General features: G+C 42.2%; 9 protein-coding genes across 13 annotated transcripts; 5 read left to right on the forward strand and 4 right to left on the reverse strand.

Moving 5' to 3' along the window:
• Nucleotides 1–298: 298 nt before the first annotated feature.
• Nucleotides 299–15,086, reverse strand: LOC310871390 (1-phosphatidylinositol 4,5-bisphosphate phosphodiesterase delta-1-like). The gene is made up of 15 exons (XM_083782877.1): nucleotides 14,837–15,086; nucleotides 8,510–8,668; nucleotides 7,639–7,867; nucleotides 7,278–7,407; nucleotides 6,896–7,124; nucleotides 6,486–6,687; nucleotides 5,794–5,938; nucleotides 5,286–5,444; nucleotides 5,009–5,179; nucleotides 4,739–4,898; nucleotides 4,360–4,476; nucleotides 4,064–4,242; nucleotides 3,399–3,531; nucleotides 1,393–1,542; nucleotides 299–1,072 (listed from the first exon to the last, which is right to left on the reverse strand). Exons 1-15 carry the CDS (start codon nucleotides 14,871–14,873, stop codon nucleotides 981–983), a joined length of 2,292 nt encoding a protein of 763 aa, XP_083639003.1. The 5' UTR covers nucleotides 14,874–15,086; the 3' UTR covers nucleotides 299–980.
• Nucleotides 15,087–19,034: 3,948 nt separating this feature from the next.
• LOC310871399 (serine/threonine-protein kinase OSR1-like) lies at nucleotides 19,035–34,739 on the forward strand. Its single transcript, XM_083782890.1, has 18 exons — nucleotides 19,035–19,354; nucleotides 21,059–21,171; nucleotides 21,850–21,958; nucleotides 22,790–22,931; nucleotides 24,181–24,236; nucleotides 24,352–24,461; nucleotides 25,445–25,546; nucleotides 26,874–27,007; nucleotides 27,259–27,307; nucleotides 27,434–27,499; nucleotides 27,945–28,067; nucleotides 28,922–28,957; nucleotides 29,145–29,258; nucleotides 30,083–30,188; nucleotides 30,354–30,422; nucleotides 30,928–30,992; nucleotides 31,786–31,902; nucleotides 33,028–34,739. The coding sequence occupies exons 1-17, from the start codon at nucleotides 19,285–19,287 to the stop codon at nucleotides 31,858–31,860; spliced, it is 1,539 nt and encodes a 512-aa protein (XP_083639016.1). The 5' UTR covers nucleotides 19,035–19,284; the 3' UTR covers nucleotides 31,861–31,902; nucleotides 33,028–34,739.
• Nucleotides 34,740–37,058: 2,319 nt separating this feature from the next.
• On the forward strand, nucleotides 37,059–42,718 carry LOC310870371 (solute carrier family 22 member 13-like; the record flags this gene model as incomplete). Its single annotated transcript, XM_083781560.1, has 10 exons — nucleotides 37,059–37,433; nucleotides 37,515–37,618; nucleotides 38,137–38,291; nucleotides 38,551–38,719; nucleotides 39,515–39,635; nucleotides 40,218–40,318; nucleotides 40,505–40,719; nucleotides 41,285–41,393; nucleotides 41,514–41,720; nucleotides 42,399–42,718. 10 exons carry the CDS (start codon nucleotides 37,059–37,061, stop codon nucleotides 42,469–42,471), a joined length of 1,629 nt encoding a protein of 542 aa, XP_083637686.1. The 3' UTR covers nucleotides 42,472–42,718.
• Nucleotides 42,719–50,140: 7,422 nt separating this feature from the next.
• slc22a13a (solute carrier family 22 member 13a) lies at nucleotides 50,141–60,121 on the forward strand. Of its 2 annotated transcripts, XM_083782885.1 has the most exons (12): nucleotides 50,141–50,265; nucleotides 50,469–50,512; nucleotides 51,139–51,550; nucleotides 51,669–51,772; nucleotides 52,346–52,500; nucleotides 53,991–54,159; nucleotides 54,271–54,391; nucleotides 55,782–55,876; nucleotides 56,480–56,694; nucleotides 56,999–57,107; nucleotides 57,593–57,799; nucleotides 59,209–60,121. In XM_083782885.1, the coding sequence occupies exons 1-12, from the start codon at nucleotides 50,203–50,205 to the stop codon at nucleotides 59,282–59,284; spliced, it is 1,770 nt and encodes a 589-aa protein (XP_083639011.1). In that variant the 5' UTR covers nucleotides 50,141–50,202; the 3' UTR covers nucleotides 59,285–60,121. The 2 variants fall into 2 exon arrangements, with proteins under 2 accessions (XP_083639011.1, XP_083639012.1); XM_083782886.1 differs by lacking the exons at nucleotides 51,669–51,772; nucleotides 53,991–54,159.
• A 7,176-nt stretch (nucleotides 60,122–67,297) lies between these two features.
• xirp1 (xin actin binding repeat containing 1) lies at nucleotides 67,298–75,959 on the reverse strand. 2 transcript variants are annotated; one of them, XM_083781423.1, is made up of 4 exons: nucleotides 75,790–75,842; nucleotides 75,590–75,631; nucleotides 69,725–74,356; nucleotides 69,147–69,282 (listed from the first exon to the last, which is right to left on the reverse strand). In XM_083781423.1, the coding sequence occupies exons 3-4, from the start codon at nucleotides 74,354–74,356 to the stop codon at nucleotides 69,280–69,282; spliced, it is 4,635 nt and encodes a 1,544-aa protein (XP_083637549.1). In that variant the 5' UTR covers nucleotides 75,590–75,631; nucleotides 75,790–75,842; the 3' UTR covers nucleotides 69,147–69,279. The 2 variants fall into 2 exon arrangements, with proteins under 2 accessions (XP_083637548.1, XP_083637549.1); XM_083781422.1 differs by having other exon boundaries at nucleotides 67,298–74,356; nucleotides 75,790–75,959.
• A 15,051-nt stretch (nucleotides 75,960–91,010) lies between these two features.
• On the forward strand, nucleotides 91,011–107,401 carry LOC310870594 (WD repeat-containing protein 48). 3 transcript variants are annotated; one of them, XM_083781843.1, is made up of 18 exons: nucleotides 91,011–91,067; nucleotides 95,145–95,285; nucleotides 95,847–95,925; nucleotides 96,024–96,236; nucleotides 98,166–98,254; nucleotides 98,386–98,487; nucleotides 98,599–98,823; nucleotides 98,969–99,043; nucleotides 99,694–99,796; nucleotides 99,893–99,990; nucleotides 100,863–100,970; nucleotides 101,126–101,222; nucleotides 101,332–101,427; nucleotides 102,142–102,247; nucleotides 103,365–103,452; nucleotides 103,550–103,626; nucleotides 104,771–104,963; nucleotides 107,269–107,401. In XM_083781843.1, exons 1-18 carry the CDS (start codon nucleotides 91,020–91,022, stop codon nucleotides 107,362–107,364), a joined length of 2,034 nt encoding a protein of 677 aa, XP_083637969.1. In that variant the 5' UTR covers nucleotides 91,011–91,019; the 3' UTR covers nucleotides 107,365–107,401. The 3 variants fall into 3 exon arrangements, with proteins under 3 accessions (XP_083637969.1, XP_083637968.1, XP_083637970.1); XM_083781842.1 differs by having other exon boundaries at nucleotides 91,019–91,067; nucleotides 95,850–95,925; XM_083781844.1 differs by having other exon boundaries at nucleotides 91,022–91,061.
• Nucleotides 107,402–112,169: 4,768 nt separating this feature from the next.
• LOC310871109 (uncharacterized protein) lies at nucleotides 112,170–119,923 on the reverse strand (the record flags this gene model as incomplete). The annotated part of the gene is made up of 10 exons (XM_083782598.1): nucleotides 119,708–119,923; nucleotides 119,033–119,113; nucleotides 118,421–118,624; nucleotides 117,149–117,235; nucleotides 116,385–116,515; nucleotides 115,688–115,823; nucleotides 114,885–114,999; nucleotides 114,284–114,421; nucleotides 112,943–113,956; nucleotides 112,170–112,207 (listed from the first exon to the last, which is right to left on the reverse strand). The coding sequence occupies exons 1-10, from the start codon at nucleotides 119,768–119,770 to the stop codon at nucleotides 112,170–112,172; spliced, it is 2,007 nt and encodes a 668-aa protein (XP_083638724.1). The 5' UTR covers nucleotides 119,771–119,923.
• Nucleotides 119,924–123,052: 3,129 nt separating this feature from the next.
• Nucleotides 123,053–131,516, reverse strand: LOC310870156 (cysteine/serine-rich nuclear protein 1-like). Its single transcript, XM_083781233.1, has 5 exons — nucleotides 131,403–131,516; nucleotides 127,502–127,725; nucleotides 125,341–125,603; nucleotides 124,875–125,171; nucleotides 123,053–124,768 (listed from the first exon to the last, which is right to left on the reverse strand). The coding sequence occupies exons 2-5, from the start codon at nucleotides 127,698–127,700 to the stop codon at nucleotides 123,788–123,790; spliced, it is 1,740 nt and encodes a 579-aa protein (XP_083637359.1). The 5' UTR covers nucleotides 127,701–127,725; nucleotides 131,403–131,516; the 3' UTR covers nucleotides 123,053–123,787.
• A 1,250-nt stretch (nucleotides 131,517–132,766) lies between these two features.
• On the forward strand, nucleotides 132,767–134,479 carry LOC310871110 (phosphatidylinositol N-acetylglucosaminyltransferase subunit A-like; the record flags this gene model as incomplete). Its single annotated transcript, XM_083782599.1, has 1 exon — nucleotides 132,767–134,479. The coding sequence occupies one exon, from the start codon at nucleotides 132,767–132,769 to the stop codon at nucleotides 134,477–134,479; it is 1,713 nt and encodes a 570-aa protein (XP_083638725.1).
• Nucleotides 134,480–143,632: the final 9,153 nt, after the last annotated feature.

Below are 143,632 nucleotides of genomic sequence, written 5' to 3' on the forward strand. Positions count from 1 at the left end.
TAACTTACTTACGGCTGTTATCAAAGCAAACCTGAGCTTCCATAATAACACCTCAACAGTGCCACAGGCACTCGTAGACGGGCAATAATTTGTTCAAAACGTAGCCCAGACCCAAGTATTGACTGCATACATTAATGCAGAATAAATGTAGGAGTCTTTGCTGTGCTTCAGGATGGTTAAAATAAAGGAAACAAAACTGAAATGCCCATGCCAGGCAGCCCTTAAATCTATGGTACCATACACAGGTTTGCCATGGTTACCCTGCTATACCATCAAATGTTAAACAAAACAAGAGGTATTCAGAGGTTTCAACATTTTTTTTTATCAGACCGTGGATTTTACAAAACGTTAATAAAGAAGTACAATCAGAAAATATCTCATTAAATGTGAATCATTGCTGATGAACACAGCTAAAAACTGAGCACATACATACCTCTTGTCTATTGTATGCTGCCTTATGTTCTTCCATACTATGTATTAAATGGCAACTTGAGTAACAATATTTAAAACAGACAGATAATGCAATACTGACTAGAAATGCAGGACAAGCAGCTTAAAAATGCAGAACAACCTCAAAGATATTTCAATACCAATGCAGCTAAAATTATAAACCAATTAGAACAATGTGTGTTTGTACAATGCAGTCCCTGTAGTGTAATGCCGTATGCTTAATATCATGCAGCATTATAAAGTGTAGGAAATAGTGTGTGTGTATCTGCTCCCACCCAAAACAACTAAAACAAACCCAACTCCAACTGCAGTTGGAGAACTTCGGTTGTCAGCAACTGTCATTGTCATAGCTTGAGGATAGTGGTTCTCCTGCCTCTCTGAATAAAGCTAATAAATTAAACTATGCATCCTTTCCATAAAAAATAAAAGTAAAGTTTACATTTAAAAATGAATACAGCACCAGGTTTCTTGTAGTATACTGGTGGTGGTAGTATCTTGGCCACACAGAGGGACAGCGAACTGAAAACATCTTATTCAGCGTCAATGACCATGATATGTACAAAGAGTCCAGCTGAGGGAAGAATGTCTCCATTTTTGTTGAGCAGAGGCACTTGTCTGTATCCTGTATGGGCGAAGAAGAACAACAAACAGACTTTGACTCACATAGTGGATCACTAGTTTCAGACAAAAACTAGACTCTTTGTACAGTGTGAGTGAGTGTGTGTGTGTGTGTGTGTTATGTGTGTGTGTGTGTGTAGTGGCACTGTGTGTTCAACTACAGAGTAGACTCAGTAGAGACTGACCCCCAGATTAAGGGGTCTGATGTCGACCACGATTACTAGTAAGAAATTATTTAAGAAATGCTAAATCTTGAAATCACAGTTTTGATTTAAGTTCCTATTTGATAAAATACCATGTCTAATGCCAAATTCCTGAACTCACCCATTTGTAAGCTGCTGAAGGGTAATGTGTATTGAGCGACAAACTCATTATCGGATGCAGAATCGTAGTCCTCGATGACAAAACGCACCAGGGCCAACTCGGGCACGTGCACGTCGAATTCAAAGTTTTCATTCCATGATGGGCAGAAACCTAGAAACAAAACAAGACCAGAACAAGATAGACGGACATGAATGTCAGTGTAAAAAAAAGGGGACGGTATGCAGTACACCGTATGATCGTAAAACTATGTTTTAAGTTAATGCTCTATATAGAAAGAAGCAGCCAGTGGCATGCATTTCATGAATGCCACTGGAGGTATGCGGTCAGCTCAGGCTCGACTCAGGGAAAAGGACACCCCTGCCATGCATAGTCCCGTTCAACATGAAGGCGACTCTCATGACTAATTGGGAACGATGCAAGCTCAGGTCTGATCAGCCTGTACCCGGCCACCTTGGGGAGGGCGTGTACCTGTAGTGTCAAGGTGTGTTTTAAACATGATGTTATAATTTAGCTATTGAAAAATAGCAGACCTACAAGCTCATAGCGCACCACCGAGTGGCGCGCTCCGAGCTTGTAGGTCTGCTATTTTTGAAAATATTTATTTCAGAAAAACTGGAGGATTTAGAAGATTTCTTTTAAATGTTGAGGTCAGGCCTAAATGGGTTAAAGTTTCAGCAATAGTGCAGTGTTTTCTTAAATATCGAGTACATGGACTGGACAGTGGACACAGAACACTGTGACACAAGTTTTGGGGGCTTTTAGCCTCTTTGTCTTGTAAGTTTACCTATTTATTCAGAAAATAAACAGAAACTGATGATGCGTACCAAATTACGACCTAAATCCAGCTCCCACCATTCATCAACAAGACAACACCAAGACGTCCCACCATTCATCACCAAGACGACAGACCCTCTTATGTATGTGCTTGCACAAAAGGAAGTTTACATCATATCCTGTGTTTGATAAACTAAATAAATAGTAATAAATAGTAATAAATAAATAGTGATAATAAATAGTGATAAATAGTAATGATTGCTATAGCTTGTTTGTTCAGTAACAGGGGTCTCTTTCTCGCCATCTTTTTAGTACACAGCTTTCATCAGCTTAAAGGACAACTTTAGTTTTTTTCAACCAAGGTTCATGTTTCAGGTTGTTATTAGAGAAAGTAAAAGATGTGTGTAAACTTTTCTTCATTTGCTGCTTTCTTTCGTTTTAGGGATTTTAGCAGTTTTTGACAGGGGGGCGGGGGCATTCGAGCATGGGGCTAAATATGTATTATTTTACAAAACTTTATAGCGATTTATTTTTTTATTATTTACTATTGTCCTACTAGACCGCAAGAAATTACATCTGGCCACAAAATATCACAGGATCTACTGAATGTGAAGGTAGCCTACTGGGGGGAAGCCACACTGTGTGTCATAGGCTCAATATGTCAGTTTGACACATTCAGTAGATCCTGTGATCTTTTGTGGCCAGATGTAATTTATTGGGGTCTAGTAGACTATAGTAAATAATAAAAAAAGAAATCGCTATGACATTTTGTAAAGAAATACATATTTAGCCCCATGCTCGAATGCCCCCGCCCCCCTGCCAAAAACTGCTAAAATCCCTAAAACGAAAGAAAGCAGCAAATGAAAAAAAGATTACACTCACCTTTTACTTTCTCTAATGACAACCTAAAACATGAATCTTGGTTGAAAAAAACTAAAGTTGTCCTTTAAGCAAATTGTGTCCACAAGTGTTTTATTTTATTGCTGAATTTCACTTTCACTCCCGATTGGATGAAATCGGTATCCCGAGCTGAAAATGTACTTTCTGTTCCCTAAAGAACGGGAGAGAACCGGTTTATTGAACAAACATTCTATAATCTATATGGTTACTATGGGAATATAGAGTTACAAAATAAACACTTATTTTAACAAAATATGTATCACTTTCAAGCTGCAACAATTTAAATGGAGGTTATGACAAGTGACAGAGACAGCGGTTGTGAGGTTAGCTACCGTTGTTGACGACGTGCTGCGTGTCTTTCTCAGCCACATCGGCCGGGACGCCAAAGACCTGAACTCTGACCAGAGGATCCACAATGGATGTCTTCTTCATGTTGACTTTGGGCAACTGCTGGCCCGATATAATCTAGTAAAACAGAGACACATCATTATTCATATAGTTCTGATGAAGCAGTGCTTCTCAAACATGTTCATGTCAAGGAGCTCATGATTACAGGTGTAAAGCGGTGGGTGAAAGTATTGTTGTGCAGCCTCTCAATTTAGACTTTGATTCTGCCTCTGCTTTTCAACGAGAACCAAGCATTTTTGCAGAAATGCACGAATGGTAACCTCGGTGTTAGATTTTTTTCCTGCAATGTCCCTCCCCTTATTTGCATACTAGGCCCTGGTTGGTTATAGCCTATCCTCGGAAACCCAGACGTTTTAATTTCCAGGGAGAAAAAAAAAGTCTGGGTCCGAGTACACTTCGTCTGCACCTTTGTTAAATTGAGTTCCAGGCTAGTTATAGCCTGGTTCCAGACGAATCTGGTTGGCTTCGTCACCCTTTCACCAAAAATTCAAATTCAATCCAACATTTGTATTTCTCCAGATGCTTGGACTAGTATTATCTATCTCACCATGACATGGAGGGTCTTGGACTGGTATTACTTCTATCTCACCATGACATGGAGGGTCTTCCTCTTCAGCCATGGTCCTCGGGTCAGGGTGATGGGGTCAAATTCAGTGCTCGGATCCCTGAGGTACGAGGGCTTGAGGACGTAGCCCGTTTTCCCATTTACCAGGAACCTGCCCTGATTCAGGTCCATGTCTGTACACGACGTCTGGAAATTCAACGCGACTAAAACAAAAGAAGAAAAGGAAAGTGGGTGAGTGTTCTGTTGATCACTTTTTAATAGTACTGCACTACGAGTTGGACATTCCCTTCTTAGTCTTGGTTGTAAAAGAGATCAAGTACCAATTTGACAGCCGGAATTCCACAGGGGCACTGGGTTGTAGTTGGAGGAGTCGGTCCTGGAGCCTGCCGGGTAGATTCGGCTCAACTTGTCCACATTATGATGGATGTAGCCGTTAGCTGGAGAAAACATAAAAGAGAAGATGTGTTCCAACTTTGTCAAAGAACGTACTTCTTTATGAGGAACCCGTTCATAAAGGATCACTCTTTGTCTTGTAAGTTTACCTATTTATTCATTCACAAGTTAATTCATTGACACCCTTAAAGCAATGGGACTACTGTAAGTTCAGTTAAGCCCAGGTGAAATACAGTCTAAGATGAAATGGAAGCAGCAAAGCATTCTTGTTGCGACCAGTGACGGTCGGTCACAGATTATCCTCACCTGACTCTTCTGCCAGCTTTAGAGCTTTTCCCTCTTTGAAGGAGGACATCTCGTAGAAACCCAGGTTGTCCTGGGCGTCCTCGAAGCCGTGGAAGTGGACACTCTTGCAGTAGACCACCATGTCGGAGAGCTCTTTGGCTAGTTTGAGCTTCTTTGCCTTCTGAAGGTACAAGTACAATGGAAGTGAAGATTAAAGCCTAATTGAAGCTTTGTCACCAGGGGGGAAACAACCGTACACATTGGTTCCACTGGCCTCTGATGTTAGCCTACCTTCTTTTTCTGTTCCTCTCTCTGTTCTTCTGCTGCTGCTGCTTCTTCTTCATCGTTTGATTCTTCCTCTTCCGTCACATCAGCCTCTTCTTCGAGTGGGACCGCCGGAGCGAAGCTGAGTTCCAGTTTAGCCAACCTCTTCCCTTTGACCAGGAATCTGCCTTTCAGATCCTGAGGACACACAAACACACACAGTCAAAGGGGCTGTGTTTCTTGAGGAAACTTCTCTTATAATTATTTTCAACAAGAAGAACATCTGTCAACAACAGATACACACCTCAGCGGAGGGGAAGCCAGTGGGCATAGTGTCAGTGTCGCCCAGGGGCTGGGTTAGCAGAGCCACGCCCAGGATGGAGCTCATGTGCCGGGCCATGACTTTCTGCTGCTCCACGCTGCAGTGGTTCTCCAGGGAGATGATCAGTGGGTAGTCAGACGTCTATGAGGGGAGAAAACACACCCAGTAAACCCAGAGCAAACAGGGGGTCTCCCGCTTGGACAGTACTGCTACATTTGATCTATTCTATCAGTAAGACGAGAAGCGACCTCGCCCTAAAGGGCACTGAAACAACAGAGCCTCTTCATACGGCACAGTTGAGAAGCACGAGTGACAGATGTCAGATTGACATATTGATGATGTCAGATCGACATATGGAGGCAGCCATATATGGAGTGTGTCATGAGGCGTGATGTTGTGTGATGTCACGTGGCGTGACCATATATGGATGCGTGATACGACATGACTGACGGGAAATGCAGGTTTTAATAGTAACAACACACACACACACCTCGAAGGCGTAGTCCTTGATGGCCTTGATGGCGTCTCTGAAGAGGATTTTGGAGGTCAGAGTGTAACCGTGGTAAATGACTGGCTCATCGTCTGATCCATCCCAACAGTCCAGCTCCACGCAGCGACAGCCCTTGAGAAGTGCCCTGAAAGGACAAAAGCATTATGTTATACTTTAGCTATTGAATCTACAAGCTCATAGCATGGCACCGAGTGCTGCGCTACGAGCTTGTAGATTTGCTATTTTTGAAAAATCGTGAAAATGTGGCACAAATCTTTGAATGTATATTCATTCAGAGCGAACGCTTTTAACTCAAATCTTTGCTTCTTTGTTCCTGGAACAACATATTTTCAGATCGGGGGGGGTCGGTGGACTATTACATATCATTTTTGGGGTCCTTGACATGAAATATTGAGCACCACTAGGATTTAGAAGACATTTAAAATAATGTCGACGTCAGGCCTAAAATGGGTTAACCCATTTTGGGGCGGGAACCCCTTTTGGTGTTAGCATTATGTTATGCTTTAGCTATTGAAAAATAGCAGATCTACAAGCTCATAGCGTGCCACAGAGTGGCGCGCTACGAGCTTGTAGGTCTGCCATTTCTTTTTTAGCTTTTTCAGAAAACTGTCAGGATGTAGAAGACATTTTTTTAATCTGATCTCAGGTAAAATTGGGTTAAAGGTGTTTACCTGACATAGGCCTCTGTGCTGCTGGGTCCTTTGAGCTGGTCCTCCAGCAGGTAGGTGTTGTGGGAGGAGGAGATGAAGTAGTGGTTGAGGGGCTGACTCATGTCCTGGTACACCTCACTGTGCGCTGGCTGGAGAATCAAGCCCTCTGGCTGGTGCAGGTACAGCAGGAAGCCATCTTTGCTAAGCAGGTTCTTGTCTTTGGCTGAGGATTGTGAAGAGATTAAAAAAAACTAAATTAAGAAATGGAAAACAGGTGAAGAAAATCAATTGTCTATAGTCAAGGCAAGCATCTCATTCATCTTATTGACGTGTAATTATGTTTTCTGTCACAAACAAACAAGTAGAGTAACTCAAACAAATAAGTACCAAAGTACTCATTTGCAAAAAACAACCCATTTGTTTATCATCACCTTTTTCATCCAGCTCGTACTTCTCGATGAGTTTGTGTGCGTCTGCCAGCGTGGCGTCCTCTCTCTGTTCATTGAGCAGGAACTGCAGCAGGTTCTCGGCGCTCATGTAGCCGGTGGTGTTAGCATACTCCCCGTAAATCGTGTCAATCTCCTCTCGGTGAGTCAACAGGTCATAGAAATGTTCTATCTCCTCTCCGGCCAGGAAGCCAGATTTGGATTTGTCACATTGCTGTATTGGTGGAATATGCAAATGTTTGGTTAAACTAGTGTTTTGCTGCTTGCAACACATTGTCACATGCTTTCTTACATTTTCTTACATCAGACTGTCAACAGTTCAGTGACACTGTTGAAAAAAAAACATTCACTAATAAAGCTTCTTCACCTCAAAGATTATTTCTGCGTAGCTGTCATCCACCTCCACGTTGATTAGATGCAGGAGGTCTTTCATCTCTTTCTGACTCAACTTGTCGTCGCTGTTCTTGTCTGCTTTTCTCATGCAGTTGAAGATCCAACTGAAGTATTTGTAATGTAAGGAGGAAATATTCTCAATATTGTATAGCACCTACATGAAATGTGCCACATATGCAAATAGTTTTATTGAGTAAATTAACTTTGGATACTATTCTTTTACTAGTACTACTACTGCCAAGTCATTCTACCCATTTAGGCCTGACCTCGACATTTAAGAGGTTTTGTGCCCAGCATTATATTATTATAATCTCTATCGTGGTGAGGGAGGATACTGTTCGGTCTTCTGCTGACTGCTGAGGTTGGTCATGGCGGCGATCATTTTCTCCAGGCTGTTGATCCACTGCTTGGCCTCCTCCTCGGAGCTGGCGATGAGGTCCAGGTTCTTGCGTCGGCTCTTGAAGACGATGGAGAAGCAGCGTCCCTCCACCTGCTCCTCCGTGTTCTTCTTCAGCCCCTCCGTCTGACGGCCGGGCCGCACGGCCGAGATGTCGTCCAGGGAGACTATGGAACGGAGACAATTAGGCTAAATTGAGTTTACCCGGTCTGAAACAGAGATGTGTGTAATGGTGTGACACGAATCTAGTATGAAATGTGAGGAACCACACTTCATGGTGCATAAACATGATCATAACTCGTTTAAGAATACAAACAGACATACAGTATAATCAAATACTAACAAAAACAGTCAGGGGTTAATCTATTGGTTAGTTCAAAAGCTTCAGTTGCTTAGACGTTTCCTTGCTCCATATCTAATCTTGTTATTTGACTTCTGTCTAACCACACCTGCAGTAGTTTAGCACCATGCAGCCTGATGCAATATTATGAAGACTTAAGAAATGAACGAAATGTTCTCAATTCTCAAATATATATATATATATATATATATATATATATATATACATTGCCAATAAACCATAATGTCCTAAAAATCCTAATGTATTAGGCGTTGTTAATCAAGAGTTAAGTTGTTGAATCTCAGTGGGCTGATATCATATAACTTTATTATCTATACTCTATAGAAAAGACAGCTATGTGAGATGTGAGAATGTGAGACCTGATCCACCACAACACCACATTATTCGGCAGCGGGTTACGGTGGTCACACACATGAGGTTGGAATGCTGGGGCGGCAGCACCACTCACAGGTCTGGTTCGACTTAAAAGTCTTCTTCGATTCGTGCCACATGGTCTTGCAGTCCTCTTGTAGTTTGTAGAAGCGGGTCTTCTTCCAGGATGAGGAGCGAACCTTGAGGAGGTCTCCCCCTGACAGAAGAAACTGGAGGTCTGCATCTCCTTCCATGCCTGTGAGAAACCATAAATAGAAAGGAAAAAAAGACAAGGGATTACTGGTGTGAAATAAGACAAGACATCTGCTTATGAGGCCTCTATATTAGCATATATTTTCATACTCTTTCATGAGAGTAGCCTACCACACTTCGTCGAGACAGTATAACACAGCAGGTTAAAGCTCTATTTGCCAACATCTGATAATACCATCCTGTTGAATAGTACCGTTTGTGAATACGGCTAATGACTTACCTATGAGCTTCTCATTCATGTTCTGGGTTCGGATTTGTGCACGGTATAGTAATTCCTCTGATCTGCTGTGCTCTGATTCTCTTTTTAAGAAATGCATATTGACTTATTCTAAAGTAACAGTGGGTAAAACACTAGTAAGACTATTACATATGGACCGATCTCTGTATGGAAGGGCGTATATAAGTCTACTCAGAGTTCAGCCACATACACTCCTTTCTTGGCAGCGAAGAAAAGATTTTTGGCACAGTTGTGGTGACTGTGTGCACACTGCACAGACTATTTTCTTTTTTTTTTTCATATTACAAGATACATTCATTGAAATCCTCTTGCATTATCGTTAGGCTGAGAGAAGAGATCCCACTTTTTATAGAACTTATCCTCTTGTAGTCTAAGTATGAATGTTAGCTTAAGCTTAAGAAGACTTGTCCAGTTGTCCAGTTGCATACATCCCAATACATCCCGATCTATTAACGATGCTTGCTCAGCAGTTTATAATTCAGTACAGCACTCGCAAAGTAGAGAATCATGCAAATTATATAAGATAAGATAATAAACTTTATTGATCCCCAGGGAAATTCAGGTGAATGGTGTTCGGTGCCAAGCCTCATCATCACAGGGACCCTGCCCGACACTCCTCTACACACCCAGAGAGCTCCAAGGAGAATTACCCCTCTACACACCCAGAGTGACACGACACTCCAAGGAGAATTACCCCTCTACACACCCAGAGTGACACGACACTCCAAGGAGAATTACCCCTCTACACACCAGCTCAGTGGCCTTGTGGTTAGAGTGTCCGCCCTGAGACTGGGAGGTTGGGGTTCAATCCCCGGCCCGGGTCATACCAAAGACTGTAAAAATGGGACCAATGCCTCTCTGCTTGACACTCAGCATCAGATTGGGGATAAGTCCCTGCGACATACTAGCGTCGTGTCCAGGGGGTGTACTTGTACATCAAGCTGCCTCTCGCTACAGAAACAGGAGATAGGCTCCTGCCCTATGGGCCTCATGGCTCGGCAAGGCTACTTACACCCAGAGTGACGGAATGGCGCTTTAAAAACAACCTGGCTGATCTGCCTGCTGATTTATATTATTACTACTGGTAGTTCTTTGACCAAGCAATTGGTTGAAATAGACTCTCCAGCAGTGCTGAAATGAGGCATGACCGCACAATTAATAGAAGATAATAGAAGATTTAATTAATCACGCTGACATTAGAAATATCATCAGTTGTGCTGATTAGACAGAGTTTCGTCAGAGCAGCAGCATTATTGGCTTAGGAATGGGGAAAAAAGAGAATAAATTAAATTAAATTTTTGTCACCGTGTTAACTCTGCATAGCTGAATAGGATGGGGCAGGTCTACTCTACGCTCCTGTATTTTAACGAGTTATTATATGGTGGTACTTTTCCATTTTATGTGACTGCTTAATTAAGTTAATTTAGGACCTTCTAGCAGTTAATTTCGTTTTATTAAACACATTTCTTCCATGTAGCCCATGTTTTGTAATGGAATCATCATGCTATGATGATATACAGTGAACTTATTATGATAAATTAATATGTAATACCTTTTATATAATCACCAACATGAATTATGTTTGTTATTTACAGCTAGAGTAGCGGGGCGAGATGGAAAAGGGGCGACCGTACCTGTTGTTACCCTGGGGTCTGGGGGCCAGCAGCAGAGCTGTGTGACAGCTTGTGTGTGAGTGTGACAGTGTGTCTGTCTGTCTGTCCCTACTTCCCAGTATGACAGTCAGGGCACACAGTGAGACAGACAAGACAACACATACAGTTTCTTGTTGTGATATTTAGTTTAGGGAACTGATTATAAGTTATTTATCTATCAACTAAACCATGGGTTTTCAACAGGTGGTCCGTGGACCACTGGTGGTCCGTGGAGGTATTGCATGTGGTCCCTGACCATGCATTTAGTAATGTAGGATTTGTTGATTTGTTTTAAATGTTCTTTCCTGTAGTCGAGAAACCGATTGACCTGGCGACCTGTGATGAGTCCATCCATGTAGTAATTTACTGACAAGTTGGAGTTCAAGAAATTCAACAGAATTTAGAACCTCAAGAAAGGGGAAGTCTGGGAGTCATTATTATTAGGACATTTTACCTCAACGGTTGAGAAACAGTGGGATGTACACACATGGGATGCATAGCAAGTGTTAACTTACAAAAGCACTAATCTTAGCCCATATCCCCACCAAACACAATAGTGGTCCCCAGGTTGATTCTAAGTCAGGGAGGTGGTCCCTGGTTCACAATCAGTTGAAAACCCCTGAACTAAACTGCTCAGTGGCAGGATGAGGGGAGGGCTGTCCAACGCAACTCTCCTGTAGTGTCTCCCATCGTGCCACTGAGCAGTTTAGTTGAACTTGAGCTTTAATTGCTGGAGCCGTTTAGATCAGTGCAAACAACCCGTTTCCTGTATCAAGACGTTTATTGTGATTTTGCTTCCTGGGGGAATCTTCAACGTCACGGCTAATGGTTTTGTGGCAGCGTGGCTAAATTGTTGTATAGTAGTCTTTGATTGATTGATTGAAATATTTATTAACAGTTTGTAGAATTTACAGTACATTTTAAGCACAAACTCAATACAAAGACTGTTAACTGTGAGTGGACGACCCGATTAAGCATTACACTTGTTTACAACAGGGTCCACATTGTTCAATTCATCAAAACGTCATCAAAAAGTCACTGTAGTCTTGACTCTGAAACTAGAGTGGAACAACAACAACAGATACAGGCTTTGGGCGCATTTAATCCCGTTCATGATCCCGTTGTGTGGATCATTATATCCCGTTATGATGACTTACCCAAACGCTGCACGTTCATACGCGTCTGGCGCTGGCTCCGCGCACGATATAGTTTCTCCTCCGATCTGCTGCGCTCTGGCTCTCTTGTTGTTAAGCATTGCATATTGTCTGATTGACACAGTCTGTATCTTATTATGCTACAATAACGTGGCTAAATTAAAAACACTGGTAGCTAGCTAGACAGTCACAATATGAATGGAGTCTGGACCGACGTCTGCTGTAGCTACTGTAGATTAGAAGGGCGTGTACAACTCAAGTCAAAGTGCAGCCACATAGTTTCGCGCACATCTGTTTGCAGTTTGTCACTGGTTAAACAACAGCTGACTGACTGACTGTCTGATACATGTCTGCCATTCTGCCAATATCCCGATTCCCAATCGATAATCAATTCCATTTATAGACACCTTTTAGCAATGAGCATGACACTGACAGAATCATGCGCCCATATTAAACGGAATCTTTTATATTGACCCGCGGCGCAGATCGAGGTAAATTGAGGTCTTCTCACAAATTAGATTAGATTATCTAAATGAGAATTAGCATAAACTTTGGTCTAACCTGATGTAATTGTTTTTCATTAACGATACATTAATTTACACCCCCGTTAAACTCTTAAGAGTATATTAAACTTCCCCAAATCAAACCAGCATCATGTCTACAGTATTGTTTTGAGATTGATTTGTACAAGGGTTCCATCTAGTGGTGATATTATGTAAAACCGTACCGTACTGATTATGAACCAGGGACCACCACCCTGACTAAGAGAGTGGGGACCACTGTTGTGTTGGGTGGGAGGATATGGGCGTGGTGTTGGGGAAAATATATTGACAGTTAAGGGCTTTGTTTAATTTGTTACTTTGAGGTGAATTAAATCAAGGCTTTAACAGTAATTTAACTGACATATGCTAGTCGTCCAGAGCTATTCCTTTCCCATGGTGCACATTTCCTAATAGACTCAACCAGTCAATCCAGGTACACTTTGACTTTAATTCCCTTGGAATTCGAACTCCCTGTGGAAGTTCTTCACATCCGACTTGCCAGTAACTGACAACATTGATGTGACGTCATCATACATCATACATTACCAGCTCATTTAGTGAACTAGTTTGTTTTCCAAAATAGTGATGATAAAAATAAAAAAACATACTAAATGCATGTGGTCAGTGGTCAGGGACCACATGCAATACCTCCACGGTCCACCAGTGGGTCCACGAACCACCAGTTGAAAACCTCTGATTTAGAATAATAATAATTTCTGGTATTTTAAATTGTGTGTGTGTGTGTGTGTGTGTGTGTTCATAGTGATATCATAATGGGGACCAGGAGGTCCATACGTGGTCCCCCTCTCAGAAGGGACCCAGGCCAGCAGGTGTATGGGACCATGAAGGCCTGTCTCTCAGATAAGATCATGGAATGGCCCCTTAATGGCCTGGAGGTCTGTTAAGAGTGGGATCCCATGGTAGTGGTACTGTAGTAGGCTTATAGCCCCAGGGCCAGGTAGCCTATATGGGTATATATGAGGTATGGTTGCATGGCCACCAGCTCAGTGGACTTGTGGTTAGAGTGTCGGCCCTGAGACTGGGAGGTTGGGGTTCAATCCCCGGCCGGGTCATACCAAAGACTCTAAAAATGGGACCCAGTGCCTCCCTGCTGGGACCCAGTGGCTCCCTGTGACATGTCCAGGGGGTGTACATCAAGCTGCCTCATGCTACAGAAACAGGAGATAGGCTCCTGGGCCTCATGGCTCGGCAAGGCTTACATGGTTGCACGGCCCCCCATGAAATCTATAGCCTAACTAATAGTTAGGCTATAGATAGTTAGTCTATACTATAGTTACTGGTAGATAGTAAGTAACTATAGTAGGAAGATTTCATGGGTGCAACCATCATGTTCATCTGAGCTGTATGTGTTCCTTGGCTGCAAATGGACCACCACTTAAAAGTGAAATAAACAGGCTTTCCAACAGTAGGCCTATAAAGGTTATTGCCAAGAAGCAGAATTGCTCTAGTTAACATATACAGGCCTACAGTAAAACCTTAAATGTAGCCTAAAATCCAACCAAAAATAGCAACTTCAGGTTCAACTGATTTATTGAACCTGTTGTTTTCAATTGTGTTTATTTATTTATTTCCTCGAATCAAGAAGACTGCAAATTCTGCAATACAATGCAGTCATTATGCCTATACTTAATTAATTAATTAACAAACTGAAAGTCTGATGACTTCAGTTTAAGGTATTTTTGTTTTTCTTCTTCTTTTAACTGATGAGATTATGTCACTTAAGGCTATAGCCTAGAGAGGAATCGGAAGCTATAACTTGTTGTATGCCTTCTAATGTAGGCTAGCCTAAATTACACCTGTAGGCCTACTTGCATGACACCTACATCCCCCGGAGCACTAAACCCACTAACTGTAATTCCATAGACCATAAAAGGGTTTCATATACTGTCAGAACTTTATAGAGGAATATATTGGAATTCCAAAATATTGGGAATGTGTGGCCAAACTGGCCATGTGTGGACTCTCAGTAGCCTATTTGTAGACTAGACATGAGTAGGCTATAGGACCTAACCCAGTGTCTACAAATAGGTTATAGGCTAGTAGCCCGTTTGCAGAAGGACGGAATGTGGATGAAAAGGGGGCCACACCTTTTGGCACAAAACAAAATAAATAAATTCCTATACATGAACCAATGTTCTTGTTCTGCCAGTGTAGGCTAGCCTACACAACAGAGCGGTTACGACATGGAGAGGGAAGAGAAAAGGAAGAAAAAACCCCCCTGATAAACAGCCTTTGGCGGGGAGATTTATTAACGACATAATGGCAAAAACGATTAGCCTATTCAGTTTAGTCATAAAGTATGAGATCACAAATGGATTGACTAAAGTTTAATATAGGCCTATGCCCTATGCCATTGCAAAGGTGTGTGTGCATGCTTGCCGAAAATAACTGATTTACAAGCTAGCTGTATAAACATTGAAGCGACAACCGGGGAATTAAATATCCCAGTAGTAATCCCACTGCCAGATTTAATTGCGACCTATGATGCGAGCATATTAATTAATTACACTAGCACACACAGCATTTATCTCGTGGTTCTCTTACCATTTTTGTTAATGTTGGTGATTCCGTTCGTCTCCATCCTCCCACGGTCTTTGTTTTATTAAAAAGTTAAAATAAACAAACGAAGCTCCGTAGCCTATGAGGTCAAGTCGTTTGTCGTTTCTCTCTATGCGCGATGTTGACAAACTTCCATGTGTGCTGCTCTCGACTAGGATTAGTTAACTTTATGATTTGAGAGCATTAACCTGCGCGTAAAACAGCAACCAAACTTCCAAACCCTCCACACACCGAGGGCGCAGGGCGGTATGTTGCGTTGGTTAAACAGGTGTTTTCGCTTGGCCAGTTTCAATAGTGCCGGTGACACTCCTACAGGCGTCAACACCGGTTTGACAAGCATGCAATGTGAGCTGGGAATCTGTGATGTCACATTAGATACTTGAGTGGCTTGATCAGTATGGTGGTGCACATGCATAGTATGCCCATATTGTGTAAAGTCAGGGCCTAATTGAGGTATACTAAATGAAATAACTTCAAGCTTACTATTAGGCAGATTCATGGTTAATTTAGTAGGATATATTTGCACAAAACATATCACATTTTTATGTTCTTTACACTTTACTTTTGCCAAGAGCTTCCAAGTATTAATATGTTAAATGTGTGGGACAGGACAGGAACCCTATATTTAACTAAATGTGATCAATGTGTGTTTGAAAATCATAGATGTAGGCAGATTCACAACCACTATTATTTCAAAGACTCCCAATTTGATATGCATTAGGAGGACACAGACACACATTATCTGTGAGGTGCAACCAAATATAATTAAAGGCAACATTAAACAGTGCTGCCTAATTGAAGCAGACTCAGTTCAAGGCAGCACAGATGTATAGTTTCCTGGTGGAGAGTTGAGAATGTATCTGCCATAGTGTATGCTGCAATGTGATGCACAACCAGTAGAGTAGGGTCATTAGTGTAGAGTTTTATGGCCATAGCTATTAAACATACGTATGTCAAATTGTTCAGTAAAACTCCTGTAGCAACACGAACATGTCCAAGGGCTGGTTTGTTTGTAGTAGTCAATGTACAATTTTAGAATGTAGGTTATACTGAATGGGCGAGATGAAGTTTTTGCTATCGTTTTCATGTTCATAGCTCAGCCTTGGCAGGACAATAGCAAGGGAGTCACTAGCTGAGGGGTGCTGTTGTGGCTCTCAGCAGTTCCCTTTCAGGCCTGGCTTACCCCCAGCGCACTGTCAGCAGTGGGCTTTAATGGTGCCAGGGGGCTGCTTCCGGGAAGAGCCACCAGCTTCCAAATCCATCATGTTCGGGGAAGAAGACAGTGAAACAAATTATGGATACTTTTTTTTTCTTTTCTTCTGTTTTTGGCAGCACTGATGAATGTTTGACAACACGAGATTTAATGAATTTAACATTAGGGCAAATTATGTTACTTTCTTGAAACCTTTTCTCAACTAAAGATCTTATTAGGCCTACTGTAGACGAAGGGGATATTATGGCCCTTTCTTTTCCCAGAGAAGACTTTTGCTGAGCTCGCACTCTCTGTATCAGCACTTCCTTGCTTCACATTCACACTTTTAACACATTCATAAAGTCAAGCAATTTAAGCAAACGTCTATAAAAGTGATTATCAACTTTTGTCATTTCAACAATCCCCAGTTTCATATTCATTAGACCCCCATTTAATATGATTTTCTTGTCAGGGACCCCAATCAACATAAATCCTCAGTTTAACTTTGGAAGTGTACAAATGGAACCAAATTGACCCGTAGGATCCATTTGTACACTCTCTGAGTTACAGACCTGTAAGGGTCCAGTTGGCTGTTAACTATCAATCATTTAGCTGGGGACCCCCTGGAAACCCCTCCAGCCTTTTCTGTCTCATGTTGACCGCCTTACACTTGTGCCCCCGATTGAACCTGATTGAACCTGATTAACTGTCGCCTGACTTGCCAACCTGTCTTGTCTGGATGATGTTTGTGACCGAGATCTGCTTTGTATATACTGTGTGTGGGACAGTGATCAGCTCAAAATTGAACAATTGAGCTGTTTCACTGCCTTGTTCAACTGTGTCATCGTGGCTCTCATGTTCCCTGCTGAAAAGTTCCCAGAGATTCAAATCCAAAATCCACAGTACGTCACCCAACAGATTCAGAGAAATAAAAGGAAAGAGTGCCTCTTGTCACCATCCAATGCACCAGTTGCACCTGCATGGTTACCTGTGGAGAAAGAACGTTGTGTGTTATGTAAATATGGATGTCTGCAAATGTGATGAAGGTCAATGACAAATTGACAATAGACATTCTTTTCATTCGGTTATATAATGAAAATGTTAGACATTTTACTTATGGAAACTAATGCCTGCACATGACATTGCACTCAAGTCCTTTTCTAAAGGGTTGTTGAGTTGAGTGCTGGCTGTGATTCCAGATCTGTAGACTTACACAACAAGAAGATTTTCACTCCAAATCAATGATTTTGCCTGGCAATGCCTGCAAACAGAAAACTTTCTCTAGAATTCCAGTGATGGAAGAAGTAGGCCTATACTCACAACTAGTACAGAATGCTGCTGCTCGCCTGCTAACTGGCTCCAGGAAATTTGACCATATCACCCCCGTTCTAGCGTCCCTGCACTGGCTCCCAATCTCCTTCAGAATCAATTTCAAACTCCTTCTCACCATATTCAAAGCCAGGTCCGGTCTCGCTCCACCCTACATCACCGATCTAATCTCCCCCTATGTCCCAACCCGCTCCCTGAGATCCTCATCCAAAGACTTTCTCAACCCTCAAATTTGCCGGCTAAAGTCCAAAGGAGACCAGGCTTTCAGCTCCCTAGCACCAAAACTCTGGAACACACTGCCCTTACACATCAAAGTGCGCTGTTTAAATTCCTTTTAAATTCCTTTAAATTCCTTTAAATTCCTTTAAATTCCTCTTTTAAATTCCTTTTAAAAACACACTTTTATAGATCATTAGCCTTCACTGCCAATCTAACATTTTAGTATATATATTTTCCTGCTTTTTTTTCCTATTGAAATTTCTTTGTAATGTAATGTAATTTATGTATGTAATTGACAGAAAGTCCCATGTCACATGTAGCCTACACATTTTGTATACAAATCTGATCTATACAAGCTCACAACAGATTGCATCGCTTGTGAGCTTGTAGATCTACTATTTTCAAATAGCCAAAGTATATAGGCCTGAAGTAGTATATGTTTTATATTAATAATCAACACCTACAAAGTTACTTGTAACTAACGTTTTCGGAAATGCTCCAGTAAAAAAAACAAAAAAAAGGTCAAAATTGTGCAGTACTTGTACTGTAAATGTACTTAGTTATGTCTCACCAACTGTGGAATTCCAAAGATTGTGAGTTGCAGAATTGTTGATGAATGCAGTTGTAACAACCTGAGCTGTAAAATTCAAATTGTCTTCCTTTGCTTGCTGTCTGTTTTCCACAACAAGCTATGACTTGTTGTGGAAAAGTCTTCCTCATGCCATTGATGCCAGCCATAGTTTTACTAGTTTCAACAAAACATTCATTTGGCACTGTTCCAGTGACATGGTTTCTTTCATTTCTTTTATTGTTCTCTGCCTGTCCTATTATTAGGCCAGCCAGGCAAAGCAAGGCAAGGCACATTTCAACAACATAAAACATTAAGCAAATTAAGCTAAAAAGGACTTTAGATTATTATTTTTTAATAAAGTAAAAAAAAGTATTTACAGTGCATACTATTTTTGTAAATTATTATTTTAAACCTCAATAATAATTTTCTGGGAGTTTGATACTACCGTTTTCTGACTGGGGCCATTGTAGTCCATTCTCAGCAGGCCAATCCACGGTAAACGAACGGGGTAATTGCGCCCTCTAGTGAAAACCCATCACAGCTAGCTTCAAGTCGTTGCAAAAAAAAAGAAGAAGAAAAAACATACAGCATTGTCTAAAGAAGTTCAGTTGTGTTGAATTAATTGCTATACGCCACTAGTATGCCTGTGTGCAGTGCACTTTCTTTGCTATCAGGGGCAGTAACGTAACGCTATGGATGGATGTACACAGAAAACGGTTGCTTGAGTTGCAGACACAGTATACATTATTATTATTATTATTATTGCCACACCAAACATGGCGGCTTTTTTGGTTCATACAAACAGAAAAAGGGAAGAAGAAGATAATAAATAAATAAAAACCCCGTACGTTTACGTAATGCGCGCACGGGGCGCATGTCGCGTCGCGGCTGTGTTGACATCAGCAGCCAGCCAGGAACTGTCAGGCAGCAGTAGAGGAACCATCCAGCCCAGCATCATCATCCTCCTCCTCCTCCTCCGTAGTAGCTGAATGGAGTGATCAACCACAACGGCAGCGCTCTCTCTCCTCTCCTCTCCTTCTCCTTCAAGACAACAACAACATATCCCTGGGAGTTTAAAGCAGCAACGCTGTTTTAACGGCGCCGCACGAGCAGCTAAACAGGATGGCAGAGGACCAGAACGCCCAGCCCTGGTCAATCGACAAGGATGATTATATTCTCCATGAGGTGATAGGTGAGGAAGCTATAAGCTAACGTTAGCACTGTTGGTAGCTACATGGCTAGCTACCCACCACCAGCATATCATTATCAGGCAGCTAGCGGCTGATAGCTGGCTGCTAGCCGTATGTCTGCTAGTAGCTATCAGCTCAGAGCAGGCCGGTTGTAGTTCATGGGTCACACCATGCAGAAAGCGTTCTAGTGCTGCCTGCACGCAGTCTAGCGCTCTTCGGTCATGGCGAGCCGGGGGAAAGTCCCTCTTTAGAATGAGCTATTAGCTTTGCAAATCTATCTGGACTGCTATTTAGCTAGCACAGTGCTAACGCAAGTTAGCTCACAGACAGGGCTGAAGGGTGAAATGTATGTTGACATGGGTGTGGGTGGTGTTCATTTGCTGGACGTCGTTTAGATTGATTGATTGTTGTGGCAGTTATTATTGACTCAAACGTTTTAGTTTCGTCTCGATTACTTGTTGTGAGTTATTTATTAACGTGACGCCTATAGAACGGGTTAGGTCGACGTGGAAATGCCTGTTGGCTGTGCACTTGCAGTCATTTCTATTGTATTTTGTGTACATTGTCAGTGAGTGACTCACACACTCATGGTGTGTATGACCATGGCGACTTTCAAGAGCGATCAGGGAACATGGTTTACAGTATGTTGAGACTCAAAACTGAGCTGGCCTATTCAGATTGGAATCACATTATGTATTTATTTTATTAATGAGGTTAGTTTGAACCACATTTCCAAGTGGTTGGAAATCCACATCTGAGGATCATGACACTTGAAGCCTGAAGCCTGATTTGTAATAGTTCATCATAATATGATGAACTATTACAAATTGGCCATTTTCTGTGAGTGCACTGTCATATTATGACAGTGCACTCACAGAAAATGGCCAATTGTCTGCAAGATCACAACGTGTTAACAGAGTATAAGTTCAACATTACTCTTGCCTTAGTTGCCTATGTTGTTCGTCGTTACCACAGCAACCAAATGCACGATGTCTGAAATACCGGTAGGTACACACACATCCAGTCTGATGATCTGATCACTTGCAAATAACAGTGTGGACTCAGTCCTAAAGTAAAGTATTTGAGAAACATAATTTTGGACTTGCCTGCAGACAGTGCTGTCTGACTCTGAACAAAGCTTATGACACCTGATCACATCCACTGGATCATCACAGATTCAGGAGCATTCATAGTCATACTGCAACCCCATCTCGGAGGAATACGGCAAAATAGCACGGAAGTCAGTACATGCACTCCTAGAAACCCCCCAAATCCGTACATATTTCACGACTACTGTTTTGACCGTGATCAGGCGTGGCTTTCACTAGTATGGTAGTGCTATTTCACCGTGGCTGGGTCGGGCTGGGTGAGTTCGGGTTTGACATTATTTACTATTCTGTCCATATCGCAACGCTCGACACGGCAACTTGCTGCGCTTTATCGCGCTCAGTGGTGTGCGTCAAGTTCGGTAGAGACGGCGCCCTCCTCCATGGGGAGGATTTCAGTGTCATATGTAGATTATGTATGGATTGTTGGGGTTTCTAGGCGTGTATGTACGGAATTGCAATTCCGTGCTATTTCACCGTGTTTTGGTGAGACTGGGTAGCATTACTGACTTGTTCCATCAATTAAAGGCTCCCCCTTGAACTGGCCCTATGTTTGTCCTTCTAATGTTGTGCCATGTCCTCCCTCCACTCTCCTCCCAGGGAGTGGTGCCACAGCTGTGGTCCAGGCAGCCTACTGTGAGCCCCGAAAGGAGAAGGTGGCCATCAAGCGTATCAACCTGGAAAAATGTCAGACCAGCATGGATGAGCTTCTGGTAAAAATGACAGATGGCAGAAAAAAGTAGCAAGTTCAGTCCATAGTCTGTAGTCTGTACAACACATTTTCTGTTTAGTTTAGTTTAATATACAGTAACATATCCCTAGCCTGGATAGTTGATTCTCCCAGCAGCCCCATGATCTTAATTAAGGGTGTCTTGGCCTAGTAGCCTTGTGGCGACATTACCTTAGTCACTCCTTGGGTATCCAGGGCTTGATTCCCTGCTCACTGCTGAAGTAGGTTAAGCAGTCTAAAGCAACAAAGGAAGAATTGTCTTCTTCAGGCTATAGTGAACTGAGATTATAGACTAGAGTTGACATTGACTATATTTAGAGATTATTTCAGTCAAACAGTTAGTCTATAATATGTTAGTGCTGCACAATTATTTTCCGCCACAAGAATTGAGTAGTTGGTGCCTGGAGCCAACTACTGTGGCTTTAAAGTTTAAACAGACATCATTAAAGTGCTTGACTTAAACCTCTCTTGTAGCAAGAGAGAGGAGTAACTGAATGAATCGGACACCCAACTAGTGTGCACGATTCTTGCTCAAATTTAGAAATGAGATCGCATGGGTGTCTGATTCTAGATTCTAATCGATTAATTGTGCAGCAGTGCTACTATGCGTCTCAATTTTGTATATTTTATTTGTTCCTCTGGATTGTTATTGTACCTGCAGAAAGAGATCCAAGCTATGAGCCAGTGTCACCATCGAAACATTGTATCCTATTACACCTCCTTTGTGGTGAAGGATGAACTGTGGTTGGTGATGAGACTACTCAGTGGTGGTGAGTATTCTTGTACTGTCAGAGAAACCTTTTTCTTTTCTTTGTTTACGTGACTTGCCCTCTGCTAACTCTTATCTTGAACTTGACTTTCTGCAGGCATATCTACCATTTTTCATATCTCTGAACACTTGGACAGAGTGTATGAACTTCTCACAATACACACTTTACCTCGTTCGTGGTCTGACAGAGTTTTATGAATATGTACACTTTATCCCAGTGTCGTACTTTTAATTTGTTACCCTGCTACTTTCTGGTATGCAGTACTGCATCTACCCAGAGAGGAAATGTCGCACCATTAATTGTGTCCATAAAATGAGAGTGCTATCCTGTGATAGCACTCTTGTGTGTGCGTTTGAGTTCTATCATGCACAGTACATGATTAGATGTGGGAGATGATGAGTTGAAAAATACCATAATTCTGGCCTAAATGTTGACGATCTTAAATAAAGTCTTAAATTTTGCCCCTTTGTTCTGAACTTCCTTTGTTTACACAGTTGTACGTCATGTTCAAAATGTGTTTAACCAAAAGTAAGCCTGATTTATACTCTTGCTGTATGATGGTGTCACACAGCAGAAATAGCCGATCTACAAGATCGCAAGGTGTTGCATCATCATCACGATGCGCTGTGAGCTTGTAGAGCTGCTTTTAAAATAAATAAAATCCCCTCCCTTTTTGAACGAATTGGCCCGGGCGTGAGCATTTAGTGACATTGAGAATCCGTTCATGTATCAAATAAATCACTCTCTCTCTCTCTCTCATCGGCCCTGCTATTAAAGAAATCGCGGTGCACTCAGCCAGATGAAATAAATCTTCCCCACCCTGTATCTCAGGCTCTGTGTTGGACATCATCAAGCATACCATCTCGCGTGGCGAACACAAGAACGGCGTGTTGGACGAGGGCTGCATCGCCACCATCCTCAGAGAAGTATTGGAGGCACTGGAATACCTGCATAAAAATGGGCAGATTCACAGGTGAGGCACACAACTGCAAGGTCTCCCTACCTGGATGCATGTATATATCTTTTCCTGTAAGACACAATCATTGCTAACAAATTTCTCAACTGGATTAGTACTGACTGAGTCTTTCATTTCTGTTCTATTGTGTGTACTAGTCCTCTGGCTTTCACGTCGACCAAGGTTCTTCAATATTTAAACCACTGGAAATGCATTATTTAGGAGGTTTGTTTTACATAACCATCCTTCCCAGGAACACAGTGAACCTCCACTGAGACGCAGGGTAGTGAATAAAGGCCTGTGAGTGCAGCTGTCAAGTGTAATTGATTTAATGGTTCCATGCCGTCATACCAGCTCAGTGGCCTTGTGGTTAGAGTGTCCGCCCTGAGACTGGGAGGTCGTGGTTCGATCCCCGGCCAGGTCATACCAAAGACTATAAAAATGGGACCCAATGCCTCCCTGCTTGACACTCAGCATCAAGGGTTGGATTGGGGGTAAATTCCTGCGACATACTAGCGTCATGTCCAGGGGGAGTACTTGTACATCAAGCTGCCTCACACTACAGAAACAGGAGATAGGCTCCTGCCCTGTGGGCCTCATGGCTCGGCAAGGCTACTTACTATGCCGTCATACTGTAATGGCTCTGTTTGAAAAGCACTGTTCTGCTGAAGGCTAACGGCAATTAATTTGCAATGTTTTTCAACTGCAGCATTGTGAGAATTATATTATAATTTCTCCCAAGTAGATAAACCCAGTTGAAGAGTCAAATTTGTATTCTGATACATTACTGCGTGCATCAATGCCATTTGATGATGTGTGTGGTCATTGCCTTTGCACAATTGTAGTGGTAGCTTAGCTGCTGATTTGCTTACTTGTTTGCATGTTAACAAGCAACTGAAAAGGGCTGGGCTTGGCGTTTGGGATTATAAAGGATATTTGCAGAACAGATCAGATCAGGAGATAATCCACTTAATTCCTTAGTGCAGATTTGGCCAAATGTATGTAAACACAGCAGGGGTGGGTTAAGATCCGGTAGATCAGGAGTTGCAAATCTTTTTCAACTCGAGACTTGTATTCCTGAGAGAGCATCGCAAAGTTGCTGGGCATTTTTACGAATAACATTCGGACATGTAAAGCAAAAGTCGCAGGTTTTGATCCAATGGCTTCGTGCGTTCACTTCATTCACAGCCATGTGTCCTTGAGGAAGACTCAGACACACTAAAGTAAAAATCTAGACTCGGTCATTGATGTACCTCTTCATATACAGGGATCTGAAGGCTGGAAATATTCTTCTTGGTGACGATGGCTCAGTGCAAATCGCTGGTACAGTGCTATTATTATTTTCTGTTTATCGTCATCTCAAAATGTGATTCACTTTGTGATTCAATGTGTCCTCATTCACACACGCTTTCTCTCCCTGACAACACACCGTGCCCAGACTTTGGTGTGAGTGCCTTCTTAGCAGCTGGAGGAGACATGACCAGAAACAAAGTGCGGAAGACATTTGTTGGTACACCTTGCTGGATGGCCCCGGAGGTCATGGAGCAGGTCTGTAGACTGGTTTCTCGCATGCCTTTTGCTCCCATTTAGTCCAATAATTAAATGGCAAAGATTGGACAAAATTGGATTATTTTGTTTCTCATCTGATTCTGAGGTTTAGGTCTACTAGCCAGGATAGAAAATCTACCCTAATCTGCTCACTGCTAATAACCTAAATTTGCCTTAATCCAAGATGGCCCTATTGATAACCTATTATAAAGGCAATATTTTCTAAATTTCATTATGCTTTAAGTAGCATGTGACGTGTCAAACTAAAGGGTTTTCATGATTCTGAATCCATTCCAAGCATTGGCTTTGCACAAAAAACACTCCATAAAAACGGCCATAGCTGTCATCACAAATGTGATGAGGTCAGAACATTTTGGGGACATTTGGGTAAGTGGCTATGGCCAAATTTAGTCCAAGGAGTGTTTTTAATGCTTGGAATGGATTCAGATTCAGATACCTTTATTTGCCATTGTGTAAAACACATAGGAATTTGCTTTGACATTTGACATGTGTGCATTTCTTATTCCTTTTTTCACATATAACGAGAAAACAACAACAACACAAATACAACACCGTGCAGGAAGTATAAATATAAAGTGCAGAGTTTATGGAATAGTGCAAAACATGTCCGGTGACACTCCCTAGGGGGCAGGGGTGGGAGGGAAACCAGAGTCATTTAGCAGCCTGGCGGCTGGATTCAGAGTCATGAAAACCCCCTAGTTTGACACGTCACATGCTACTTAGAAATTTAGAAAATATTGCTTTTACAATAGGGCCATCTTGGATTAAGGCAAATTAGCAGTATTATCAGTGAGCAGATTATGGTAGATGTTTTTATCCTGGCTAGTAGACCTAATGTCCTGTCAGAATCAGGTGAGAAACAAAATAATCCAACCTGAGAGGAATTCTTTTACTTTATTTACTGGACTAATTCTCAAATGTCTCCTCGCTACAACATGACCTCCAACCTACTCCATCTGCAGGTACGAGGTTACGACTTCAAAGCTGACATCTGGAGCTTCGGTATAACAGCCATTGAACTGGCCACCGGAGCTGCACCGTATCACAAGTACCCACCCATGAAGGTACATGACTTCCCAATACAATACAATACTTCCCAGTACTGCCCAATAGTAGCGCATTTACACCAGTGTTGATTTTGTCGACTAATACTATCAGAACACATCTAAGTAAGTACATTTTATTTATAGAGCACCTTTCGAAACAATGTTACAAAGTGCTGTACAACAAGGTAAAACAATCATGTTAAACAAGGGCATGAAACAAACAATAGAAGGTAAAACATTGAGATGCAAATACTTCAAGTAAAAATACATCATAAAATAAAGTGCTGACGAAATAAATACGTTTTTAACAAGTTCTTAAAACCGTCGACAGACTCTGCATTCTTTAGCTCAAGACGGTACACAGAGGCATCCAATACATCACACGACTTTCACAAAAAAGCAGGTTTATGTTTTGGGCATAAGAAATGGGCATAAGTGTGTTTGCACACATTTTTCAGGACGTGAATGTCAGGAGCACGGAAAAAGAATAATCAACCTCATGTAATGTCAATCACGTTTGCACACTGCCGCCAAATATTGCATCCGAGTTTTTGAACCGGGGTCGATTTTTATCAGTTTTTCACAGCTGTCTTGACCCGTTCACATACTGTAGCTAGACATGGTCTTTCATCCTTTGAGCAGTGCTGTGTCCTTCCAGACCAACATGATCTGCGCTGAGAAGTTCATCATCTCGTTGAAGAGCTTCATGAAGTACTTTATGAAAATCCCGAGTGGGTGTGAAAATAGGCAGCAGCGCACGCAACACACACACACACACAAAGAAGTGGAAGAATGCAGAGTGAGTGAAACAGAGAGGGGAGATAGAAAAACATCGCATCTAATCGACTTCTAGTGAAGCAGGGACCCACTGTTCATTAAACCTTTAAAAAAATAATGATGGGATCAGGGGATCACCCTCACTGCTGCTGCTCCACTCCACTTCGTTCTGTGAAAACATTGCTACGAATATATATATATTACGCATCACACTACGCATCACACATGGGACACAAAGCGTGTCCTATGTGCAAATTCCTTTTTGTGTGAACACATGAATACAGAGTCGAGAGAGCTCAATCTTATTCAAAAGTAAATTACTATCTACATAGGATTTGATCACCTTATCTTAGTGTCAAATGTACCCGCTTGATATTGATGTATTGATTGATGCTGTTTTTTTTACTACAGCACTTTGGTCGATGACAGTCCTTTTTAAATGTGCCTTATAAATAAAGTTGGATTTGATTTATAGCGTTGGTCTAATGTAATTAGTTCATATTGGTAGAAGAGTGGGTAAATACTCCTACCATGTGGAGTAATGCAGGTGATTTATGCATGTTGGCAGGTGCTGATGCTGACCCTGCAGAATGATCCGCCAATGCTGGAGACCGGCATCACAGACAAGGACATGGTGAAGAAATATGGCAAGTCCTTTAGGAAGATGATCTCCCTGTGTTTACAAAAAGATCCCGAGAAAAGGTCAGTGACTCAACGCAGGTGACAGGGTTTGCTAGCCCTGAAACATGTCATGATTATCACGCTCGTGAAGTGCGAGCGTCATGTGAACCATGGCTAAGGGTTTGCCAGTGTTTGCATGTCCTTGTTCGGCATGGTCTCTTCTTTGAGTCTCCATTGTATATAAAAAAACAATCATGTATTTGTGTCTCCCGATGCCTAATTCCTTATTGCCTGACCTGTACAAAGAGTTCTGCATGTTGTTGTTTTCACAGGCCTACTGCTGCTGAATTGTTAAAACACAAATTCTTCCAAAAAGCCAAGGTAAGCCACATGCCGATAAAATAAATGGATCAAATATATCCATAAATAATTTGAACGTTCATTTAAATTTCAAACGCATCTTCGGAGGAATACTTTTAAGGTGTACTTCTGTCTTTTCTGCGACAGACCAACGACTACTTGAAAGAGACGCTTCTTCACAGGGGCCCCACGATGTCGGATCGGGCCAAAAAGGTTTGTGTCCCCCCCCCCCCCCCCCCCCCCCCCACTGACGCACACAAATATATGTTTTAATTTACCCATTGACCCATTTTGGGCGGGAACCCCTTTTGGTGTTAGCATTATGTTATGCTTTAGCTATTGAAAAATAGCAGATCTCAAGCTTGTAGGTCTGCTATTTTTGAAAAATCGTGAAAATGTGGCGCAAATCTTTGAATTTATATTCTTTCAGAGCGAACGCTTTTAACTCAAATCTTTGCTTCTGGGGGTGGGGTTCCCTGGAACAACATATTTTCAGATGGGGGTCGGCGGCCAATTACAGATAATTCTTGGGTTTCCTTGACATGAAAATGTTTGATTGAGGTTTTTCAGAAAACTGTCAGGATCCAGAAGACATTTTGTAGAATCTTTTCTCTGGTCGAAATGGGTTATTAATCATGTCTTATCCGTTGTCCTCCAGGTGCGTCGTGTGCCCGGCTCCAGCGGGCGCCTCCACAAGACGGAGGACGGGGAGTGGGAGTGGAGCGACGACGAGCTGGACGAGGAGAGTGAGGAGGGGAAGGCGGCGGTGGCCGCTCTGCGGGTGAGGAGGCCGGACGCCACTTTTCTCTCGCATGCAGTGATGTGAATAGGTTTTCAATGTAATGAGTCCCGGGATGCAGGATGGTCTTTTAGATGAGTCCCAGGGACATTTTATGAGCCCCACTACAACGACATTACTGTACATGCTGAGTACAGTAGTGCATCCTGTGAGGCTGTTGTTTTATTGTGTCCCTTAACTATAAACTGCTCTTTGGGATGCAAAATGCACTCTATTTTAATCTCTGCGCATGTCAGCCCCCCCCCCCCCCCCCCAGCCCTATTGTTCACAATGTGAATAACTCTGTTTTGAAACACAGAGATGAAAGTAAAACTTGGAGTCCCTGGTTTTAGAAAGTAGAATTTGAAGAGTATAAACTAGACTCGACCAGAGGCTGATAAATAATGGCCTATACGTTGGCCAGACTGATATGTCGGTCTGGCTCTAGTATAAACGCTGCATGGTTCTTGGAGCTCTTTCTATGATCGCTTCCAATCGCATGACTGTTCTAAAATATGTATTATGTTGTTGTATCCTCATGCTTAATTCCTTTAATTCATGTCTGGATGTTCTGGGATGGGTTTTTTATTCTTTGGTTATCTTTACTGTGATTTCATTTTATCCTGGCTATTATGGGTTTAACCACTTGAACCCTAACATCCCTGTTCTGGTGGTTATGAGCTTGTAGATCTGCTACGGTGAACGAGCAGACCAAGTACACAGTCAACCCCAGTCAACATAGGGTTTAAGTGGTTAAACTCAGACAATCCTACAATACAGACCATCCCATAGTTGGGGTGGATTGAAGGAGAATTGCATGTCTTTAATCCTGCCAATCTGTCATGTCCATCCTGCAGTCACCCAGGGTGAAGGACGGATCACAGAATATGGAGGTGAGCCAAATATGTAGTGGACATGACCTGACAAACTTGATTTACCCATAATGCCTTGAATCAAAAGATCTGCATGACAATCTGATGTTCCCTAATCTTTGTTTAATTTCTTCATTTAATTTACGTGACACATGAAAACAAACCAACTCAATTTGTGTGTGTGTGCGTGATTTCGCACCCTTTTTAGCTCTTCCCGCCCACAGCTGGCACCACAGGTCTTTCTGTTCCAGCCCAGGAGGGCAGTGAGAATGCTGGTGGAGAGGCTGGCTCTGCTCAGGCAGCGAGTCCCTCACACGGACAGGTACGGCTAATGCACATTATGTTGGGTCTTTTGACTGTCAATAGATGAGTCACAATCAGGAAGTTAAAAAATAAATCGCACCTGTGCAAACTGCGAGCGGTGCAACTATACTTGTTTGTGTGTGTGTGTGTGTGTGTGTGTGTGTGTGCGCACGCACGCACGCACGCGCGCCGAGCCCTCCATCGTTGCTTCCAGTCATCCCGGTTGTCCATACATCCACTTATGTTAGTATGGGATGTCCTTGTGACCGGTGCCCGTGTGTTGGTTCCCACAGCACTAGTTTGCTGGCTGGCAGCTCTTGGTGTCTTTGGCAGTGTCCTGCTAGTCTCATTCTCCTGGCTGATGTTTTCTGGCTCACCCTTTGTGTTGGTAACTGGTAGCTGTTTGGCAAGTATTCATAGTATTCATTGGACAATTAGTTGGGCACCTACCTTACGTTGGTGTGGAGAAGTGGGTCAACTGGTAGTAGTTTGGCCAGCTTGCTCTTCTGTCTGAGTTCCGTCTCCAGTTCATTGACCCTGTGCCTGCCTCCCTGCAAGAAGCACATTTTTGGTTTTCAGGTCCATGACTGCACTCATGTTTTATTAAAGCAACAATAAATTATGTATGTCATGTGAGTCATCGTTGCAACAATGTCTAGACGACTACTACAAAAATCCAATCCATACTTGTACACAGTTTTCTCACTCTTGAGTTGAATTTGAGGCATCAACCAATGGCTTTCCCTTCTCTTGTTCAAATATTACGTACTGTATGTATGTACTGTATGTGTCTTTCAACTGTGAACGCTGCATTCCAAACACCATCTTTGTGCCTTGCTACAGGACCCAGCAGCACCGGGCACCAATGTCCCCATCAGCCTGGTTCTGAGGTTAAGGAACCTGAAGAAGGAACTCAATGACATCCGATTTGAGTTCATGTCTGGCAGAGGTAATGTTTAATAACATTATAATGTAAGTGCAGGACTTAACACTCATGTTCCCTTTCCTGTCTTCCTCTGTCCACATCATCCACTAATGGTTTTTATTCATGTTACCCTTTTCTGTCTTTCTCTGTCCTGTCTATCCCTCCATCTTTCTCTGTCTTTGCTCTCAGACTCAGCCGACGGGGTGTCTCAGGAGTTGGTCTCGGCCGGTCTGGTCGATGGGAAGGACTTAGTCGTTGGTAAGTAAATGCTCTGTATTCATCAGATCAAACACCAGCAGCCCTGGAGAATAATTATGTCAAATCACCAGCATCCTCATTCAGACTGACTTTTCCTCTTTAAATAACACAGGGGTGTTGCTCATTCCACGATTGCACGATTCTTACAAGTTATACCTCGTCGTATGAAATACAATATCAATTGGTATTATTGAAGGGGAGAAATAATCGACCGAAGTTAAGTTTCAGAAAGGTTTTTGAGGAGTTATAATGGTAAATGGTTTTAGATCTCATTTGATTATTGTTATGATTTATTTTACACAAGACTAGAATTAAAAGGTTTATTGGCTTTTTCCCCCCGCAAGTATATGTAATAAAAGGTTATTGATTTGAGTTGTAAGATCTTGTCAACTAACTGCATTATGTACTGGGCAAAATGAACAACCAGCATGATGTACTTTAATGTTTAGAGTCAATGTTTTTAGTATTAAGATATTGTAATCTCTTCCTGCCTCTCTTCTTTCAGTTGCTGCCAATTTGCAAAAGATTGTTGATGATCCTCTGAACAACAGAAATGTGACCTTCAAACTGGTCAGTACATTAACGTAATTTGTTGTGAGGTTATAGATTGGTTTCTTTTTTTGTGCTATTTCTTTTTTTTTCTCTTTTCTTTCCTAAAATCTTTATCCCACAATTTTGCAACTCATGTTTTCACCCAGTGTCAATGATCTAATGTAATCCTGGGCGCTACACTTCCTCTGCCAACCTGGGGGGGCAGCGGACTGACCTCATGCTTCCTTCTATTCATGAGGAGTCCAAGCTGCTTCTTTTCACCTGACAGGGGGGGGGGGATTCCCCTGGCTGGACGTAGCGTGTGGAAGGAACACGTTATTCCGATCAGGCTTTTAGAGACCAGGATTACTGCATGTTTTTTGTGAGGGTACCTACCAACCCTCGTAGCGCGCCACTCGTTGGCACGCTATGAGCTTGTAGATCTGCTATTTTTCAATAGCTAAATTATAACTATGTTTAAAACACCAAAAGGGGTTCCCGCCCAAAATGGGTTAACATTAGCCTCTGTTGTCGGTGGCTCCTTTCGTGCTCCGGCGGTGCAGAGACTTCCGCGCAGATCGGCTATTTTCACCGTTTGTGATGACGCACACACGGCCACTCGTTATTACGCGCTGGAGCCACTGTTTTTTTTTAAGGTCGGTTTGGCACATTTTGTTGTTCCCCCTCGGCGTGTTGCCCTACTCGCAGTGCGTATTGCGCGTATAGGTAGCGACGGCACTGACCTTTTAGTACTTATTCTTATTAATTATTTTGTCAGACAGAATGTGATGGTGCTTTTGTACTACTGAAGTCCGTTCCTCTCTCCTACTAGGCATCAGGCTTGGACGAGTCTGAGATTCCAGATGACGTCAAACTCTTGGGATTCGCCCAGCTCAGCATCAGCTAACTCAGAGCAGAGCCAACAACAAAAGGACAAACAACAAAAATGGTATTGCACAGCTGCATTGTACTCAATTCCTAGAAACCACTACTGCCAAAGAGAAGGGGAGAGAGAGAGAGAGAGAGAGAGAGAGGGAGAGGTGGAGAGGTCATCCCGGCGGGAGTGGGAATCTTACTGCAGGGTGCATGTGGACCACGTCTGGAAATAAGGGGCCCAGTTTGACACAGGAATCACACGTGAGAAGTTTACAGTGCGCCTACAGTAACACGGGAGGACGGACGCAATCAACTACATACATTATCAATTACCCTTTTTCCTTTTTCTTTCTCTTCATTACATTAAGCACAATCCAAACCAACTCCTGCCAGTACTGGACGTGATTGCCTTTCTTATTATTAGCCGTGCCACAGAACTCGCGAGAGTGTCATGCCACTTTTATTTGGCATCTTACGCTTATTTGTGAAGTGTAAACGCAAGCCTTAGTTTGTGAAGCGATGGGATATTTTACAGGTGTGATAAATTAAGAATGAGTCCATTTTTTGGTGATTTATTGGCTGTATTTTGTGTTTGGATAGTGGATACCCACAAAGCAAGCATTAGTCCGTCCTAACACTGATAACAAAACGAGTCATAGACAACCTACCAACCAACACTATCGTAAACCTAATATTTAAAACCTTCAATTGTGGTACATTCCGATTACAGTCATTACTGTGACTTCAGCGCCTGGGAGTGTGTATTATTAATTAATACACGCTCACTATCATAAATATAATGCAGTGCTATGGATACCTTCCACCATGATATGATATCATGAGTTTGTGGTGGTTTTTATCGAAGAGTAATGTGAATTTATGCCTCTTAACCCATTCTGACCGGGCACCCATTTTGGTGTCGGCATCATGTTATGCTTTAGCTATTGAAAAATAGCAGATCTACAAGCTCATATCGCGCCACCGAGTGGCGTGATACGAGCTTGTAGGTCTGCTATTTTTGAAAAAAATCGAAGAGCGACTGACATTTTTAGAATCTGATCTCAGGTCAGAATGGGTTCATCAGGACCAGTGCGTGTCCGGCGGAAACCTGGTATGAATCTGATCTCAGGTCAGAATGGGTTAATAATATATATGTACACTATGAAATAGCAGACATTGCTCTCTCCCATGCGTGTAGGCACACGGTGCCTCCATGTCAGCAGAGTGGCTCTTCCATAGGTATTCAAGGAAAGGATCAACGTCTGAATTGAGACCAAGCTAAGTTTCTCGTACTATGCAATATATATTTTACTTTCTCGTCGTCTGTGACCACTGGTTGTTGCTGTTATTTTCACTGAGGTTAAAACCATTATGCTTTTCAATTCCGCACACTGACTCCCCTGTAGGAATTCATGAACGGTCAACAACCACCATAGCTCGGCTAGCATGACTGGCATGATGGCTAATGCTCTAGTCTGTCTTTCCAACTGCAAGTGCACTCCCAGTACAGACAACCTCCTGGCTGTGGCAGTACTGGTCTGGACCCCCTATACTATAGCTTTGCATGTGAACCAAATGTCACCTTCCCTGTGAAACAATGATTACCTGATAACGGCACCTTTCACCCCCCCCCCCCCCCCCCCCCATCTCAATTATCATTGTTGGTGACCGTTCGCATTCGTTCACTTTCAACGTAGCATCCATATTTTGGGAATGTCAGATGGAAATTGTAAAAGAAAAAAAGAAAAGTGCTAAAATGTACAGATGAGCTGTTTTTGCCGCGAGGCGAGCGGCGTCATTGTACAATATGAAACGGGGCTTAAGTGATTGGATAAATTATTATAAACGTATAATGTGAGCAGCAGGGGTGACATCAATCAATCCAGTGCTCTGGTTGGTTGAAAGCAGACCCGGTTCCCATCGCATCGCAGCTATAATAATGTTGGAAATTGACCCGTACTGAATGTCCTCCAGAGTATGCGCGTGGTGAAAACTGAGCAAATTGTTATATCAAATTATGAAATATATAACTTTGTGACGTCCTCGGAAAGCTATAATGTGTCTCTTCTCAATAGGCAAGTGAATTGGTTGATAATAATGCGTTATATCCGTCTCCAAATGCTTCACACACTCACCGAAAAACAAATCATTTTTGTCACTCCCACTTAGCTGTAAGGTTGTTTTGTACCGCGAGCCGGAGCCCGTACAGTAGCTCATAGTTCAGGTACTGTTTGTAAATGGTGTATTTAAAAGATATTGCACAAATTATATGTTCAATTGGCACCTTTTTCATATGTTAATATGCTTATTTTAGTGTTACAGGGGGCTTGTAATCACATATTTGGTGCTTTGATGTCATGATGATATGCAGTTCTGGACACAGAAATGTGTCCAGGATATGTCTGACGATAAAGAATTAAAAGAACAAAAAAGGTACAAAGCGACATGACAAGTACACGTACACCATTTTCTCGCTGTGTGGTAAAATGATTGAAATATACAGTAGTTAAAAAATATGTGCATTCTATTTTTTCTATTTTCTTTTTCTTCTTTTTTCCACTAATTGTTGGCTAATCATAATGCCACTGCCTCAGTGTGAAATCTTGGAATGGTAATTATTCTGCGCAACGCAATTAGTAGGCTATTGATTGGCAACATATGATTTTCTGTTTTCTATTTCTTTTAGACAAGTTTTTGTTTTGAGTGGCTTATCAGAAAATCTTAAAATCATAAAATGCCTATGTTTTGAAAATGGACATTTGTGGTTGAATTCTACACCTTGCCATCCATACGACATACAGTTCCCTTGCAAAATTATCTAAATTTGTTGTTGGTAATTGTCAAAAACGAAAAGCGAAAAATGATTTTCAGTAGATGAATAAATTAAGTCACATGTTGGACTTCAAATAATTGAGTTGGTGATTTCATTGAATGATTGGCTGGACCAACACGGCCAGCATGTCTGTTGTGGTTTGGGTTGACCATCCGAGTCTTCCTCCATGAGTCACCAGTCCATCCGAGTCTTCCTCCATGAGTCACCAGTCCATCCGAGTCTTCCTCCATGAGTCACCAGTCCATCTGAGTGGTCACCATGAGTCACCAGTCCATCTGAGTGGTCACCATGAGTCACCAGTCCATCTAGTGGTCCTCCATGAGACACCAGTCCATCTGAGTGGTCACCATGAGTCACCAGTCCATCCGAGTCTTCCTCCATGAGTCACCAGTCCATCTGAGTGGTCACCATGAGTCACCAGTCCATCCGAGTCTTCCTCCATGAGTCACCAGTCCATCTGAGTGGTCACCATGAGTCACCAGTCCATCTAGTGGTCCTCCATGAGACACCAGTCCATCTGAGTGGTCACCATGAGTCACCAGTCCATCTGAGTGGTCCATGAGTCACCAGTCCATCCGAGTCTTCCTCCATGAGTCACCAGTCCATCTGAGTGGTCACCATGAGTCACCAGTCCATCTAGTGGTCCTCCATGAGACACCAGTCCATCTGAGTGGTCACCATGAGTCACCAGTCCATCCGAGTCTTCCTCCATGAGTCACCAGTCCATCTGAGTGGTCACCATGAGTCACCAGTCCATCCGAGTCTTCCTCCATGAGTCACCAGTCCATCTGAGTGGTCACCATGAGTCACCAGTCCATCTGAGTGGTCACCATGAGTCACCAGTCCATCCGAGTGGTCCTCCATGAGTCACCAGTACATCTGAGTGGTCCATGAGTCACCAGTCCTGAGTGGTCCATGAGTCACCAGTCCATATAGTGGTCCTCCATGAGACACCAGTCCATCCCAGTCGTCCTCCATGAGTCACCAGTCCATCCAAACCAAAGGGGTGAGTATCAGCTGAGGTGCACGCACAGAGAACATGTCAACACCAGGCCACATTGCACATATGCTTCTAGTTTATCCCATTTTTTACCTGAGATCAGATTCTAAAAATGTCTTCTACATCCTGACAGTTTTCTGAAAAAGCTATGTTTCTATGTCAGTGGTTCTTCTAAAGCATAACGTAATGCTAACACCAAAAGGGGTTATTAGACGGAGAAATATATACCGTATGAACAGGTATATATTTGTACATACAGTCGGTCTCTCTCAGATACACTAGTCGGTGGTCATATCATGGCTATAAATAATGTAATGTTCTCTGGTGTAATACGTTGTTTTTGTACTGTGCAGGTCAATGCAATTTGTGATAATGAATTGGAAATATTCTGTGGTCTAATCTTGCTAGCGCATACATATCCCAAATCGTATGGTCTATATGACTGTTCAAATGCCCCAAATAAATGAGGATTTATTACTAATCCTCATGTTTCTAGCGTGTCGTTTTTTAATCAAATGTAGCTTAACCATAACTCTGATGCTCTGCTACTTAGTACATATTACTATTGGTATTGCAACAGATGCACTACAATTGCTGGTGAACACAGTGGCACTGACTGACACATGGGCCACAATGTCTCACATTGCTCCGCACAAGGTCCAATCCAACTGGGTTTTGACCCATGCAGCATGCAGTCTTGTTTCTTTGCATTTACCCACACAAAAGTTGCATATTATGACTATAGAGACGTATATTTCTGTTCACTTTTCAAAATATATTACCTTCAAAAGCTGTGAGCACAAATAATCTGACGCACGTGGTATCCGTTGTAACACTTTACGTGATGTAAAGGCAAAAAATACAGGCGGTGCAAAATGTCTTAGTATGGTTACATGGTGTGATAAATGTCTTAGTATGGTTACATGGTGTGATAAATGTCTTAGTATGGTTACATGGTGTGATAAATGTCTTAGTATGGTTACATGGTGTGATAAATGTCTTAGTATGGTTACATGGTGTGATAAATGTCTTAGTATGGTTACATGGTGTGTGGTAACTTCACAGCTTCTGACAATCTCAAACAGGACACGAGAGTAATTTAGACATCAAAGAAAAAGAGCACCAATCACAAACATTCAATCAAGAACTGACCAATCTAAGCAAGGCAGTAAAAAGAGTAGGCCTATACTCTGCTGCACTAATTATCATGAGATCAAACACTGCCGCATAGAATAGGCACAATCAAGCAATTAAGGTCATCATGACATGACAGTGGCTCTTACAATGACCAAAGTGAATTATTCACAAAAGTTACTGAATAGTCTGATGGTTAAATATCTGTGGCGGTGATGTCCTTCAGTATTTCGTCCGTTACCAAATGGTCCGCAGTGTGAAAATGGTTGATTTTGGTGACATCCTGAGTGCCGTCGGGGACTTTGGCTTGTTCCAGAAGCTGCTTCTGCTGGGCCTCTGCACGCCGTGTGTCTTACTGCCCATGACCTTCACCAACCTCCTGTTCCTCCAGTCGGACCCGGTCCGACGCTGCAACACAGACTGGATCCTCAAAGCCGATCCCAGCTTGACCCCAGAGGAGCAGGCTAACCTGACCCTTCCACGGGGGACGGACGGGACCTTCAGCAGGTGTGAGATGTTTGTCCCCGTGGACTGGGACATCGACGCCATCAGGGACGATGGACTGAACGAGACCACAGAGTGCCAGAATGGATGGGTGTATGACAGGTCTATGTATGAAGCCACCATTGTCACTGATGTAGGTTTATACTGTAAGTACATTTGGTGGTACTGATGTTGCTGACATGTCATGCCCACATCAACAACGTTTGTTTTGCAGTTTGATCTGGTTTGTAGCAGGTCAAATCTGGCTGAAGTAGCACAAACCGTCTTCATGGCTGGTTTACTTGCTGGCACATTCATTTTTGGGCCAGTTGCTGAATCGTAAGTGCTTCTTTACCTAATTATTAAGCATCAGGACTGATCTATACTTAGTTGCGCATCCTGGGCTCCATTTTCGTGACCGCTAAACCCCTTATCCCTAAACTTCTTTGCCTTTTTTTACTATTTTGCAAAACATTTTTGAATAGTTAAAATGGCCAGTCTACAAGCTCACAGCATGTCAATGTAGATTGTCTAGTTGAACTATTCAAAAATGTTATTCAAAATAGTAAAAAAGGCAAAGAAGTTTAGGGATAAGGGGTGCTATGGTGACGAAAATGGAGCCCCCTGTCTCACAGACACTAGCTACACGCATGCGATGCATTGTCAGCTTGTAGATCTGCTATTTTCAGTACCAGACACTGGCGCACAACTAGGTATATCGGTTGTCACTCATACACCGTACTACCGAAACAAATTCCTCAAAACATGCTCCTGATCTGATTCTGATTCTGACACCATGTATTGCTTTATACTATTATCAAGTTCATTAATATTTTCCTGTACCGTCTAAATCCTAGGTATGGTCGCCGGAGAGCCACTCAGATACCAGTCGCTCTTTTTCTCATTTTCACAATAACGGCTGGTTTGTCTCCGGATCTTTACACCTACATGACGTGCCAGTTCATAGTCGGAGCTGCGGCAGCAGGATATCGAGTTAATGCCCCGGTATTAGGTATATCTCCACTATGATATCTACTTCTGTTCTACTGGCCGAATCCAGAGTCATCTTACAAATATTTTGTTACCCTTCTCTTCTTAATCTTCTTAGATGCTTATTCTTGTTATTCAACACAGCATTTGGATGTGTGTACTGTAACTGTTAGTTCATAGTGTATTACTAGTACTGTATATTGTTTAATGTTTATATAACAAAATAATATGCTTGCATGGCAAATTAACCTAATTCTGTTTCTGCTACTGTATTCTGACAGCGACAGAGTGGATTGGGGTCAGCAGAAGGTCACTGGCCTCCTGTTTGAGCCAGATGTGTGCGGCGGTGGGTCAATGTATCATGTCTGGATTAGTCTACGCTATCCGTGACTGGAGGATGGTCCAGTACGCTATGGCTGGACCGCTGGCCATCGTGTTCATGTATATATGGTACGGTATACTCTGTGACCCCTTTTCCACCGGTTGGTTCCCAGTGGGAACCGGTTCAGTTCTTTTTGGTTCTTAGTCCATGAGCCAAAACTCCAAAATTGGTGGGAAAAACTAGACCTATATTAAATTGTAAATGAATACATGATGACCCTTCCACAGTAGTGGAAGGGCTTTTCATATTTTCGATTATTTTGCATATTTTCCTACATAATGCCTCATTTTCATATTTAAAAATGTAAAATTTGTAATACAATAAATCATTGTCTTCGTGTAAGTACTCAATTGGAGAAGTTTCATTTTGATAACAATCTAATATAGGTATGGTTTTTATGCTTTTATACGTTCCAATTTTGGAGCTCTGGCTCATGGACTAAGAACCAAAAAGAACTGCACCGGTTCCCAATGGGAACCAACCGGTGGAAAAGGAGCATGTATGTTTCTCTTGTTTTCCATTGTGCTCCAAAAGCGTTTCGAATGTATTGGTTTTGAGATCCATGAATTAGAAGTAAGAATTACAATGTTCCAAATCTGTCCTCAAAATCGGGACTACTTTATTTATTTATGATATTATTTATTTACAGATTAAAATACACAGCATTACAGATTACAGCACTTACTGTAGTAGTCTGGAAACCAATTTATTTCTTTTTTTTATTAGTCTGGCTAAATGTGGTGTCCTCCTTTAAAACATATTTGTCGTAGGGCTCTTACAAATGTGTAAATAAACATTATCAGTGTCTCAGTTCTTGACAAATTCAAGTATATGATTGCATATTATTATTATTATATCTCTAGGTTTATTCCAGAGTCTGCGAGATGGTTGCTTTCACAAGGCAGAAGGGCTGAATCTAAGGCGTTGTTGCTCAAAGTGGCAGCGATCAATGGAACCCCAGTTCCAGAGATCCTCCTGGCAGAGGTACATACGTCAGTCTCAGAGCCCTAAACCGATCAATGGAACCCCAGTTCCAGAGACCCTCCTGGCAGAGGTACATACGTCAGTCTCAGAGCCCTAAACCGATCATTGGAACCCCAGTTCCAGAGACCCAGTCCTGGCAGAGGTACATACGTCAGTCTCACAGCCCCTAAACCTCTTCTTCTAACATCTGGTGTGCCCTGAAAATACCCTGAAGAAGGCAGTTGTACCTGCCCGAAACGTTGCTTTCTACTCTACTCTGCATCCAAATAAATAATCGGCACTTTGGCTATCAGTGTGTGCTGCCACTCTTTTGTCTTTTTAAGACTTAACCCATTTTGGGGCGGGAACCCCTTTTGGTGTTTTAAACATTGTTATAATTTAGCTATTGAAAAATAGCAGATCTACAAGCTCATAGCGCGCTACGAGCTTGTAGGTCTGCTATTTTTGAAAAATCGTGAAAATATTTAATTCAGAAAACTGGAGGATTTAGAAGATTTCTGTGCGTTTAGCATCCTCCTGCACAGTGCCCTGAAAATGTGACAGAATACTTGATCACGATTGTGATGCACTTCTGTCCTTCAGGTTACCGAGGAACCGAAAAAACAAACCGGAGCCGGAGGAATCAAATTGCTCTTTACATCACCAGTCCTGATAAAAAGATTCGTAATTATATCTTTTGTATGGTAAGTCTAATTTAGTTTAAAAGTGCATTTTATGGAAAGTACTACAGTTATCGCTGACCATTTCTAATTGTGTGCGTGTGTGTGTGTGTGTGTGTGTGTGTGTGTGTGTGTGTGTGCGCGCGCGCGCGCTCGCGCGTGTGTGTGTGTGTGTGTGTGTGCACGTGTGTGCGTGTCTGTGTTACGAAGGGCTTCACTGTCCTTAGGCTACTTCTGCCTTTCTCTAAATGTGGGCAAGTTGGGGCTGAACATCTTTGTGGTGCAGTTCCTGTTCGGGGTCACTGAGATCCCGGCACAACTCCTCTGCATCTGGTTCCTGGAGGTGTTTGGGAGGAGGATCTCACTGACGTCCACCCTCCTCACCGGAGGTTTCTTCTGTCTCCTAGCCCTGGCTTTCCCCCAAGGTGCATTCCCGCTTCCCAGCCTGTATTCATTTATTCTCCATACTCCGTATATGGAGTTATTTGTTAGGCAAGGCCCAAATATGGAGTCTATGCAGATGTCAGAACGTTATTGTGATGTCAGAACAGGCCAGCTCCATATATGGAGATATAGGGGTGATCAGGTCCAGAGCCCGGGCAGAGGCTTTTGTGATGGTTCTGGACAACCGGCTATCCGACGGACTCGACACCGGGCACTGAATTCCCTGTGTGTTGTACATGGTGAATTTATAGATAGACAGTAGAGACAAATTGTGCCCATGAGCTATTAATTGAGGGAAAAACTAGGTCCCCTCCTCCTGTTTTCATTCTACACCAAATGCATGCATAATGAGGATAATCATAATTTCATGTGCCACATTGGACTATGATTTTGTTTCAGATAATGTTGTTACTATCACAGCTCTCATTGGACTATTATTTTGTTTCAGATAGTGCTATTACTATCACAGCTCTCATTGGACTATTATTTTGTTTCAGATAGTGCTATTACTATCACAGCTCTCATTGGACTATTATGTTGTTCCAGATAGTGCCATTACTATCACAGCTCTTGCCACTGTGGGAAGGTTCTTCATGAGCTGGGCTGGTTCCGTATCCATGCTCTATTCTCAGGAGCTGTTTCCTACTTCTCTCAGGTACAACACAAGTTATGTTTTTTTTCTTTTTGAAGAATATGATAAAATAAATACATACACAACACACATTTTCGCTGAAACGTTCCCCGTCTACTCTATACATTTCATTCACCCATCCAGGCAGACAGCGGTTGCCTTGGCTTCCATAGGCTACAGGATTGCAGGGTTGCTGTCTCCTTCGCTGAACCTGCTGGCCCTGTACCACTGGGCCGTGCCCACCTCCGTCTTCGGTAGCCTCGCATTAATCAGCGGGGCGGTCGCATTCCTGCTTCCTGAGACCAGAAGAACGGAGCTGCCCGACTCCACTGATGAGCCTGTGGGCAAGAGGTGTGTACTGTATATACAGTGTTGTTTTTGTCGACTAAAACCAAGACGAAAAATGTTCGTCGACTACCTTTTTTCACTAAGATACCTAAATGGAAACTAAATTAAAACTAAGCTATGATGACTAAAACTAAGACTAAATGTATTGACAATTTCGTCAACAGCTAAAAACTAGACTAGTTAGGAAGGGACTAGTGGACAATAGATCCAGTACAAGTCATTTTACACTTGGTTGCATGCTGAAAATAGCAGATCTACATGCTCTTTTACAGTGAGTGAGCTACCAGATTGTTAGAATGACATTGTATGTGGGGAAAGTATAGATAGGTGTGCAACAGTTAATTAAAAATAATTTAATTACCTTTCACAGATTATATTACAAAAAATACATTTTGTGGGGGGAAAGCTTGCAGATAAGCTATTGTAATATTTATTTTTTGTGAGAAAACAACACAATTTATACACAGTATAAAATAAGGCGTAACTAAGTTCTGTCTGACTGTCTGTCTGTGTCCCTTTATGTCCAAATCATATGGGTATATGATATGGGAACTCCACATGGGGTTCCGTGTAAGCCATGTAAAAAGTAACAAATAGATTAATCGCTAAGAAAATAGTCACTAGTTGCGGCCCAGAACATTTCCATTAACTAATGTATGTTTTTCTCCCCTTTCTCCACAGAAACATCACCTCTGTGATGAACGGTACCCCACACGTGTCCAACCTCAATAGTATAACCTCTACCAAACTCTAGTCTAAATGATTACCTACCAATGCTCTTATTGAGGGTGATCTATTCAGTCTGGCTGTTGTGTGTTCACATTCAAACGTTCACAGCAACAACATACCGTACATTATGCTCTGGAAGAGAACCAGCCAAGTACCGTATATGGATTTTACTTACTGTATCTACCAGTTGATTCTCTGGAAAACAGGACACGATAAGATTGTACGCTACAGTAAAGTATATTGTTGATACACTGCCAGATTCTAAGCAGTGTTACCTTGTATTAGATTATAGCCCCTGTCCATGTTCTCTGTATTCTGTTTCAGATTTCAGGTTGATTATTCTGTTCCATTTATCTGCAGTAGTACCTGAGTCCATTTATCTGCAGTAGTACCCGAGTCCTTTTCTCAGAGACCTGTTCTGTCAGCCTGACTTTTGGTGTGCCTTGATCTTTTGTATCTGGATTCTTGGATATATCTACAGTACGCCCCCCTTTGGATTATTTTGCCGGCTTGGACTTGTTTTCTTGGTTTTTCGACCCTTGCCTGATCTCGGACGGCTATGCGTAAACTTTGTATCCTTTGAAGGGATTTAATAAATTCACTGTATTGAACCTGCTCTATAGCTCCAGTCGACCTTGTCTGTATTGTTGGAAATAGCCTTGGATATCCTCACGTGCTCTGGAAGGTCATTCCACTACAGAGAGGTAACCTTTTACACAGGTAAACATTCTGTTACTTTTCAAAACATTTAATATAATATCACCAGGGATGTTGTTGCCACAGCAACTTGGTTGATTGGTAGTTTTCTAATTTTAAACAAAAGTTAGAAGACGGTTATATAGCCTACAGACAAATCTACAATAGAATAGTTTATGATTCATTTCAAAATTAGACCAGAGATTTAAAAAGATCACATGTAAACGGTATGTAATAGTTTTATTGCAATCTTGGGTAAATTTAACTTGCACTGTTTTTTCAGTTGCAGGAGGCATCATTGTTAATTTAACTGTAACAGACGTCTATGATAAGGATTATTATTTTTCTTGCCTTAAGTCTTGCCTTAATTGGAAGTCATGATCACACTTTGATGGAAGGAACAAATTACATGATGTTTCTCGGTTCAAGAAAACATGCTTTGTTACTCTTGAGCAGGGGTTCCCAAACTTTTTTGGACCAGGTACCCCTTTTGGGGTAGCTATTTTTCCAGGTACCCCCTCATCCTCGCAACACAGATAACAATATATTTACAACCACAAGCAGTGTTTCCTGCAGGAAAAAGCTTTGGCATGGTGCTGGGCGCAGGCCGCACTGGGGCCTTCTTGCGTCGAACATTTTGATTAATTAATTAATTTGATTCAATAATTAATGAATAAGATTAATAAATTAAGATTGATTTGTATTATTGCTCTTGTATTGCTATTGGAGACACTGGGGGGACACTGGGCAGGCACTGGGGAGGCACTGGGGAGGCACTGGGGAGACACTGGGGAGGCACTCAGGGAGGCACTCAGGGAGGCACTGGGGAGGCACTCGGGGGGGACACTGGGGAGGCACTCAGGGGGACACTGGGGAGGCACTGAGTGGACACTGGGGAGGCACTGGGAAGGCACTGAGGGGACACTGGGGAGGCACTGGGAAGGCACTGGGGAGGCACTGGGGAGGCACTGGGGAGACACTGGGGAGCATGGGGAGGCACTCAGGGGGACGCTGGGTAGGCACTGGGGAGGCACTCGGCTGGTCACTGGGGAGGCACTCAGGGGGACACTGGGGAGGCACTGGGAAGGCACTGGGGAGACACTGGGGAGACACTGGGGAGGCACTGGGGAGACACTGGGGAGCATGGGGAGGCACTCAGGGGGACACTGGGGAGACACTGGGGAGCATGGGGAGGCACTCAGGGGGACACTGGGGAGGCACTGGGGAGACACTGGGGAGGCACTGGGGAGGCACTGGGGAGACACTGGGGAGACACTGGGGAGGCACTCAGGGGGACACTGGGGAGGCACTGGGGGGACACTGGGGAGGCACTCAGGGGGACACTGGGGAGGCACTGGGGAGGCACTGGGGAAGCACTGAGGGCACACTGCAGGAGGCACTGGGAAGGCACTGGGGAGGCACTGGGGAGAAACTGCAGCCACTGGGGAGACATTGGGGAGGTACTGGGCAGACACTGCAGGGAAGACACTGGGGTGGCACTTGGGGAGGCACTGGGGAGGTACTGGACATTTCATATCACACACACACCATGATTCACAAGCCCCCTCATTTTTTTGAGGGGGCTTGGGTACCCCCTGGCTATGCGTCGCGTACCCCTAGGGGTCCGCGGACCCCACTTTGGGAACCGCTGCTCTTGAGTACTTTCAGTAGAGACCTGTCCCTTATACAGAATCTCATGTGACAGAACAATAATCTATGAGTTTATATAAGCCTCTCGATTTATAAACAATATGATTATATGTATTATTTGTCTTCTGTTTTTAACTAAGTGCATCTAATCTAAATTACAGTATTATACAGTATTGGATATGTAGTCCAATAATTAAATGGCAGAGGTTGGACAAAATGTGATAGTTTTGTTTCTCACCTGATTCTGACAGGACATTAGGTCTACTAGCCAGGATAAAAGAATTACCCTAATCTGCTCACTGCAAATACCCTAAATCTGCCTTAATCCAATATGCCACCATTGACCACCTTTATGTATCATGTGACGTGTCAAACTAGGGGGTTTTCATTATTCTGAATCCATTCCAAGCATTAGTTTTGCACAAAAAAACACTCCTTGGGCTGAAAATGAAATAATGATGAAATAATGAAATTTAGAAAATATTGCATTTTATAATAGGTTATCAATAGGGCCATCTTGGATTAAGGCAAATTTAGGGTATTAGTAGTGAGCAGATTAGGGTAGATTTTTTTTATCCTGGCTAGTAGACCTAATGTCCTGTCAGAATCAGGTGAGAAACACAATAATCCAATTTTGTCCAATTTGAGAGGAATTCTTTACTTTATTTACTGGACTAATTCAGCAGCAGTGCTTTATTCTCCCTAACAGCTAACCCTTTAGTGATGAACACCACCTATTGTACATGTGTTTGTGCTTATACACGTGCCACATTCATACTATACTGTACATGATTGATTGATTGATTCTTTAGTGTCATGCTTCTGAAGAAGCCCAGCTCATATGGACTTACAGGACACTTTTTACAGTTTACATAAACAATTACAATAACCGACATGACGGTTTGCAAACAATGATCAAGTGAATACCAAACTGACACTCCAGATCCTTACAAGGCAGATTACATAATATACAACATAAAATAAAATACACCATTAGGCCTGTGACAGGAGACACATGTACCTACTTGAAGTGGTGGAAAAAGTACTTTTTGTAAAAGTATCAATACTGCAATATAGAAATAATATTATGAGTACAAGTACGGTAATAAAGTATTGGCGTCAAAATGTAGATAAAGTATCAACAGTAAAAGTACTCATTATACAGAATGTCCCATTCCATTCCAAGTTCTCAAATGTATGAAAATCTTTTGAAAATAGCCTTATCTACAAGCTCACATTTTTTAAGTTTGTAGATCGACTATTTTCAAACCGAAATGTATATAGGGCTTAAGAGGCTAATGTATACTTTGTAATAATAATCTAAATCTACAAAGTAACTAGTAACTAAAAGTTGCATTTGTGTTTGTATTGGGAGATACTGTGTACAGTATGCACAAACCATTTGGAGTTTAAATTTCCTGAGAGAACCAGAACTGTGTGAACTGTGAAGACATGTATGTTCTTGTCGGTCGGGATAAAGAAAGCAGAGAAGATGTCTTTCTCTTTCTATGAAATGTCATAACCTGCAAAAGATCAACTGTCTCTTATCCAACGGCCTACAGAGCTACCATTATATACGAGGGCCAGACATCAGAGGGGAGCTGCACACTTAATGTCTGCTGCCAAAAGCCTCCGAAATAAGAGCAGTGTCCTGTAATAAGGCCTTAATTCTTGGAGAAGTCTGTTGTTATGGAAGACTAGTCCCCGTGATGAGCCTGCAGAAACGGAATGCCTTGTAATTGTTATTTATGCTGTGAAGATGTACTGTACACTTTGTACAGTAATGGTCAAATATAACCAATTCTGCCAAATGTGCTTTTTGATGAATATACTAACCTTATTTTCCTCCCCACTAGACCGACAAACCTGCTGCTGATAAAATTCATGGTAAGCTTATCTCTAACATCTTTACTAATATCTAGTTATGCTGATTGACATTTGTGGCTGCCTATTGTAATCGTACTTGTACTTTATTTTTTTGCAATTTGCAACCCATGATTTCACCCAGTGTCAATTATATAATGTAATCCTGGGCGCTACACTCCCTCTGCCAACCTGGGGAGAGCAATGGACTGACCTCATGCTTCCATCTATCCGTGATGAGTCCCAGACGCTTCTTTTCACCTGACGGGGGGGGTTCCCTGGTTGGACGTACAGTAGCACATGGAAGGATCACGTTATTCCAACCAGTTACTTTCTCCTCCACCAGGCTGACCAGGGGAAGGCAGTATAGAGACCAGGATTTGCTGCATGTTTTTTGTAAGGGTACCTACCCTAGGGAGCACACAGAGAACATGCAAACTCCACACAGAAAGGCCCTTTTGCCAACCCAGCCTCAGGGTCCTTATATGTGAATCTAATCTGTCTTTGAACAAAATTATTCAATGAATGGATTTTCAAGAAACATGGAGAGAATCATCAATAGACTGCTCCAAAGAAATTGTTAGCTTTTGTTTTGAAATGGTACTTAATAGTCAAGGTCGCAGTCTATTTCGGGGTCAAAATCAAGAACAAGGCAGATTTTCATGGAACATGGTGGGATTTATCAGCAGGCTGCCACTGCAGTGAGATTAACCTTTGGGACAACAATGTCAATGGTTAAAGTCATGCATGCACCGTCAAGGTCAGAATGACATAATCGGCTATATGTTCAGGATTGGAGACATTGGGCATCGCTGTTATGTAACTTTCCATTTATCTTTACTGTTCATCTCTCTTCATCAGTAGAGGAGATCTTGAAAAAACAAGAAGGTGGCCGCACACACCAATAGCCAGAGTGCCAATATTTATTAGGACAGCAGGTAAGACAGAAATACATCCAACGTTTCGGCGGTTAAGCCTTCATCAGGGAAAATCATCTCTCTTCATCAACCTGCAGGGAAGTCCATCACTAGAGAGAGCAGCATTCATATTATGTAACATGACCTTCATTTTTATGGTCTGTCTTTGTTCAGCCAGGGAAGTGCATCCAGGGAGAATATTGGATCTATAAACACTAGCACTTTGACAGTCTGAGCTAATGTGCTTTTTCACTCAGACCACATGCAGTGCTTGTTAATAATACACTAGAAATGGACGGAGATAAAGACGGCCTGCCGTGTTAATGTTCTCCCTACTACGGCGACGCCTCCATGCAGAAGCCACCGGCTACCAGTGGTTGTTTTACTTAAGTAGAAGTACCAATACTGCAATTTAGAAGTACTTCGTTACAAGTAAAAGTACGGAATTGAAAATGTACTCGAGTACAAAAGTATCTGCATCAAAATGTACTTAAAGTATTGAAAATAGCTGAGCTTGTAGATCGGCTATTTTCCTCTGCAACATACATCAAAAATCACACCTGGAAGTTGCATAAATATTACATTCATAAACATACACACAGTAAACAGACTAAGGGTCAATCTCACCTTTCACTTTTTGGTCTGTCCACTAGATGGCCATGCCAGTTTGGTACTCTTTATGATTGTAGATACATTTCTGTTTCTGCACAGCAAGACAGAGAAGCCAGGATTCACAGGAATGAGCAGGTAGTTTAACACAATCAGTGCCTGGATTTCTTTCAAAATAGAAGCTCTGGGTGCTGGGAAGATATGCCCGCTTTTACTCTGTAAGACCCCCCCCCCCTCAACTATGGTACCAGCATGGAAACGTGGACATATTCTTTAGTTTTGCTTCTGCAAGGCTAAATCTCATTCTCATCAAATGGTCGTCTGTGGCTGAAATGCAGAATAAATAATGGGCCTTGATATGAAAAGGGTTGAAAAGCACTGCTCTAATATAGTCATTTCTGACCTTGTCCTTCCTAATATCACTCCTAATGAGAATCCTCACTTCTACCACCTCCAGCTCTGTCTTTTCTTTTGGAGAGTGTTTCCAAGCCGTACAACATGTCTGCTCTTATTCATCTTCCCTCTCACTATTGCTTCTGTCACACCTTCTGGCACTGTCTTCTTCACCACTGTTGTGATTTAGGTTGACCACTGGAGTGGTCCCTCATGGGTCTGATATACCTTATGACGTGCCTAGCAGATATGGAAACTAGGATAAGAACAGAATGAACAGGAACAGAGCATTGTGCACATACAGTCAGTCTCTCTGATACAGTAGTGGATGGTAGTCATATCAGGGATATAATAATAATAATAATATGCTTACATAGTGTTTCACTACTGGGTCATGCATAAATCATAACAACCACTCTCCCACGCACCACATTCATTTGGATAGTTGACCTCAGGTATTTAAACTCCTTCACGGTCACAATCTCTATTGCTTGAATTCTCACTGTCCAACTGTTCTCCCTACCATTCACTCACTATTCCGTCTTACTCCTGCTGACTTTCATGCCTCTTCTCTCTTGTGCATTTATTTCTTTGTTGTTTATTATTGATGTGGCACAATGTTAAAAGAACCAAAACCAATTGGAATTTTCCTATTAAGTACTAGTGTAATTGTCTCCACCAGGCCGAAGGCATGTGGGGAGAGTATGTTTTGCACTCCGTCCGTCCGCGTGTCCGTCCGTCCGTCCGTCCGTCCGTGTGTCCGTGAACAGCTAATCTCGGCCACCGTTAACCCGGTCGATGCCATATTTTGCACACACACTCCCTGGATGCCAACCATGAACCTCTGCCCCAAACTTTCCAGAACGGCCTGTTATAGCGCCACCAGGAGGCCGCTTTGTGCAAAACAAGTTTTTGCACAGTACACCTACAGATTTTGTCCAAACATCACGCAAATTGGTACACAGTCTCTCTAGAGCCATTCAACCAAACGGGTCTTTCAGATTTATCAGACTCCATCCTGATTGGTTAAGATTGGCTTCCAAAGTTCACAGGAGTGCTCAGTTTCAAACAAAATGCTGCAAATCATGAACACATCGCGTGATTTCCCTGAAATTGTGCACCCACATTCCCACTAGGCCGAGGACGAAATGCCACATGAACAATTTCAACTCAGCCTCAAGGTGGCGCTATAACTGGCCGAAAAGTGTTTTACCTCTAACTGCACGGATCTGTGGATAACCTGGTGGAGACCTGTGCCCGGAAGGGCACTTTTTCTAGTTAATGTAATGTAATGCAACTTGAATCTTTATTTGAAATGTATCTGCATTTTTTTTAGCTTACCCCAAAAGGGGTGCATACTTAGTTTATACTAGTCATTGGTTAGACATGGGTTAAGGTTAGGTTTAGGTGTGCTGCCCCAGTGCCCCGTGGGAGGGGCATTTGTTTGGTACCTGAACAAGGAACAACAAGGCAAGCAGGGCTAGCCTGAAGCCTGCATGTCAAGGCAGAGGCAGACATAGGATACCTCAGATTCTAGCTATAGTTAGACTCCCTGTGCTCCTAAAACACGGGCAGAGACCCAGAGACGGGCACAAAAAGGTCACTGTGATGTATTCCTGCTTTCACAGATGAGTTCAATGAGATGTTTCTCTAAGATGAGAACAATAGCAGACGAGGAGGAGGAGAGTGAGGTAAGTAACTTACTTGCTTTCCTGGTTTGTTTTTAAGTCTACCACATTGTGTGTGTGTGCGTGTGCGTGTGCGTGTGCGTGTGCGCGCGTGTGTGTGTGTGTGTGTGTGTGTGTGTGTGTGTGTGTGTTGACTTTTAAATCATTATTTAAAAGTCACACAAGTTGTTAAGAACTGTCCAATAAACAAATGTCTGTCTTCTCAGGGAAGGATCCCGCTCGACCCCCCTACAGCTACCCCTCCACCACAGTAAGAAAACTATTTACAGACTTTTATAATGTAGCCTACGTGTGTGTGTGTATACTTTAGTTTCCTATTTTACTTAGCCATTTATAAAGAACTACAGCGGTGCCCGTTGAACCTCTGCAGACAGCAGTGCCCGTTGTCGTGGCACCTAACGCATGCCCCACCCAGATATTATGTCCCTTTTATGCCCATATATGGAGTTATTTGTCTGGCATGCCCAAATAGGGAGTCTATGCAGACTTCAGAATGATGTCAGAACAGACCAGCTCCATATATGGACACTGGGCAGGGGCCCTGTCCAGACCCCAGGCAGAGAGGCCTTTTTGGGGCGGTTCTGGACAACCCTGTGTCCGACCGACTCGACACCGGGCACTGCACCCCCTGTGTTGTGCGGGAACGCGCGTGTGGCATTTGAAGTCGGTGGGGCGAACGGTTCTTGAGTTTCGGGGATTACAGGGGGGACGTACATGCACACACACACACACACACACACAGAGACCTTTATAGTTATAGTTATAGTTTATAGTTCAAAAACTAATCTGATATGACGTAATGTTCAGCTGTTGCTGAAAATGTGGGTTAAACATTGACAGAAAAGTGTTCCTTTGTCTCACTTCTTTTCTCCTCAGCTTCTCAAATGAGACCATCAACACGGTGCGTAACATGGCTGATTTCGGAGAGATCCTCAGGGCCATCGGTGACTTTGGACTATTCCAGAAACTTCTTCTCTTCGCGCTTTGCTTTCCCAATCTCATCCTGCCCTTTCACCTGGCCAGTGTGCTTTTCGTCGAGTCGGACCCGGCACGACGCTGCAACACAGACTGGATCCTCAAAGCCGATCCCAGCTTGACCCCAGAAGAGCAGGCTAACCTGACCCTTCCACAGGGGACGGACGGGACCTTCAGCAGGTGTGAGATGTTTGTCCCCGTGGACTGGGACATCGACGCCATCAGGGAGTATGGACTGAACGAGACCACAGAGTGCCAGAATGGATGGCTGTACGACAACAGGTCTATGTATGAAGCCACCATTGTCACTGACGTAGGTTGAAGTCTATGTGTTTTCAAGGTTTGAATAATCCTCATGAAAATGTATTTTCTGTGGGTCAACAGTGTCCGTTAACCAGCAGCTTTGGCACCGGTTTCCTTTGTTTTTACAGTTTGACCTAGTTTGTGGCAAAGCTAACTTGGTGCAAATTGCACAAACTGGGTTAATGGCTGGCATTCTTGTTGGATCTCTCCTGTTTGGACCATTTGCAGAATCGTAAGTGGCCTATATGCACTATACAGTACTTCAAACAGACATAATCAATGTTGGGCACGCTATTTAGAATGTAAGTACTGTAGCTAAGCTATAGTTACTTTTCATAAAAGTGAACTCTGTCTACAGTAATAATAAATAATAATAATAAAACTTTATTTGTATAGCACCTTTCATGACATGAAATTCAGCTCAAAGTGCTTTACAGAGCAATGGAGAAAAAGAAAAGAAAAGCAAGACATGAACATTAAATAGTAGCAAGATTAGTAAAGTTTTCTGGTTATATTGAATCTACTTTGTACCTAATGTGGTTGGTACTTAATGTGTCAGGGAGTGAGGAGTGTAGGATGTGATTGAATGAATATTCTGTTATTTTGCAGTTAATGTTTGTGTTTAACTGAAAATGTTGCGCCACATACATGCACTGCAGCTCCTTCTCAAGATACGCAGCTACAAATAATGAAAGTGAAGCTAAAATTGCATATATAATGTGTGCCCTCGTTCCAACAATGATTCTATTCCCCTCAATGACGACATGTCGGAAGGAAAATCTAACTCTGGCTCTTTCGGTTACAGGTTTGGCCGCAGGCGAGCAACTCAAATTCCAGTGGTGCTCATGTTCCTGTTTACTGTAACGACAGGGATGTGTCCCAACTTCTACCTATATCTGTTATCTCAGTTAATGGTTGGAGTCGGATATGGAGGATTCCGAGTCAACTGCATCGTTCTAGGTACAGTACTGTGTATCAGCTGTATAACATTGTTCTAGGTACAGTACTGTGTATCAGCTGTATAACATTGTTCTAGGTACAGCACTGAGTATCAGCTGTATAACAACAACATGACGTACAGTGAAATCACAGCTATCAGTTGTTGTTCAGACATGTGACATTTTGTTTTAGTGCCACATACTGCACTGACGCAATCTACTCGGCACATGTGGTAAAAAACCAACCTTGACAACTGACCAGACACAGTCATTTGCACTCATAAAAAGTCAACTGCGTGAGCAGCAGAAATAAATGTTTCATGTAAGCAATATATTTCCAAGGGCTACTGTAGGTACCATATTATTTTGAAATGGTGCACATCTTGATTTCTGTTGAAGTTATTATAGTCCGGCAGCCAGGCTTGTGGTGTGGGAAATTTGGTATAGTTTCTTTTTATTGGCCTAAAATATTGTCTATTCATGAATCCACTTGCTGACCGGCTGTCGGTATTGGGCAATTTGTTTTATAGGAGTTTATATGTGAACCTACCATTACATCATTATGCTTTAAGTAGCATGTGACATGTCAAACTAGGGGGTTTTCATGATTCTGAATCCATGTCAAACCAGGGGGTCTTCATGATTCTGAATCCATGTCAAACTAGGGGGTCTTCATGATTCTGAATCCATGTCAAACTAGGGGGTCTTCATGATTCTGAATCCATGTCAAACTAGGGGGTCTTCATGATTCTGAATCCATGTCAAACCAGGGGGTCTTCATGATTCTGAATCCATGTCAAACTAGGGGGTCTTCATGATTCTGAATCCATGTCAAACTAGGGGGTCTTCATGATTCTGAATCCATGTCAAACTAGGGGGTCTTCATGATTCTGAATCCATGTCAAACCAGGGGGTCTTCATGATTCTGAATCCATGTCAAACTAGGGGGTCTTCATGATTCTGAATCCATTCCAAGCATTCATTTTGCACAAAAAACTAATGAGGTCAGCACATTTGGGCACATTTGGGCAAGTGGCTATGGCTGTTTTTAGCCCAAGGAGTGTTTTGTGTGCAAAACTAATGCTTGGAATGGATTCAGAATCATGAAAACCCCCTAGTTTGACATGTCACATGCTATATAAAGCATAATGAAGATTTGCCTTATATAGGGGGCTATATCTTGCGCCACCCCTTAACCCTTATCCCTAAACTAATTTGCCATTTTTTACTATTAAAAAAAACCCTTTTAAAATAGTTCAAATAGCTGATCTACAAACTCACAACGTGTAGATGTGTTAATGGTAGGATCACATGAAACATATTGCCCAATACCGACAACCGGTCAGCAAGTGGAATCATGAATGTATAGTATATATAGACAATATTTTAGGCCAATAAAAAAAAAACACTATATGCCAAATTTCCCACTTTAAACAAAAGAAGCTTGTCAACTGCCAGTCTATGTTGTGTGGACTCGCTATACCTGTCTCTTGTGAATGTTCCCCGATGTAGCCACTGAGTGGATGGGGGTGACAAAGAGATCCTTTGGATCATGTGTGAGTCAGCTATTCGGTGCGTTCGGACAGGTTATCCTCGCCGGCATTATCTACTTCATCCGTGACTGGAGATTAGCCCAGTGGGCCATTGCAGCACCGCTTGCACTGGTTCTTATTTACATATGGTTCGCATTCATCATAATACCAGTATTTAAATCACCTTTAATAATGTTGTATTTGTTTGTTGAATTACACATTTCTTTCCTATAAGTTCTACTGTGATTTGTTTCTGCCAGGTTCATTCCAGAGTCGGCCAGGTGGCTGCTGGACAGAGGGAGGACGGAGGAGGTCAAACGGTTGATTCTCAGGGCAGCAGCAATCAACAAACGTACAGTTCCTGAATCTATACTGGAAAAGGTACTGGGAAATGGAAGTTCCTATTAAGCAAAGATTTGAGTTAAAAACGTTCGCTCTAAAAGAATATATATTCAACGATTTGCGGCACATTTTCACGATTCTTCACAAATAGCAGATCTACAAGTTAAGCTCGTAGCGCGGCACTACAATGTCCATGTATTTGCCAGAGAATCACTGTTTACTTATTTATATCCATAATAATAAATCCTTCCCTTAAAAAACCTGCACTATCCACAATTAAGTTTCACACATATTTAATGTATTTGCTAAATAGTTACTGTATCTATTTCAAATCATTGAATTGTATCGTATCGCCATAAAGAACCAATGTATCGTGATACGTATCGTATCGCTGTTAAAATGTATTGTTACACCCCGACTACGTTATACCTTTCAAGCCGGGAACAGCTCTGTGTGTAGTTGTTGCTACAGTATAGAAGATCTTTTCACTTCATTTTTATTGCGACAAAGGACACCAAGGACTGCAAAAAAAAGAGAGACAAAAAAAGACAACAGTACAAAACAAAAGGAAAAAAAAGAAAAGAAAAAAAGGCTTCATTTTCATTATATTTCAGGTTACATTAATTTAATTCCTCCCACTTTTCCCACTTTTTATAGAACTTATCCTCTTGTAGTCCGAGTATGAATGTTAGTTTTTCCATGACATACAGTTCCTCAGTAGTTCTTTCGTTGGTGGGTCCTGTTGGTACCAGCGTTGTGTGATTGCTTTCTTACTTGTTGCTAATGTATTAGAAACTCAGGGATATTTCCTGACAATAAAAAGGAAGTCTGAGGTATGGTGAAGTGGCTATCCTGCCAGTATTGAAGTCCAGAATATATGAGGGTGGCCCGCCCCCTTGTGGCCACACTGTCTCCAGCATAATTTTGGGTGTTATAAAATATCTCATTAGGTTCTTCCACATTCTTAAGTTGGTAGACGACAAACTTTGTGTTTTACACATATTTTCCCATTCTTCGAATCCTCTGTAGTGATGGTAATCTCAAACTCTTTTTTCCCAATTAGTTTTAACCCATTTAGACCTGAGGCCAATAAATCAGTTTTCTGAAAAACCGTTTCTATATCAGTGTTGCTCAACCTTTTTCATAAAAGGATCGTAAGCGGGCCACCTCAACACCCTGATTGTCCTCTCCATTCTGAACGGTTTCACAACTTTGAAGATGGCAACATTTACATTTTTGGGGGATTTCTTTACAGTAGGTCAGGATTTAGAAGGTGTTTTAGAGGTCTAAAAATGGATTAAAACATGTTAAGGGTTAAGGTCTTAATACGTATTTTCCTTCAGTTTAACGGTGATAGCAGTAAGAAACATATTAATACTTGGAATGTTTTTCTTTGGTAATTGAAGTTATGTCTGTATTACATTTTCAGCTTACTGAGGATAAACCTGTGGAGAAAGGAGGGATCAGAGTTCTTATCCGATCTCCTATACTCAGGAAGAATTTCCTTACCATATCATTTGCATGGTAAGACATTCCCAAGAGCCCCAGCTTCAGTGCCCTACAACATGAATACTGGGAACAATGATTAACTACCGTATTGTGCCGAATACAAGACGACTCTGATTATAAGATGACCCCCATTTTTCAAGACTCATTTGTGGGGGGAAAAAAACATTGAATGTTTATTGTTTATTTTAGATCCCCATCAGTCACTGCCTCAGCAGAGACTATTCTTCCTGGGGTCAAATTACAATGAAAAACCTTTACAATACATTCAAATAAAATCTTCTCTTCTGGAATATCTTTTCAAATGGGGGTCCGCGGGCTAATTGGTATCAATTTGGGGGTCCTTGACATGAATTGATTTAGGATATTTCTATTGGAAAAAAACATATCTTATATTCAGCACAATAGGGTATTATAATATGAACCATTCACTCAATTTAAAAAAAATAGCCAATTTGCAACTAAAGACATGTTGTGATCTGCTATGTCAAACATGTTAAACAAACCAAAAATAGCCAATGTATTTTATTTTATGTATGTATCCCCCATGAATATGGATTCTGGGGTTCAAGAGAGATTGCAAGGAAATGATTTTCCTATTTCTCCCCCCCTGTTGAAAAGGTTTTCACTGAACCTAGCCTACTACTGCCTCTCATTCAATATGGCCAACCTGGGCTTGGACATCTTCTTAACACAGCTGGTGTTTGGACTCTCTGAGGTGCCCGCTCATATACTCTGCATATGGCTACTGGAGGTTTTAGGGAGGAAACTCTCCCTAATGGGAACAATGGGAATTGGTGGACTATCTTGCATCCTCCTTCTAACTGTCCCTCAAGGTAAGACAGGTTAAATGAATGGCTCTTAAACATTTTCATGTCAAGGAACCTTGGGGAGAACCACTACTTCATGGAAAATGGGCAGCGTTTAGGCACACATAATACCACATAAATAGGCTTTAATGCAGCCTGACAATGAGTCACAGATTTGATTCCCAAGCCAGTTGACCCTCGTGGTATGTAACCCTGTCACTCTCTTTACTGTGTGCTATCAATAAAGGCAGAAAAGCCTCAAAAGTATATTTAAAAAAATTATAATAATCACCGCTGTGAATTTTAAAGTTGTCCTGCGCTTCTCTTTCAGATAATGCTGTTGCTGTTACGTCATTAGCGGTCATAGGAAGGTTTCTGATGAACTGGGCAGGGTCCATATGTAACGTCTATGTTCAGGAGCTCTTTCCAACATCTGTTCGGTTTGTCCTCATACTTCATCGCATGCATTCTTTTTATTGCATCTTCTTATAATCTTATGTAAACTTTCCAGTCTTCATTTGCATTTATTCATGGCTAGCCGCACAATTATAGTTTCCCTCCCAGAATAATAATGCCCCCCTTTTGACAAAAATAGGAATTGCCAATATCTGAGAGCGTTGGTCCATGAATATAATTGCAGTATGTCAGTTAATCTTCCCCTTCAAAATTCATATCTTTAATGCCTTATAGGACCTACTGTAACATTCTTAAAGAACGTTATCCTAAAGTCCCTTCTTTTCTTTGGTAAAGAAAATATATATTTTTTAAAGGTCCCTCTTAATTAATACCATACGTTCGAGGCCCAAACGTATGGCATTAAGACTATATTGAGGTTAAATACAAAAACACCCTTTCTGTTTCAAACTGCTTTTATAAACTCGCTCATGTGAGTTCTATAATATAATCTCCTGCTCTGTTTGTTCAGACAAACGGCCACAGGCCTGGGAGCTATTGGAACCAGAATAGCCGGCCTGCTGTCTCCGTTGCTCAACCTGCTGGCGATGTTCCACTGGTCCATACCTACCGTTGTCTTTGGTAGCCTGGCACTGACCAGTGGGGCACTGGTCTTCATGCTGCCTGAGACTAGGAATACAGAACTGCCAGATTCAACAGAGGAGGCAGAGGGCACGAGGTAAGCACGCCAATGACAATAAATAATCATGTCGACCTGTAAGGTCTTCTTCAGGGAAATTCCCTTTCCCTGAACAACAAGACCTCACAGGTCGAAACGTTGGTTTCTTTTCAATAAATATCTAGCACCGTGGCTATGCGTGTGCAGCCTTTTTCTTATTTTTCTATGTTTACCGCCCAAGACCATTAGCACGTCACCAATACCCGTGTGCGCCCTTCTTCCCGTTTGTCTACAAGCACACCAATGAACACATTGATTGATTGGTTGAATACTTCATTAGCAGTTTGCAAAAGAAAAATAAGCACAGGGATCATACAAGGGATCAGTGGCCTTGTGGTTAGAGTGTCTGCCCTGAAACTGGGAGGTCGGGGTTCGATCCCCGGCCGGGTCATACCAAAGACTGTAGAAATGGGACCCAATGCCTCCTTGCTTGACACTCAGTATCAATGGGTTGGATTGGGGGGGTCAAATCAAATGATTCCCGAGCGAGGCACGGCTGCAGCTCACCGCTCCTTGGCTGCGGCTCACCGCTCCAAGAGATGGGTCAAATGCAGAGAACAAATTTCACTGCGGTAACGTGTGTGACAAATAGTACGACTTTGACTTTTGACTTTGAAGGGATGCAAAAAGGATTAAACCCAAGAAAGCACCATGGCTTGTTTCCATTGGGTCCTGTGTATTCAATTCATCAAAACATTTAACAGACAAACAATAATATACAATACTATATGCAAAAACATCATATAAACGTGTTATGGTGCGTTACCAGCTTAAATCAACATACATCAGGACAAACGTTTGGGCTAACAGCCTTTGTCAGTGTCTGGACCCAAAGAGAATGAATTCAGTTCTACCCTCTAAGTGTAATGATAGTTTGAAATCAGAAGCCAGGTGCAGATTTGACCGAGTTCAGAGCTAAGGGTTTTTTCAACCTGTAATTTGTCCGAGACCAGGAGAGCCGAGTCATCTGCGAACAAAAACAAATTGCATTCACAAGCTATTTTCGTGCTCAGACCCAGCCAGGGACGGACACGGCCAGCCAGCCAGCCACCCACAGACACACAAAGCTGCGTAAGGAAGTGGTTGAACCACTTAACAAGACATCTAATCCAAGTTGAACTCTATATGCTCTTGTTTTAGTAATCCTTGCTGAGCCAAGGAAAATGTCTTTTGAACTTGAACTATGGTTTATTGAATAACCTACTCAGATCAGTGTCACAGGGTTGATGAGCCAGTATCTTTGGATGCTGCTTTCTACCATTTCTTTATTAGTTTAAAATGCTATTTACAGAGAATGTTTGTCTATTATGCCATGACCCAGAATAGGACTCTCTATGGTCCATGTATAATTAAGACCATTAATCCATGTAAACTAATACACCAATGTTCTGTTGTCTTTTTCCCTACAGAACTATGACGCCAATGAAGAGAGGAAGTGACTTACGCATGTCTGATCACAATATTATAAGCTCATGCAAACTTTAACGTAATTCCTAAATGTATAGTTGTTTCATGTAACACAAGTCATGTAAAATAATCATATGTTGCTATTTAGTCCTACAGAAAGACTAGAATGGAGCATCACTGAAGTGGATGGTGTCAGCAATTATTACGTTTGTCACAGAGCTAATTGAGCAAACACTTTTGGCTCGGAGGTTCGGAACCTATATGTTCCTATATGTTCCTCTCCCTTAATTGGGCCTACAAGCTCGTAGATGAGCTTGTAGATCTGTTATTTTTCAATAGCTAAATTATAACACACCACTTTATTTGAGACTGTGGGTCCTTGTTTTAGCTCTATGTCCAAAACATGATGCTGTATTGTTTGATGTCTATCCCAGACCCGGGAAATGTTATACAAAATGTTGAAAATGTGTTTATTCAGTAACGTGTCTCCCGATGTCTCTAGTTCTTTAGTAAACATAAAATACATTTTCAGATCTTGTTTCATAGACATTTAGGATCTTTCAATTATTTTGTTATTGTTTTGGGGTGGAAGCAAATATTTAATAATGTGATTTGAGTTACGGTAGAATGTACTGTAGCCTACTGTACATAAATGTCATTTATTGGCTGCATAATTAAAGCTAAGCAGTGTCTTATTTTATGAGGGCCAGTGAACTTGCACCACTACAGGGTGAGCTTGTAGATCGGCTATTTTGGGCTAAAGTTCCTCGTAATAGGGATGCTAGCTCGGGATTCAATGGTTATTGTGAAAAATATATCCTTTCACTCACACCAAGATTTGGTGGAACCCCTGTAGTAACTTTTTGATCACAGAGGGGAGAGTGTTTGGCAGGATCTGCTTTCTGCGAGGGAGGTGCGGGCTATAGAGAGTATGCGCGTGAGTGACATCATTATACCTGGGGCTGGAAGTTATGCAGGAATGCCTACTGAGTGTCAAAAAACGACTTTCTGGCCTTGATAGCCCATACATCCAAACAGAAAAGTCCTATCTGATTGCATTAAACAATGTTAAACTCACTTTGCCACTCGATTTCACACTCACTTTATGCATGCTAATACCCCCTTAAGTCCTCAAATTGTTCCGCTCTCCCCTCCCCCTTTCGGTCACACACCAGCAAACACGCTGTTTGTTTGTTACAAGCTGTTTGTGAAGTAAAAAGTCAAATAAACAACTAGTATTGTCACGTTACTAGTCAAGTAGAGTCGTCAGACTGATCAGTGTTTTACCAGGCTGGTGAAAAAAAGCTTCTAAACAAGACTGTGTGGAAAGTCGATCCATCCTAACAAAGTCAGGTGAGTTAATTTCTGCAGGTGTTAGCTTAGCTAATTAGCTGCTTAGAATTAAAGGAATTGATGGAATTACATGTAATTTCACTTGGGTGTTCCTCAATTGGTAAAGCAGCAACTTAGTACTAAGGATGGAGCATTGTTTTTGTGTCATGTGATATGAAGTTAATTATGTTGTATTATTGATCTCTGTTTGATTGTGACGCTGAGACAGCTAGGGTAGGCTATGTCTTTTTGAGGAGCTATATTACTTTACTGGAGTCTTTTCAATACAAAATATTAACTTTATCCGAGAGCCTTACAGTCAAATGTCAAACACTTTGTCTAAAAGGGATAGCACTCAAACTGTTTCCATTTAGGCCCTATGCAATCAATTCATAGACTGACATGAAAAAGAACAACAAAATTCAATAACACCGGAAAATCACCGGGAAAAAAAATCAGACACGTCTGAAGTCAGTGGTGCTGTACTGTACTGTACTTGTACTGTACCTGTACTGTACTGTACAAGCGCTCCTCCCTGGCCTGTGTGTGTGTGTGGGGTTGCACAACAGTGACACTTTGTGGTGAATGAACGCTATTTCTGTGCTGGGATGGTCAGACCCAGAGACTTTGTATTACATTGCAGATATGAGCATACATTTACCAACAACACAACAAGCAACATTTTTTCATCAGCATTTTTAATCATTAATTAACAACATGGAAGGGGAACCTTCTGAAAGATAATCAAGTCATAATGACCTCTCAGTCATGCGAGGGTTAAGAGAATGTTTTACATACATTAGCAATTAAGAATGCATTTAGAAATGTACTTTGAAACAGTATTTGATATCAACTGGTAAAGAAACTGAAATTGTAATATCACATTTTAATAACACATTTCAATGTAAGTGTATTTCTCAGCATAACTGGACATTTCACTCAAAACATTTGTGTGCATTTGTGCCTAAAGTACATGGTTTATTTTATTCCCTATTCCTATTCTATTCCCTTGGCTTAGAGGAACCAAATATTATTTATTGACAACTTTAAGCACCAGATTTATATTTCATCCAGATCCAGACATCCAGTGAAGTTTTCTAAATAAAATGCAAAGCAAAGTGTAATCTGATCATGGTTAATGTGTAATGTTTTTATAATTCATTTTCAGGCAACACAAGTGCATATCATGTTACTGTGTTATATGTGGCTACTGTGCTGTTTTATTGTTATTGATGCATGGTATTATCCAAGCAAATCATCCATCCAGCTATTGTCTGTGCGAGGACTTTCCGTCACGTGTTCAGTTTTACTGCCCAGGGGCTCCAGAAGAGAGTCGAGAGAGTCTGTGAAAGCATTTGTATTGCTGGCTTCAGACACAGACAGCATTTTATGCTCCAATGTCACCATGTTCTCAGTGAAAGGATCTGAACTCTGAGCTGCTGGTGTAGCACTGACTGAACTGTCTAAACCCAGGAAGTCACTAAATGGACTGGAAATGGCTTGACTTGGCGGCACTGCAAAGACATCTGCACTGTTTGAGATGTCACTAATCCCAAAGATATCGTCGGGAAAGGCAGAAGAATCTCTGCCGTGGTCAAAATTATTCATTGCAGGTGGTTGAGCAAGAATACTATCTGAGCCAAATATGTCAAAGTCTGTTCCCTGAGTATTGCCAGTAAAATCAAATGGATCTGCGGTCCAGTTCTCATTTTGTTCTATGGGTGCAGGGTCAGAGATCATGAGTTGACCTGTGATACCAAGTGTATCTGGATTTTCAGCTATGGCCTGAGAGTCGAGCCTGCCAAGTGAATCGGAGACATCTGCAGACAAAGAGAATGCAGGAAGCTCCTGTGTATCACCCAAACTTTCAATGCCACTTTTCTCAGCTATCATCTCCATGGTGGACATCTCAGATACTTTGGCCACTGGTTCCAAAGGAATACAAGCAGTGTCTGTAGACACAGCCATGTCAGTACCTCTACCTTCATTGTTCTGTAAAATGCATTCTGGGTCACCAAATGGATCATTTATGAGGATTTGTTGTTGAGCTATTTTGGACAGTTGATCAACATTTCTATCATCACCGGCAACATCACTACCTTTGCGGTTGTCCGCAGTAATATTCAATACATTGGCGTCAGTGGAATGCGAGTTGTCCTGCGTATTGCTCACGGTTTCCTGCTCTAGGGGAGGGGGTTGAGATGTGTTCACAGTTTCCTGCTCTAGGGGAGGGGGTTGAGATGTGTTCACAGCCTTTGCTATTTCTACCCCTTCTGTATATTTAATTTCCCTTTGAACTTTGTCAATGTCTCTCCTTTCCTCTAGTGTGGCTGACCTTGCCTCGTCAGTCTTCTTCTCTGCCGAGGACTGAAACAGCTTTCCAAAGATGCCCCTTGGTTTGTTCTCCGGTTTACTGTTATCTCTTGTTTCACCGTTATTAGTTTTTTCATTGCCACCACCTGTTGTGAAAAGCTTGGAAAGGGGACTCTTTCCTTTTGACCATGATCCTTTTTTGCTATTTATCTTATCGGCCTGTTTGTCAACAGAACCCTTGAGGGAATTGGATCTCGCAACACCCTTCTGCTGCCCATGAGTCTCTACGTCTCTCTCCTCTGCCTGAGTTGTATTGTTTTCAAGACTCTTGTCTTCTGCCGTGGCGTGCTCTACCTGACTCCCCATTACATTTAGATCAGCAGGACCCAAAAGCGTTAACGGGCTACCAAGTTCTTTGGATGACGCATCATGAGTTGTAGTTTTCTCATCATGAGTTGTAGTTTTCTCATCATGAGCTGCATTGTCACTTTCTCTGTCGGCGTGTAGCTTGTCCACTAAAAGTCCTTTTGACCTTGTTTGAGTCTGAGGGACCTCTTGACTAATCTCCATACCAGTAAGTTCTGCCTCTGATGTCTCAGAAATACTTTGTCTTTCACTCAAGTCAGTAGTTTTTTCCTGACAGCTGGATTTATAGGGATTAAAGATTACTTCATTTCCTACCTGTTCTTCACTTAACTCAAATGGCAAATTATCATCCTTCATCTCTGCATTGCCATATATGCCTGATGCATTTTCCATTTGCTGCAGTTCACTTTGATCAGAATTCTGCTGATATGTGTCTTCAACCTCTGCTTCCAAGTTGAGCTCAGAGGACAGTTGCTCATTTTGAGCAGCCTCTACTTCTGGAGCAAATCGGACAGTTTTCTTAACTTTGGATGGAGAGCCTTTCCCCAAATTTGGCACTGGATTCATTTTGGGCGGTGTCAAACCCCTGTTTTCTACTTTTGTCATTGTAGTGGTCGCAACTTTACTTAAGCGAGCCGAAGAAAAATCTATCTCTGTTTTTGAGATACGCTCTCTGGAAAGTGCTCGATTGGTCAAAGAACCCCACAGTCTTTCCTGTGGAGCTGAGTTATCTGCTGACTTAAAACACTGTGTTTTAGATTCTGCATTCTTTTCTGAAATTGAGAATTTTGATAATGTTTTCACATTCTCTACTTTCTTGACTTCTCCCTCAATCATCTTTAATTTGTTCTTGTCATTATGATGCTCTGAAATGGGACTTGACATTTTAGCTGCTTTATCTATGTCAAATGGGCTGTTCCACCTCGAGGGTGTGTGTACCTGCTGAGCTGGGCGACCAGCTTTAACCTTTCTCTGTGGTGGCCAACTGACTTTCAACTTTCCCTTATTATTGTCGCAACTATTCTTTGTTGGTTCTCTTGTGGGTGGCTTTGCAGCAGACGCATCAGCAGAGGGCGTTGCTGTGTCACAGATGATGTTGATTTTGCCCCCCGTGGTCATTTTGGGCGTCTTCTTGGCATCTGGTTCATCCATGTCTTTGTTACTCTGAAGCCAGCGGTCTTTATGTTGTTTGTGCCCAAACCCCTCATCGTAATTTCCCTTTCTTTTAAAAAGTTGCTGGTAGTGAAAGATGCAATAGAACTCCCCATAAATGGAAGAATAATTTTGAATGCTGTAAATAAGCATAAATGCAACAGGTCATTTAGTTTATTTTGAAGATTTCCAGAAGTTTCTTAAAATTAGAATAATATTAAAGGAAAATTTCAAGAATTTGTCAACACTTCCATACTATATTAACCCTAGATTACTCCTTTTAAATCCCAATTTATTTTAGAATTTTGAATTGGTCCACAAAGACAAAATCTCATTCAAAAGTGTGATTTGTTTCGACAGCAATTAAATTCATTGTTGGCATCTTACCTGAGCTTCTTTTTACAGTGTTTACAACAGAAACAGTTGCTGTGCAGGATCACTTTATTGGCCACCATTTTTTCCATGGGGTAGACAGGTGTCAAACAGGCAGAGCACATTTCCTTGACAGGTAACTGGAACTATAAAGATTACAAACACTATTCAATGTATATATTCAGTTTATAAATGTAGCTCTACATTTTCCAAACAAAGTTTTTATTAACATCTGCAGCTAAATGTAGCCTATAATAGTGAGCTGTGAGCTGTTTTCTGACTACCAGCATGCCCCCTTTAGTTTTGCATTGGTAAATGAAATACCAACTCCATATTGTAAGTATTTATTTTAAGAGAATTGACCTCACAAACTGTGGAATTTGAAGAACATGGCACTAGCAGACATTTTGAAACAATGTTTAATTATGTTTTAATATGTTGTCAGAGGTACTTTGGTGGGAATAATGTTCATAAAATGTAGTTCCAATTCCTGCAGAACAGTGTAGTTTATTAGCATTGTACAGTAAATGCTTGAGTAACTTTTTGGATGATTGTGCTGTACATCTGCAGCTACAAGCTTAACCCATTCTGGACAGGAACCCCCTTTGGTATTGTAAGCATTATGTTATACTTTAGCTATTGAAAAATAGCAGATCTACAAGCTCGTAGCGCGGCACGAGCTTGTAAATTTTTTGAAAAATCGTGAAAACGTGCAAATCTTTGAATATATATTCTTTCAGATGGAACGTTTTTAACTCAAATATTTGGTTCTGGGGGGTCACTGAAACAATATATTTTCATATGGGGGTCGGCGGCCAATTACATATATTTTTGGGGGTCCTTGTCATGAAAATGTTTGAGCACCACTGACATAGGAACATAGGGTTTTTAAAGAAAACCGTCAGGATTTAGAAGACATTTGAAGAATCGTCCTCAGGTCTAAAAAAGCAACAGCTGTAAAGGTAGTGCTTGCATACTGCTTTTATAAAACAGACCAATTCTATCAAATTTGGAAACCCAGTCTGAACTAGTGTCTCTGCTTTCATGCTGCACGCAGGGCTTCTCCTGATTGCCAGTAAAGCCTGATTTAAACTTTATTGTACAATGGTGTCCAGCTGCACCAAAATAGGCGATCTGCAAGCTCACAACGCACCGTGCTTTGTGCTATTTTTGGAGCGGGACACCATGGTACTATGAAGTATGAATTTGGCAATGCTGCACACTTCAACCTTATTCCATGATGCTGTGTACCCCATGTTTGTGCTTTGTGTCAATTAGTTCTGTTTATTTCATGAACATATTATAATATATACCTTTTTTGTCTTTTCTTGTTGCAAAAGTGAAACTACATTACTTTATTTTATTAACCCAACAAAACCGGGAAAGCATATGTGTCATTTTAGATTTCATATGTTGGCTATTCAAAAATAGCAGATCTACAAAGCGAGCTTGCACATCTGCTATTTCTGTACATTTATGAAAAATCTTGAAAGTGTTGTTTAACACAAATCCTCTCTTCTGGGGAGAGGATTTTCCTGTCACCAAACATTTTCAGATGGGGGTCCCAAATTCCCAATGCAGCCAAATAGGCCTACATACCATGTGGATCTTTGACATAAACAGGTTTGAGAACTACTGATTTAGAATAGCAGGCATTTGTAGAATCGGCCTATGGTCTTTTAAAGGGATATTTCACTTTCAAAAAAACTTTTGGTAATTTCAGCGTCTACTCAGTCTTATATGTGAACACCCCAGACAGTTTTTAAGTTGCTCGATTCAGTATTTACTATTTAGATATTTGATATTCATTTTAGCTGCCCTGCCCCCTTCCTATACAAACCCTATTGTAACTTAGTTCAAACTCCATTTTAACCATGATAGATTTATCGAAAACACCTGTCCTTTTTTCTGGGGACTCATAGCCTACTGCCCTCCTAATACGAGAGGGGCCCGTGTTTTATTATTACTTACACGGCCCCCTCACGTATTAGGTATCAGTCACCAGAAAAAATTATTGTTTTCGATTAATCTAACATGGTTAAAATGGGGGTTGAAGTTACCAAGGGTTTGTATAGGAAGGGGGCAGGGAAACCAAAAATGAATATAAAATATATAAATACTGAATCGAGCAACTTAAAAACTGTCTGGGGTGTTCACATACAGTAACCCTGAGTAGACGATGAAATGATCAAACGTTTTTTTTTAAAGTGAATTGGGTTAAAAAACTAAGAATAAGTCTCATAAAATAATGTAGGAAAATCAATGAGTGAAGCAGCATTCTGTATGAACACACTATAGAGACAACAAAAATATCAATAACCTTTCGATAACTTTAATTTTACATTCATGTGATCTTTACACAACATATCAAGCATATTGCTTAACTTTAATAAAAGGACATAAGTTACTATAGTGTTACAGTATAAAATTCATAATACACTTTTTTTTTTTAAGTTTTGGGATTTCATGAGAAGATAAACTAGTTGTATGACACCATTGACAATCGTGACAGTCATGAATTCATAATTTTTATAAATACATAAAAGCAAGAATTCGTCTTTTTTGGGCATTTCAACGCTTTCCCGTCTTTGGTTGGCTGTTGAATGTTACAAAAACTGTCCCTCCCTCCTTGGCATTCTGGGTATTGTCTAAAAAGGAACGGTGGTCAGACTTCTTTCTCAACCGGGGTGACATTACTTCGTATGCAGCGGGGCCGCCGACTACCTCGAACATCGCGGAGGCTTTGGTCTCACATTGCTTTGTGATGAGCGTCGACGTCATGAAGGAACTGAAGGAGTTGCCGAAGCTATCGGTCTCTTCATACGTTTCACTGACGGTCTTCTTTTTGCCAACGATTCCAGCTGGAGGTTCAGGAACAGCAGTTTTCAGCTCGATTACGCTGACCTTACGTTGTGGTGGTGGAGTGGGAGTGTGGACGTGATTTGAGGAAACCACGTTTGCTGACAATTGGTCCAGATCTCCGTTTGTTTTTGGCTGGTCTGTGTGTTTTCTGGCGGCAGAGTGAATTGATATGAACGAGGGGCATGACGGACCACTGCTCTGCCTGACCAGTGGCTTTCTGTGACCTTTGGTAGATGGGCTTTCTGGTGGTTTTGAAGAACTCGAGGCTGAGGCTGCTTTCACATTCGACTCAGTTTGCTCCGGTTTATTCTTACTGGACGCAATACTGATCTTCCTGATATTGTTGACGGGCTGAGCGCTTTGCTCAGATTTCAACGACTCATCGAACAGCCCCGATAACCCTGCAATGTCGGCTTCAGATTTCAGATTGGAGACGGAGTACAAAGCCTTTTTAATCGCCTCTTCAATATCCATGAGCTTGGCTAACGTCTGCTCCTTCAGGTTTCTTATTTCCCTGCTCGCTTTTTCAAGATCTTCAAATGCCGTCTCGACAGATGAGGTGCTTTCCATATCATCGTCCCGTGTTTCCATTTCAAACTTCCTTTCGTGAATTTCCGTACTTTGCTTTGTCTTTCTACTTGGCGTGACTATCCAGGCGGGTACATCATCGAATAACGTCGCCATGGAGTGGACATCTACGTTGCTGGTCTCTCCCTCCATCTCTTGCACTTGAGAGAGGATTACTTTGAGTTCCTCTCGTTTCCTTAGATTTTCAAAGATTTCCATCGCTGCTTTTACGTTTCCTTTCATGATCTCGTCTCGAGAGACTGAGAGCCTCTGATATCGTTCATCGTCTGTCTCCTTCTTTGGCTTCTTCTTTCTTAAAACAACTTTATTTTCAGGTTCTTGCGATTCTTCGTGATTTTGGCTTATAGGACAAGTATTTGCTGGAATGTTTGCTGCTGCTTTTTGCAATTCATTGTTGCAGGATTCTTTGTGGTGAATGCTGGGATTTGATTTCTGTGGTTGTGCTTCAGTGTTGTTTATCTGTTTTTCTGGGCAAATCTCATCATTTATAATTTTGCTCTTTTTGGCCAATACAGGGGCTCTGTCAGTAGTACCTTGTTCCTTTCTCCCAAAGTTCTGTAGGGCCACATGAAAACCTGTAGTCATGTCATGCTCTGCATCTCCTGCATAAGTCTGCATACACATCTGTATTTCTTCAGCCGCATTGATTTTCTGTATCACATTTCTATCCATTTCAGTGAAGTGTGACTTATTACATTTATTGTCAGCTCGGCAATCAGTTGTTTTTTCTGCAGATTTTGTTGTATCCTTCTTTGGCTTCTGAACTGCATTATCATGTAAGTCATTAGCTTCAATGTCACTTGATTTTTCTTTGTTTACTAAATTCCTTTGGCTCTGAATTATGGACGTTTCCTCGCCATCTTTGGTGGGGCATGGGACTTTGGAAGCTGGGGGTGGAAACGTATTGCGTAGAACTGTTGGCTGTTGTGGCTTGGGCAGTAGAGCTGGCTTCTGCTCCTGTGGTTTCTCACTTGATTTCGGAGGGAGCGGAGGTGGCACAACAGTTTTAGAGTTTCCATGCGATATTGCTACAGGGCTGGAGGGGGTTGGAGTCTCTGTTGTGATGGATGGCGCTGGTGCTCCATAGGTTACTGAAACCAAAGGAGACAATTCAGTGTCAGATGGAGGCATAGATACCACAACACACTGCTTGTGCACTGTCTTGCTCCCTGAACAAGCTTTGCCTGAATTCCTGTACAACATTGCAGATTTAAAGTCTCCCTTGGATACATTTACACTAGACTTCTCAAGAGACTGCAGGGCCATCTGCATGTTACCTCTTACAACATCCTCTTTGTCTAGCATCTTCTGCTCTCCTGCAGCACTCTGCAGAGACCTAATGGCTGCCTTGACATCTCCTTTGACAACCTCTGCCTCTTCCTCTGCGCTCTGATCATCACTCTTGGAGTTTACCATTGGTGGCAGTGAGTGTTGTGCAAAATTAGTGACTATAACTGCACTTTGTGACATGGAACCCTTTTGACAAGCCTGAATTGCACCATGGCATTCATGCTCTTTCTCTGTGTTACTGACCTTTTCAAAAGTTGTCGTTATCCGCTGGCATCTGGAAGAGGAGGATGACATGGAGTGTGTCACCGTTGTGGAGCTTTGCTCTTGTGTTGTTGAGACATTCAGGTTATATATCTTTCCAGGAACAATGATGTCACGTTCCACTTGCATACTTTGATTCTTTGCCATTTCGAGGGACCTTTTTGCCGCCTTCACATCTCCACATATGATTTCTTCTTTCTGCAATTGGTTCCCCTCTGTTTCGGGACCCTGCACGGCCAGGTCCATGTCGTAGATGGTTCCAATGGTGTCACGTTCCACTTGCATACTTTGATTCTTTGCCATTTCGAGGGACCTTTTTGCCGCCTTCACGTCTCCACATATGATTTCTTCTTTCTGCAATTGGTTCCCCTCTGTTTCGGGACCCTGCACGGCCAGGTCCATGTCGTAGATGGTTCCGGGTTTGATGACATCACGCTCAACATGCATACTCTGTTGCTTGGCGCGCTCCAATGACTGCATGGTGGCTTTGATGTCACCGGACACGACCTCCTCCTTTTCCATCATGACTGGAGATTTTACTGCTAGTTGTTTCCTGGCTGATGAGATGTCCCCGGGGATGATTTCTTCCTTTGGTATACAATTCTCAACACTGAGGGAGCACTCGAACGACGAAAATACTTTTTTAGTGTTCTTTACGTCTCCTGGCAAAACATCAGAAATGGTTCGCTCCACTCCTTTTTGCAGATAGAGACTTCTCTTTGCTTCTTTCACATCCCCTTGCACAATTTCCAGCTGGTCCTCCTTAGTCACCACCAGCTCATCATCTTCTGACGTCTCCGTCTGGAGACTCTTAAGGTATTGTAGATCGCCTTTCTCAATGCAGCTTTTATACAGGTTCACATTCCCCTTCTCGTTCTCATCCACTCTGCAGGAGGACGTGGCCTGCTGGTTCTTGGCAGTAGCTAAGAGGTTGCCGATGGTAGACTTTACATCACCCCTTTCAATGTCTTGGCTCTCTGTTTTGGATTCACAACGGCAGACGAGTGAGTAAACGGTCATTTCTGCTTGTCCCTGTGCAGACTCCTGCATTATAATTCCTTTTTTCCAAGACATATTCTTTTGAACAAGAAGGTTATCGATGGTCTGGGCAATGTTTTGTATCCGCTGATCGCATTCCAGATTCAGAGCTGATGCAGACTGATTGTTCGGGAGTTCTACTATTGTTTTGTTTACTTGACCCTTTTCAATTTCTCGAAGAAGAGTAATCTGGGGCATCAAGGTAGGCTTGCATAATAACTGTAACATGATGTTCCTGATGTTTCCCTCAATAATCTCCTCCTTTTGAATCTGTACTCCATCTGTGCTGGTTAGCTGATATTTCACCATGTTGACGCTGCCAATCTCATTTGCTTCGATCACAATGCCACTTGAGTGAATAAATTCCAGTTGATACAATTGGGAAAGGGAGTCTGCAACGCTGGTGACTGTAATTTTGTCCAGTGGAGTGGTTTCAAACAGCCAGGTAGTGCTCTTCACGTCAGACTTTGGTATGTCTTTCACAGCACCCTGTGATAAGGTGGCATCAGCTTCCTTGATCTTGTCAAGTGGCTGGGATTCAAACAGCCACGTGCAGCGCTTTACATCTCCTTTCTGGTTGTCCTCCCTGTGGACAGTCGTGAGGGCTTCCTGCTCCTGAGTTTCACCTTTGAGGCTGTCGATTGGTTGATTCTCAAAGAGCCACGTGGAGGTCCTGACATCGCCCTGCTGGACATCGGTGACACTAACCATCCTCGCATACTGTTGGTGGGTTGACTTCTCAGATTCAAACAACGTTTTATTAAGCTGCACGTTGCTGCTTCCCAAGTCCTCCACAACCCTGATGGAAGGATTATCTTGGCTCACGAAGGAGTCCAGTGGCTGCGTTTCAAACTTCCATCTGGCTGACTTCACATCCCCCTTGTTGACATCCTCTTGGGTGACCGCTCGGATCACATAAACCTCATTCTCTGCCTTGATGGCGTCGAGTGGCTTCGTCTCAAACATCCACCTGGCTCCTCTCACATCACCACTCATGACCTCCTCCTTCTTCACTGTAGTCACTTCATGAAACTGCCCCTCTTTGTCTCTGATTGCATACAGTGGCTGGGATTCAAACATCATGGTGCTGGACTTCACGTCAACGTTGCTCACATGCCTTTCCACACAGAGTGACTCCAGCTCAAGAGGCTGGTCGTGGATCTTGTCCAGCGAGAAGGTTTCGAAGATGAACTTCTTGTTGCGCACATCTCCAGCCTCCACGTCGTTGACCTGGAGCACGTCTGTGCCGTTATGTTCCTTGTCATTGATTGTGCTGATCGGTCGGTTCTCAAACAGCCAGGTGCATTTATGAACGGAACCTTTCTCAATGGCTTCCTCTTTGTTCTGTTCATCGAAGGACATTGCTATCTCTGCACCTATTTCGTCAAGTGACTGGGATTCAAAGAGCTCTTTGACACGTGACACATCTCCTGACTGAACATCTACCTGGCTGAGATATCTCACTGTCTCCTTTCTGATTTTATCCAACGTTTCTGTTTCAAAAAGGTGTTTCACTGTTTTGACACCCACTTCAGATTTAACAGCATCCTGGATGGTGTCGCACAACTTCAAACTCTGCTCCTCGCTGTTTTTAATGCTGTCCAAAGGTTGTGATTCGAAAAGCCAAGTGAAGGACTTCACATTAGCGTTTTCAATGGCCTCTTTGTCATTTACTTTGTCAGCCTTGTCATACAAAATATCCATTGGCTGTGTCTCAAACAACCACTTGCAGGTCTTGACGTCACCTTTGTGCACAGTCTCCTGTTGTGCGGAGGAACACTGCTCTGTCTGGTTGAACTTGGAATGGATACCGTCTATTGTCTGGGTCTCGAAAAGCCACTTTGCCGTCTTGACGTCTCCCTCTGTATCCTCTTCCCTGGTTATGCCTTTGATTAACTCCACGTTTCCATTTCCATCCGCAAAGTGGTCCAGGGGCTTGGTCTCAAACATCCACTTGTAGTTCTGGACGTTCCCTTTGATGGACTCCTCTCGGCTGACTGTCGTGATCTCATGGAGATTTCCTGAGCAGTCCTTGATGGCATACAAGGGAGTCGTCTCGAACAATGCTTTATTATCTTTCACATTCCCTGCTGTGATATCGCTTTCCTTCCTCTCAATCCTCACATCACCAGAATGGGCGATGTTGCCCAGAGGAATTGTTTCAAAAAGATTTTTGAATGACTTTACATCACCCCTTTCAATATCGTGCTCTCTGACTGAGGCACTCTTAGTAATATTGCAGTTACTCTCAAACATTTGCTTTTTGCCTTTCACTTCTCCTCGTTCATCTGCTGAAAGGGAGATTTTCTTCAAGTGTCCCACTTCACAGCTTTCACTGAGAGCGTCCATGGGCTGAGTTTCGAACAGCCACATGGAGGTCTTGACATCCCCTCCAAGTATGTCTTTGTGTTCCAGAGCCTCCTCTGTGGAGTCTCCCTTCAGAGTTGCCATGGACTGTGTCTCAAAGAGCTTCCTTTTGTTCTCCACGTCAGCCTCCTGTGTGCAGTCAGCCACGGTTCCTTCAAACCTGTGCACCTCCATCCCCTCTTGTATTGTGCTGAACGGCTGGGTTTCAAACATCCACTTCTTTCTGTCCACTCCTCCATGCTGGCCTTCCTCCAGCGATATGCCCCGGATGATCTTCACTCCGTCTGTACTCTTATTGATGACATCCAAAGGTTGGGTTTCGAAGAGCCAGCGTGCAGTGCTGATGTTGCTGCTCTTGATCTCCTCCCTGCAGATGGACTTGATCTCGTGGACGTTGCCACTGTCGTCCCTGATGGCGCAGCACGGCTCGGTCTGGAAGAGTTTCACAGTCTTCTGAACGTCTCCCTTCTGCTCCTGAAGCTCCGACTTAAGTTTCAGGAAGTGGTGGTCTTCGATGGAGTTGCAGCGCCCTAAATCGCCGAGTGGTCTGGACTCGAAGAGGAGCCGAGCCCCGCTCACATCACCTGCCTGGATGGGTTCTTTCAGCACGGCTTCAACTATTTCACCTTCCTCTGCTGTTGGCTTACTCAGGGCATCTAGAGGTTGGGTTTCAAACAACCAGGTTGATGTTCTGACGTCCCCTCTGACGGAGGTCTGCCTTTCTGCAAACGCACGTTGTTGGGCACCGTCGAGATGCTCAAACATGTTGGAGGTGCCTCTGACGTCTCCGCCTCGTAAGAGCTCCTCGTCCAGAAGCCTCTTGGTTGCATGTGGATTCCCAATGTTGTCCAGAGACCAGTTCTCAAAGATCCACCTCATCGACTGAACTTCTGCCAGATAGTTTGCATCTGCTCCCTGGGAGATTTCTGCCTGCATTGCCTCGACTATCTCCTCATCCACGACGTCACTGAGGTTATCCCGCACGTCCGGGTGAATGTGTTTAAACAGCCTCTTCAACTCGTTCTTCTGTCTTTGCTGGTAGAATGTGGAGAAGCATTCTTTGGGCGGGGGCGCAGGGAGGCTTGTTAGTGACGGGGGCCCTTCGTAATTGAGGGGCCTGGGTGGTACTGGGGGAGGTGGAGGAGGAGGCAGGTCATCCTCTTCATGAGATGCATGTGAAACGGTGACATGTCTGGTAGGGTCGGCCATCTTGAAATGAAAAAAAAGAGATGGAAGGAGCTTATGTTATTGTCAGTATTTAGTCATCAGAAATTGTATTAGTTCAGGTCAATGAAAATGTTTGCTATAGCCATGCATCGTAGCAATAAGTCATTCTTTACCTTTGTCTGTGCTTGCTGGGTGTTGATCACAGCAAACCATCTTCTACTATGCCAGGGTTAGTGAAACACTTCATAACCGTTAGTATGTTAGCGTTGCAAAAATATATTGATTTAGGTCAGTGGTTCTCAACCTTTTCAGGCCGTGACCCCTCCAAAAGAATCATATTCGAACTGGGGACCCTCTCTCTGAACTGAGGCATAACATTTTGTTTGACTAGGTTCCACAGATTGTGGGAATGGCAGATCTAAAAGCTCACAATGACTCACAAAGTGAGGCGTTGTGAGCTTGTAGATCATCTATTTTCACAATTTTGCATCTTTCTTATATTACATTTGACGCTTTTAATGATTACTTTTGATACAGTATTGGACTTTCTTCTTTTTTGAGGGGCGCTAGTCCCTCCTATGCCCAGCTTTGTGTGTTTGTGGGGCCGACTCTTCAGGTTGAGAACCACTGATTTAGGCGGTCAAAGAATTGTTTTTATTTGTATCTATAAATCGCAAATAGATAAAGAATGATTGTTGTGTGACATTGTAGTGAATATCTGCTTTAAATATCTATTAACGAAAGCAAATTAATGAATGAAAGAACATTTAAATAGTCCAAATTGACTCTTCATAACTGAGCTCAGATGTGGCTGCCCAATTAGGCCCAATCTGGAAGTATCTCAATGACCATTAGTATTAACAAAGTTTAAACAACCACAAGTCCGCAAAGATCATAAATACCTATTAGTGACTATTGGTTATAATAATGATTTAAACACCAATACAGAATGGTCACGACATAACATTCTTTGCCATATTAATTTGACTACTGTCAAATATTTCCAAAGATTATGAGCGGTTGTTAAATACTTCTCATAGTGAAATGGCCTGTCATGTGCTATGAAATGTAAATAATGTTACATGGGCATCTTCAGAGTTTGTCCATGTGTACAAATGTATTATTATTACAATACCTATTAGTAGTTTGAAATAATAACTGTCTATAGTGCTGAATACTTTAACTGTCTAAGTGCTTAGAAAAAACAACACGTGCACAGCACACACACACACAAATCTGCAATGATAAGTAAAGAATTATGCACAGTAGGCTTACCTTACTGACTTTTGTTCTTGTTCCTGGAGTGCCAATAGATTCCTAATGGACAAAATAAACAAAATGTGGCTTATAGCGTTTACAGGGACATTATGAACATATAAAAGCTGTGTGTGTGTGTGTGTGTGTGTGTGTGTGTGTGTGTGTGTGTGTGTGTTCGCGTGTGCTTGCGTGCGTGAATGGGAGGCATGCCAACTCACGGGATGCGGTGAGCCTCCTGCAGAGTGTGTCGGTGAGCCTCCTGCAGAGTGTGTCGCTGCCAGTCTTGACAGGTAGAGTGCTGATCGATCTCTCACAGAGGGGGACACGGAGCTCCTGTATCGCCCTTGTCTCAAGACGTTGTCGCCGTACGTCAACCGTGGAGACTTTCTGTCCTCTGCAATGGAGAGCACACAAAAATGTGTGTAATTAATGCCAGTATATAGGATTTGATAAGTAAAAACAGGTGTTTAGTGGGTTTATTTTTAGAGTTACTAAATATAAAGGAACGATGGAAAAGATAAAAGGACAACAATATGAAATATATATGCTTGGTGCATGCTGAAATAGTATCAGTCTCTTGTGCAAGTAATATCAACTGGCAGCAGATTAAACGTGTAAGTGCATTGGCATTATTATACATAAATAATCTTATACTAATAATATATCTTTAGTTTTATCTTTTCCGGCCAGCAGCAATGAGAAAGTCATTGCATTGCATTTTTGACCCACATTCACAATGTCTGTGGTATTCTTGTTGTCTGTGGTATGTGGAGTACGTGGGGTGTAACTGAAATATACAGCTGGCATCAGCCATATGCTAAAGTGTATATATATAGTGGTGTCGCTATGTCTCTTATCTGTTTACTATTGTTGCTGAGGGTCGCTTGTGGAAACCCTGTTATCTCCAGCAAATTAATCTAGCCAGGGTGGACAAAACACAGAGTCACTTTCAAACATGTTTGGGGTCGTTTTAACGTCTACTTGGGCTTTTGTAAACACCCCAGGCAGATATTAAGTTGCTTGATTCAGTGTGTAGATATTTGATATATTTCATGTCAAGGACCCCAACAATGATATGTAATTGGCCACCGACCCCCATCTGATAATATGTTGTTCCAGGAACCCCTCAGAAGCAAATATTTGAGTTAAAAACGTTCACTCTGATAGAATACACTAGAACCCCTTTTGGTGTTTCAAGCATCATGTTATACTGTAGCTATTTTTTTTTTTTTTAAATAACTAAAGTATAACATGATGCTTGAAACACCAAAAGGGGTTCCCGCCCAGAATAGGTTAACCATGCACTCTACAATGTAGGCCTAGATGAGGGAGGATAGAATCCTGTTAACACACTCAGGATACATTACAGAATCATATTGTCGCTGTCAGGTGGAAACCATCCAAAACTGTTACTTTTCAGAAAATGGAAAAATAACCTGTGTTATTGAGTCACAAGCCCATGTTAAAGGAGCATTCAGTGATTTGGAAAAAACCCTGGTCCGCCCTGGTAACAAGATGTGCACATGCACGCACTACAGTGGGGGGGGGACACGCGACAGGCCAACAGCACAGACACCCAAGGCCCGCCCCCACTCGATCATGATTGGCGGAAGGCCCCTCTCTATCCTGATTGGATGAAGGCTGGGCCACCTAGCTAAAAACGAAATCTAAGGTTTTTTCACCCCAGGGGTTAACTGGGGACAGGGAGGAACTCCTTATATGGTCAGCACACTCTATAGTAGGGAGGATTATCACAACAAAACAAAAAAAGAAGTGATATTTGAATTAGGTGAAATCACTGAATATACCTTTAAATATATAAAACATACAGACTTAACCGCTTTCTGTTGAAATAGTTTTTTCAAAATGAGCAGATCTACAAGCGAACAATGCATTGCATCCTTGTGAGCATGAAGGTTAATTTACTGGGGAACAAAAAAGTTGAAATATGGAGATGGCGACAGGAACGATATCAATGCTGATCCTATAGCGTTCTCTGAAATCCAGCATTGCAATAAACAAAATGACAGGCCAAGTGTCTGTGGCTGACAAAACAAATGACCCCACACAGCCTGCATGCCAGTTGCCTGAGATCCTCAACAAACAGTGTGCCCATGGGCTGACCATGACGCCCTGGAAAAAAAATCCACACACACACACACACAACAGCAACTGCTAGCTCAGCTGGAGTGACACTGATTGTTTGCACATTGTTTTGCATTAGCTCACTGCCATCAAACGGTCAACACCTGACCAAAGGAATGCCACTAGTGGAAAATGGTCAAAACGACCACATTCCACAAAAGCAATCTTTTGTGTTTTTCTTTTTACTTACAGCTGAAATCTACGTAGGCAAATTGTAAATGTAACAATATTATTTTTATTTATTTATAATTTTGAGTTTATATTTATTATTATTCTCATTCTCATTATTCTTAAAATTGTTGTTTAGATGGAAATTGAGAAAACCAAAAATACACACACCATCTGACGCATATGTAGGAAGAAATTATCAAATTAATTTACAGATCAGAACTGAAATATGAACAGAAATATATAGTCCCATGCTTGAGGGATCAACTTGGGGGTCAGGCGTATGGCATATATGCCAACCAGCTGTAACTAATGGCCAGATTCGTACATACCTCCCTTTTCACACAGTAAGCCCTTACGGGACAAAAGGATGGACCAGCGTGCTGGCGCCTCTCACGAGCCTGGACTTAAAGCATTTTCATAGCTGGGTGAGCAGACTGAATGAGGCAACAGCGAGCTGTGCAAGTCCTGTTGAAGTTCCGAACCACAAGACCAAGAGGTCAACCTCATTTAACCACATTAACCTGTTATAGAACATGTCAAAACATTACCTATTTTTAATGTTGTGTTTTAGCCATTAGCAGCAGGCGTCTCTTACTTCTTTCTTGTTTACATACGTAAGGGTATACTAGTATACACTGTGGTTTTCAAGCAATGGTCCTTGAGGGGTTCCAGGTGGTCCCCAGATAAACGATGGATATTTGGTAACCAAATGGACCTGTATAGATCTTTAACTCTTGAGAGTAAAATGAAAACAAATTGATGGGTCCATTAGACTGCATTACTTAATTTACAAGAAGTCTACACAATTGTGGGAATGTAGAAGAATTGTTATATAGATTCTGCCTGTTGTCTCTCCTATGGTACCTCAATACAGCATGGAATTGTGGACACAATCTTATCCAACGATAACAACATATTCTACGTTTTGGGTCATCAAATTGGTGGTCCTTGGCTCAATTGCTGAATATAATGGACCTTGATATGAAAGTGTTGAATTCTCTGTGTATTTGTGTAGAAACCGTGTGGGGAAAAAACACTCTACTCTAAACTGTAAAGTTGCTAGATATAGGTATAGGTAGGACTATATGCATTGTATATAGTCATAGCACGCCATAGTACATATGTATAGCATAGTAGTATATATGTATAGTTTAATTATATAGATATTCCACTGTTACTTTCTTAGCTTACGCATGTTTCATGATAAATGCTTTTATGTGATGTATTCCCATGCTTTTGTTCTTGCTTAATGTAAGTCGCTCTGGATTAAGAGCGTCTGCTAAATGCCTAAATTGTAAATGGTAGGTATTAATCATTTTTACAATCACTACATAGTTTATTTGATCTACTAGAATTGGTGTAAATAAGCTATTTCTTCCACCTGGAAGAAATAGCTCCTTACAAGTGCTGCATTTCAAACTTGAATTTGACTTGAATTTGGCTTTTAACCATAAGGTGAATGTTTAGCTAATCTTGACAAGGATGTTCAAGGTATAGTACATTCTGTAATTGAATATGGAAAATGTAAACAAATATGATACCTCAAAAATATTTTGGGGAAAAAGGTTGAGTGACATAACTATGTGGCCAGCGATGACAACAATGGAATGGTCCTTAATGGCCATTCCATGTGAACGTAGCTCGCTGTGTGATTGGTCAAAACAGATGTCTTGTGTTAGAACCTGTTAGATGCACACACACACACACACACACACACACACACACACACACACACACACACACACACACACACACACACACACACACACACACACACACACACACACACACAGTAATCAATCACACCTTCAGCAGCTTTTGCAAGGCGGGCAGTTATTTCTGATGATGTTTCTTATGGCTTGGTACCCCCCCCCCCCCCCCCCCTTCTCTCTCACAACCCCAACCCCCAGCTAGACCGGTAGTCTCTCTTCCAATCTTCCATTCAGAGGAATGGAGAAGTGCTATTAAAGGAACAGCAATGTGAAGGCTTTTGGGCCAGCTGTCCAAATGTCTGTGAAATGCAGTTGGTATTTGTTCTCCACCAACACAACACCTCAGCTGCTTTCGATTGTAGCAACATTCACAGACTGTAACGAAACCACACCAAACCAAAAGAGTAAAAGACCCCCCCAAACAGCCCGTCGGTGAATGACACAAAGGCAAAAATCAATGCATTGCCACAAGTAATCCCACGCAGTCATTTTGATTTCTTTCCAGAGATTTCTTTCATTGCATCAACAAGATGCACTGTATCTTTGCCTTTCACACTTGAGAGTGCATTTGACGCTGTTCTGACGGTGTCAGAATAAACACTGCCAGTGATGGTGTGTTGATTCTGATCTCTGACCTCCCATTCCAGGGATTAGGGGCTGAGAAATAACAGTCACCACCAAGGAGGAGATGCCAACCAGAACAGATATAGTTCTAACTTCTATAGTTCTCTTAAGAAGACACTTGAGTTTAGTTTAGGGACTTTGGATTATGTGTTCATGCGCTCATTAACTCTGAATAAAAAGATCACTGTGTCTGCCCCTTCATCAACACAATCTCTTCAATCCTCTTTTCCAAGCCCCAATTACTTCACAGGCATTAAAGGCCTTTATGTCTGAATGATCCATTTTAAACACTGGTATTTTGGGGTAGAATAATAACATAAAATTAAATTTACTGTCTTTTTTTAAAAATGATCAACTGGTGGCAAGAACAATAGTGCAATGTTAAAAATGTATTAACAGTTTAAACACATAAACCCTCGTGTCCCATTCAACCGTCTAAAAAAACAAAACGTTAACATAAAAAAAAAGAAAAATAGGAGATCTACAAGATCACAACGCTTCGCAATGTGACACGTGAGTTTGGCTCAACTATTACTATACTACTATACTAATTATAGGGATTAAGTGGTTAATTAATATATCATACTCACAATCACAAAGGTCCTATCCACTGGAATCCTCGCATGAACTCGACTGGTTCTATACAAGTTGTTGGATAAAGATCCTGTATTGTTTCCTGTGGTGTGGTTTAGTCTCTCAGCCTGAAGCTGTTCCACTCTGTGTGTCTCTCAGTCTCTGTCGGTCCTTCTCTGTCCCCGTCACGTCTGTGTCTCTAGTGCTCTGGCCCCACTGATGGTGGCAGCTGATTTTTATCAGACCCGCTGCCCCACTGAGACTTTGACTATTTTGGGAGGGTGACTGATGGCTGTTAACTCGGCTGAGTCAATCACCTCTGTAAGGGGGTCTGCTGGGGCACCCCCCCCTCCCCCCCCCCTCCCCCCCCCCACCTCCCATTCCCATAGCTACGTTGTCACCCCCCTATCATGGGCACTGACAGGGAGGGACCTCTCTGTGATGTCAGTGGGTGTGAGATAATAAAAAAACACATTACTCTACTGCGTGGTGGTCCTATTTTAGTAAGGTGGTACACCGATAAGACTGCTAAAGAGTCTGTGTCCCATAATATAGCCAGTCTAATAGTGGACCCATTAATAAGTCCTGGCCTAATTGTAACAATGGCCTTGTTAATGTGGCTCATAGAGAGCTGAAGAAAATGTGCAGAACAAATTATAGAAGTTGTGGAAAGTATTCCAGTTGTTGTATTTCGAGGCAATGGCGTGATATACAGTAGCACAATAATATGGATTTTCTGAACTCAGGGGGGAACTCTGGAAATCTCAGCTGAAGCAACACATTATCAACAGATGTCGATGTAAATCACTCTCCTGCCTGCGTCTCACTCACAGCCTTACGAGACATATCTCAAGGTCACAGGGTCATGGACACTATACTGGAGCTATGACCCGTCCAGTAAGCTGAGGCATGGTTCAGAGTCCCAGGGTCTGCGTCATGGTCACAACTGTCACCGACACCCCACGGCTCTATCTTGGGCATGTGTGCCAAACACATAGTTATGCATGCCGGTATATACAGTCACTTCCTACTCTTTATTTAGCTATTTCCCTGTTAAATCCATGGCCGAAGAACAAGAGTCACAATTTACCCAACTTCTTGGAGGACCCTGATGTAAGCAAGTCTTAGTTAGAGCGGTTTTTGTATTGACCTGTACTGTCGTTTGAACTGTACCCATTCTACAAACTGTCAATAAAAAAATCAATCAATCAATCACTCCCTATCCTTTCTCATTGTACAGCTGAAACCCCTTTATGGATTTCATTAATTTGTGATATTTATGATATGTCTCGCATGCCATAGCACTCTCATTCTTGTTCTGTGGCAACTGAGGTTATGGATTCGCTTGAAGCGTGTAAGGTTGACTTCCATTCAGTGGTGTAAGAAGTAGGCGTGCCGCGTAAGGATATTTTACTTATGTTAAAGTAGCAAGTTACAGGTAAAAGCCCTGTATTCTATATTTTACTTGAGTAAAAGTAAAGTATATTGGCATCAAAATACTTATCGTACTAAAATACAAGAATGAATTGGCCATTTCACAACTTTTATAAAAGATAAATCCTAAATTTGTTAAACTTTAATAATATAAATGTATCATGCCTATCACAGACATGAGCAGAGCAATTTCTATCAGGGAAACTCAGTGCAGTTGTTGGCGGGCATCTATTGGGCCGCCTCAGCACCACGTTCACATCCACATGATCCACTCATCCAATCACACACTGTTTTCATTCTCAGACTGCTCTATTTAATCTGGAGGTTTGCACTACTCATTCCTGCGTGCTTTTTCTGCATGCTCTCACCACTGCTGTCTTGCTCAAACCCTGCTGCTCACCCTCCACCACCCCAGCTACCACCTGTCGTTTTGGATCTGCTGTTTCTGTACGGGGGGTCTCTATGGTTGGGCAATGTACTTTATCAGAGTACCTAACAGCAGATTCAATTCATCGCCAAACCATAATAAATATATTGCTTAGCTTCATATTCAATAAAAATATATTCTATCGAATATCCATTCATGAGTTATCCTGACTGAAGACACTAAATGGCAGATCTAAAATGGCATCGCATTGCACAGCCTTGTGAGCTTGTAGATCAGCTATTGCAGAATATCCGAAGTATAAATTAGGGCTTTAAGTGGCTAATGTACTAACCGGTGTATATGTAACTAGCAACTGAAGTTTTCAAATAATTGCCGTCGAGTAAAAAGTACAATATTTGACTGTAGTTGTGTAGCCGTAGAAGAATAAAGTATACCCATTTTTTAATACTCGTGTAAACTCAAAGTACCTCACAATTTCACTTCAGTACAGTACTAGAGGAAATGTACTGTAGTTAGTTCCACCAGTTCTTCCATTTCATACCACCATGCAGACTTTGGTGTCATGCTCATATTCTTTGTCTGAGAGACAGATAGAGGTGTTCAAGGCCTGTCAAAATACCATTAACCCATTTAGGCCTGATGTCGAAATTTAAAAAAAAGTCTTCTAAATCATGGCAATTTTCTGAAAACCTCATGTTTCTATATCAGTGGTGCTAAAATATTTCATGTCAAGGACCCCAAAAATGTAATTGGCCACCGACCCCCCCATCTGAAAACATGTTGTTCCAGGAACATCTTGTTGTTGAGTCATTCATGACAAGCAGAAACCACAGAGAGACGACGGACTTCCTGCGACGGCAACGTGACACTGTGTGGACAGTGAAATTGCCTTCACATCAAACAACTTTTATTAGTTCTGTGGGACAGCTGACTTCTTAGTCGTGTCCCAAAAATAGAGCAGTATACTCACTGGGTGCTTGAGGGAACCCCGGCATCTCAAGGCCATGTCCCCTTATAGTCCCCTATCAGTTCTCACTATGTGTAAACATGTCTTCTGGTCGCGTTACTCACCGTGGGGGTATTTGGATGTGGTTGCATAAGACTCTGGCAGCCCGCTTATTGTCCTTCGCCTTTCAGCTGGGCCGGATCTCTGGAAGAAATACCCCAAATAATGCTGTGTGTGTGCGCGTAAAACTTCAACAAGGAAATTCCTTGGATTAATTTATGATCTGTTTGAATGGTGTGCACGCACACACGCACATACACACACACACACACACACACACACACACACACACACACAAAAAGGGCCAAAGGGCTTGTTTCCATTGTGGTTCCAGTGTAACTCAATCAATTAAGACAGTTAAAAACATAAAGTAATAATATTACTTGATGTTTTGTATATATTATATACAAAACATCAACGAACAGTGGCAGAAATAAAACTTATATGTACAGTAAACAGTTGGGGGGGGGGGGGTCATTTGGTGTTACGGCCGGGCTACACCGGGCAAATTTGTGCACGTTTACACACCCATGCGTAAACGCGTGTGAAAAGCCTGGTGTAGCCCGGCCGTAAAGACTTTAAGACCAGTTACAAATTGCAGACAGGTGCTCTTTTACGGCGGTTTTGAAGGAGGGTAAGGAATCACTCTTTTGGTCTGTGCTTATGGCATTCCACATTTTGGTGGCATTAGCAGTAGAACAAATCTAATCGCATATTTGGCCCGAATCTAGGTTGAACGGAAACAGTGGAGCTCCCTCTGGTGTTGTGCCTGTGTCTTTGTCTTTTACCTTGATGAAGTAGTTTGACATGCACTGTAGCAGGAAAAAAAAGACATATCTGAAGTGCACGCAGCCACGCACGTCACACACACACACACACACACACACACACACACACACACACACACACACACACACACACACACACACACACACACACACACACACACACACACACACACACACACACACACGTGTCACACACACACACAGTCTCACCATGTTATGAGTAACGTCCTTTTGCTTTGCTGGAGCATTTGCAGTGCTGTGGCCTTTCCCGGCCCCTTGGGGGCACTCTTTCCCCGTCTTGCTAGCAGCATTGAGCTGATGGCTGCTGGAGGCCTTGGACTCAAACAGGGCGCGTAGTGCATTGGTGCCCTGCTCCCTCTGAGGCATGCAGTGGAGAAAGTACTCAATCGTTTTACTTAAGTAAAAGTACCAATACTGCAATTTAGAACTACTTCGTTACAAGTATAAAGTACGGAATTGAAAATGTACTTGAGTAAAAGTACAAAAGTATCAGCATCAAAATGTACTTAAAGTACTAAAAGTAAAAGTACTCATTGAACAGAATGTGCCACTTCACAAGTTCAAACTGTGTACAAAATATTTTGAAAATAGCAGATCTACATGCTCACAATGCGCATTGTGGGCAAATAAAAAATATCAAACATAGTAGGCTATAGATTTTTTTTCTATTCTTGTGACCTTGTTGAATCTCCCTGACTAAATCTAGTAGAATAACAAACTATTCAACCAACACTCCTTTAAAATTTAGTTTAGAAAGTTTAGAAACTGATCCAAACTAAACTGAAATTTAAAACAAAAAGTTAAAACGAAATAAAAATAAAAATAAAAAGTAATGAAAATAATAATAACCTTGCTCTGAGGAAGGTAGTCCATCGAGCGACTCCTGGACAGCGACCCTAGGGCTGATCAATATTCGTGATTAATGATTTCATTATATTTTTGAGATTGGACATTCACACATTTTGGATCTTAGACTTTGTAAACAAATATTGAGCAGGGCAGATAATATGACAAATAACTTGACTGACAATGATTGTCTGACAGCCTACTAAAAATCAAAATAAATAATGTACTATGGTCAAAACAGGCCATGCATTTAATAAGTTTATAGTTTATATGTTCTAATAGTCTATATAGCGAAAAGGCCAATCTACAAGCTCACGTGCTCAGCTAACTCAGCTTGTAGATCAGCTATTTTTGCAAATTTTCAACAGACATTAAATTAATTTAATGGAAACGATGTTGCTAAATAATTGTGATTATTGTGCCTACCAGACCCCAGGTGATCCTCACTGCTCTCCCACCTCTTCCGCTGGGTGTCCGTTCGACTCTCCAACAGCTGCACTCTGCCGCTCACAGCAGAGACCTGTGTGGAAGACAGGAAGACCAATATAACACAAAAATACCTAAGGGCTTGTTTCCATTGTGGTCCTGTGTATTCACTTCATCAAGACATTTATACAAAAATATATAGGCTACAATAATAATATACAAGACATCAACACTCAGTAAGCCTTAATTGCCCAGCCATGCGGCCCATCTCCTGTTTCTGTAGCGTGAGGCAGCTTGATGTACAAGTACACCCCCTGGACATGACGCTAGTATGTCGCAGGGACTTACTCCAATCCAACTCTTGATGCTGAGTGCCAAGCAAGGAGGTGGGTCCCATTTTTCAGAGTCTTTGGTATGAGAGAGAGAGAGAGAGTTACGCCACCTCCGTTCAGTCCAATGGCGGCTCTTCTAAATAGACTGCTATTGGCGAGGGACATTAGTGACAATTGGGGCCCTGCGACCCGACTACGGATAAGCGTTTGAAGATGGATGGATGCCTGGATGGATGGCCTGAACCGGAAGTTGACAGAATGCATTGGAGTCTATAGGGCTTTATAATGACAAACTGGTTTTCTGCCCCCTCATTGGCAGAACTCTCCTTTCAATGGCTCTGGTATGACCTAGCCGGAATCGAACCCAACCTCCAAGTCTCGGGGCGGACACTCTAACCATCATCAATACTAGTAGCAAAATAAACCTATAATGTAGGCCTACAGTAAACAGTTGGGGGGGGGGGGTCAATTATGGTGAAGCTTAGAAGACCATACATGCAGTTACAAATTGTAGACAGGTGCTATTTTATGGTGAGGAAGCTTGGAGAGTAAGGAGTCACACTTTCTGATGTCTGGCGGTAGGGCATTCCACATTTTGGTGGCATACTGTAGCAGTAGAACTAATTTAACCCGATTTGTGCTATTTGTGCCGAATCTGGGTTGAACGAGCGGAGTGGAGCTTGCCATGCTTTTTTAACCCATTTTGGGCGGAAACCCTTTTTGGTTATTTTTGAAAAATCGAAGAACAACTGACATAGAAACATAGGTTTTTCAGAAACCTGTCAGGATGTAGAAGACACTTTTAGAATCTGATCTCAGGTCAGAATGGTTGAACTACCTGCCTTGGACAATTAAAAAAAGAATTCACAGCCTTATTTTCCACTGTGATGTTTAACAAAGGAAAGGAACTTGAAAGTCTTGTGACCGCCAATATCACTGCATGGTTTCTTCCGGTCAAGCCCAGTGCTTGAGTCAAAGTACAGGTCAAACATTACTCAACTACAAATGCATGTTGCTCAGTCAGTGTTTTTAGTTTTTATATCGTGGTATATTTCTATACCACAATAAAACAAAATCTGAGCACTTCCTCCATTGTTTTTGTGGGACTATCATACCAATTGAGGCATATACCATGTGAATATTCACACCAAACTCTTGTGGGAATGAATGAATGAATGTGACAGTAAGGATTTTGCGTGGTACAGTCATGAAGCAACTATACAATCAATAACAATAACCTTATGTCTGTCTTCCGCCTTTTGTGATATCCTCAGGTCTCTGCAGCTTTGATACCTATTGGCACATACAGAATCTGCTTTATTTATACATCATGTAGTAGGCCTAACTCAGCAATTTCATTTATTTATTTCTACATTGTGTGCATTATTTTACACACTTACCGTTCCACTAGCTGTGAGACAGACTTTCTGTCCCAGACAGTGGGAGTGGGCCGGTCCCATGACCCCCCCTCATGGACCCCAGATAAGCTTTTCAAGGACTGGCTCCTTCTAAGCATATGTGTCTCCATTTTGATTCTTCAAACAGCATCTGGGTTTGGGCACACATTTTCATTAAAGTCTAACAACAACCCTGGAGCTGGTACGTGCTTGAATGTTAAGGCTCATGCATAGTCTGGATTTTCGGTGGTGAGGTGACCACCAAACTACAACATGACGTCACAAGCCGCGGTGAAGAGCAAACCACCGCCACTGCTCCAGCCCTTCTCTCTGTTTTTACTCACCACCGCTCAACGTTATTTCAGTTCCGGTGGTCACCTCACCACCGGAGAGGTGGTCACCTCATCACCGAAAATCCAGACTATGAATAGGCCTTTAATATTTGACATGCATGGCCATGACAACTACTTTGAAAAAGGTTAATACTGCTTTAGAGTTTGTCATCAATACGATCAAAGACTTGCGTGTTTGTCATATAAGAACATCCAATTTATTATAAATTGGATGTTATACAGTATATTGAATCTTACGGGTTGAATCTGATTGCTGATTGCTAATTCATGGGTATTGTCAAGTAAGTGAACATGCATTTCAAATGAGACCATGACACACAGTATATTTTGTTGAGGAATGCCTATATGTCACACATACAGTATAAAGAAAATACAAAACTACTTTAGTTTATTTCCCCTCTGTGTAGAATTCCGATAGCTAGCTTGGTAACAACAATTCATTTTAGATGGCAGTTAAGTCATAAGTCTGGGTGTATTGTTATACAACAGCTTGTGTCACACACTTTGTCATATGACTCTGTTAATGTTTATGACATTCAAAACAGGTTTCAAAACAACAGACATTGAACTACTGGATGTCTGTCTCAAATAAGAAATACAGTATAAATATATACTGGCACAAACCATTTCTTGGCCTATCATATGCAAAACAAAATGATTTATAAAATAATAAATCATCTGAATATTGCACAATTATCTGAGTTATGCAAATAATAACTGAAATTTGAAAGGCACAAAGTACAGCAGCTATACAGCGTATCACAGACACAGCATGGAGACATTATTTGAGCATGAACTGTTTGCAAGATCAAGAGAAGTTCACAACAACTCTAGTCCATACCTGAGAGAAGAATCAGTCTCCGTCCCGTGCATGCCAGCCTTTCACGTCCACGTTCTGTTGTAGCTTGTGAGCATCTGCAAGGCACTGCAATGACACAATGACCAAAGTCCTTTCTTTAAAAACCTTGTGATTGTAGGCTTCCGGATATCAGATACACTTCCCTAAGTCATAATAACCATAAAATCTCTAACTCCTGGTGTCACTAGGAGTTCAATTAAAAAGCAATGCAGTTTTCAGTTTTACATAGGTCAAATTTAGTCAATCGCTGCTAAACAAAACAGACCAGTAGGTACTTTTTCCTGTGATCTTGAAGATCGTGAAAACATGCAAGTCTTTATTATTGTATTTACAAAATACAGAGATATTTGAAAAACATCATACTGTATCATTTGACCCCAAATAATTGTCATGGGTGAAACCCAGAACACGTACTGGACGTTGGCTCTTTTAGGGGGAGGGAGATGGGAGAGAGAGAGAGAGACTTGTGTGAACCATGACAGCTGTTTCAATCAGATGTCTGTGGTGGTAGAGATGCCTGGCATAGCCTCATGCCGCTGTATCTCATCATGCTAATACTCAAATGGACAACACGTCATCCTGCATACTCTGCACATACTTGTCATAGCTTATGTATTCCTGCAACGGAAGTCCCCATTCACCTCTCCAACTCTTATTGTTCCTTTTTGGGCTTCAGCACTTGCTGATGTGATAATGTGTCACATTTGCTATTATGAGCTCTTGGGGAGAGCACTTAGTACTAAACCAAATTAAAGGGATCAAAACTAACTATAGTTTAATCCGGCAAAAGCTCATAGCAATATAGTATAATATAATATAAGCTTGGGAGAGGAGACAGAGTACTCTGTAAAATGATGGGCTGTAATGAAATGTGTTATGAATATGATGTAAACATGCTGTAAACACAAATGTGAAATGGTGTCTTATAAACCCATGAGGGTTGAGCACTTTGTGTGCAGGACAAGAAAATAAATGAATAATCAATAATCAATCAATCAATCAATATATGACTGCCCTGAGTGTTGACACATCAATTTCCATCCATCCATCATCTGGCATAATAAAAATACAGGGAATTGTATCTTCTTTCTTTCTTTCTTTCTTTCTTTCTCAATGATTGGCCAAAGGCAAGAAGCCAAATCTTTTCACCACATGATGAGCTCAAATAGGTTACCATTTAACTCTATGTGCTTTAATAAATAGATGATCTTTAACTATTTCATGTAATGCAAGGTTTCCATTTCAAGTTTGGTATATACGGTAAATAAGCGATGGCTGATTGAAATATTATCTAGAAGGAAAAGCAACAAACGCTTGATTTGAGTCCGATTAATACATCGTACGACTGTCCTGGCTGCTCTACAAGCTCCTTGTAGGCCTACTGTATGTTGGCGTATTTTCGATCTCGTCTTTGTATCAATTCAATCGGAGTCTTGGCAAAACGTGCAGGTAATTTAACATTTTTATGTAACAAAGTCAGGTCATTAAGGCGAAAGCATGTGTCATGTATCATAGTCTGCTAAATGTTAACTTCTATGAACAGCTCTAGTTTGGTACAAACTAGTTTGGTACAAACTAGACCAAAAAATAAAAACATTGCTCCTTGTGCAACGTCAGTGATGTGCTTTTTGAGACAAAGATCAATCATGCTATAGCCTGTATACCTCGTTGAAGAACCAATAGACCCTGGCTGTGTGAGTCCAAATGGAAAGAATGAAGTCTGTTAAACTATTTTTATAGTTCTGAAAAATAAAGAATGAATCTTTGACCTGTTTAATGATGCTATATTTAGTTTTATTTTGTGGGAAAGCACCTGGGCTGTAACCTGACTCTGCCAGATGGGGGCGGTAGGTAGCAAGCTTCTTGGATCTGGCAGCGTCAGATTAGACTAGGACTTCCCATCACCTAAAACCGAATTAAACAACAGAACAAAACCTGCCCCAACTATTCATTGAGTAATTCTGGAAGAAATGGTTAAAAATCAAGCTAAAGAAAAAAAACATGTTCTTAAAGTTATAAAAATTACTTGACATGCAATTGTTAATTGTTTTTGTCTTTCACTATAATTACCCAGTAAACATGTAACACAGGCACAGAACCCTCCAGTGACGAAAGCAGCGAAACGTTTTTCTTTAACCAGTAGACCGGACAAATACATATTAATCTGGGGGTCCTTTTTGACATGAAAATGTTGGTTTAAACAACATTTTAGTCAACAACTTACTCAAGTCAAGCCCCCCACCCAAAAAAGCACACCCGCCCGCACTAAGACTCAATTACCCATAATGCTTAGAAATCGCGTGTTTTTTTTTTCATGTTTTATTTTTGTCTTCCGGATGCAGCGTCATAATACATTGACTGTCAACATGCAAGATGGCCACCCATCACAGGCAAAATGCTGCTGGGCGGAGAAAAGTACAGGTACATTTGTATTTACTGCGCTTTTAGCTTTATGTTAGGCAACGTGCAGCCTGGGTGATGTGGAGCGTAGTAAAGTTGTCCACGCGGACCACCAGACGGGCAATTCAATAAACAACCTTCCCCGCAAAGAGAGCAGCAAAGCGTGGCTGTTCACCCAATCACGACTCCTCAACAACCCGGCTAACCTAGCAAAGCCAGGCTAACGTTATTTAGCCTCTTCTAGCTGCTAAACGTTAGCATCTTAAAAAAAAAACCATGGGGCGTGTTTTGCTGCTTCTCAGAGACTGTTAACAAAGTAAAGAACCGTGTGAGTCTCGACACTTGGCCGTGGGGGTCGTTGTTGATGCAATGTGTGGTGGCCGTTTGGTTTTCGCAGCGTTGACGACGTTGGTTGGCATCTCGCTGCGAGTGGGATGGGGTCCGTCTAATTGCTGGGAGTAATGCTCCTTAGTTCCCATGCTGTCAAAACATTGCAGAGACTTGAGTGATAACCATCATTTCAATTCAAAGGAGCTTTATTGGCACGAGAAACGATACGTTTACATTACCAAAATGTATTAAAAAAACAGTTAAATGGGGAAATTATATACAGTTGGAGAGGTTACAGCATTGTGTAAACTAACAGCTATGTCACATTGCATCATTGTATACATGTTATGTTATAGCCCAAAATTTGATTCTCGTAGAGGTTTTTGAATCTAAAATTTTGGGCTAGTTATGTTATATGTACAGGATATGAAGCTATTTGAAACGAATAGCAGCAATCTTTTGAAGTCATTTTTGGACAAATAAAAGTAAATAAATGGTATACAAAAGGAGAAAAAGCCTCAAGTTTAAATAATTGTGTGTAAAAAGTAGCAGCTCTGTTCACATGTACAGTAGGTCTAGAAGTCTACTCGATACAGGCTTTGATTGATTGATTGAAGTATTTATTAACAGATTGGACAGTACATTTCAAGCACAACTGCATTACACTTGTTTACAATCGGGTCCACCATGTTCAATTCATGTACAAATATACCCTACTATATAGCCAAAAACAGGAAATCATCATAGAGGAGGTAAAAAGGGGAAAATACATACAGTGAGGGGGAAAAGTGGTGGGGGGATTCAGATTTTAGGGGGGCCAGTTTTGAATAGCAGCCATCATTAGGTGCCCTTTGAGAGCGGTTTTGAAGGATTCAAGGGATTTGCATGTCTTAATGACTGTTGGTAGGGCGTTCCACATTTTGGTGGCATAGGAACGAAAACAATTTAGTCCCCTGTTTGTGCCGAATCTGGGTTGCACATGGTTTGTTGAAGTCCCTCTGGTGTTATGGGTGTGGACTTCGTTGACATTAAGGAAGTATTTAGACAGGTACATGGGTATCTTTGTGGTGTAGCGGATCTTGTGGACCAGACCCATTGCAAGATGCTGTACTCTGTCGTCAACCTAGCCCCACAAGTCAGAACCCAATGGTACTGAAGTTTCTGACATTTTTGAGACCCAGCTACCATGGGGTCCTATTCCACTGCTACCCTGCTACCGGGTACGCGAACATAAATAAACAAATACATTCGGATATGTCGTTTCTGCGCCGTTTTGAGTCACTCAAACGGCGCAGAGACGACGTTTTCAGACGATATTTATGTCCGCGTTCTATCATTTACATACAAAAACACATCAACGCACAGGGACCCCATGGGTCAACCCGGTTCGGCACGATAGATTGGGCTGACCCAGCAGTCAGTAGTCCGACTCCTTAGGGTGGTTCCATTCATTCCATTGGCTAACCTTATTTTCTTCACAAATCTTGCTGCTGTGTTTGCACATTGTTGTATTTCTCCCAATAGGTATGGGAGTTTTTGTTTCGTTTTTGGTCATGTTTTGAAACTCACTGTGGGTGTGTGTAATCTGTGTATCACCTCAGAATGATCGCTGTTGCCCTTCCCAATTCAGTCAACCTGCATTGATTGTTGTTGTGTAATTTATTTGTGTAGCTCATTAAGCTCGCTGCCTGCTGCGACCCTGCTCCTGCAGCGCTAGTTAACCCATTCTGACCTGAGATCAGATTCATACGAGGTTTCCACTGGACACACACTGGTCTGATTAACCCATTCTGACCTGAGATCAGATTCTAAAAATGTCAGTCGTTCTTCGATTTTTCAAAAATAGCAGACCTACAAGCTCGTAGCGCGAACATGATGCTAACAACAAAATGGGTTCCCGTTCAGAATGGATTAACATAACACATGCAACGTATATATTGAAACATCACATGGAATATCACAGTGTTTAGTGTTTATAAGTTAAGGTGTGAAGCGATTTTGAAACCATTGCAACGAGTTTGTCTTGTCGTATATGCACCTATGTCTTTCTGTCAACAAGGACTCGATACTCGCCATTTTCAAGTCACAACAGGCCACATAAATTCATTTATTATTTCTGGACTATGGTTATATATATACCAGGGGTCGGCAACCTTTTTGACAAGAAGTGCCATGTTTTAATTTTCTTGATAATCAGTGTGCCGAGAGCCCAGAGTTTGAGTGAACGTAGAATTATGTGAGGGGACTTCATTTCACAGACTAAACTTTTTTTGAATACTTAATATTAAAAAAAAAAAACGTCTCTCACACACTTATGCCAGTGTGCCAGTGACCACCCTCCCCTGTGCCAATGTTGGCACCTGTGCCTGAGGTTGCCTACCCCTGTTATATACTACGATTTGGTTGTTCAAGGCCATGAACAATAATGGTTACAATAGGGAATGCAAGGCTGATGTCACAGTACCAGCGCCATTTTGAATGTGATGGCCTACATATTAGATCTGCATCAAGTGAATAAAGTTGGTGTTTGAGTGTTTAGTTTACAGTGCTAGAGCTCTTTCAGTTCACCAAAATGGGATGCTTTATTAAGCCTACTTGAGTAGGCTACTTGTTGTGTGAAATACAACAAGTAGGCTTCTCACCATAAACAAGGTCAGTAAGTATAAAGGGGATAAAATAGATAATGGACTAACGTAACGTTTCACCGCATTCCTCCGGCCGCCGCCTCCTCTGAGTGTGACTTTTTTCTCTCTCGCTATATTATGGTATATAACTCTATTCTCTCTCTCTCATATATCTCACACACGCCGTTATACGTTCACCTTACGGGCCGATTCAGATCCGTTTCCTGCCTGCTGCTCCATCTGTCTGTCGGTGTCAAACAACCGCGTGGTTGGCCATGATTTAATTATTTAATATCTCCGACCGACGTGGACCCCAAGCGGACATACAGTGTCCTTATGGAAGGGGGAAAGAGAGGGGGGAAAACACCACAAGAGTGACTAATCATCAGGCAAACTTTTGTTGTTAGCCACCTTACCTATAGCCGAGCTTAACGATGCATTGACCGGGTCCACTCGTCCAAAGTGTTGTCGCATCGCACACATTCTTTTAACGAGCCGTGTTTTACCATAGTTATGTTTTACACACACACACACACACACACACACACACACACACACACACTGTGCTAATATGTGTAAAAGAGTCGGAGTTAAAATATTGGTTATTAAGATCTTAATTGCCTATGGTGTGCACATCTCAGAATCCATGTGCTATGATGACTGAACCTGCTGCTTTTTTTACCCTTCTTTTTACCTTCATACAGCATAACAGAGGTTATGCTCTTAGGTGTAGCGACTAGTTTTATATAATATATATTAGGGGCGGGGGACATGCAGTAAAGGTCGGGATCGGGAGTCGAACCCTCGGCACACTGCCAGACTGGATTACCAGCCAAGGTGCCTGGACCGCTGAGCCACGGCCCAGGCAGATTAACACATTGTTGTACGTAACTCTTAACTATTAGTCCTTGCCGCATGCGACTGGTCGGCATCGATATGTCCGAAGAATGTGTTTCTTTTCAGGATATTACTATATATTAGTAATCTGGCGATGAGCCACATGACATAGCTCAGCTATGCACATCTATCGGTTGCCCTGGTTGGCTCATTGTATTGAGATGGAAGTGTACTGTGAGGAGGAGGACGTTGTTGACCAGGTGCAGCTGGAGCTCAACACTCACAGTCCTCTTTCTCTGGGTTTCAGGTGTCATACGTCATTAGAGATGAGGTGGAGAAGTACAATCGGAATGGGGTGAACGCACTCCAACTGGACCCGGCACTGAATCGGCTCTTCACAGCTGGACGGGACTCCATCATCCGTATATGGAGTGTCAATCAGCACAAGGTACAGTCTCTTTTCAGTCACTCAGTATGCCATGAACATTCAGGCGTTGACACTAAGGGTTGCCCACCTGCCCCTGGCAGGTATATAATGCTTGTTTTGGGCATGTGGAGTTTGCTTTCAGGTTGCCCCGATCACGCATGTGCTCGTTTGAGAGGGCATGTCCAACACAATACGAGATATCTTGTCTTCTGGTCTGTGGAATGTAAAATAAGAGCACTGTTTACTTATAATGTGCTGTTTTCACTGTTGCTATCTGAATATAAAATAACAAGTGTGAACCCATACTTGGGTGTAAAAATTGGCATAGAAATGGAGGTATGACATGTTGTGTTAAATGTAATGATCAATGTACTTTTCGGGCAAGTGGTCATGACCTTTTGGAAAAGGTAGAACATAACCTGTACTTCTGTACTGTACCTGTGAGACATCCCCTTTAGTGTCACCCCCTGGACATTAGACCTACGTCTTTATCTGACTTATAACTAAATCATATAAACCATTTTGAGCTGACACTTTGTTCTAGTATCCTCATCACCCCCTCACCCTCGTCTCCCGTTGTAGCAGGACCCATACATTGCGTCCATGGAACACCACACAGACTGGGTGAATGACATTGTTCTTTGCTGCAATGGAAAAACATGTGAGTCTGATACCTGGTTTACTTGTCCCACTTATATCACATCTTTGTCTTACTGTACTATGTAGCTAACAAGCCAGCATACTCTCTTCCTTTTGCAGTAATATCTGCATCTTCGGACACAACGGTGAAGGTGTGGAATGCACATAAAGGGTTCTGCATGTCAACGTTACGGACACACAAGGACTACGTGAAGGCCTTGGCCTACGCTAAAGACAAGGAGCTGGTGGCGTCAGCGGGACTGGACCGTCAGATCTTTCTCTGGGATGTCAATACACTAACGGCCCTCACCGCCTCCAACAACACCGTCACCAGTATGTACAGATCAGTTAATTTTTAAAGCGATTGATTGTCATCTTGCTAAATAATGGCTTGGACGTTTGTATTTGCTTGAAATTTACTTTTCCCAAATTGACCTACAAGCTCGTAGCGCGCCACTCGGTGGCGCGCTACAAGCTTGTAGGTCTGCTATTTTTGAAAACTCGTGGGAATGTGGCCCAAATGTTTGACTATATATTCTTTCAGAGCGAACGTTTTTAACTAAAATCTTTGCTTCTGGGGGGTCTCTGGAACAACATATTTTCAGATGGGGTTCGGCAGCCAATTACATATATTTTTGGGGGTTCTTGACATGAAAATGTTTGAGAACGAATGAAACATAGTTTTCTGAAAAACCCATGTTTCTGTCAGGATTTAGAAGCCATTTGTAGAATCGTCCTCAGGTCTAAATGGGTTAATCTGCACAGCGCGGTGTATAAGGCATCCCGGTGGTAGTAAGAACAGTGGTCAGATCATATTGTAAAGGGACAGTCAAATTGAGTTAAAACTAACCCTGTAGTTTTAATACGAAAGCATCAGATTCCATCTACGGTCACTGAAAAGGCATCTAGAAAGTGAAGCATTGTGTAATGTTAACTACTGGATAAAAGTTTGTGTGCATACATGGGAGATGTAGCACATGCCAGCATAGTGACCGGCATTGTGGTCAGATTGTCCGCCATAGTTGAGATTCATTACCAGCTTCACCATTGTACTCTGTACTCCTTAGTAGGTTGGTCCTCCTTAGCATCTCGCAGGCTGCTACACTGGTACATATTTATATACAAAGTCATTCTTGGTAATTCCCCTTCTTACATTAGTTCTAAATTTGAACTAGCCCAAAACTCTCTTAACCTCAGATCAAACCGCCTGGATGCACTATGTCGTACAGTCGTACCCAACACAAAATCTGAGGCAGGGGGGAAAAAAAAGTGCGTTTTTTGGGCCCTGGGCGTGGAACGATCTACAGACCAGATTAAAATTGGCTTCCTTGACCCCCCTACTGACTTTTAAGAGGATTGCCTCTGGCACACTCTCTCTGCTGTGATCTTAGTTTTATATTAGCTTAGTAGTTTCATGATGTATTGTTCTTATTAGTCTCTTTTTTGGTCTGTATTTGGTTAGCTATTTAGACTCTCTCTGAGCCTCCCTGGTAGTAGGTTTTTGGTATTACGGATGTCATATGTTTGTCTTGTCATGTCCTGTATTTGTTGTTACTGGCAGAGCTGTGTAACATTTATTTGCCTCTGATCTTGGCCAGTGCGCACTTGTAAAAGAGCCTATGGTCAATGGGATTTTACTGGTTAAATAAAGGTTAAATAAAATAAATAAATATTCGTCATAGACAAGTGACAGACTTGGGAGCATTCAAACACTATTAAGCTATTAAAAGTCAAAAGATCAAACTTGAATTTCAGGTTCACTTAATGTCAGCCAAGACCAAGGCCGAAAACAAGCTTATTGAGTACCCGTTATCAATAAGCTTTGTGCTTATCAAGCATGTTATCTAGTATAGCGGCTCATGACATCATGTTTAAACAATCAAGACAAGAGGCGATCAAGATAATCACCCACACTGGCACAAACATGTCTAAAAGTGTATTGATACCTAGTTCAGAATTTATTATCTCCCATCTTTCCACAAAATAATAGAAAATGCTCGATAGTGGGCTCGATAAGAACCCGGCTCGATAAGCCTGATCGATAAGGTGATCGTTATCAATAGAAATTAACGAGCTCCATCCCTAGCGATGAACCATCAATGCTGTTACCAAAAAGTCAACCACCAAAAGTGTTGAGTAGCATCCAAAACTTTGCATGCCAAATGATAAATGGACCTGCATTTGGCTGGTGTTCATTTCAGATCCTGTTCCCGGGTGATATTATGTCAATGTAACAGTGGACTCACTTTGTTTATACAACAGCCTCGTCGCTTAGTGGGAACAAAGACTCCATCTACAGCCTGGCTATGAATCAGATGGGCACCGTCATCGTGTCTGGGTCCACAGAAAAGGTCTGATATGAGACCCGTTTAAATGTCAATCATTATTCCCTAGCGCCCTTTCTCTTCCTCTGTCGGTGTCTGTCTGTGCAGGTTCACATTATACAGTGTTTGAATTGAACTCCTGATTTTCTGTCGCTTAGGTGTTGAGAGTATGGGACCCTCGAACGTGTGCAAAGCTGATGAAGCTGAAAGGACACTCGGACAACGTCAAGTCACTGCTATTGAATCGAGATGGCACTCAGGTGAATTCACACACCTGTGACGGCTACAACAAATCACAGACAGTCGATCGACATTTCTATGTTAATGTCGCTGCTCGACTCGAGCCTGATTTATGTCGTCTTGGTCCTCAGTGTCTATCGGGCAGTTCCGACGGGACCATACGTCTTTGGTCGCTCGGACAGCAGAGGTGTATCGCCACCTATAGGGTCCACGACGAAGGGGTGTGGGCCCTGCAGGTCAACGAGGCCTTCACGCACATTTACTCCGGAGGCAGGGACAAAAAGATCTATTGCACTGACCTCCGCAACCCGGACATCCGCGTGCTCATCTGCGAGGAGAAGGCTCCTGTGCTCAAAGTAAGGAGCCAGTTACAAGAACAATACTTGTTTAAACACTTTTAACAGCCCTCCGATAAACGGCAGTCATTCCTATCATCGTATTTCATTCTATCCATCCTAACTCGTTCCTTTTTCTTCTCCTATCCGTCTCTCTCTTGCACAGATGGAACTGGACAGATCTGCTGACCCACCACCCGCGATCTGGGTCTCTACCACCAAGTCATCCGTTAATAAATGGGTAAGCATGCGTGGCTCGTCTGAGATCATCGGGTGGAGCTGTTCGCATAATGACACTAATACAATAATACAGTGCAGATTAAGATCTAGTTTAATGGGGATCCTCCAGTAATTCGTTAAAAAAAAAAGATAACAACCTAAAACCTGCTTTGTGATAGTGTACGTGATGACAAACGTTAATTGTTGTGCATTAGACTAATCGCGGTTGTCGCCGCAGCACAATTACAATTTAGGCATTTAGCAGACAGTCTTAATCCAGAGCGATTTACATTAAGCAAGAAAAAAAAGCACGGCAATACATCACATACATACATACATGAAACTTGCGTAAGCTAAGAACGTAACAGTGGAATATCTATATAATGAAACTATACATATAAACTATACATACTATACTATACTATACATATGTACTAGTGCTATGACTACATACTACAATTCTAGTGCCTTCTACATAACATACTATAAGTCTGTATCAAATGCTTCTAAGTCTACAAAAAGTGCTATCTAAGACGGTAGGGTAAGTGCTACAGGCCACGATGGAGTCTGAAAAGGTGGGTTTTCAGACTACGGCAGCACAACGAAGGTATTCATCTAATGCATCATTCATGTGATGTTAATATTTGATGTGCTTGTCTTTGGTCTATGTAGTCTCTAAAGGGAATGCACAACTTCAGAGCATCGGGCGAGTATGACAACGACTGCACTACCCCTCTGACACCGTTGTGTACACAACCCGAACAAGTCATTAAGGGTAAAGCCGGGTGTTCATCGTTGACATTGCATTACATTATAAAAATGCATTTCTCCGAAATGATGTAAAAGGGTGACTTTTGTGCCTTTTTTTCAGGAGGTGCCAGTATTATTCAGTGTCACATTCTGAATGACAAGCGACATATACTCACCAAAGATACAAACAACAATGTGGCTTTTTGGGACGTCCTGAAGGTAAGATATGTTTTTATACTGCTATTTAAAAAGTTAAAAAAAAAATTTTAAAGGTAGAAATTATGAAAACGGACAATCTGCAAGCTCACAAAATGTTGACGCAGTGTGAGCTTGTAGATTATGCTATTGTCACTATTAAATATTGCTTAAAGGGCCACTTCACCCCTTTTGCAACCAGATCTTATTTGGGAGACAAGAAACACTTTCCTGGGGTTTTTACGTAGGTAATATGTGTTTAGATATTTATATATATTTTAGATATTTCAGTATTTTAGTAAGTGTCCATGGCCTCCATGATGTCATGGACACTGGCTATTTCCTGGACTACATGTTGTCTCAGTAAGACAGCCCTCCCCCTATCCACAAGGAGGAGCAGTGGACCAAAGCATTATGGGTATGGGGATTGTAGTCCAGGAAGGAAGTGAGCCCAGTGTCCATGACATCATGGAGCCCATGGAAAATAGCAGATCTACAAGCTATTAGCCGGTGCCGCGCTATGAGCTTGCCTTGTAGATCTGCTATTTTTGAAAAATCTTAAAAATGGGGCTCAAATCTTTGAATATATATATTCTTTCAGAGTGAACGTTTAAACTCAAATCTTTGCTTCTGGTGGGGTCTACGGCCAAATAAAGATAGTTCTGGGGGTCCTTGACATGAAATAGTTTGAGAATCACTGATACAGAAACTGTCATAAAACTGTCATGATTTAGAAGACATTTTTAGAATCGTTTTCAGGTCTAAATGGGGTAAGTTTGGGTCCCAGGGAGAGACAACATTTCTGTTTTGGACTTTCAAGCTCTAAAGCTTGGGAAACACTGCTCTACTGCAACCTGTGGTCAATGCTGTACTCACTGTGCTCTTTCCGGTGTCAGGCCTGCAAGGGGGAAGACCTCGGGAAGGTGGAGTTTGACGAAGAGATCAAGAAGCGTTTTAAGATGGTCTACGTGCCAAACTGGTTCTCCGTCGATCTAAAAACTGGGGTAAGCTCCAACTGTGGGGATTTTGTGAACTACTTGTACGGTGCCAGTAAAAAAATGTTCTGTCTCACTTAAGAATATGAATGTTGAGAGATATCGATCTCGTATATTCATATAATTGATCTTTACTTTCTGCTTTTGGCTCAACGTTGAATCAGATGCTAACCATCACGTTGGATGAGAGTGACTGCTTTGCTGCCTGGGTATCTGCCAAGGACGCGGGATTCTCAAGTTCAGACGGATCAGACCCAAAGTGTACGGTTTAAGCTCTAATCGTGTCCATCGTGTACAGTAAATGAAACAAAAAATCAATTTTCATAATGACAACTTGCATAATAGTACTAAATGCCGTTGGTCTGTGCAGTGAACCTGGGTGGGCTGCTGCTTCAGGCCTTGCTGGAATTCTGGCCCAGAACACACATCAACCCCATGGATGAGGAGGAGAACGAGGTCAACCATGGTTAGGAGACCTTACTATCCCTATGATATATATACTAGTCCTTAGCCGTTCTGAATATATGAACAGCAAATGATGTTCAGTGTGGGTAATGTGATGGGGGGGAGGAATTGTTTACCCGTGTGGGTCTGTTGCGCGGAAAAGTGTGTCCCAGTATTAATCTGTGTCCGTGCCAACATGCATTTAGCTGGTAACATGGGATTTGCGTGGATTACGCAAATTAATTTAATTAAGATGATTGCGTGTGTAATGCGGGGCAGATTAAGGTTGGAGGACAGGGCTGTGCTGCGCTAGGTTCCGTGAGGCCGTTTTCACTTAACAGTCGCAAAGATTTATCCTAATATAACCCTTTCAGAACCAGAACCCTTTTGGTGTTTTACCCCTTCAGGATAGGAGCCCCTTCTGGGGTCTTGAAAGATTTGAAAAAGAAATTTAACATTTTCAGAAAACTATTTAGAAGGCGTTTTTAGAATCAGGCTAGTCCTAAATGGGATAAATCAAAATCATCTAAGCATATACTGTATAGCTTGCTGCTTAGCAGAAATGGAACTAAATAAATAATATGTAAAGATATATTTTAAAATATATTTTCTTTCGGAGATTCTGGAATAGTTGTCTGGCTATGCGAGACGCTGCTGCCATTAGAGCCAGGTGTTTACATGTTATAGTGTTTCTTTTTCTTGTGATGAATACATGTGTCTTTTTTTTCTATTTTAGTGAACGGTGAGCAGGAGAACAGGGTCCAGAAAGGAAACGGGTATTTCCAAGTGCCACCACACACCCCGGTCATCTTTGGTGAAGCAGGAGGCAGGACCCTATTTAGGTAGCATGTCTCTGTCTGTATTACTGCCTGGTATCTGATTGTAATCTTGATTATTTATTTTATTTTATTTTATTTTATTTTATTTTATTTTATTTTATTTTATTTTATTTTATTTTATTTTATTTTATTTTATTTTATTTTATTAATGATCTCATTAATAAAAAACAGATCTGTCCAGTTCCATCTGTGCAAGAGAGAGACGGATAGGAAAAGAAAAAGGAATGAGTTAGGATGGATAGAATGAAATACGATGAGGACGTTTATCTGAGGGCTGTTAAAAGTGTTTAACCCATTTAGGCCTGACGTCGACAGTTTTCTGAATGACCTCAGTAGCTGGTGCCATAGCAACCAGCTAGTCTTCCTGGTGTCCACGTTAAAGAAAAACATACAAATACAAAAATATTAAATGTCAGAACTCAAACACACAATACAGATAGGAATGTCAAACTAACAAATACAAATAGCTGAATTTACATGATTACATGAAGTTAAAAAGAACAGTAAACTAAAATACCAAAAACACTTCAGTGTCAAATTTTAGATAATTCTTCAAAGTTCATTTAAAACACATTTAGTGCCGGAAGTGCATCAAAATAGAAGTTCCGGGGTGCCAGAGTTGTCTGATCGCTTTTACTCTGAAAGCCATGAACCGGAAACACTTTCCTAAAAAAGTACAAAGTGACCTCACATCCCCGATCATCTTAATTTATTTTTTTACGCTCCAAAAAGCGTTCATATTTTGCGGGAGAGACGGATGAGGAGCAGAAATGAAGCGCCAGCATATCGATCCATTCATCACCACGGAGAGCGCCCTGGATTAGGAGATGCGAGTCATTCTTTCCGCCGCGCTAACATGGGAGTCAATGACAAGCTAATAGTTGCACAGATCGTTAGCGTACGGAAAGCGAAATGCCAAAAAAAGAAATAGGAAAAATTCTGAATATTCTTATCTCGCCCCGTGTCACTAGGACGTCTCTAGGACATCCACAGACGGCCTCATGCGTCGTATGAACTGAAACGGTTAATGTAAATGCAGCACAGGTTTTGAGGCGGGTTATTCCAAAGAGTCAACAACTGCTTTTTACAATGGATTCTTCACATCTTGTTTGCATTCTAGGCTGCTATGCAGGGATTCAGGTGGAGAGACTGAGTCCATGTTGTTGAATGAGACTGTTCCACAGTGGGTCATTGACATCACTGTAGATGTAAGTAGTTGTGCACGTGGCTCCCCCTGTACTGTACCTTGAGCTCTACTGAAGTCCCATTAATCACACTAATTCATTTGTAAATTGTCTCTTGCAGAAAAACATGCCCAAGTTCAACAAAATCCCGTTCTACCTCCAGCCACATTCTTCCTCTGGTGCGAAAACTCTGAAGAAGTGAGTTGCTGTCCTATTTGTATTGAAAGCTTGTGAAGCCTGTAATTCACTATTTGTCAGCCATCTGATTGACTAACCAGCAGGCCTTGTTCCGCCCTGGTTCTGCCTTGTTTATGTTGAATTAGCTAAAACATCATTTTTGGAAAAAACTAAAACAAACATGTTATGCCCAGTCACCGTGCTGCACCTGTGATGTTCCTTTTTTACTGACACCAAGTTCAAAATAAGAATTGAATGCACAGAATATCAATACGAAGCAACTGAAAAACATGTTATTTCAATGGTAGTGGATGGAGGAGAGAGAAAGGATTTTTGTCCAACCACGAAACGGCAACCAATGGGTGCGAAGTTGGGGCACAACCACCACGGGCGGGACTTGACAAAGGGTGGATTGTTCAGACCCTCTGGCACGTGTAAAATCACACACTGCGTGGCCACACATGGGCAATGAGGATGGTCTCTCATGTGTTCCATCCACTGGCCAGCGCTATCCACAGAGCTGTTTTGCGAATGGGATCGCTGCATAGTGTTGAAAATTATCCAGCCGGGTTTAGAAAATGGTAAATAAATTGATGTGGGAAACTTTGACAGAAAAAGACTCGCTCATCGTATAGAAAATAGGTAAAGTAAAACTCCTTAGACTGAGACTTAAGAAAAAAAATTTTTCTTTTATTTTAAAATAAAATAAAAAATTAAATATATTTTCTTAAGTCTCAGTCTAAGGAGTTTTACTTCTATTTTCTATACGGTGAGCGAGTCTTTTTCTGTCAAAGTTTCCCTTGTTTTTGAGACCACCACTACCGTAGTCTGGAAAAAAAGGACGAAGAAAGGCGCAACAGTTTTCTCAGTGCTTAAATAAATCGATGTGGAAAGATGATCCAAGGATTGCAGGGTGAAGTTTTGGTTATAAATTAATCATGTTTCGACCAAGAACCAGCCTGTCCGGTTCTGTGTTAAAAAACCTGTTTAATTGGTTTATATAACCAATGTGTATACAGGCCTTTTTTAACCGTCCCTTTTTCCTACCATCCTTGGACTTCTTTTCTTTTGTTCACAAAAACCCCAAGTCTGGGGAAGCAGTGGAATATTCAGTTAAATCTTTTTTTTTTAAAATAATGACGAATCTTCTTGTCAAATCCCCAAGGGACCGTCTGTCGGCCAGTGACATGCTGCAGGTGAGGAAGGTCATGGAGCACGTGTACGAGAAGATCATCAACCTGGACAACGAGTCGCAGACCACCAGCTCCTCGGCCAACGACAAGCCCGGAGAGACGGAGAAGGAGGAAGACATGGCCATGCTGGCCGAGGAGAAGATCGAGCTGATGTGTCAGGACCAGGTGAGAATGTCAAACACTTTGGTGTGTCAGGACCAGGTGAGAATGTCAAACACTTTGGTGTGTCAGGACCAGGTGAGAACGTCCAACACTTTCCTGGCCTGAGCCTCTTCAGCCTAATGAATTCCGTCACTGTCCAGAACAGCAGCAGTTCCCAAACCTTTTCGTGCCAAGGACCCCCAAATTGACACTAATTAGCCCCACCGACCCACATTTGAAAAGACATGCCAGTGATTCTCAACCCGTTTAATTTCAAGGACTCCCAATTTGTCCCCCATTTAATGGCATTTCTATCTCTGGGACCCCAATTTATATTGTAAAATCAATGTTAATTTAACTGAGTGTACAAATGGACCTGTTAGGGTCCATTTGGTTCCATTTGTACACTCTCAGAGTTACAGACCCATAAAGGTCCATTTGGTTCCAAACTATCATTTAGCTAGGGAACTCCCTCAAGGACCCCTGGGGGTCCCCGGACCCCACTTTGGGAACCACTGCAGTACAGTATGTCCTAGCCTCACGTTTGTGATCCGGTTGGGAGTGGATGGTAACTTACGTCATGTTGTGAGGCAGGAAACCTCAAACCCGAATCGGACGTACCCAAAAGTCCCTGTGATCAATGGCATCATCATTTTAAGGCCTACCCAATAAAAGCCTTGATGCAGCGTATGAATTCAAACTACTTCTTAGAATAGTTTGTTTGGTACATCACAAACAAAGTGATGCCGGAAAAAAATGGAATCCACAAACTGGAACTGCACGCTATTTTCTCTGAAACTACGCCGCTCTCCGTGGTTTTGAACAGATCGGAGACGTTCGACGGTCCTTTCTGATTATCTGGTGATCGTGATTGTAACATTGGCGTTTCCTAGAGCAAGGATTGGCCTCACTTTAACTCGCTAGCATTGATGCTATATTACTATTACTCTAGCATCCAAAACCGGACTCTCGTCATACTAGAAGTGTTGCTTCTCATCGTGTGGCACCAAATGCTACCCATTTTGTTCACTAGGTTTCAGGAGAATGTTGGCTTAGTCTTTACCCAAGTATTTATGACTTATGTGCTATTCCCTGTGACTATTATTTTAAACCAATTAAAGCAAAACTACTATTTTGTAGTAGTAGTAGTTTAGTCTTTAACATTAAAGAAAGAGAAAGATTGTCACAATCAGGAAATTACTTGTTTACTAGTTTTTATCGTCCATTTTATGTCTTTACAGACCACAGCCATCTAGCCATCAGTGTGTGCGACTCTTTCTTTCTTTCTTTCTTTCTTTCTTTCTTAATGTTAACTGTTTACTAGAACAACGCACCACAGACTGCAGTGGCATACAAACAGTTTGCGTAGTCCTTACCATGATGTAACTCTGAATATTGGCAAGATATCTTCAATAGTTGCTCAGCTCCGTTCGTTGATTAGAAATGTATCATCTCAAATTCTCACTCTTGTTTTGTTTTTTAACACAAAAATTAACACGATTCGTCCAATGTTAACTTTACGAAACTAACCAAGGTTATATGACAGCGAGCAAGACTGTACAAGACTGTACACCACCAACATTCCCCTGCTTGAGAAGAGATCAAGTGTTATCTGGTAGGAATGACAGTTGACAGTTTTCTGAAACATCTATGTTTCCATGTCAGTCATTCTCAAACTATTTCATGTCAAGGACTCAAAAAGATATATGTAATTGGCCGCCGACCCCCATCTGAACATATGTTGTTCCAGGGACCCCCCCGAAGCAAAGATTTTAGTTAAAAACTTTCGCTCTGAAATATATTCAAAGATTTGCGCCACATTTTCACGATTTAAATAAGATTGCAGATCTACAAGCTTGTAGCGCAGCACTCGGTGCCACGCTATGAGCTTGTAGATCTGCTATTTTTCATGGGCTCCATGATGACATGGACACTGGACTCACTTCCTAGGCTATAACATGCTTAAAACACCAAAAGGGGTTCCTGCCCAGAATGGGTTAAATCCCAGGCAATAAATTGTCGGTGAGCTTATAAATAATGCTTCTGTGATCACGCCAGGAGATCACGCCCGTAATATAAATCTTTTAAATTAAAATGTGATGTTTTATGATGTGAAACATTGCTTTCTTGCTTACTTTGGTGATCATTTCATGTGACTGAGACCTGTTTTTGTCCTGGGGACTATTTTTGTTATTATAAAAACTACTGACTGAAGATATCTCACCAATATTTGGAGTTACATCATGACAAGGTAACTAACGAACTACCTAAAGGTAAATAAGCTTCCTTCATTTTACCAAGACTATGTTTCCCCTGTTTCTTTTCCCAGGTTCTAGACCCCAACATGGACCTGCGAACAGTTAAACACTTTATCTGGAAGAGCGGAGGGGACTTGACACTTCATTATAGGCAGAAGTCAACGTGAAACCCCCCCCCCCTTTAACTCCCCACCAATGTGACTTTAAAAAAAATAACTCGTCATTTTGCCAATCACCACCACCACCCACCTCTCGACATAATAGTACCGTCGTCCCCATTGTGTGGTCAACAGCAGAGCGTGGGCGTATGAGTGACGACCCACTGGGAGAGCGGTGGTCATTTGAGGACGTAGCTCTACTAGCTCATGGTGTCATAGGGAAACTCTGGGCCGGAGCAGCAGCAGCCCGGCACACGCTTGGATGATTAGGTTGTTCTTTTCTTATTTCTCTTGCATAATTGAAGGAATTAAATAAATGTTTTATCTAGCACACTCATGGATTTTTATTTTATTTTTGTCCTTCCTCCTCCTCTCCCCCCAACATCTTCGCCTGTTTGCTTTTCTCTGCTTCCTCCCAATTGGCTTTCGTTGTTTTGTTTTATAACAATTGATATTGCCAGTATAGATTTTGTGTCTCCAAAGGAGAGTGTGTGTGTGTATGCACATTGATGTAGTACACTACCATTTTGTTCTAATTAGGGCTGCACAATATTTAACTTTTCATTGCACATCGCCATGTGCACCTGCGCTATAGTCACATCGCAAGGGGTGCAATTCTTTTGATCTATTTGTTTAATCAATCAAGGCAAATTAACACAAATATGGAATGCTACTTGTTTTTACTGCTTGAGAAGCACAATCAAGAATATTTAATTAGTAGGCAACTAGAGAGATATATATGGAGATGACGCGTGGCGTGTGTGTTGGGCTGTAGACTCGCTGCTGGCTCAGTCAATGCAGGCCGCTGAGCACAGTGGGCAAGAACTTTTCACATGACAACAATGAAAAGTTAAATATATGGGAGCAGTGGCTCAAATATCCTAGGCAAATGAAGCATTTCCTCCTTTCGGGACTATTACTACTCTTATTGCCAGTTTAAGAAAATGTACGTAGTAGTTGGTTTGGCTTTTATTTAGCCTGTTATAGCATTCTGAATGCGTGTACGTGCGTTTGATCAGATGAGTCGTTGCAAGACAAGTCTTTTGGAGGGAGGTTGCTTGACAAAAAGCTGCAGAACAACTAGTACTACTTTGCTGCTATATTTGCTGAGGTTTTGTGGAATAACACTGTTAAAAGTACCTACACGTAATAGACTGTCACTGATGTTAATGACCCAGTTTAATTAAGCTTCATTAGTTTACTGCACTTTTAGAGTACAGGGACATAGCCTTATTTCATGATGTTAGATCATTGAATTGAGCCTGGATTGATGGATATAATTACTAATGCAAACAATATTTGAGGTATTTTTGCTTAATCAGTAGGCACCGGTCTAAGTATAAATGGCAATGGTGTCTTTTTTTGGTAATTCCACTAGTGTATTACCTAACTAATTTCCACCTCGACTCACTTCAGAAGATTTGTCACAACTATTGCTTGGTGCATTGAAATCAATTGTATTGGATCAAAGTTAAAGAAAAACAAATGTCTTCAGAGTAAACAAAGTAGTTTTCAGCCCCCCCACCCCACCCTTTTGGGTATGCGCTTGCATAAAGTGAGTTAACATTGTTTAATTCAATCAGATAGAACTTTTTTTTGTTTTGATGTATGGGCTGTCAAGGCCAGAAAGTCGTTTATTTTATTTATTTTTGCCACTCAGTGGGTGTGATGATGATCTGACGCGCATACTCTATAATTATATATCAACAGGGGGACAAAATATCACAATGTGAGGTTTATTTTTCCCAATATCGTGCAGCCCTAGTTCTAATGCATTCCAGAAACTATCCTCATTCAACCAACACTTCACCGGCTACTACACCCATCACCTGTGGGGTGTTTTCACTAACTACACCCATCACCAGTTAGACCAGGAGAACTCTTTGGTCTATGGGGTGTTTTCACTAACTCTCAAAGCAATCGATCACATCTTGTCCTCTCCTTTGGTCTCATCCATCTTAACTTGAGCTTACCTTGGCGTAGATTTAATTATTGCAGAGCTTAAAAACTTTAATCGACAGAAGCAATTAGCCCTGAGTGTCTGAGCGTTCTCATTTTTATCCGTGCTGTTAATCAGTCGACACAATGTTCATTTGTGTTTTTGTAAATATATGTACAACATTATTTTGATTTCTGTGATATATATTTTTTCTTTCTTCTCACTTTTATGTTGTTGTACAGTTTAAGAAATCAAAACGTTAACATTTATTTTTCCTATCCTCTCCTATCCCCTCCTGGATGTTAAAATGGCATTCGTTATTCTTCTCACCACAACTGAGACCAGAATTAGCAGTTTTACTATTTAAGAATGTTAAGTAGCTGTTCTGAATCATCTTAGCAATCAGTAAAAGTATATATATCTTTAAAAACAAACGCCTGATTTATACTTCGGTTGTCTGCCGGTGTCTCACATTGAACATAGCAGATCTACAAGCCCACGACGCGTCACAGCACATCACATTGTGAGCTTGTAGATTATGTAAGAGGTATTTCTATTTTCAGGTGCATAATTAAAAACGAGTATGAATCAGGCATAACGTGCTTAACTTGCTCCGTACTCTGGATCGTCAGCGGGTTGACTGCTGACATAATGAGGGCTGTACCTTCTGTATGATATTCCATTTAGATCAAATAGAAATTCATTAAATAGAACTTGAAGGGGAATCTTTAAAGAATAAATGGATCTTCATCCACTGAGGAGGTGAATTGTACCTCACAGTGAAGTAGTGATGCCCATTTCTTACCGCTTGGTTAACGCCACAGAGTGTAAACGGCGAACCTGTTCCCTTGTACATTTTATGGAGTAATACCCTTTCCCACAGAGAATGTGCTTATGTTGTAGTGGCACGCGTCAAGTGAGCCCGAATTGGCCAAAATGGGTTGTTATACCATAATTTAGACCGTTCACATTACCTGCAATATGTACCGTATACCCTTGTTGTAATAACTTGTGAATGATGTATATTTTAGGCATTCAACAAAGAAATAAATTTGAATGGTTTAACAATGAGATTTATTGTAATTATAAATGGGTGTTTTTCTTTCCTGAAATGTAACATGTATATAGTTGAGTCTGACATAAGGTAAACAAGGGACAAAGTTTTTTTTTTTGTTCTTTTTTTTCTTTTTTGTTCCAGTGAAATGTGATGATTTAGCATCAAAAGAGAAAGTTCATCCATTCCACATTCATCAACAGATTATTTGTCTGCACTCATTCCTAATAAAACATTCATTGATAAAATATCTGCAAAAATACTTTTTTTGCCCACCAGAAAAATGTGATAAACAGAATGTTCCCCAAAAAGTGAAACCCATACATATAAAGACAGCAGTGCAACTGATACCTGTAACTAATAACCAACATAATGAAAGGTCACATCTTTGTCCAATATTACCATAACGCCTGTCACCAAAATGTCTACTCGCTAACATTACTAAACCTTTGCATAGATAAAAAATAAACGGGTAAAAGACGAGTGTATATATCAACAGTAATGGTGGCCTCTACTCGTTTCCTTTAAAAGGTGTCTTACTCTGTATGGCTGAATAAATCAATGAAATCAGACAAACATGAGCCTGAGACAAACGCATGATTACCGGTAAGTACTAACTGACCAACTGATTTACCCAAAACGATAAGTGGATTCCTGTCAATTATGAACGCATCGGAAGCATGCTTGGGACAAAATCTAAAATAATTAATAATAAAAATAATAAATGTCCTATGAAGCTACATAAGATAAATAAAAACCTCAACTTGGTACGTCCAAATTAGGAATATACAGTATATATAACATCAGTGGATTTAAAATTGCACCATAATGTTTTATTTATAGCCGATCTACAAGTTCACAACGGATCACGATGTGAGCTTGTATAAATCAGGCTTAAGGGCCTTGCAAACCGGTAGTGATAAAACGCACCTATAGTTCATTTTCAATGAGATCTGCATTTTTGCTCGGAGAAGTCGCGGTGCGACAACGCAAGCGTATTTATGTGAGCGCGGTCCCGTGAATTTGTTGCGCGCATGCTCGTTACGTGCACACGCCCGCGACTCACCAGCCCTGGATTCGGTTTAGCTTTTTTTTCCCATGCGTTGTTGTGCCCCTCTTCAACAGACCTGGAGGAGACCTGTGTTGATCCAGGCAACAACGCCTGTTCCTCGCTTCACGTTTGCAAGGCCCTTTAAGGAGTTAAGATGTACCCATAGTCTATTAGTCTTTGTTGTGAATGACTAACTAGGCAACAATGTCATTTGCCCCAAGTTCTAAACTTTGCAAACGTGTGTGATATGGAGATTAAGGTGCAACTGTGCTTTGAAGTAGTGAAGGAAGGTATATTATTAATGTTTCCATTACGCAATATTGCTAGTGTTGACTGTTGACAGATGTATTTCTTTGGAAATATTCAAGTAATTCCACTGATGTATCAGAACTAGAACAATATCTAGTTAATATCCATATAAACTAATTTTACACACAACCCCCTCAAGACATTGCCTGTTGGCATACTGATCTCAAGTATCGGTAATTTTTGTCATAATAAAATAAAAAAGAGAGTAAAGATATTGGCGCTTAGTATTTATACTAATTCAATTTTCCCAGGAGCTATAGAATGATCTAAGACGTATAAAAAACTGACCTTGGTACCAAATGGGACATTGCAGCTTTTCCCTTGGTCTATCCTGTGTGTCGCCTATTGTCAAACCCTTAGTGTTTCCCTAAAAAAAAGAACCCTACAAAAGCCCCACATGATTGTCAAAATCACAGTAGATGTTTCTACTTTCTCCCCCCCCCCCCCGCCCCGGCACAAGCTTATTCAATGTTGGGGCCATTCTGCACTGCAGCCAGCACTGCAGCAAGTGCAGAGTTCACAAGATCTGAGTTCACAACAACACTCGGCTCTTCAGAGCTCACAATATCTTCTAAGCTCACAACAACACTCGGCTCTTCTGAGCTCACAACATCTGAGCTCACAACACTCGACTCTTCTGAGCTCACAACTTCTGTGCTCACAACAACACTCTGCTCTTCTGAGCTCACAACATCTGAGCTCACAACAACACTCGGCACTTCTGAGCTCACAACATCTGAGCTCACAACAACACTCGGCTCTTCTGAGCTCACAACATCTGAGCTCACAACAACACTCGGCTCTTCTGAGCTCACAACAACACTCGGCTCTTCTGAGCTCACAACATCTGAGCTCACAACAACACTCGGCTCTTCTGAGCTCACAACTGAGCTCACAACACTAGGCTCTTCAAAGCTCACAACATCTGAGCTCACAACAACACTCTGCTCTTCTGAGCTCACAACATCGGAGCTCACAACACTAGGCTCTTCAAAGCTCACAACATCTGAGCTCACAACAACACTCTGCTCTTCTGAGCTCACAACATCTGAGCTCACAACACTAGGCTCTTCAAAGCTCACAACATCTGAGCTCACAACAACACTCGGCTCTTCAGAGCTCACAACAACATCTGAGCTCACAACAACATCCTCTGAGCTCACAACCACAGCTTGAGCTGAGCTCACAACAACATCTGAGCTCACAACACTCGGCTCTTCTGAGCTCACAACACTCTGCTCTTCTGAGCTCACAACATCTGAGATCACAACAACACTCGGCTCTTCTGAGCTCACAACAACATCCTCTGAGCTCACAACCACAGCTTGAGCTGAGCTCACAACAACACTCGGCTCTTCTGAGCTCACAACAACATCTGAGCTCACAACCACAGTCGGCTCTTCTGAGCTCACAACAACATCGGAGCTCACAACAACACTAGGCTCTTCAGAGCTCACATCTTCTGAGCTCACAACCACAGTTGGCTCTTCTGAGCTCACAACAGCATCTTCAGAGCTCACAACATCTAATGAGCTCACAACAACTTCAGAGCTCACAACATCTTCTGAGTTCACAACAACTTCAGAACTCACAACAGCATCATCTGAGCTCACAACAACACTCAGCTCTTCAGGGCTCACAACAACATCTTCTGAGGCTGAGCTCTCAACAACATCTGAGCTCACAACAACACTCAGCTCTTCAGGGCTCACAACAACATCTTCTGAGGCTGAGCTCTCAACAACATCTGAGCTCACAACAACACTCAGCTCTTCAGGGCTCACAACAACATCTTCTGAGGCTGAGCTCTCAACAACATCTGAGCTCACAACAACACTCGGCTCTCCAGGGCTCACAACAACAACAAACTCCTCTGCTGAGCTCACAACATCAGGATCCGCAACGGCCTCAATTAAACCTTCTCCCGCTAAGGAGGAGTCTTCGACAGCCTGCGTGGGGAGGAGGTCTACAGGAGACCAGGAAGGGGGGTCTAGGGATACTGCGTCCATAGAGGGACACGGGACTTCACTGGAGTCCGCAGGGAAACCGACAGACTCGGCGGGCAGGGCTGTGTCCTCTGTGAGCTGCTGAGACCAATCGACAGCTGGAACGGGTGAGTCAGGGGATGTGGTGGCGGCGGCGAGCGCAGAGACGTCTTCCATGGCCGCCTGGAAGCTTAGCTCCTGTGGCTCGGTCAAAGACTGGCCGTCCACTGAAGGCAAGGGAGATTCACTCTCCTCCAGCGCGTCTGCACAACAGCAAATGGGGAAGATTTGCATCAAGTTGTCATGAGTATTGTATCAATACCACATTTTTTTAATGACATCTACAACATTGCTTTCGTGATATCTGTTGCTAAGCCATGTGATGTCTCTTACTTGCACAAGAGATGCGTACCGGTATGTATATTTGAGACAGTTTTCCGTTTATCAAACCTTTTCCTTTGTTTCTTTCTCTATACTTTAGTTCGAAACTGTTGGAGCTTGTATGGAAAACATTTTCACTATTACTAACTCTTATACGTGTAAACTTGTACAGGCACCTACCTACGTTGTACACAGCTGTGGTAACTTACCGATGCCCGAGATGTCGCTGTCTGCGTGCACGGCCAGCGAGGTGTTGGTCATGTCGAAGGATGAAACCGACAGGTCCAGCCTGTCCGCCAAGTCTGAAGGGTCAACGCTCATCATAGCCACCTCTGACTCGGAGAAACCTGGAGCATCAAATGCATGGTAAGGGCACTGGTGGAAGAAGTACCGTACTCAAATGTGTTACATAAGTAAAGTATCAATACCACAATATAAAATACTATGCTACAAGTAAAAGTCCTGTATTAAAAAATATATACTTTAAAACTCTTTCAGCGCCACCTGGTGGTCACCAGTTTAGGCTTTGGTTGCCAATTCGCCCATTATAAAAAAAGGAAGAAATTGTAATTATATTATGCATGTAATGTGCATGTCATCACCTGTACACCAGATTAGAGGAATTTTCAAAAGAAGAAAAAAAATGAATATGCCCGTGGCATCCGGTCCATAATTGTCAATAAAACGACTTATCGTTTATGGCTCTTAATTAATAACAGAACAGAATTACAGTATAGGCATAACAATTAAACTACCAAAGTAAAAAGTACATGACATGATAGACCGGTCAGAATGGGCATGGGGACTCACCGGGATCCATGACCCTCTGGAGGGGCGGCGGTAGTGGATCATCCTGGAGGGCGATGTCTTCCGCTTCCAGGTCTAACATATCGTAGCTCTGGCTCGATGCAGCCATCAGAGGTGCCTGGTGAGGAACAACAACACCACCCCAACCCCAGAACAAAATTACTTTAAACTAGAATTGGAAAAACATTTTAGTTTTAGGGTGTAAAAAAAAGAATGTCATCAATGCATTGAAAGGGACAACATCACGTTGGCATTGAATGCTGCAGTATAGACTCGTCTACATAATATCTACCGCAACCGTCTCCAGCGCAAAACGTTATATTGTGACGTTTTGGGGGAAATTCAGTAGGCTGCATTCTGCGTTGATCACGGCTACCGTTTTGACAGCGACAATGCACGTTGTCCGACATTATTAAATCTAACCCTAACCTCAGTCTTCTTAAACGACCACTTAAATCCCCCTAACCTCATATCAGTCTTAACCGGCCACGTTGTCAACCGACTACGTGGCCGGTTAAGCCGTGATCTCACCGCACAGAATGCAGCCTATACTGAGATCTTGGTAGGTCAGTAGACGACGGCTACTGAGAGCATTCAATGCTTTATGGCCTTCGATTTATGGCACAGCAGCCTTTGCTGTGTGTCAACTCTCTCTCCCCATTTACTGTCAGCGTACTGTACATAATAAAACAATGGTAAACAGGGCATCGTTTCTGGCTGTTCAGCAAAACACAAGTAAAACCACACTCTTGACTGCCACTGCCTTTGAAACGAGGGAATGTTTGTTTGCCGATACATCCCCATACCTCAGTGAATCCGTTGGTCGGTATCTCTGTGGGTGTGCTCTCTGTGGGAAGGTGAGAAGGGGAGGCGTCTTGCTTTGTCACATCGGGACGAGCTGGGATTCGATGCAAGTAGCCGTAGCCGATGCCACAACCCAAACTAAATGGAAACATTAACCATTGCATTAAAAATAAGACATATCTGTAAATGTGTATATCATTATCCCATTTAGACTTCAGCTCGATTCTACAAATGTCTTCTAAATCATGACAGTTTTCTAACAACCCTATGATTCTATATCGGTGGTTCTCAACTTCTTTCATGTCAAGGAGCCCCAGAATTATCTGTATTTGAAAATATGTTGTTCCAGGGAAGATTTGCGCCTAATTTTCACGATTTTTCAAAAATAGCAGACCTTGAGCTCTAGCTATACTATACTTTCAATAGCTAAAGTATAACATAATGCTATAAACACCAAAAGGGGTTCCCGCCCAAAATGTGTTATATACCGTTTGTGTCATTTCTGTGGTGTTGCATAAAGAGACAATAGAAATGTTTAGTAGCTGTTCATTAGTGTGATTTTTGCAGTATATGTCTTTAAGTTGTCAGTTCTCACAGTGGCAACAGACTTAAACACATTATCTTGACGCTGAAATTCTGTGGCGTTTCCAAATGAAGGTGTGGTTTGTACATTCTGTACATACTGTACTGTACAGTTACCTGCCCTCTCCGCCCCACGCTCCATTCGGTGTGACCACCACCTCTCGACAAGCGTCCGTGTCTGTGTTGTACACAAGCAGCTTCAACGGCTTCCCTTCATGGACCTCGATCAGGGAGAAGAAGTCTTCCGACTGGAAGCATAAAGGATTTACTTTACTGCATTCTGTAAATACCACAATGTAGTCTTGCACATACGATACTTTGCCTTATAGGTTATAAGGGTGGGTGTACTGTGTGTGGCGCTTTTCTATGCACTACGTGCCTATTCAAAGTGCTTACAATGGTCCATTCATTCATACAGTGGGAGGTGAAGCGGCGAACAGTCGACGCCAGCGTCCTCACTTCCCACATTCACACACCAACGGTGGCGAGCTCACACCGACCGACTCATTGTAGGCAATGTAGGGTTCAGTGTCTTGCCCAAGGACACTTTGACATGTAGACAGGAGGAGCCGGGATTCGAACCGCCGACCCATGGATCATTGGACGACCTGCTCTACCTCCTGAGCCACAGCCGCCCCACATACATAAATATATGTACATACATATGTGTGTGTATATATTATATGTAAGCCAGTACAAGTGTGAAAAACGGGGCGAGGAGCGAAAAATACTATGCTAATACGTCATGATGACTAATCGAACTCGAAAGCCCACATGGCAGGGTCAGCGATCACATCAACATCGTCCATCCGGGGGCGTGGCCCAGGTTAATTTCCTGTGAATAAAATGAATGATAATTATAATATGAAATATTATCTTACGTCTTGTAACACCTGATCTGCTCCGACGATGAAGTCACTGTGTGGCCGAAGGCCTGCCAGGGTTGCAGGTGAACTGGGATCCACATCCTGGGAGGAAGAAAGGTTGTTCCAGGGAACCCCAGAAGCAAAGATTTGAATTAAAAACTTTGGCTCTGAAAGAATATATATTCAAAGATTTGCGCCACATTTTCACGAATTTTCAAAAATAGCAGACCTACGAGCTCGTAGGGCGGCACTACAATATTTCGAAATAATTGCTTAACATATATCAGATCATGAAACCTTATTAGAACATAACTACCGGTATTTAAAGGTTTGTGTGCAACCAAAACTGTTTTTAAGTTGCTCGATTCAATATTTAGATACAGTATTTTATATTCCTTTGATCAGACACGCCCCCCTCAGACACGCCCATTCAACTTCAAATTCTGCCATTCATTTTCCAACTATTTAAATTTAAATTTGTATTTTGTTCTGGTGTGCATACAAAAGCCTGATTAATTTAGATGTTAAATTATGTTATGAAAAGTCGTTTTTCTGAGTCAAGTAGCGGATTTGGCTATTTTCACTATCTTTTTTTGTATTTGTATTAAACAGAAAACCTGCAACACAACAATTTAGAAGGGTGAATTCTTGTAGGTGCAAAAAGGCTCAAAGATACTCAATTAAAATAAGAATTTTTCATTCAATGAGCGAGCACTCATTGAATGTCCTTTTGTTTACCTCTGACGAGCCAACAGCTGGCTCGTCAGAGGCAAATAAACATGTGAAAAGGGACATTCAATCAGTGCTGGCACTCCTCCTTTTAATCAATGATATGAATGAATGAATAGTTTATTTCGGTGCTTGACATTTACATGTTAAGTTTCATCATTTGCATTTAAGTTTGTTTTACAAAGAGCTAGCACTGAAAAGGTCTAGGGCAGCTAGGCTGAAGCCGAAGCTTATTTTGCCACTAGCCTTTTTTAAGAAAAGAAACAAAATACAAAGGAAACAGATTTTTTTTTATTTTTTTTTAGAACTTGGTCTTTTTAGAACTTATGATAATAATCTTATGTTAATGTTTAATAATGTTAATATTATATAAGTAATACCTTACTTTTAAATGGCTTTTTAAATTTGATAAGTGATGTGCATATAGCTTTAGTTCATTATCCTATTCCACAAGTCAACCCCTATTTTGGATATACATCTACCCTTTTTTGTTGGTCCTTGATATAGGGTCAAAAAGTCAGAAGAAGGTCTGACCAAATCTTTATTGAGCCAACTCACCAGGACGTGCCAGACATTCTCGTTGGCTCCTTGGTAGGTGCAGAAGCGTACGCTGGCCCCCAGCAGGCCCTGCCCGCCCCACATGTTGCTGGGCACCACGTCCAGGTCTCGGGTGTGTGTGGTCTTAGTGCTGTACACCGCCATCTTCACCCCCCTCTCCATGTTGGCTTTTAGAAGGTCCTTCAGCTGATCATTCTCCCTGTTCTGCATTGGTGCACAGACATAGGAGGGTAAAGTAGGAGATAAATAACTATATATACAAATATAAACACTTTAGTCGTTTACACGCAATATGCTAGGACAAACCTCTTTTGACAGTATTGTCCAATGTGAGTTTATAATCCGTGTGCAAGCTGTATATATTTTCTCCAAATTTGTGAGTTTATAATCGGTGTACAAGCTGTATATATTTTCTCCAAATTTGTGAGTTTATAATCAGTGTACAAGCTGTATATACTTTCTCCAAATGTGTGAGTTTATAATCGGTGTACAACCTGTATATAGTTTCTCCAAATGTGTGAGTTTATAGTCGGTGTAGGCCTATACTGTAATCTACAACGCTGCATGTAGGCTACTGCAGCAGCTGTCATCTTCACATGAGATGGAACTTACAAGTCTTTGGTTGTCAATGGATAGGATGAAGTCGAAAAAGGGTTCCAATCCTGCCCTTTCGGCAGGTGAATTCCCCTGCACCTGTGAAACAAATAATAATATAAATATAAAAAAGACCACTGGTCTTCTCCACACATAATGTGTAAATCTAGGCTAGTGACCAAAAACGCTGCGAGCTTCAACTGTACTTTTTTTTTTTTTTTTTTTTGCATATTGCATAAGAACAAGCCGCCTATTTATTACACATGTTGTTTTCTTAAATCCAGCGTTCATTTTCGGCAAGAAAACAATATAGCTTTCAGCAATGCACGTAAGGGAAATAAATGCCAGCCTCGAAATTATTTGCACGATCAGTTTGTAAATTATTAAAAAGCTGCGCCCCTTTAATAATTGTCTCGACGAGGTTCCTGCGGGCTATAACAAATGTTCATCTCATTTATTGAAATAAATACATTTCAGTAGCAAACATTACACAAATGCATTACACAAGCATGCAACACGTACAGGCCTACACATTTATTCATTATCAGTGCCACCTCATCATATTTTTGGCAGCAGGCAGCGCGCCGATCGAGCCGCAGCTCAGGCATTTCAACGATCCGCGCTCATGCTGTCCTGTCCTGTCCCAAAACAAAATGTACAGTCAGATATAATAGTGTGTACAGTTCTCCTTACCCCGTGCACGTGGTAGCCATACGTTCCTCCATCCGACACCTCGGCACTCTGAGATAAGCCCATGTCTTTTGGAAACCCTAAACAAATGTATATGATGATGACAGATGCCTGGTGTACCTACTATACTAACTACACAACCTGCTAAAGCATAGAGATCTATTGACATTCCGTGGCCATCTTGTACGTCTCGTACTTCGGTCTGTCTGCAGCAGTCTAGAGTAGTCAAGCGTCGCTGCCAGCGATTAGCGAACGAAAACGAACGCGGTCAGCGAGCGAGGCGAGCGACGAATCGGCGGTTATTCTGGTTAGTAAGGTGGTTTTCAGCCAGTGGTCCGGGGACCGCCAGTGGTCCTTGAGGGGGTTCCAGGTGGGACCTGTTTTTCCTGTTTTGACTAAATGTTTTGATGACTTGAAAATGGTGGGCGTGTCACTCACAGTTAACAGTTTTTGTATTGAGTTGTACTTGAAATGTACTGTAATTCTGCAAACTGTTAATAAATCAATCAATCAAACAAACCATTTGTTAAACACTGGGCATTACTTAATTTACAAGAAGTCTACCTACACAATTAGAGAATGCAGAAGACTTGTTATTTTTACATTTGCCTGTAATGTATGGAATTGTGGACAGAATCTTATCCAAGAATAACAAAACATTCTTTAATAGTTTTGCGTCTGCATGAAAGCTAAATCTCATCAAATAGTGGTCTATGGCTGTATGAGTGCAGTGTTGATTTCGTCGACTAAAACTATGAGGGATTAAACTAAATAAAAAGTAAGCTTTGATGACTAAAACGAAGACTAAATCAAATATACTGATAATTTCGTCAATGAATAAAAAATAGACTAAAATGTTATGTTAGGATATGCTACTATAGTGGACAAGAGATCCAGTATACCGGTAAGTCATTTTACACTTGGTTTTGCATGCTGAAAATGACAGATCTACAAGCTCACTTTTAGATCCGATGCGTTGTGAGCTTGTAGATCGGCTATTTTCAGCGAGTGTAAAATCAGCTATCACGTCCCGCCAAAATACCTTTTAGTCGACTAAATCTACTGTAGATTTAGTCGACTAAAATCGCATGACATTTAGTCGACTAAAATTATACTAACCCTAAAACATTCCAGGTGACTAAAATATTACTAAAACTAAATGAAGTTTCATTCCACAGACTATGACTAAAACTAAAATAGAATTTTGACACCATTTCCCACTCCACCCTCCTCGACCGACTTGCATCCTAGACTGGTTTCAGTTCACTCATACCTCTCCTCTCCGTACTCCGTTCATTCAGCTCAAATCATTCACTTCCCATCCCTCCTTCATGGAAGCCGGTCACTCCACAGCAGATCTGTCTTACACAGTCATTGATCAAATTAAGACATCTAGAAGAGGGGGTGATTTAGACACTAAACTCCTCCAAACTGAATCTAGATGGATTTTTTATTTAAAGTCTGTCAATCCAGGTGGCTTAAATGAAGATCTCTCCCTCCAGTGCTACCTATAAAGTAAAAAGTTATATTCAAAAAGTGATTATATAAGTCTGTCAACATGTGATGTATGTAATATTCTTGTTTCCTATATAACTGTGATTTTGTATATCCTTTATGTAATGTCCACGCCCACAATCAGGTGATGTCACCAATTAGTAATTCTCAGCACCTGAGCTGTATTGTTTTGGAGTTGTTTAAAAGTAAGTTCTTTGTCTGTGAAAAACCATAGCACTGACGAAGGTCTGAGGACCGAAACGTTTGCTTTTTAATTGCACCATGAGCACAGAGCACCATGAGCACAGCATGATAAAATAAAATAAAATATATTTATATATATATTATATCTAAGGAGTTTTACTTCTTTTTCTATACGGTGAGCGAGTCTTTTCCAGTCAAAGCTTCCCATCCCTCCCTCATCTCCTCCGGTGTCCCCCAGGGCTCTGTTCTTGGCCCTATCCTATTTATCATTATCTCCTCCCCCTTGGACAGATTCTCTGCAAATACAATATCCTTTTCCAGTTAACGCGGACAACACCCAGCTCTACGTCTCCTCCAAACACTCTTCCACCTTCCCACCCTCCTCCCTCTGTACCTGTTTGCAGGAAATCAAGTCCTGGTTCACCTCAAATTTCCTCAAACTTTTCCACACTCACCAAGCAACCCAGTTTCACTCTCACCATTGACAACTCCTCGGTTTCCCCCTCCCCTCAGGTTAAGAGTCTGGGTGTCGTCCTCGACAGTACCCTATCACAGGCCAAAAAGGTTGGGAACCATTGCTGACAAATTATATTTTCTATTGTATGAATAGCCTACCTTTTTCTTAAATTATAGGCCAGGCCGACAGAGTGGGTTATGACCCATTTGTCCGTTGGTGGATGACGCTTGTGAGATTTAAAAACACAAAGACACTGAAAATTAAATAAAACCTTATTTTTATTCAGATGTCAAAGTAAAGTGTGGAATACTTCCAGACCCCTTCAGTACATGATCAGTGGCACAGTCCCTCACAGAATAACTTCATACAGTGAATGGCAATTATATCAAACATGTTCCATATTTCTTTGTGGTCATAGATTGTTTGTAATCGAAACATATAGCCTACTGCAAGCTCTGTTGTTATACAAACATATAGCCTACTGCAAGCCCTGTTGTTATACAAAAGCCAAACGTAACCAGAATGCATTTGAATTGGTGTTTGTGCAGGGACGGATTAACCAACCCCCATGAGAGCCCCTGGGCCGGTAATGTTTTTGGGCCCCCATAGCGTGCATGCGTGCGCGCAAAAAGTTTTTATCATCTTTTTTTTAACCTAAATTTAACAAAATGAAGGGCCCCAGGAGCCCTTTTCGGGGCCTCAAACCAGTATTGTACTTTTACTCCACTACATTTATTTGAAAACTTGAGTTACTAGTTAGTTACTTTGTAGATTTGGATTATTATTACAAAATATACATTAGCCACTTCAGCCCAGCTGTATACATTTTGACCATTTGAAAATAGCCGAACAAATCTATCTCTTGTAGATCTGCTATTTTCTAAAGGTTTTTTATGCATTTGAAAACTTTAAATGGGACATTCCGCACAATGAGTACTTTTGGTACTTTAAGTACATTTTGATACCAATACTTCTGTACTTTTACTCAAGTAAGCAACAGGGTATTTCTACATTGCAGTATTTATATACTTTTACCTATAAGTAAAAGTACTTTTTCCATCACTGGCGTTCTCAATCCAAATCAACCAGATGTTTGAACCTGAAACCTTTACAACAGTGGTTCCCAAAGTGGGGTCCGGGGACCCCCAGGGGTCCGTGAGGGAGTTCCAGGGGGTCCCCAGCTAAATGATAGTTTGGAACCAAATGGACCCTTATGGGTCTGTAACTCTGAGAGTGTACAAATTCCATTTTACACTCTCAGAGTTAAATTAACATTGATTTTTACAATATCACCATTAGATGGGGGTCCGTATAGACAAATAATGCATGCCAAACTGGGGGTCCTTGAAATGAAACGTGTTGAGAATCACTGCTAGAGCCGTAAACATCTTCTCTTGTGTGGGGGTCCCTGGCATATCTTTTCAAATGGGGGTCTGTGGGATAATTAGTGTCAATTTGGAGGTCCTTGACATGAAAAGGTTTGGGAACCGCTCAACCGCACTGCTTTACAGGCTCAGCTACTCGAATCCCAGCTATTGCAGCTCCTACAATATGTCCAGGTGTAATGACATTGTGCCTCCATAGTCGATTATCAACTATTTCTCATTAAACAATTATTAAGTCAGTAAATAAATAAATAAAAAATGTTTCTGTTACTCTGGGTTATCCAGTATATTATATTAAAATGATAATGTTAGGCATAGAGAACATTAAATACACAATAATACATTAGAAAAGATCACAGCCCAAGTGTGTCTACCCCCCCCCCCCCCCATTTTGAAATACGATTTCATCGGCAATATATAAAATATCTCGAGGGCAAAAATATTGAATTAAACATTGAAATATCCTAAAATATATACAGACAGACGCAGTGTCCTTCTATATTCATCATCATCTCATAATAGTCACGCCTGTCAGAATATTGGTCATTGAATCACCTCCCAGAACTGGTTGTCGTCTCTAAATGGATAAGCTTGTTCCGGGCTCGGTTCGGACAGGCCAATCAGTGACTCCAAAAGGCAGGTGCTGGACTCATCGTACCGCGGGGGAGATGAAGGGCTCAGCAGCTGCAGATGGCGAAGGTTGTCTGGATGACGGTGCCCTTTAAAGGAGTTGTGCAGTGGACCCGAGGCGTAGTCTGTGTTAAAGAACTCCAGGTCAGAGTCCGAGGACAGGCTGAGGTCCATGTAGCTGCCCGACGAGTAGTCTATGGAGGGGGAGGGAGTGTTGGGGAAGTCGTCCAGCGAGCTGTCGCTCAGGAAATCGGTGGCTTGATTGGCGTTTTCATCGAGACAGTCTGACATCGAGGCCCTGCTGATATTGTCCATATATGTGCTGGATGTGTTCGACGCACACAGTGGGCCCCACGTGTCAGAGTTCAGTGGTTGGTTGACATGTCTCGGCTGCCTGTTGTCATTTTCGCAGTCACAGAGGCTGAGGGCGTGGGCCAGCCCTCCGTCGTCCATGTCGACGAGACCCGGGCTTCCCCCGACGTCGTCCGAGTCTTCGCTCTGGGAAGAGGAGCACGAGGAGTCGGTCATGTCGCTGCTACAGCTGTTCTCCTCCACCACGGAGCGCTCCGGACTGAAATGGTAGGAAGAGCTGGGGGGCATGGTGAGGGGAAGCCCCTCGTCCTCGGCGGAAAACCCAAAGGGACAGCTTTTCTCCGGGGCAGCCACTGCTGGGGGTCCCTGGAGGTCCACATCCGACTGGAGGTCTTCTGGAGCCGCCGTGCTCTGGTGGTCCAGTTGGTCAGGCGTATCATCTTGTAGTTGCCTCTCTATTTCTAGCCTCATGACGGTGTGGATGTAGTGGGTCTGCACGCGTCTGGAGTTGAACTCTACGCGTCCCTGAATGTTTGCGCAGCCGTCTTTAGTGCAGCCACATGGGAAGTTGGAGTTGTCCATCTGCGAGGCATAAACGGCAGAAGGGTGTGAATTTTTTGTGAAACAATTTGCCATGACCTCGTCTATCAAGAAATATCACGTTTAATAATGCGTGCAAGAGTCCTACCTGGCACTTGATTCCTGCCAGGCTGCATTCACAAGTCTCTGGCTCACAGAAACCCTGGCAATTGCATCCACAGTCCTCCCTGAAGACACGCAGGGCATGCAGCTGTCTCTTCTCCTCTTTGTCAATGTGCTTCACGCCTGCTGCTCGCAGGAGGGCCTGTCTGTGCTTGTAGGAGTACGGCTGCAGGAAGCTCCCATCCTCCAGCTCGGCATCGGTGATGTGGACGTCGGTGTCTGGGACCTGGTCTGCAGTCAGTCGCTCAGATTCTCTCTGGTCAATGGTACCATTGGCTATCAACTGGAAACGGATGGGGAAACAGAGGTTTTGATTGAAAGGTCGACTATTTTCCGTGCACAGACACTAAAATGGGTTTTAAGCAATGCATCTGAATGTTCCAATGTAATTGTGATGTTCCATGTCAAACAAACTTAAACTTAAGTTAGAACTAGAATTCACAAGCGCTCACCTTGTGTCTCAAAGCCTCAAGCTTCTCCTCTCTCCGTCTCTCTCGTAGTCTCTCTCGGCGCCAACTCCGTTGTTCCAGGGCGTGCTCTGCCATCGTGTACCTGCGGAGGGTGCTGTGCCGGTGCGACATGCCCAGACTGGCACCCCCGCGGCTGGGCACGCTGGTGAAGCCCTGGCATCGTGGGAAGTAGAACACCGTCACCAGATCAAAGCGCACATTGTTCTGCCTCCCTTCCAGCGTTGGCCTCTTCAGAATGGACCGGACTGGTGGTGAGAAGAGACGATTATTAATTAATATTATGTCAGTTGATAAAATAAAACATCTGTTGCTCTACTGACAGTAGAAGGATGTTTTTAGACAACATTGTGTGGCTCCCTTGAGTATTCTAAAGCACTCATTATACGTTGTTGTATGATAGCCGATCTACAAGCCCACAACACGTTGCCTTTGCTAATAGGGGTTCCAAAGTGGTTCGCCAGGTGGGCCAGTTATACTCTAGTCTCTCAAGACGGACTCAGCTTGGTTATACTGTGTAGAATAGATAGGAGTAGTAATCTAAAGTTATCTAGGAGCTCCTAGGGGTAGATTGGTTATACTGTGTAGAGTAGATAGGAGTAGTAATCTAAAGTTATCTAGAAGCTCCTAGGAGTAGATTGGTTATACTGTGTAGAGTAGACAGTGCAGGTTGTTATACTGTGTAGAGTAGACAGTGCAGGTTGGCCATTTATGCTGTAGCTCTCCGAGTAGCCACTAGATGGCACACCACAGGCGTCTGGATGTGGCGCTTGCTGCTAGGGTCAATATTGTTAACCATTATGAGTGATAGGAAATGCCAAGATGTGAGTTCATGACAACATTGAGCCATCAAGGAAACAGAGAGAGAAAACAGCTAGAAGTCAAAGCTACGTATAGCAATTTAACCGTCCATCTGTGAATGTGTTTTTTTTTATATATATAACCTGTATTTATATCCACTGGGTAGCAATTGGTATTTTTTGTTTTTAACAGTTAGGTTTCTGCAAATCATCCATCCAACCTTCCCACAAGCTTGAGAATGACCTCTTGTTCCAGAGGTCAGTAAACAACTGAGGCCAGCTGACTAAGCTAGTTTTCAGTTGCTCTTCTGTCTGAAAATGCGACGCTCCGCCCCGGGCCACTGTTTGCTCTGCCACTCGGATGTGAGACTTAGTAGAACACTATGAGGCTGGAGAGTGTGGATTAAATAAGTCTGTTGCTGTCGTGCAACAGAATAACACATAGATAAACCCATTATACATTAGGCCTACCATACTACATGCATTATAACATCCTGAGTGTTAAGTTAACTCATGGCAATGTACAAAATACCACATTTGTTGTCGGAGTTACAAATGGATAAACAACAAATTAAAATGTATCTATATTCCGAGACAGCTTTGAGCTACATAAAAGTTGAAAGATGAATGAAAGATTTTATTCCCGAGATTCAGCACCAGAATTCTCTCTGAAACACGTGGTCATCACCGTGTTGGCTTGTTGTGGTGGACATTTTCAGAGTTAAGGGGTTCTTTGCAAATAAAACATAGTCGTAGTAATTCAGTGTCATATTTTTTTCTGAAGAAAACCTGGAGACAGTAAGTTGGTGTTATATGATCAAAATAAGAACATTATAATAGTGTGTAAAACCAAATCTAAAATGTGCCTACGAAGAAGACATAAAGACACAAAGAAGTCTTTGACACGGATACAATTGTCCCCATGTACGGACAATGTTGATGACCAGCTGCTCTTGTGGTATAGATATTAAATATTTCAATTCCACCACAATTTTGCAGCCATAAGTGCTATATGACACAGTGTGTGTCATGCCGTCTGCAGGTCTGTTCATTTAAAATTTGATACCACTCTCTGTCGTCTGAAGGAACCTTGGTGGTGTTCAAATGGCAAAGGACGATTTTTTACATGAACTGGGATAGACAAAACAGTGGCATGTCATTCTCTGTGTATTATCTGTAATTGCTCTAAGGTTAGCGTTCTCGTATCAGAAACTCATAACAGCTCTGCTGCAGGCTGATAAGAGACGCTCCTAGAACACGCTTATTGTGAATGAACCAGATAAGGAAAATGCTTTGCATTATTTGAAATAAAGGGGTGGGGATATAGAGCTGTTGTGGAAACTTACTGGGTTGACTGGCAGGTGAAGAAGCAGGACCATTAGTTGTAAAGTCCTGGCTAAATTCTGAGGAGCTGCTCTCCCCGTCAGAGTCCCATTCTGTGGAGGCAGGAGAAGGTGGGGACGACGATGATGATGGAGGCGAGGAGGAGTAGAATGGATCTTCATCGTCGACCTCCTCAAACTTTCTTTTTAGAATACCTCTCATGACTCGACGGTGGCGCGTCTTCACTCTGCGTGTACACAAAGCACAAGGACCACGTTGACGTTAACCAAAGCCATTAATTTGAAATGTGCCGATCATCAACAGCTGTAATATTAACTAAAGTAGAAGACAGTGAACACAGTAATAGCAGCACCAGTGCATGCAACCATGTGCATTTTGTCAGTTCTTATTTTCTTTGCTTACCGTCCCAATTTTTGTGTAAAACATTATGCATGTGTCAAATAACATTGCAACAATTATGTAATAATGAAATAACAATGATGGTGCCTCTCCTGCTTCCATATAGCCCAATACCCCACAGAGAAGTAATTGGACACTTCTCCCTTTGTAAGTGACACTCAAAGAGGCAGGTCTTCTGGAGAGCTGATAGATGTCACTCTGCTGGTTAAGCCAGTTCCAGGAGACAGCTTGTTTATGATAATTTAATCTAAAGAGTGATTGAAAGTGATACACCAAGAGTACACACGTGTATACTGAAACTCCCTTTTGGTGTTTTAACTAAGCATTATGTTATACTTTAGCTATTGAAAAATAGCAGATCTGCTATTTTTGAAAAATCGTAAAAATGTGGCACAAATCTTTGCATATATATTCTTTCAGAGCGTACGTTTTTTTAATTTCTACGTCAGGCCTAAACGGGTTAAGCTGAAAACTTAAGACAGCAAAATATATAATAAAATATCCCTTTAACCCCCCCAGTGTAATTAACATTCCAGTGATTCCTCCAGTGTTATTTTTGGTGATGAATATGTGGAAACAGACCGTCTGAGTGAGGAGAATGTTCCAGAAAAACCGGGGGGTTGTAACTTGTTACAAGCTGCTATTTTAGGTCATGAATTGAGGCAATAAATCACGTCTAAAACCACAAAACTTAATGTACAGTATGCAACAAAAAAAATCTGTTCGTTAAAATGGCATATTGAAGAGATTGGTAAAAGAAACTATAAAACAAAACAAAATCTGCTATGGAGATTAAATAACTTTTGCCCTGAGCTGCAACACAAGGGCTTGGTTCATCAGATCTTTGTCCTTGAATGTGCGGGTTAAACGTGTCTTTCTGACTGCACATACTGTATCATCATTCACTCACTCTTGTTTTTGCTTTTCTTCAGATGTATTGCTGGAAGAAAACATCCTTTTACCATGCACGGCCCAGTGCAGATCAAAGGAGTTGACAACAGTGACAGGCCCCCTTGCTTACACTGACTGACGCTGAACTTCCCTGAAGACTAAAGGACAGAAAGAATGTTCCATTTAACAGAAGCAACACGTGTTTGCACGGGGAGGGTGAGTGGCTGGGCTTCTCAAACCTAGAATGCATGCATGATGCATGCACACACACACGTGTCTCTCACACACACACACACACACACACACACACACACACACATGACACAGTACACACACACACACACACACACACACACGTGACACCACCAACACAACAATAACAAAACCACGAGTGGTACAAGAGGCCACTTGGTCATGTCTCCAGTATCTACAACACTACAGTACAGTATAAACTAGTGGTCCCCAAACTTTTTCACCTCAAGGACCCCCAAATTGACACTAATTATCCCGCGGACCCCCATTTGAAATCGTATGCCAGGGACCCCCATAAGAGAAGATTTTTGCGGCTCTAGCAGTGATTTTCAACCATTTTAATTTCAAGGACCCCCAGTTTGACATGGGGGGGGGGGGGGTCTACGGACCCCCATTTAATGATATTTCTATCTCTGGGACCCCCCGATTTATATTGTAAAATCAAAGTTAATTTAACTCAGAGTTAAATTCAACGGGTCCATTTGCACACTGAGTTACAGACCCCATAAGGGTGCATTTGGTTCCAAACTATCATTTAGCTGGGGACCCCCCCTGGAACTCCCTCAAGGACCCCTGGGGGTCCCCGTACCCCACTTTGGGGAACCACTGGTAAACACTACACCTGGTGCTGTTCTCCTCCCAACTGTGACAGGCTGCAATGCCAAGAACAAGCTGTCCTCAAGACAACTCTGCTACTGCTGCCCCATGGTAACCCAGACTTGGCCATTTGGCACACAGAGAGATATATTCAGGCAGGGCTGACAATAAGACAAAGGGCTTCTAGTTGTCAGTAGTAAGCAACTATTTTAACCAATGAGACCACTGTGTGTGTGTGTGTGTGCGCACAGAGGGAGCAGTTTCCTCTTTCTCACGTACAAGGAGAAAACCAGAAAATGACACAGACATCTGTCTCGTCTGTCATCGACATCCACGACTTAGATTTGTCCACGTGACGTCACGGCCCATAGTGCAGCAGCAGACTGGGGAAAGATTTGCCTTATCTCAAATGTGCGGTTATTAAGTATATATGGTAACATTCATCCATTGTGCAGGCCAGTGGTTCCCAAACCTTTTCATGTCAAGGACCCCCAAAATTGACACTAAATATCCCGCGGAACCCCCATTTGAAAAGATATGCCAGGGACCCCCCCATAAGAGAAGAGTCTACGGGCCCCATTTAATGGCATTTCTATCTCCCCAATCCCCAATTGTATTTATATTGTAAAATCAATGTTAATTTAACTCTGAGAGTGTACAAATGGACCCCATTTCTATAAACTCACAGAGTTACAGACCCATAGGGGTCTATTTCATTTAGCTGGGGACCCCCTGGAACTCCCTCAAGGACCCCTCCCTCAATGGAGACGTAGCATATAGGCTACTATAATCCAACAGCCTGACCTGAGTCCCCAGTTGGACCACCTCCCACCAACAGATTATTGCCTTTCTGGTGCACATCCTCACAGAGTCGGATGACTGTATATGTATGTCTTTCTACTAAAAGACACAATAAATTATTCAAACTTCCAAAGCAGTGCACAAGCTGGTGCGGTGCACGTGCACACAGCCACAGGGGGGGGGGGGGGGGGTGTTAATAGTGTGTGTGTGTGTGTGTGTGTGTGTGTGTGTGTGTGTGTGTTTGTGTGGTTTTATGCAGTTTCACAAACATGTCTATAGTATTTCAAGGGGATATTACACATAGTAGTTGTTGTATGATTAATGTATTGAAATGTTTGTATTAACAGATATAGTTGAATGAATGGGTATACATATATACAGTCCAAGGAAGGTACAGGTAGAAAAGCTGCTATAGGAGGATAATAAAGCATGTTTAGGCTACATCAGGGTCCATCATGAAACTTTGGCTACTTCTTATTTAGAATGTAAAACCTTAACCTTAACTTCCCGATGCTGACCTCTTCAACCCTTTCGCTTGAGACACAGGCATGATAATCAGTGTCACCTAATAACCCTAACAATGACAAACATTGTTCTCACTCCTTACCCAGCTGTGTGTGTGGGGGGGGGGGACCAGTTCGTTTCGGTAGAAACCGAGAGCAAAACATGGACACGAATTGATCTACAAGCCCACTACTCACACAGTATAGTAGTTATACCTACAACAGTCACATCGCAAAACGTATTGTGTGCTTGCAGATCGCCTATTTTCGGGCAACAGCTTTTACTATCAAAAACTCAGAGCAAACAAACAAAGTCCGAATCAATGTAGCTACTATCTGTTAAAGTGCCATGATCCATTAGTGTAGCTATACAGCTGTATAAGGGGTTTTCTTTATTTGCAAAACAGCCTAGGCTACATTAGACGGTTATATTAGTGTATATAGGCTACTCAGTACTCACCACGACGGAATCAGCAGCATAATAAATATAAGGAGAGCTGGAAAAGTAAAATATTCTCTCTTGTCTTCTCTCAGCGAAACACGTCTCTCTCTCTCCGCCAGTAAGGTTCTGCTCTCTCTCTCTCAGTGCCCGACCGTTCGAGTCACGGGCAGCTCCATACGCACACACGCACGCACACACTGTGACTGACACACACGCACGCCCACACACACACACACACACACACACACACACACACACACACACACACACACACACACACACACACACACACACACACACACACAGAGCTCTCCCGTAATAGGCTCCTAACAGTACTAGTGGGCAGAGCGCACTTCGTCACAGGAACACTCCCCCCTGTCTGCATGACGCAGGCGGCACGCAGGCGGAGAGAGAGAAGACTGCGTTCTGTTCTGTTCTGTTCTCTGACTGTCTGCTCTGCTCTCTGCGCCGCCTGCAGTTTCCTGTAAATCAAGGTGTTGTCGGGTAACTGTAGTGTTGGAAAATATCCCCTGGGGGTGGGGGGGCGTGCTCAAGAGGAAGCAGACATGGGTGGGCACGATTATGGATTTTTGAGGAAGTGTAATAATCGGTTTGTTACTTTGTTTGGTACCTAAACCAAACTTTGTCATGATGTAAAGGAAGGAATCAAGGATCCTCCCATTTAAATCTTAAGTAGGCCTAGGTTCTTTATTTGTCTCGGACAGCCATGTTGTGACATTGTTTTGTGCACTGCCAGGGACCCCCATTCAAGATTTGTGTTTCACATCGTGACTGTGAGCTTGTAGAACGGCTATTTTCAAATAGCCAACCCAATATACATATAGCCTATATGGGTTAAAGTGGTTAAACTGTTTAATGTTTTTATGCTATGTAGCCTACTGATTTTGCTGCATGCAGGCTGACCGACCCCAAAACCCCCATAAGGACCTCTGGGGCCGTTCCCTGACCCCACTTAATTTGAGAACCACTCAATCCTGTAAAGGATTTAGGATGGCGTGGGCATCCTCTTTTCTTCGTTGTCCTAAATTATCTTGGGTATTAAAAACCCAACATCGCAACTCTTCTATCAGAGCCATCTGATAGAAGAGTTGTGATGTTGAGGGGGCAGAGCTATTTTAAGCATGCGTGCAACATCATGACAACTGTTTTAAAGTATTGTGGGCCCAGATGGCTTCTATATAGATAACTCTTAATGGCTCTGGCCCACACAACGCTAACTGACGTCATAGCGCTGACATCATAGCGCTGACATCACAGATTACTTACTGTATGTCATATCTATAAGGCTTCTAAAGTCTGTATGAATGCGGTGAATTACCACTTCCTACAGATGGCACCTATCTCAACGTCTGCCCCGTACAATGGGCCAGTGGAGGAGGAGGGACCCCCCAGCTCTCCAGGGTCCTCCGTCCGAGACGTCGGGAGCCCCCACAGCCGAGCCCCAAGTCCCTGGCAGGAAGCACAGCATCTGCATGGTGTCCGACTTCTTCTATCCGAATATGGGAGGAGTGGAAAGTCATATATACCATCTATCTCAGTGTCTGATAGAAAGGGGACATAAGGTGGTGATAGCCACTCACGCCTATGGCAGGAGAAAGGGCGTCCGGTACCTAACCAATGGACTGAAGGTCTACTACCTCCCCCTGCGGGTCATGTACAACCAGTCGTCGTTCCCAACCTGCGTCCACAGCCTGCCGCTATTGCGCTGCGTGTTTGTCAGGGAACGCATCACCGTCGTTCACGCACACAGCTCCTTCTCCTGCATGGCCCACGACGCATTGTTCCATGCTAAGACCATGGGCCTCAACACGGTGTTTACCGACCACTCGCTCTTCGGCTTCGCCGACCTGACCTCGGTGCTGACCAACGAGTGTCTCAAAATATCCCTGTGCGACACCAACCATGTCGTGTGTGTGTCATACACCAGTAAGGAGAACACGGTGCTGCGTGCAGCGCTCGACCCAGAGATAGTGTCCGTCATTCCCAATGCGGTGGCCGCCGCAGATTTCACTCCTGACCCGTCTCGGCGCCAAGATGGGCGAATTACCGTTGTAGTGGCCAGTCGACTTGTCTACCGCAAAGGAATCGATCTTCTCGCTGGGATAATCCCAGAGCTCTGCCTCAAACATCCAGACCTTAATTTCCTAATTGGTGGAGAAGGGCCCAAAAGAAAAGTACTGGAGGAAGTGAGAGAGGAATACCAGCTACACGACAGGATCCATCTCATTGGGGCTCTCGAGCATAAAGATGTACGTGGAGTTCTGGTTCAAGGTCACATCTTCCTCAACACGTCTCTGACGGAGGCCTTCTGCATGGCCATAGTGGAGGGAGCCAGCTGTGGACTGCAGGTGGTCAGCACCCGCGTCGGCGGTATTCCCGAGGTTTTGCCAGAGGACCTGATCACTCTTTGCGAACCTACCGTGCAGTCGCTGTGTGCTGGCCTGGAGACGGCCATTGCAAGGCAGCGATCGGGGTCCGTCTCCTCCCCAACGTCCATCCACGCCCGCGTGCGAAGCCTCTACACCTGGGAAAATGTGGCAGAGAGGACCGAAAAGGTCTACGACAGGGTGGCCGGAGAGGAGGTGCTCCCAATGCACAGACGTTTGCTCAGGCTGAGGGCTCACTGTGGCCCAGTGGCTGGATCCTTTTTTGCCTTACTGGCTGTTGTAGACTTCCTGTTCCTTCTCTTCCTGCAGTGGCTCATCCCAGATCAGCTCATGGATGCTGCTGTGGACGCCACTGGACCTCATGGACTGTGGAGACCAGATCAGGTTATGGAGGACGCCACTGGACCTCATGGACTGTGGAGACCAGATCAGGTTATGGAGGACGCCACTGGACCTCATGGACTGTGGAGACCAGATCAGCTCATGGAGGACGCCACTGGACCTCATGGACTGTGGAGACCAGATCAGGTTATGGAGGACGCCACTGGACCTCATGGACTGTGGAGACCAGATCAGCTCATGGAGGACGCCACTGGACCTCATGGACTGTGGAGACCAGATCAGGTTATGGATGCTGCTGTGGACGCCACTGGACCTCATGGATGGACTGTGGACACCAGGAAGTAAGAAAAGTAATCCATAAAGTGCCAAGAAGCCAGTCATGATCAGACCTGAGATCAGATTCTAAAAATGTCTTCTACAGCCTGACAGTTTTCTGAAAAAGCTATGTTTCTATGTCAGTCGTTCTTCGATTTTTCAAAAATAGCAGACCTACAAGCTCGTAGCGCGCCACTCGGTGGCATTATGTTATAGCTAAAGCATAACATAATGCTAACACAAAAAGGGGTTCCCGCCCAAAATGGGCTAAGCTACAGGGATAAATCCAAGCCTCTGCTATTCTACGTGATGTTGACTCCATGCACAATGATGTTCAAGTACAGTTCATTTTTTATGCACCACATCTGGAACAAAAGTCCCAGAAAACTGCAGGCCTGCTGAAACTCTAGTTTTTTTCAACTTTTGTCTTCCTTTTTTATTGTATTCAAATGTTATTTTATAATATAATGTTCTTGTCTTATTGTCTCAATGCTTAACGTGTAAAGCACTCTGAATTGCCTGATTGTCGAAATGTGCTATGCTATACAAATAAACATGTTTATTTAATATAAAGGGGACTAACAGACATCAAGCACTTGATTAACTATTTAAAAGTAAAATTATGTTTAAACCATTGAACTGGGAAACTGGACCACTCCTTTCCTTTCAGTTAAACATAGCGACTATTTTGTTTTTATGTCGTACTTATGTCGTATTGTGAGAGCAACAAAGTATTAGTATAAATCAGTCATTAGGCCCTTTATTTTTGTTTTCCCAATACAGGCTATTATTTAGCTGGAAAAAGCTAAAATCAAAGCCAATCCCTCTTTTTTCAATGACTGAGTAGTTTAGCTGTTAAGAGAATTTCTTGGAATAAAACAGGCTTATCTATTCCTAAAGTGCTTTAGCCTGCCCAAATGCTTCCTGGCAAGTTGGTGACCAGTCAAACTAAATGGTAAATGGTGCATTTATATAGCGCCTTTATCCAAGGCGCTTTACATAGATTGTGCATTACATTCACCCATTCATACACCGATTGCGGCGGAAGCCATACAAGGCACATCGGGAGCAATTTGGGGTTCAGTGTCTTGCCCAAGGACACTTCGACATGTAGACAGGAGGAGCCGTGATTCGAACCGCCGACCCATGGATCATTGGACGACCTGCTCTACCTCCTGAGCCACAGTCGCCCTTGGCCCTGCCCAACCACCCGACCCAGGTAGGTTACAGTCACCTTTGCGAACTCACACTTGTGTAGTGTGTGAATGCATGTGTGTGCATGTTGTATGTATTAACAGAAATGCTGAAAAAGGTGCATGGTGGGAGAAGAGCAAAGGAGAACTGAAAACAACAGAACTGAGGAAAAGCTTATATAGGGCGTCGGCACTGGGCCCAGGTGCCGACACTTGGCTGATTGATCATCATCATCACCTGGCTGATTGATCATCATCATCATCATCCTTAGCTCTGTTCTCCAATCCTCTGAAACACAAGGAGAAAGGGAATTAGGAATAGCAAAACAAATGACCTACAGAAACCATAAACTAAACAAAGTGAATAATAAATAATATATATAAAAAGCTACACCAGACCACCTAATATAAGATACCATACTACAATATAATACCATATCCTATACCATACTATATACAGGGAACTGTCACAGTATAAACACAGAGCTAGGCAAAGCAGCATTCTCTGTCTGTGCTCCATTTGATTGGAATGGTCAGGGGATCTTAGTATAATCTGAATCTGATCGACATTAGGAATTGACTTTAAAGAAGATCCCCTGACCTGGAATGAGCTCCAGAAGTTTAAAGAAATCAGATCTCTGCCTTCCTTGGGTGGCCTTGAGTGTTTAATTAATTCTCTGACTGTCTGTTATAGTTTTTCTCTCTCTCTTCCGATTCATATATTTAATATTGCTGTATTTAAATTTGTATTGTTTATTTTGTGTTCTGTTACCTCGGCTATGTTGAAAATGAGGGCCTGCCCCTGGAATTGTACTCTTGAGTTTAAATAAAGGTTATGATCATGATGATGAGTTCAACAGAAATTAATTTATTTCAGCAATGTGATTTACAGTGGCACACAACCCAAACCTTGCAGAATATATAAATGCTCTTTCCATATTTTATAGATACGGTAATTCAAAAAGGACCAGCTCAACTAATGCAGAACTGTCATGTTTTCCTTAACACTTATTGATTGATTTTCAACATGTTCAACTAAATTTTATTTCTGATCCGCTTCTCATGGCAATCGGCTTTATGCAGCACTTTTAGTACAGTGGCCATGATGTTACATAACTTATATTTATTCTGGCTGCCTCTCAGGTTGCTGCCATCGGCTCTTGTGGCCCACTTTCTCTGTCAAGCTGTGCCAGTAATGACCTACATACAGAAATGTACTGACAAAGTTTGACAAAGCTAGAGGCAGGCAAAGCTGTGCGTGCTCCAGTTACTCAGGCTTTGGATACTGTAAAGGGCTTGATCTTTTTTTTCCCAGAATTGCCCTGTCCATGTTCCTGACGGGAACAGCCAGGAAGTATCTGATGGACGGTGTCATGTATTGTCACCTCACCTCCCAATCAGCCCGTAATCTAAGGTGAAAACCGGAGGCAAGTCCTGTTAGATAATGGAGGCTATTTTATGTGTGGATAATGGAGGCAATTTTATTATGTATGCGTGCTGTGAGAAACATTATGACATTATTTCATGGCCCTGTTCCGATTAAAAAGATAATTCCTCATGCCTAAATGTTCTTCCTGTGTTTGCTGAGTGACTCAGTGACATCGTCATGTTTCATCAATACTAATAATACAATGGGAAGTGAGCATGATTCACTCTTGAGTTTGACACTGAAATAGACTTCATGACCAATAGAGATGACGTTCAACACCTCCCACCCGCTCTCTCTCTCTCCTTCCGTCTGTGAAAAGAGAACTGTGTATCTTGTACCCCTACTCCAAACTCCCCCAGTTGTGGAGCTGTCAAAAGGACGCATGAGTTGGCTTCGCTTTACATAGCCTGCTCTCTGATGTCATACATCGGTAGCCATGGTGATGATGAGAGCAAGCATGGCCCAGTGGCTGCAGTTATTAGAAAGATTAGAAAGAACAGGAAGCATTGTTGGCAGAAAAGACAGTGGGACGTCATGCTAATATTGACGTCATCATCATATTCATCATAAACGTCTTCATCTTTTCCCACTGTTTTCGTCACCTTCATTATCTTCATCTATATCCGCTGTGTATCAGTACGTGTCTCTCAATTGACTTGGTCTCATTGAAACACCTCTGGCAAAATCGCTCAAGGCTCCACAAATTGACCAACAGGAATCAGGATAGTCTTCTTACTGTTAAAATCCCAATCCTGAATTACAGCACGGGTCCTCTGTCAAAACACCCATTCTGGGCGGGAACCCCTTTTGGTGTATTAAGCATTATGTTATGCTTTTAGCTATTGATAACAGATATACAAGCTCATAGCGCGGCACTCGTCTGCTATTTTTGAAAAATCGTGAAAATGTGGCGCAAATCTTTGAATATATATATTCTTTCAGAACGTTTTTAACTCAAATCTTTGCTTCTGGGGGGTCCCTGGAACAACATATTTTGAGATGGGGTCGGCGGCCAAATACATATTATTCTAGGGGTCCTTGACATTAAATAGTTTGAGAACCACTGACATAGAAACATAGGTCTTTCAGAAAACTGTCAGGATTTAGAAGACATTTGTAGAATCGTCCTCAGGTCTAAATGGGTTAATAGCTGTGTTTACATATAAATGTCTTTTCACACCACTTTTGATACAGGGCTAACAGTGTATCATGGCTAAGAATGCCAAAAGTGATTGGTCGGAATGTGATGATGTATGATGATTAGAGCACCCCTCACTTCACACGAGTGTGATTCTTTTTCTGGACTGGTCAACAATACCTATGAATGTTGCTGTGAGTGAGTGTGTGCGCGCGTGCGCGAGTGAGTGAGTACCGCAAGGTTGTCAGTTCAAACCTGGGCTCCCCCAGAGTTAGTGTTGAAGTGTCCTTGAGCAAGACACTTAATTGCTCCTGATGTGCTGGTTGGTGCCTTGCATGGTTTCCGCCGACATCAGTGTATGAATGTATGTGTGAAATGGGTGAATGTAATGCACAATATATGTAAAACGCACTATATAAATGCACCATTTACCACACACCATATGGGCAAGCCAGTTGGCCTAACAACAACTAGCCCAGGAAAGAATATACAAAATAACATATCTATTGTGGTCTAGCATACTAGGTTTTGACCTAGTATGACCTAGATGAACTCTAACAACTTTAAACAAGTCTTTAGTTGCAAGTTAAGGTGTGTGTGTGTGTGTGTGTGTGTGTGTGTGTGTGTGTGCGTGTGTGCGTGTGTGTGTGCGCGTGTGTGTAGAGGTGCGTGCATGTGTGTGCGTGCCAAATTTCCACCAGATAGGTATATGAGTTCACTTTCATTCGTCTCCTTTGAAAGGAGCATCAGACAAAGACTGTGGGTAAAGTTTCACATCAGTGACACCTTAAGTGATGCGTCACGTCAACTGCAATTGCTTTGTGTGCAGGTGTCATTTCTGGCGTTGGAAAAAGAGACTTCCTCAAACACCCCAATGGAATATCTGGAGTTGACCATGTGCCAAACTGTGCATCGTGGGCTAATCCCTGGCCCACTCCATAGGTGAGAGATATAATAATAATAATAATCTTTATTGTCCCGAAGGATATTCATCTTCACAGGTCTGTTCAACACCAACAACAAAAACAACACAGAAAAACATGAGTTCCCCACTGTGTACAGAACCATCTTATCGGCGGGGGAGTTTGTTTAATGCCGCGATGACTGAGGCATTAAACATTAAATATCACTTCATCCACGACCACTATAGGGCTACTTCTGCTATTCCACTGCCTTAATAATAATAATAATAATATTAATAATAAACTTTATTTATAGAGCACCTTTCGTGACATAGAAATGCAGCGCAAAGTGCTTTACAGAACAAATAAATAAATTAAAAAATAAAAGCAGAATGAAGCAAAAATCAATAATAGCATAAAATAACATTGAAAAGAAAACATGACATGAATAACATAAAAAACATAACTAGCTGGAGAGATACAAACTCAGCCAAACATAACTAGCAGGAGGGAGATACAAACTCAGCCAAGTTTTAAAAATGTCTACAGAAGCTGCCTGTCTAAAGTGCCGGTGGAAGTTTATTCCAGGCCGTTGGCCCGTAGAAGCAGAAAGATGCTTCACCGTATTTCTTAGACGTCATTCCCTTTAGGCACCTCGAGCAGTCCAGCAGTGGCGGACCTGAGGGGGGCGGACATATTTAGGCAGGCTTGTCATGGAGATAGGAGGGTGCATCTGACTAAATAATGATGACATCTGACTAAACAAAAATGACATCTGACTTTAGTCAGATTACCGTATTTAACTGTGGTGTAAAGTCTGTATAGTGTGTTCGCTGAGATTACAGCTACTATGTGGGACGGTGGGACTAGCGCCCCTCAAAAACTATCTGTCCTGTCCTTACTTTACCTTTCTCTCTCTTAGTCTTGTTGACAGTTTTGAAAGCCATAGTATAACTAGTTTATGCAATTACCATCTTCGACTGATTTTATTTATTGCTTGCATGTGAGCAGAGGCAGCACATGCATGTAGCAAGAAGCTCATCCTGTGTGACTGGTTATTTCCTCGTGACAATGAAACTGTTGTTGACATCAGCTAGAGTAGTTGTGACCTTTTTCTGCAAACCAGCGGCCTGGGGTGACTCAACAGGGAGTCGTTGGACACAAAGAGAATTTTGTATTAATGCTCAATCCTGCACATTACATGGAATGCTGATTCTGAATACGGCGACCAGATGGGATCCCTGTCCCTTTGGCTGTTATGTTAGTGTGTGTGAACTTTAAAGTCTCTTAATGTTGTCTTTGGTTGAGTCCAGCTCGCTTGTAGCCCCCAATGGAGAACAGAAGTCTATCGTATAAAGGTAGACTATTCTATTGTCCAATGTCCATGCAGGGCTAACGGTGCTGATTGATTGATTGATTGATTGAAGTACAGAGAGGATTTATAATAACCCAAGAAAGCACTATATGGCTTGTTTCCATTTGGGTCCTTCTCATTCAATTCATTTGAACATTTAATGACTTACATGACTTACAAGTCAATCAAGTGAGGGGCGCTCTTATCATCATACATCAATACATCACATTCCGTGCTCAGCCAATCGAATCATCACAAATGTCATTCCGGCCAATTACTTTAGGCTTCACTTCACTTCACTTTTATTTCTTCATGAAAATTACTGAAAAAGATAGTTTGCAGAATTACAGTACATTTCAAGCACAAACTCAATACAAAGACTGTTAACTGTGAGTGGACGACCAAGCATTAGGCCTACACTTGTTTACAAGAGGGTCCACCATGTTCAATTCATCAAAGGGACCCCCTGGAACTCCCTCAAGGACCCCACTTTGGGAACCACTGATCTAATACTACAGGCCTACTGCCTACATACGGTCCACCAACAGCACAGTTAGGCCGGCCTGGCTATCACATGATGCGGATCCATGTGAGGCATTGCAACGGAAGGAACCGTTCTGTTCCCTTAGTTCATTGCTGCTGCTGGTGAAACAAGAGAGGCGAGAGAACATCATGATGACTTTGTGCAGTAGACTATGTAAGTAATAGTATATGAGTATGGGCCACCATGGCTACAACTAATTCTTACATAATAAATGCACCAAACTATAAGTCTACCTGCAAACCGGAGTCGAATGTCACTTAAGGATTGCATTGCCAAAAATAAATCTTGTGTGTGGATTAGAGAGCATTTCGGCATTGAGCCAACAACATTACTGTGTTGTTGTTGTTGTGTCTGTTGTGTGTAAAGCTGATCGCTACTCTATGTATAAAGTGCTACTAGTGGGGATGGGATTACTAAACAAACATGACTTGCTTTGTCAACAAGCACGTCTGACTCTGGAAGTATAAGCATGTTACTCTGTCGCCATCTGCTGGTTGGTCGCTTTTTAGAGCGTTGTCTACTCTAGTCTAGATTTAGAACTGTGGTTCCCAAACCTTTTCATGTCAAGTTCTCAAGGTCCCCCAAATTGACACTTATTAGCCCGCGGACCCCCCCCATTTGAAAATATATGCCAAGGACCCCCCCCCCCCCACAAGAGAAGATAGCAGTGATTTTCAACCATTTTCATTTCAAGGACCTCCAGTTTGACCTGAATCTATCTCTGGGAGTCGGGACCCCAATTTATATTGTAAAATCAAAGTTAATTTAACTCTGAGAGTGTACAAATTGAACCAAATGGACCCGTTGGTAAGGGTTAATTTGGCTTGGTTTAAATATCTAATAATAAGGGCCCATTTGGTTATCAACTCTCCATCATTTAGCTGGGGTCACCTGGAACCCCCTCAAGGACCACTGGTACCATGGACAGATTAATTGAACATGGAGGACCCTGAAACAAGTCTTCTAGTGCTTTTTATGGTTTTATCCACTTTAATTAAAATTTCAATCAATCAAATCACTCAAAACGAGGAGAGTATTATTTACCACTTACCACCAGTAGAGGGAGCAACACCCAAGCGGTTAGGGTTGTGAGTGACGTCCTCCTTCAATGAAGTGAAAAAGAGTAGTTTGTAATATTATTTTACAGGCTGCCGCAGTTACACACAGCCTAGTTCCAACTAGGCTGTGTGTAATCAGCGATGCCCCGTGCAGTATTTTCGTCGCCAGTTTGTTGTAGGCTATACTTATATAGAATGATAAGGAGACGGGAGAACAGGTAATGAATGCACTGTTTACTCTGAACATAGATTGTAGGCTACATACAGGGAAGTGGGTGTGTACACATCACTGACAGCAGGGCATGACGGGAACACAACAAACAGGGCTGTCAATATAACATATCGATTGATTGAATACTTTATTAACAAATTATCAAATGGCATGTGTAATTCTGCAGAATATAGTCGTGACAAGTCGTCTATATAGTAGTCTAGTAGTGGTTTGCAACCCTTTTCATGACAATTAAGCCATAAGGTCCATTATTTATTCGGCATTTATTTCGAGCCACGGACCACCTAGCCCTAGCACTGGACCAGGGCTACGGACCACCATGAGATTTATGGTGGTCCGAAAACTACCAAAACTACCAAACTTTCGTTGGATAAGATTTTGTCCACAAAGAGAGAAAACAGGCAAAAAGTTGACCACAATAACAATTCTTCTACATTCTCTAATAATTGTTTAGACTTCTTATAAATTAAGTAGGCTAGCCTATAGCCTAAATGCACAGTCATTAACAATAATATAACTCTTGAGAGCGTAAAATGAAACCAAATGGTTTAAATTTACACACTCAAGACAAGAGTTAAAGATCTAGTAAGGGTCCATTTGGTTAGCAACTCTCCAAGCTGGGGACAGGGCCGAAACCCCTCCTTAGAGGCAGCGGTGGCCGAACGGTTTGCGGAGCGGTGTTGATATCGGAAGGTCGCTGGTTCGTATCCCCGGACCTTATCGTATCGTATCCCTTGGACAAGGCATTGAACCTCTACCATGAAATGTTCTATGAGCAGCTGGGCCTGGCTGTAAACAAGTTCTTGAGCTTAGTCCAGTTGCCCTGGGTAAACATAGTACCTTTCCTTTCCTTTCCTCCTCAATGGTGCATGGTCCCCGGACCCCTGGTTGAAAACCACGGGTCTATATAGTGAGTGAGCCGCTTTCAATCTCGTGATCAAAGTTCAAAGTGAAATGTAATCCGTGCATCCATCATGTGATGTTACATGTACCTAATCGTGCACACTCCCTCCCTCCCTCCCCCGAGCCTCGGTGATGCTCAGGGGGAAGACCCCTCAAGGGCACATTTGGCACCACGTTTGCTCCCCTGCTGCGCAACTGCGCGCCAGCCTGTTTATACGGACGGTGCGAGGCTGCCTTGGAGAAGCTTTCTCTTCCATGGATCCATGATGGAAACAAGGATCGATTCGAGGCTAATAGGATGGATTCGTTTGGGTTTTTTAGATGACAATTAAGTTGCCATCATCACACGTAACTGTAACTGTGGACTGTCTAAAATAAAGGAAACGGAAATTTAATTAATTTGGACGGACGTCACTGACTGTCAACTCTT

The sequence above is a fragment of the Protomyctophum parallelum genome (assembly GCF_964188405.1).
Source record: "Protomyctophum parallelum genome assembly, chromosome: 14".
In the NCBI taxonomy this organism is placed as follows: Eukaryota; Metazoa; Chordata; class Actinopteri; order Myctophiformes; family Myctophidae; genus Protomyctophum; species Protomyctophum parallelum.

Excerpts from the sequence above, each read along its gene's own strand:
- xirp1 (XM_083781422.1), bottom strand. The coding sequence starts at position 74,356 with ATGGCCGACCCTACCAGACATGTCACCGTTTCACATGCATCTCATGAA.
- slc22a13a (XM_083782885.1), top strand. The coding sequence starts at position 50,203 with ATGAGTTCAATGAGATGTTTCTCTAAGATGAGAACAATAGCAGACGAG. Across the intron at positions 55,877-56,479 it reads CTTACCATATCATTTGCATG|GTTTTCACTGAACCTAGCCT; the intron begins GTAAGACATTCC and ends CCTGTTGAAAAG. Across the intron at positions 56,695-56,998 it reads CCTTCTAACTGTCCCTCAAG|ATAATGCTGTTGCTGTTACG; the intron begins GTAAGACAGGTT and ends CTTCTCTTTCAG.
- LOC310871390 (XM_083782877.1), bottom strand. The coding sequence starts at position 14,873 with ATGGAGACGAACGGAATCACCAACATTAACAAAAATG. Across the intron at positions 7,868-8,509 it reads TTTTAAGTCGAACCAGACCT|TCTCCCTGGACGACATCTCG; the intron begins GTGAGTGGTGCT and ends TCCGTTCCATAG. Across the intron at positions 7,125-7,277 it reads ACGCAGAAATAATCTTTGAG|CAATGTGACAAATCCAAATC; the intron begins GTGAAGAAGCTT and ends CCACCAATACAG.
- LOC310870594 (XM_083781843.1), top strand. The coding sequence starts at position 91,020 with ATGGCCACCCATCACAGGCAAAATGCTGCTGGGCGGAGAAAAGTACAG. Across the intron at positions 101,428-102,141 it reads GGAGAACGAGGTCAACCATG|TGAACGGTGAGCAGGAGAAC; the intron begins GTTAGGAGACCT and ends TTTCTATTTTAG. Across the intron at positions 103,627-104,770 it reads GGTGCGAAAACTCTGAAGAA|GGACCGTCTGTCGGCCAGTG; the intron begins GTGAGTTGCTGT and ends CAAATCCCCAAG.
- LOC310871399 (XM_083782890.1), top strand. The coding sequence starts at position 19,285 with ATGGCAGAGGACCAGAACGCCCAGCCCTGGTCAATCGACAAGGATGAT. Across the intron at positions 19,355-21,058 it reads TATTCTCCATGAGGTGATAG|GGAGTGGTGCCACAGCTGTG; the intron begins GTGAGGAAGCTA and ends CTCTCCTCCCAG. Across the intron at positions 30,993-31,785 it reads GAAATGTGACCTTCAAACTG|GCATCAGGCTTGGACGAGTC; the intron begins GTCAGTACATTA and ends CTCTCCTACTAG.
- LOC310870156 (XM_083781233.1), bottom strand. The coding sequence starts at position 127,700 with ATGAGAGGTATTCTAAAAAGAAAGTTTGAGGAGGTCGACGATGAAGAT. Across the intron at positions 125,172-125,340 it reads TTGAGGCTTTGAGACACAAG|TTGATAGCCAATGGTACCAT; the intron begins GTGAGCGCTTGT and ends ATCCGTTTCCAG. Across the intron at positions 124,769-124,874 it reads TGGCAGGAATCAAGTGCCAG|ATGGACAACTCCAACTTCCC; the intron begins GTAGGACTCTTG and ends TATGCCTCGCAG.